The 118,758-nt window shown below is 40.5% G+C and overlaps 7 protein-coding genes across 7 annotated transcripts; 3 read left to right on the top strand and 4 right to left on the bottom strand.

Moving 5' to 3' along the window:
- Positions 1-172: 172 nt before the first annotated feature.
- Positions 173-1,220, bottom strand: LOC116254961 (dirigent protein 24-like). The gene has a single exon (XM_031630639.1). It carries the CDS (start codon positions 1,174-1,176, stop codon positions 187-189), a length of 990 nt encoding a protein of 329 aa, XP_031486499.1. The 5' UTR covers positions 1,177-1,220; the 3' UTR covers positions 173-186.
- A 3,243-nt stretch (positions 1,221-4,463) lies between these two features.
- LOC116254520 (uncharacterized) lies at positions 4,464-10,858 on the bottom strand. The gene is made up of 6 exons (XM_031629959.2): positions 10,336-10,858; positions 10,138-10,229; positions 8,558-8,640; positions 6,142-8,226; positions 5,353-5,545; positions 4,464-5,272 (listed from the first exon to the last, which is right to left on the bottom strand). Exons 2-6 carry the CDS (start codon positions 10,226-10,228, stop codon positions 4,578-4,580), a joined length of 3,147 nt encoding a protein of 1,048 aa, XP_031485819.1. The 5' UTR covers position 10,229; positions 10,336-10,858; the 3' UTR covers positions 4,464-4,577.
- A 16,072-nt stretch (positions 10,859-26,930) lies between these two features.
- LOC116253987 (protein SLOW GREEN 1, chloroplastic-like) lies at positions 26,931-31,220 on the bottom strand. The gene is made up of 2 exons (XM_031628999.2): positions 30,117-31,220; positions 26,931-27,211 (listed from the first exon to the last, which is right to left on the bottom strand). Exon 1 carries the CDS (start codon positions 31,190-31,192, stop codon positions 30,155-30,157), a length of 1,038 nt encoding a protein of 345 aa, XP_031484859.1. The 5' UTR covers positions 31,193-31,220; the 3' UTR covers positions 26,931-27,211; positions 30,117-30,154.
- Positions 31,221-37,088: 5,868 nt separating this feature from the next.
- On the top strand, positions 37,089-41,957 carry LOC116254866 (probable glutathione S-transferase DHAR1, cytosolic). Its single transcript, XM_031630483.2, has 6 exons — positions 37,089-37,296; positions 37,384-37,474; positions 37,569-37,712; positions 37,957-38,074; positions 39,958-40,098; positions 41,737-41,957. Exons 1-6 carry the CDS (start codon positions 37,221-37,223, stop codon positions 41,821-41,823), a joined length of 657 nt encoding a protein of 218 aa, XP_031486343.1. The 5' UTR covers positions 37,089-37,220; the 3' UTR covers positions 41,824-41,957.
- Positions 41,958-49,583: 7,626 nt separating this feature from the next.
- Positions 49,584-51,104, bottom strand: LOC116253934 (uncharacterized). Its single transcript, XM_031628935.2, has 3 exons — positions 50,542-51,104; positions 50,331-50,436; positions 49,584-50,224 (listed from the first exon to the last, which is right to left on the bottom strand). The coding sequence occupies exons 1-3, from the start codon at positions 50,572-50,574 to the stop codon at positions 50,088-50,090; spliced, it is 276 nt and encodes a 91-aa protein (XP_031484795.1). The 5' UTR covers positions 50,575-51,104; the 3' UTR covers positions 49,584-50,087.
- Positions 51,105-57,427: 6,323 nt separating this feature from the next.
- LOC116255326 (uncharacterized) lies at positions 57,428-94,654 on the top strand. Its single transcript, XM_031631130.2, has 4 exons — positions 57,428-60,384; positions 83,248-84,204; positions 87,988-88,289; positions 90,563-94,654. Exons 1-4 carry the CDS (start codon positions 58,011-58,013, stop codon positions 94,199-94,201), a joined length of 7,272 nt encoding a protein of 2,423 aa, XP_031486990.2. The 5' UTR covers positions 57,428-58,010; the 3' UTR covers positions 94,202-94,654.
- On the top strand, positions 73,028-78,870 carry LOC116254629 (putative disease resistance protein RGA3). The gene has a single exon (XM_031630139.2). It carries the CDS (start codon positions 74,663-74,665, stop codon positions 78,029-78,031), a length of 3,369 nt encoding a protein of 1,122 aa, XP_031485999.1. The 5' UTR covers positions 73,028-74,662; the 3' UTR covers positions 78,032-78,870.
- Positions 94,655-118,758: the final 24,104 nt, after the last annotated feature.

Here is a 118,758-nt window from a genome sequence, read left to right as displayed (position 1 = left end):
ATTGCTTGTGAGATTTGGCCAAAATCTTAAAACAATTTCATATATGTATAATTTGGTCGAGACAAAGGCCATAAAATAAGAAACTCAACTTGAACGTCAACCACTTGCAATCACACACCTAAAAACTCGACTCACACAAACACAATTTGACAGACAACTGAATCCATGGCGGACTTGAAATGGAAATCAAGAGAGGTAGACTTGGAACTGTAGCACCGTCTCCACGCCGTCGGTCTCATGGGTGTCGGCCGGATGGAGGGTCTGGATAGTGGCGTACCCCTTGGCGTTCTCATACCTGCCGGTTCCGCCGATGACGGCTATGTGCGACTCCGGCACGGCGGTCCGGTGTACGCCGAAGAAGCTGATGGTGTCGACGGCTCCCCCGTCGCTCCCCAGCATGGCCGTGAAAACCATGGTCTGGCTGCTGCCGTCCTCCGAGCTGGCCAGGTAGAAGCCCTGGGCCCTGCCGACGGCGGGCGAGCCCAGCTCGTGCCCCTGCGTCAGCTCGTCGTCGATGACCGTTATGGTGCCGAACTCCAGCCTCCCGAGCGTGGCGCCGATGGGCAGCTGGCCGGCGTTCACGAAGGGCAGGTTCCCGCCCACGGCGCCGCTCTCCTGCACGGCCGTGGTCCCGCCGAGGCCGGTGAGGAACGGCTGGACGTTGCCGTCGGTGACCGGAAAGCTGCCGATGCCGTTGGAGTCGGGGAGCGGGACCCCGCCGGTGGGGGGGAAGAAGTCGGTGGACTTGCCGAAGGCGAGGTGGCCGTTGGCGTCCACGCCGTTGACTATGCCGGTGACCGGCCGGGCAGTGGCGTGGGTCCCGCCTAAGATGTCGTGCATGAAGAAAGCGAGAGTGTGGTCCCCACTGGGCGGAACGACGGCCTGACCCACGGTGGGTGGGTTCGGGAATGTCGCGGTCCCGGTGGTGGTCGGAGGTTCGAGTGCTGGGGTTGACAAGGGTGCCAACGGGACCACGGCTGGACCCACGGTGGGTGAGTTCGGAAAGGTCGCCGTTGTGGTTGTGGTGGTCGATGGGTCGAGCAGTGGGCCTGATAAGGGTGCGAGCATGCCAGCATCGTCAAGGAGGGTTCGAGCCGAGATGGCCGGGGCGAGTCCAAGTGCTAGGAGGGTCACGAGTCCAAGCACCAAGACGTGGGTGGTTTCGAACCGTGCCATTTTTGGGGGCCTAGGAATGTTTTGAATGGCTGAGAAGTGCTGGGTTCGATTGATGGGTGTGCCCAGGGTTAGGGCTTGGTGCGGCTTAAATAGAGAGCAGTGGAGGAGTTGGTCGAGCTGGGTTAAGTTCATCTAATGGTGGTTTAGTTTTGATTGGTTGATTTGGTCGAGACACCGAACCAAAAAGGGTGGATGCGTAATTTTACTATGCTTAAGATTAAGTGGGTCAGTAGCGCTTTTGAGGCTGGCGCAACCAAATCCTTATTTGATATGATATGATGATGTACAATGGTCGTTGGATTGGATATCCAGCAAATCCATTTGGATCGGATATTTATCAGATCCGGAAACCAATGCCATTGTGGACCAACTTGAGATTTATTTGGATTTGGATCTTTGGAACCATGAAGCTTTTGACTAACCATTCACATGTAACATGTTCTTAGAGCCACTTAACTATTTTTGGACACATAATAAATGGCTGTTCAATTTTCAAAGGTTAATAAAAATGGATGCTGAACTTTTAAGGGAAATTTTCAAAGAACTGCTTCTAAATAACAAAAAAAGGTTAAAGTGTATGGGTAATTTAAAATTTATGTAATTTTATTGAAATGATCTCATTTTCTTTCTTTCTTAAATAATTTCGATTGAGAAGGGTAATTTTATGAATTGTTTCTCCACTTCAACAGTTTTCATTATGTTCTAAATCAAAAATTGAATGCTAATCTGTTTTGGCATAAAAGTTGAGCAGCAATTATCACTTGCACGTTAAGCAATTTTTGTAACATAAGAAAAAAGACAAATATTTGAGTTAAAATTTAAAACCACGGTCGTTCCCCTTAATTATAATAAACAAATCAAGCAGAGAACGAATCTTCACTATTTTATATAATTATTTTTCTCAAACTAGTTGATTAACTTCTCAATGATTGAAACAATGCATAAATATGAAATTCAAACTGGCATGAACTTGGGGGTATAAGAGATATGGGCCGGATGGAGCCTTCTATAGTTTTCCAGTAGGTTCATAGCCTTTACTTGCTGATCGGGTTACTTACTAATCGGGTTAGGCTGTTAGTGGCATGTGAAAAGGCAGGTCTCTAGTTTGTTTGATTTTTGTGCGGACGTTATGTCTTTGTGTCTTAAATGGTAGTCCATAATAACTAAGTTGAAGGGGACACTGTTGTTTTCACTAATGCCAATGTAGCATATAGGACCTCTGAGGCAGAGAAAATGAAAGGCCTTCAAGTCTCTTTTTCAAAACACTAGTTGTTAACACTTGTGTACTAGCCACGGAGTTTGATGTTTACCTAACTAACTACACCTAAATTTTATGTTTTTCACATGAATTTTTCTTTATAAAACTGAAAAAAGAAAAAGAACAAATAGATATTTACATCGAGGTTTTGCAAGGGGTGTTTGGTCAGAGGAACGTTGTGTTCTTTGAAACACAATATTTCATGCATCTATTCCAATCATCAAGACTCCTTCAACGAAGTGCAGTGCTTTTGTTTGCTGTCATATTGTATTCATTCATTCTTTATTCTTTTTATTCATAACATCTCCCATTAGATTTTCCTCCGAACCAATCGCCTTTGATAATCAAATGTCTAAGTGATCAATTTCTTGCATCCCTTGGGATAAAAGATGCATCCATTGCAAAGATGACTTTGTCATGTACTACACCAAGAAATGATCATGGGAAAACCCCATTTGCCATTACATATAAAAACAATGGAATATGAAGATCTTCGAATTAACTTCAAACAGAAGAGGTCTAGAGTTCAATACCTCTGCTGGGCCAATCTCTCGGCATAAACCGCTAGCGGTCTGCCCAACCCCAAGTTGCACTCAGAAGTATGGGACAGAGACCACAAGTCGCAAGGATTCAACAACAATGCCGCAGAGGAGGAGGGGGAGAAACAGCATTATAGATAGGCTGCCCGTTGTGACCGGGAGACGGGCCGGACGGCGGCACCGGAAAATGAGGAAGCATATGATAGTAGCTACCACCAACATAGTCTCTTCTTCCTCTCTCTCCCCTTATTTTTCTCTCCACCATTGCCACCGGTCTGCTCCTTTCATGCTTCACGACAGAGACTGAATCATCTAGAGAACCACAGACGCGGAAAATGAGCAGGACGAAGAGGGCAGTACCAAGAAGTGTCTTCAACCTTCCTCCCATTTCCTTCTTCTAGCTCTCTTCATCTGTCCATTGGCGCTTTTATGCCATCCCCTGCCCAGCTTTTCGTGAACATGATATGCACATTCCGTTGCTGGTTGCAGCCGTTAAAGGAGATGGACAAAGGAATCAAAACGTGATATCTCATGTTTAGACATGCCATCGTTAATAACGGCTGCCATGTTCATTACACCAAGTAATGAAGCTAATGAAGTCACAACCAAGAGCATTTAAACGAGGTGACTGACAAAAAAAAACTATTTGAATTATATATATATATATATATAGACACACTAACAGCATCGTGTTCATGAGACAGTTCCAGACCCAAAATGGCCCAAGTTTGGAAAACAATGAATGCAGTCTTGCTTTGCTTTTGCTCACCTATAAATGGGTTAAAGAGATATTCCTTCTTGGAGTCCACTTAGGTGGTAGAGCAAGAAATTAATTGACCACAGCAGCCCATGAACTGGTCAGGAAGGGCCTGGCAAGGCTCCAACTTTGGTAGAACAAAGAAATTAGATGCGACATTGGATCACCCACACTGACCCTGTTGGAGTTGGATATATTAATTCGGATATGTCAGATCTTAAATACAATTCCTTTTAAGTGTTTGTATAATTTAATATGGTGATAAGTTGGGCGTGTAGCATGTGACCATTCATGTAATTAGATAGGCAAGCCACTGAAAACAATTTCTTTCTAAGTTTGCATGTTTCATGAGTTTGGTATACATGGCATGGTGTTTAAGATGCGCATGCGTGCATAGTGCAAGGCATGTGACCACCTACATAGCATGGAGCAATTAAGATGGGTAGGATACTAGATCCATATACGAGACTATGACAACTCCAACCCGCCATCCATCATATTTTAGCCATTTTGGATCCAACCCGTTCACTAATTTAAATGAACTCCATGTGATGCAAGTAAATGTATGTTCGTAACGTTAGGAAGGAATTGTTCCGGGACAAATTCATGGTTTGGTTCCCTAAGATGCTATTATTCATAATAATACTGTGGAGGGAAAAAGGAAAATAGATTGGCTTAATAGAAAATCAAGCAGGCATTAGATCTGAACAACGTGATCTGCGGAGAATGGAAATGATGGGATCTGAGCAGCAGCATGTAAGATGATGCTGTCTTAGAACTTATTGACTTCATGTTACTATTTCATCGTGTTCTTACACTTTTTGAGAAAATTAGAAAATTTGTGGTCTTAACGTACATGAAGATCAGTAGCCATTTCCACCATGAGCTCCGATAACAGAGCTTGCTCAATCTCTGAACCGATCAGCTCAACATTCTCTGCCAACTTGAACCAGTCCCCGTGCCCAGCGAGGTCCTTCCTCACCATTGTCTCTATAAACTCGTCACCGTCCTCCGTCTCGCTGCTCTGCATGGTCATGCCGGTCTGTATTAGCTCCCAGAGCTCCTCTGTCAACTGCCGTCCTCCCCACCTCAGCAGCATCCTGCTCCTAACCTTCACATTCGAGCATGGATACATCTCCATGCAAGGCCTCAGTATTTCTGCGAGGCCCTCATTTATACGGTCAAATAGAAGCCTTCTTTCTGACCGTAGCGACCTTACATTCTTGGCAGTCGCAGTGTACAATTTCCCCTGCTCACCATATTTCTTATCCAATTGGTCGAACAAGCATGGGTCTAATGGCCGCTCCGGCGAATACCATGTGTTTGACAGGATATTCTGTTCTCTGTCAAAGCCTGAATTCAGCAGCGTATCACGTAAGAATGAGAATTCCATGTTCTCTTCCTCCTTGGATTCTGCTTCATCCGCATTGCTGCAGCAGCTATCCGTGAGATCCTCAGAAACCGATGACTCGCAGTCCGAGTCTTCTGCGTCATCTTTCTGCAACGTTTTCATCCTGAGAAGGTGCAGTTGTTTGCGAAGCCCTGCTAAGGAAAAGTAAAGCTTAAGAAAAAAACTACCGGTTTCGCAAGCGGAGCAAGCATGGCAGAAAAGCTAAGCATACCGTCCAAACCAGCACTAATCTTCTCGAAGCATTCTGAACTGGAAAACTCTTCTTCAAAAGGTGGTTCCAGGATAGAGACAGGGCTCGGCTGTTCCGCAGTATCCTTTTGCAGAGAGCCATGTCCAGCATCATCTGGCCCATTTTGGGTCACACACGAACGTGGTGATGTTATACAATGATCTGATGATGAAACCTGCAACCACAAAATATTCAAATCAACCTATGGATCAAAAGGGTCTAGATTCGATGCTGCTGTTGGGGATGACCAAAAAGCATAACCAAGCAAAACATTATTTTGTCAAAATGAAAAAATGGTATGGGAACACGAGCTTGGGTCATTGGACCAACATCACGTCCAGGTTGATTTGGAGCCCTCGACCTGAGGACGATGATGAATCTGCGCAGAAAATTTTCACCATGTTTGATTCAGAATGTACGGGCAGATGAAAGTTCACTCATTCCCTCATTGAACTTCACTCATGCCCTCATTGAACTTGTTTTTCAAGCTTATCAAAATCGCCTTACTATACAAGTTCCATCCTGGTCTCTAATGATTGGAAGATATAACAAAGTTCTCGTCCCAAGTCAGGTTGCCTTGACATCAAGGCAATCAACAGTCTGTGTGAACACTGAACAGCTCAACCAAAGATGAACAATTTAGAGAAATCAAAGAGGTAAAGACACCATCCAGACAGTGTGCACCAACCATGCAGACAAGCAGAACATGCAACAGCAGCAACACAGCCAAGCATCGATTTGAACAGGAAAAGAATAAATATTATGACAAACCTCGCCAATGCTATTGTCATGGTCAAGAGAATCAGCACGGCTGCAACCTTTCCTCAAAACTGTTGCATGATCTGATGGCTCCAAATCTTGATAAATAAGTGTATCATGACGATCAGCGGCTGCCTCGGAATAGCTTTCATGAACTGAAACAGACTCTTTCAGCTGCTTTCTATCCTGTGTCAGATCACTCAGCAACAAAGAGCAGCTGTCAGACAAAAGTCTTTTACCAACGCCACTCCCACCACCATCAATACTTGAAGAATGATGTGATGTTGAGCATTTCTTTGCTGACAACAAATGGTCATCATTTGGCTTTGTTGACTTTGATGAACCAGATCCATCGTCACCACCCAAATTCCAATTTTTGGTGAAAGGTTTCTCCTCCAAGTCAGGCTGCCATCTTGAGGAAGATGACCATTCAGGCATTGGTGAAATAACTTCCCTTGCAATCAGATCATTTGCAATATCATCAACAGAACTAAATCTGCCAGTTGCTTTAAGATGTCTACACCCTTCAGTCAAGAACGGAACTGCCCTTGGCCTCCGCATTCTTCGAGCATGACTATCTTGACCAAACTGCCAGTTGCTTTGGTCTGTACTGCAGCCACAGCCTGTCAATCCCTCTTTTCCAACTGAAACATAGTTACAGCCGTCCTGGCCTATCACCTCCCCTAAGGTAAGGAAAGGCTTTCCCTTCTCATTATTTGGTTCTGGCAGGCCCAGCATCTCACCGAGGGTGCTAGAACTTCCTCCATGATGTCCTCGTTCGCCATTGCTCTGTGCTGTCTTCCACCTATCAGAGAGGTGCTTCCTAGCTTCCATGTTGCCTGGTGACTCCGGAAAATAAGATGGGGTAAACCTGCTGCTCAGTTCATGTGGCCACTGGCAATGGGCAAATGATCCTGAATGATAAACGGAGTCTTCCTTTGACAAGTTGTAGGAGTGCTGGACGCTGGAGCTCCTGTGAACACTTTGTCTTAATTGCCTCGTGACTGCCCTAGCTATTTCCCTTGAACCCCGTGGCTTTGGTCTAACAGATCCCTCATTGATTCTTGAACTGTTTCTGGATAATCTCTGCCAGTTAATAGCTTCCTCAAACAAATCCTGCCTGCTAGATCTTCGAACTCTATGCATTCTGTGTTCGGTACAGGTACATTCTGATGAGAAAACCTTAGCCTCTGGATGTGACATCCGTTGACTAGGCTTCAGAACAACTATTCTTGTAGCCATTGAATGGTTATCACCTTTAAGGCTTTGTAGTTGACAAGGTCTATGTAGACAAACAGAACTTCCTCCACCAGAAAAATGTGCAACGTTGTGATTCAGTGGACAGCCACCACCACCTTTCTGCATGTTTATTCGCCCTTCAGTCTGTTGCTCAGACTTCCAGTATATGCCCCCATTACTGTAATTATCTGAAATTTCTAGTTCCATTCTAGTCCTTGATCTTAAAACCGTTATATGGTTTGGCACAGTGGGGGATGGCCTGGTCTGCAAATTGTGAAGATGCTTTGTGAATAATGAATCAGGTTCCTGAAGTACCCTCAGGAACAGATCTTTTTTAGAATCCAAATCATCTGGTACATCATGGAACCCTTTTGAACGCCAAAGTTTCTCATCTGTTGAGAGATGCTTTCCATCCACCAGTTTTTGCCTCACAAATTCCATCTCTGCTTCTGGTAGTTTTGAGCTTCTTTTGCTACTGCGATGTCCAAAGTAATGTTGTTTGTGAGCCTTTGACGTCTCCTGAACTTCAAAGACATCTTTAAACTCCTGATGTTCCATGGCATGCACATGTGAGGGATGAATCTTATGCAAAATGCTTTCACCAGGATACCGTTCATAGGCATGGAGCAATGCATCAGATCGGTTTTGTTGCTTATCAAATGTTGAAGTCTGATATGCAGTTTCCACAGCTCTTCGCTTCTGTTTCGATTCCACTTGCTGTGCAGGCAGTGTATCAAGACCCATCAACCTTGCAATTATACTTGGAGAACGACGACCGCACTCCGTTTCTTTTTCCATCTCTTCAGCAATTAGCATCTTCATAGGCCTTGAAGAAACCTTTTTCACATTATCGCCAAGCTGAACAACATGCAAACTAAATATCAGAAGTGTTTGACGATTTTTATAATTTGTAGTTCATGAAAAGTAAATTGGAATGAATGAGTATAATACTATCAACCATTAAAATGGTAATGCACCACAAATATCATAATTAAAATAGGCCTAAAAGATAAACAACTAAATCTCTAACTCCACCCAGTTACAAAGTGCATTCCATAAATATCAATTTGTTCATTGATTTGCATAAAGAGCAGTATAACTTCCCAAATCTTTCATGAGAATGTGTAATGAAAGCAAAAGTATAAATACCATTCTTCAAAGATTCAGAAGTATAATCAGAAATGCTTACGGGTTTCCTAGAATAGTGATCACCAAAGGCAGGATTCAACAACTTCACTGCTGCACTGACCTGCTTTGTTTTGGGTTCATTACCTGGAAATAAAAGGTATGATCCATCACATAAAGTATCTTTATAAGGGAAAACAGAAAACAAAAAAAGGCAAATTTTTTGTATTCAGCACTCAGAAAATAAATTTACAGGAAATATTCCCAAAAATATAACAAGAAAAAAAGAGGTAGTTTATCTAATGCTGAAGAAAAATAAAACCAGCTACCATTCTCCTGTTGCAGTTTCCCCTTAGCTTCAAGTTCAAGAATTATGGCCACTGATATGGGTCTAAAACATGAAAAAAAGTTTAACAGTTGTGTAGAAGATGCAAACTTAACTCGCTTAAAACAGAAGCCGTCATTTTGTCCCAAGTACTAGCAAAGCAAGCAAGCCTGAATTAAACCGAAAAAAGACAGATCCTTGAGATCCTTTGATTCGGACGAGATCAAAACAACCACCTAACCTTCTCAAGTGCATCAACAATAAGAATCGAGACAAAGAAAGGACGCCAAACCGCCGATCCTACCAACATTACTTTTGCCAGTGAGAACACAATTAGGTGAAAAAAAATAATTGTTTCGTCCTGTTTTCTGCAAAGCCTACCGGCTGCATACTGGCCGTCCGTCGTGGTCCCAACTGAAAGCCAAATGACCATTCTGAACGCCCATCTAACACTCACTTGACAGACTGTTCCACGTTAACTTGTAGCCATTCTCCTAACAAGGCAGCCACTTCTTTTACAATTTTCAGATTTATTGTTTTTGGACCCCCAGTTCCCGCTAGTCTACGCAACTTCCAATTTACCACGCTTGCTACAAATTACATTCAAAAGAACACGGTTATTTGAAGAAATACCGGAACAACATGAAATTTGTAAGTACAACGTAGAAGATCCTTGTGATAAAGAAAGAAAGTGCATCAACAAGAAAAGGGAATCCGATCGCAATTTTCAAACGAGAGAAAACAGAGTGATTGTAAAAGATCACGCATGATGAAATTATCTTATACATCGAAAACAAGAGAAAACTGAAAGAAGTAACATAATGAAAACCGGATATGCCCAAAAAGTGGTCACGGGAACCATCGGCCTACACGTCCAGAAAATCCAGCTATGGATGTCAACAATCACCAGAAAGAAAGAATCACAACATTTACCACGAAACACTGCTAAACCCGTTCTGAATCCGCCAGCCAAAAGGAAAGAAAATGAGAACAGAAAATCATAAATTATTTTATACAATTCTTTTAACGAAAGCACCATAAACAATTTTTTGATGAGCAATTCACGAAGACCATGATCAAAAAATACAAATTCAAAAGAGTAAACGCCCAAAAGCCAAAAGCATCTCAACAGCATAAAAACATTGGTCTTCTGCCTACTTGTGCACGTAGAAAAAAACGAAGAAAATGGAAATGGCGAGGTCTGGTGAAGCAGGAAACAACAATCAGGGCAAAGAATAAGATACATAAAGGAAGGCCCTAAAAAGGGGTTTAAGAACTGAAAACGGCGGAGTATAAAGAACGGGGACGCTCGAACTGACCTTGAGGGATCGAGAACATGCTTCTGGAACTCTCAACAACCTCCTCCTTCCCTCGCCGCTGCGTCCTCTTCTTCGGATGAACCTCCGCCATTCTGAAGCGTTACCGGAAGTAAATAAAATGGATAAACAAAAAAACTACGAGAGAGACAGAGACAGAGACAAGACGCTGAGAGAAAGAGAAAGAGAGTCGAAGCTCACCACGCCACTCGCCCAGCAACCACCTGCAACTCTCCTGGAAAAGCACACTGAAGCCACTTGCCGAGCAACTCCTGACAGCTCGTCGAAAGTCGAACGCAAGAGACAAGAAGCAGCAGCGGCAGCAAGGATCAAGAGAATCAACAGTACACGAAGCAAAAAACCGGAGAACGAGGACACGCCACGAGCGACGAGCGAGAACAGTCGCCCAAACCGACAGACAAATCGTCCGCCGACCGATCACCTCCTCCCGCCAAACTTCTCCACGGCAACTCCACTATCATCGCAGCTCCAGCTAAACGACGCAGCAGCATGAAAAAAAAGAGAAAATGGAGGGAAATCGCGGAAAGACGAATCAAAATCGCCGATTTGCGAGCCGGCGCCGCGCGTAACTCCGGGTCGCTCGCCGGACGAACCCAACGCAACCCGCCGGCCGCCGGACCTCCGTCCACGCCATGCTCACGAGGGAGGAAGAAGGAAGTGTGTGGAGGGGAGAGACTGGAAACGGTGAGTTTTAGTTTGAAATAAAAAGGCGAAAAAAAAAAAGAAAAGGAAAAAGCGGAGACAGAGAGGAAGGAACGGCGAACTGTGGAGGGAGTAAAAGGTAAAAATGGAATTTATTTTATTTTCCTTTTACGTGCTTTTTCTCTCTCTCCCGTCGGGTCGGTATTAATATCCCTCACAGACGAGCAAACTAGAGAGAGAGAGAGAGAGAGAGAGAGAGTGAGGAGAGAGATTTCAAAATTTAAACGTCTTTTCCCCCGACCGCTCGCGCATTTACCGGGGTGCCACGTCAGCATCGAGATACGGATACGGATTGGACCCGGACAAAGAGTATCACGTATCGTCGTACCCTCCAGCCGTTACCCGATCTTGAGTACTAGAACCAGGCGCCGTCCAGTCGTCGGACCCGACCCAGATCGACCCGATCCGATTGATCATTCTCGTTATACTAACTTTTTTAAAAAAAATTAATAAATTTATTTAGTTTAATTTTAATTTAAAAATTTTGATCAAAGTTAAAGAACAGACTTGACCCATTAGTTCAGCTTAAGTTTACGAGAAATTTGTATGAAAGTTAAAAAAACATGATTGGCTTGACTTGTTTTTGCATTTGGGTGGTGCCACCAGTCGAGTCATTTGCTTAAGTTGAGCTCGAGTTCTTGAGTTGACTTGTCCACATAATCGAGTTCAGTTCGAGTTCAACACTGTTGAGTCGAGTTCGATTTATTTAAACGAGTTTTACGAGTTTGTCGAGCCTTGATCGAGTTCGAGCTCAACACGTAATGATGAATATCAATTCTAATCAACGAACGAGTTTGTCGAACTCAAGTTCAATAGGTAACAATAAACATCAATTCTGCAAACAAGTTTGTCGAGCCTTAATCGAGTCAAGCTCGAGCTCAACAAGTAAATGTCAAGTCGAACTCGAGCTGCTTGAGCTATTCTCGAACTCGAGGTTTCATTAGTTGAGTCGAGCTCGAGCTAATTGAACTTGAATGCCAAGTTCGAACTAACGACTTCGAATCTAAACCCTAATCTAAACCAAATCCCGATTGTCAAGGACATGAACGTAGAATTGGCTAATTTCGATCGTTGCGATGCACGTCACATCGACGCTTTCTATAACGAGACAGAGGCGCTTCAGAGCCGTCTGAATATGATTTGATATAGATCAGTTCGGGTCATATCTGCTTCTATGACTTGGATTCAAATTCGCATCGGTCTGTCTTCTTTCACTTGAAAGCTACGTATCCATATGTATCGGCTGATGCTGCACATCGTTTTCGTTTTCCAATACAGGAACCGAATCTTCGTGACTGCATTCGGTTACGGACTTGGATTCGGGTCTTGTTTCACAAAAATACTATTTAAATCCCATTATTTAAGCTACTGAGCGTTTATTGGACCCAAATTGAGGTTTGAGATTTGATTGCAGATCTATCTGTAAATCTGAATTGGATCTATCTTTCCTTACCATATTCTACAAATAATGTGCAGTACCATCTACTGATATTTTTAATAAAAAAATAAAAACATATAATCCATTTTATTTTTCTCCATTTTAATAGGCTTATCAGGCTTACTTAAAATCCACCAGTTGTCAGATATTGCTGGATGGTAAAAAATTTAAAAAACCCTCATGAATGACTAGCCGTTGCAGGGGTATTGGCAATGGTTTTGACATTCAGCAAGATCGGTAAAGGTTTACTGGCATATTCTAATTTTTTAGTATATTCTTATTTATTTTTAAATATGTTTGAGAATTGATTTAAGGTCGAGCTCCATAAAATTGGATGTGGTGCTACTCTTTTGAACTACAAACAATGGATGTGGTGCACTCTAGAACAGATATCTTGTGTTCTACTTAGCTTCTGAAGCAGCTCTAATCCCTAAGAACAGGAGAAAGGGAATACTATTGACTTTTCATCGAATTACCAATCAAGCATGCATGACAACTTTCTGAATATTAAAGCGACCACAAATTTTAACATGTATTTGGTGAAAATAATTTCCCAAACTTAAGAATGGCTGTTGAAATCATGGGCTGCAATGTAATGTCAATAAATTTTTGTACTAGTGAGAATATATTCATATCGTCGGTACACACATCTTAGTGCAAGATTGACGCTAGTTTGATGTACTGTTTAATTGAAATAAATTGCATCTCAAAGATCTTGGCTTCCTTCTTGAACTAGCCAAATCAAAGGAACAAAAAGTCCGCCGATACTTTGTACCAAATCTTGTGTACGACCGGGTTCGAAGAGGTACGCAAGGCTATGGTCCATTGAGATAAATTTTCCTGAACCAACAATGTCGATGAATTCAATGTCCATGGTCATTCCTTTTATGGTTGCCTTTGATGAGATCCGTGGTGATATCTTATTACTGCGCATTTAAAATCCACAGTTTTAAAATCTGACCCTCTTACCCTAAATTTCGATACAACTTATCTCCCCCGGATGTCAAATCTTTGAAATTCTGGATTTCAGCTATCACAGATTTGAGATTCCCCCGGATCTAAGATCCATGAAAAATCAAACACACCCGACAGGTCTAGCACTCAACAGTCTAACCCCATGGCCCCCCACCCTCGTGTGCACACACACATATATATATATATATATATATATATATACTCATTCACACACACAATATATATATATACACACAGTTATTGGGTGGCTAAAAACAAAAATATTTTGCTAAAAAGCATCATAAATCATTGTTAAACATACCATGCACTTTGTCACATTATAAACGGTCACTAATAGTCATGTTGTGATAATAGTTTTTTAGCAACCAATTATTAGTTTTTACCTATCCAGTAACATCACTAAACATATAACATATAGCCCGCAATGTTTGACTGTTAACATTTACCGGCGTTAAAAAAATGTAGAAGAATGAGGACCACTCACTCTTCCTTTGGCCCACGCAACTGGTAGATTCATACAAGTACCTTTCACCTGGGTCTGGTGAGAAAGGTTAATCTTTTGCCCAAAAAGTAGAAAAAGATCAATCAAGGCAGAGGGAAGAAAAAGAAAGTGCAACAGTTTTTGAGTCAGGTCCTTGCAGTAGGACATATGGACCACATTTACCACGGTTAGGCCCACATCACGTCAAGGTAAAATTCATAATGCTCAACACCAAGCTATATATATATATATATATATATATATATATATATATATATATATATATATATATATATATATATATATATATATATATATATATATATATATATATATATATATATATATATATATATATATATATATATATATAAAAGAATTAAAATCAGTTGGCTACTTTTGTTGTTGGATGGTTAGTTAAACATAAACACATATACATATATATATATATATATATATATATATATATATATATATATGTTTTACATGTCCAAAAAAAATCATTTTTTTCTTTTATCATATATAATAGAAATCATCACTTGTTTGGTGTGGGTGCATTATACAAGCAACACGCCTTTAGTAAAGTATGAGTACCATTTTAATATATAAGTAAAATATAAAAAGGAGCCCGGACTTCATGGCATCAATCAATAGACTTAGGATAGGGTTTGGTGTATTAGGGTTTCGGAAAGCACGCTTTAGTTTGTCTTTTTTTGAGTAGGAAGGAACCCCAAGTCAACCATGGTCTAAGCCTAAGTCATTGCTCCCCAACAACTTATATTAAGTTGATATTATTATATTATGTTCATATCTACTAAGTATTGAGCAAAGAAATGCAAGTAGAGCCATCATTTGTGAAGCACTTGAGGTCCGTTTAAAGACCCATTTGTTTAGTGAAGTTACATTATATTCAAAGGCGCCATAGAGCTGTTCAATGCCTTCAGTATCGGATTCCGTTTAGCATCCAAACCAATACTACAAGGCCCGCAGGGGCATTGGCCTTACCTCAAATTTTAAAAAGCTTTAAAAGTTTATATGTAAATTTAAAAAAAAAGAGTTTAATATATATATAAAATTTAAAATTTTTTATTTAGATCTTTGTTAAAATTTTGAAACTATAGTTTGGCTCATGCAACAAAAAAAATCTGTCTTCCCTCATGCTTACCTTCATTGCATCAATTCAATAGGAATATAGATTTAGATCTAGTAGAAGTGACAGAAACTCAAATTTGGAAACACGCAGGTGAGAGGCTTCTGCGACAAAAAAATCCTATCTTCGCCCCTGCTTACCTTCATTGCATCAATTTGATCTGAATATAGATCCAGATCTAGTAGAAGTGACACAAACTCAGATTTGGAAATACCCAAAGGAGGGGCTCCTGCGACAAAAAATTCTTATCTTCGCCCCGGCTTACCTTCATTGCATCAATTCGATCGGAATATAGATCTAGATCTAGTAGAAGGGACACAAACTCAGATTTGGAAATACCCCGATGGGGGGCTTCTGCGACAAAAAAATACTATCTTTGCCCCTGCTTACCTTCATTGCATCAATTTGATTTGAACATGGATCCAGATCTAGTAGAAGTGACACAAACTCAGATTTGGAAATACCCAGGTGAGGGGCTTCTGCGACAAAAAAATCCTATCTTTGCCCCTGCTTACCTTCATTGCATCAATTTGATCTGAACATGGATCCAGATCTAGTAGAGGTGACACAAACTCAGATTTGGAAATACCCAGATGAGGGTCTCCCGCGATAAAAAAAATCCTATCTTTGCCCCTGCTTACCTTTATTGCATCAATTCGATCTGAATATAGATCCATATCTAGTAGAAGTGACACAAACTCAGATTTGGAAATACCCAGATAATGCTTGAATCTGATGTCTTCTGGGGCTCACGGCTTTCGTTGAATCCAGATATTTTTACCTTTTCCACATGAAAATTGCTGCATTGGATCCATTTTCCTTACATTTAGTAGCACAAAGATGGAAAATCATATCAAGATCCAACTGCACGAATATCTGGATAAGAAGTAGATCCAAAACAGAGCATTGCCTCTGAGTTTGTAGCCTGTATTGGGCCAAGACCCATATCCGATCCGTTCGCTTGCCCGTGAACCAGGAAATGGTACCGCCGAGACCACCGACCCCACCTCCTACCTGAACGCTTTAACCGAACCCACAAGGGCCTTCACATCTCCTGGATCTTGGTCCACAAACTCATTAATGGATCTGGGTCCACAAGCTCATTAATGGATCTGGGCTCCACTTAAAAACAGATTTGTTTCTTCTTGCTTTATTGTCTACGCCATGTTCTTGACGTCGGCTTGTGATTTGCCTTCACTCTAAGCCAGGTGGATCGAGATCCCATTTCCATATCTGGGACCTGCAATAATGTATGGATCTCTTTTTCTTTTTTTTTTTTAATATGCGCTTGGCTTTGGATCTGTGTGGAACTAACCCAGAACTTACTCGCTCACAACTTTCAGTTGATTCAGATTCAGTTATGAATTAAAAAATTGGATTTGAAACATATTGAAATTGTGAATTTAAAAACTGATTTGCATATGTTGTAATACTTTTCTCTTCATTTACATTTGAATCCAAATATGTGAACATCTGAAAAATCATATATGGTACATATGATACAATCTCATTTGAATCGGATCCATTGACATCGATAGCTTTTTATGTCCAAGGTAATCAAACATCATTGAATTTTCTACAGAAGCTTCAGCATTGGGCCCGTTGTATTCGTATCTTTTCGGAAAGGAAAGGAAAAGAAAAGCAAGTGGGTCCAAACCATAATGGCATTGATGAGCAGGGGGTCGAAGCGTGAGTTGCACTCTTGAGTGCGGCCAACTTAGCCAAACAGATTTGTGTTGCCATTCTAAGCTACACCACTTTCCTGTTTGTTTGTTGGTGCATGTTCTTTACTGCTACCAATCATTCTTTCTCTTCTTTCCTAATTTTCCAGAAAATGGCATCGAAACAAACCGAGATTGAGCCGGGTGTGTAGTAACCTCAAGAAATACCACCAGAGGTGTAGCGTAGCTGGTAAGACTGGTAGATGTCCAATTGTCAATTTGATGTCCGTGGGTATTATTTTTTTGGACTGTAAATAGTGGATGTGTCACACTCTAGTTGACGAATGTGCCGCTCTCAACCCAAGCCGCGAAGCAGCCCAGAACGCAATGAGCTTGGAGATAGAGAAAAAGGGGTTTCACGCTCTTTGGTGTATCTTCCCCCACCCATCTTTTAATTCAGTTTCAAGTTTCATATAGGCTCATCGAAAAGGATGTCTCTCCTATCTTTTAGACTTCAATTTGAAGATTAGACCCAACTTCCTGAATTGATTCAGAAGGTTTCTTGCGTCTTAATGCAGAAGCTGGTGCGGTTTTGCGCCGCTAGGGCGGCGGCGGTCACAAGTGTGGCAGGTAAGAAACCAGTATAGCCAAGTCTTTGATCACAAATTATGGCATTCTACCACTTTTAGTGAATGTGTGCGGGGTAGGCTCCTAATCTTTATTAACAAAAAATTTGGTGTACAGTGATCCCACATGTAAGATTTTACCACTTAAAAGTTTGGTGCTTTATAGGTTCTAAATTGGAAGAACCCAAACTGGCTTAGCAATTTTTAGCAATGTTGATATCTCTCAGCAATTTTTCTCATTTACATATTGGCGCTTTTTCAAAATTTGGATTTAAACTTGATGACCCTTAGCCACAATTTTCTAGCTAAACTTAGCTACGCCATGAGATGAATTGGGCGATGACAAGCTACGAAGCCCGGACTCGAGTTTAGTTCGAGGTGAGTTCAACAGAGAATGAGCGAGAGGAGAAATGTTTCCGGCCATGGGCTCAGTCTGGTTTACCTAATTCTTAAGCTTAACCTGTGCTCACAGCCCGAGCCAACACAATAGGAAACCAGACCGAACCCAAGCCGACCCAGCGTACGCTGGGCCCAACCCCTTGACCTAACTCGGGCCCAGACGAAACCATCCGTTTTGGAAACGGAATATGACCGTTCTGTCCTGTCCCACGCTCGACGCCTGAGTGCGCATTTTCTCCGCTACGGACGGACGGACGGACGTGAAGTTAACGACAAAAGCAGTCCCGTAAATCTCCAAAAAGTATAGGGACCTTTTTGTCTTACATGTTTTCTTCTTCCTCCGTCCTAGCAGCGGGTTATCCGGGGAGGAAATGGGACCCACACTCAGAACCAATGGACAGGCGAGGTCTTCCGTTGCAGATTTTGACACGTGAACCCTTTCATTGGCTCATCCGTATGACAATGTCCACGAGCAGTGGTACCATAGGGGCCCTTCTCACTTACCCCAAAAAGGAATCCAAGGCAATATAATTTTATTTTTTAATTATTCTTATATTGTTTTATTATTTTCAAGAAATAAATAATATATATATATATTTACAACTTATAACCAAGCTCAACTATTTTATCAGATTATTTACCAAATTGGTCTCACATGATTAACATGTATAGCAAGAAATTATTGTAACTTTGTTTTCAGAAAATGAAAAAAGCTTAAATTCAGTAGATGTTTCAATGTAGGCCATTTATGAGAAGGCAGAAGTAACAGAGTCTTCTTCCTCTGCAATGCAGGAATCTGAACCGGAGAAACGGCCATAATTCATTGAATGCGAGGGCGGAAGCAGGATTAATGGAGGGAATGTGGAGATTCCATGTAAACGCGATCGGCACAATGTAAGGGGAACGGGCTTCCTTGATTTAAGGCTTTCTTCTCCTCCGCTGCAGAGCAACGAGGAGACAGAAGGACAAGATAAATGATTTATATTAAAAAAATCTTTGAAACATGTCCACCACTGGCCTAAATTATTTCTCCTATTATGAAATATAAATACATAAATAAATAAATAAATATATATATATATATATATAGCTTTGTCCAATATGCAATCAATCTTTACCTTTGTCCAATTATGGCCATTCAATGCAATCATTTGGTATAATGCATCAAGAGGTGTATCGTAAAAGGCCGGAACATGTTTATGTTTTAAACCAGGATGGAGAAATCCACATATATATATATATATATATATATATGTGTGTGTGTGAGAAATCCAAAGCACTATTTGAGGTTGCATTTAGATTTTAAGAAAACGAGTTTTCCTATTTTTAAAAATGGAGTGAATAAATTGACACCACTCATGTTTTTTTACCAAAAAAAAAAGTGTTTGAAGCTTATTACCTAAAAATATAAACTGGATTTTTAAAAATGACAATTTTTTTTTTTTATAAAACCAGTTTTGATGAAACCAATTGTTTTAGGATATCATCCAAAACACTGACATGAGTAGAGTTTTGAAATTATAATTTGGTTCCTCATAAAAACTTTATGACTCCGCCCTTGCATGTAAAGTTTGTCGAACTTTCGTTAATTGGAGCAGATATTCGTGCATGGATGAGAATAATCATGCCAATATTGTTATGAGTTGTCAATATTGACAGATGCAATTATTTGATATTGATGTTTACCGATTTTAAAAACATTAGGTGCGACTAAGTGATGGTTTCAACGTCAAAATTATTTCAAAATGTGATTTGACATGTAACGAATACGTGAAACGCCTTTTCTGGTTTAATGAATAGGAATTGTGCAAAGATACATGCATAAATACTCACGCAATACATAATAGTTAAGAACAATTTATTCAAGACAAATGAATAAAAAAATTTATTCTGGTGGTGCGTTTATTTTCATCTACCATTTTATTTATAAGCAGGACAAAATGATATCTAAATTGAATTGAATCGTTTAGGCTATTGAATAGTTAAAATGTACTAGATTTGGCAAAATAAACAAAAGAGTATATCAAAATAAATAAAAAAATTAAATGATTTAAAAACTAATAAAATGATGAATAATGTGTCACATGTGACTCTAATCCGTTGAAACTATAGTTCAGTTAATCCTAGTGAAAAATTAATAGGTCTGCTTTTTTTTTTTTCATGTGAAAGATAGAAAAGATTTTACTTCATTGGCTACACTTCCGCCACTAATCTCGTAAAAAAGTGAGTCGCAAATTATTGAATGAGGCAACACTTACTAAAACAGAGAAAGAACCCAAAACCAAAAGCCCCCATCAACTAAAAAAGTTTTATTTTTATTTTTATTTTTTTTCAAGTTTTATTTTTATTTTTATTTTTATTTTTTTTCAAGTTTTATTTTTATTTTTATTTTTTTTTCACGTTATCAAGGTGAGAAAACAGATAAAAATGATTAAAAAAGAAATATTTGTCATTATTTAATTCAATGCAACCGGAATTTACTGGAACGGACGATGGTAAAGACAGAGCCAATTCGCTAAAAACCAAGGCCCCGTATTCAGAAACGTGCGCACAATTTTTAGCATTATGGACAAAATTGAGGCCGGTAAATGAAATTTTATCTTTCTTTTTACGTTATGTACGTGTGTTTTATTCGGGGGAGCGAGAGGGTCAATCCTACCACCCGAAGCGAATCCCAAAAGCCTCTCATTGTCCTTTCCTCTGAGGTCCTGAGCTGCGTCGATGTCAATTATAGAATACGTGTATTTTATTCGACACCAATTCAAGCAAAGAGAAGCTGATCTTGTGCAGACTTTTTCATAATCATCCTTACCTTTTAATCTATTCACATATTCAGTCCTGCTTTTTGCCTACTTGATAAATTCACCTTTAGAATATATTTCCAAGTGAGCTGCAGGATTAAGACTCATTTTCGAGGAAAAGAGCTAGAGTTTCCTTTCTTTTTCATGCATCTTGAGTCGTACTACCTTAAAAGTTTAGTGAATTTAAGATTGTGAGGAATATTTGAGGGACTTATAAAAAGAGTTGTCACATCGTTATAGTGGTATTAGAACCGGTTAAATACTTTGACTTGTAGTGTTACATGCATATAAGCGTGTGCTTTAAGGGCATAGATTATAATACTCCAAAAATTAAATGAGGCATTTAAAATTGTGAAAAATCATGATAAACTTATCAAAGAAGTTGTTAAGAGATTCATTGTTTTGGTTCTTAGTCCTTTTCAGGTTGGAACCAAATTTGGTATGGGGTAAGTTGGAATGCATCTGATCTGGGGCACAAGCCCCTTGTGAAAGTGGGTCGGGTTGCTACAAAAGGTGCTTAATCGCGATGTAACAAAAAGATGAATTTGCTTTAATTAAGCAGGATTCTGAAAGATGAAAACTGAACCAAGTCGGCTAGGGCGGACTCAGCAATTCAGCTGAACTAATTGTGAATTAAGAAAAAATGTTATTATGCTTATTTAAAGAATAAAAATATGAAATATAAACAATTAATTAAACATAAAAATTAAAAAACATAAGGATTGATTAAGAAAACTATACATTGGGCTATAAGGATGAAATCACCTAATCACAACAAAGCATAGATGTCAAGGGCGAAGCCTGGCAACATGTGAATGAGAAAAATTGTTCTGAGGTGTCAATATAAAAATAAGTAATTTTTGTAAGTTTATATGAGGAATTGACCACATGGTGCCCGCGCCCACACGGCCTCCGCCCATAAAAGTTGCATCTTCCAATTGCTTACACCTCAGGAGTGAATTTCTGGCAATGGATTTTGTCCATTGTATATAAGTAAAAAAATGGATTGGAAAAATTTTCTCGAGAATTTAACTATCTCGCAAAATGGGTAAGTTTTCCATGTGAAATTAAGAAGAAGAAGATGAAGAAGAAAAAAGAGAGAGGAAGCAAAACCCTAGATGTGAAAACTTGAAGGTAAAGTTGAGACAAAGATTTACAATACCCAGCAGAAGACAAACAAGAAAGATTTGGTTTAAGGGGAAGCGTCTCTTCTCTCAGACTTTTTGTCCAACACACCATTCATTCTTTAATGTCTTCAACAAACGGGACCCTCACACTCACCATAATGTAAAATGACTATTTCCCAGGTGGTCAACCCCTCCCTAAGAAAAGTAGGTGAAAGTTGCCTAGAGAGAGAATCTTCCATGTTATAATTCATGTCTTCTTGTGCCCTCTCCTTCTTTTTAGGCACCTTGCAACATAAAATAAAAGTATGGGCAAGTTCAAGGGTCATTACAGCATATGAATGAAAAAAATTGTTTTAGTTTGATTATGAATTATATACCAATACAGAACTACATCTTCTCAAATATGCTCATAACTCTTCTGCAAATCTAACCATAGAACTGTGATCTCTTAATTATCATGCACATAAAGAAAAGTTTCAGACTAATTTTGGGCCTAAGATTGCACTTAATGAAAAACAATGTATCTTTGGAAATCTAGGGTTTTTAGCAAAGAGTATGTGTTGATCCGAGATCTTAGCTGCGGCATATAGGGATGTTAATTGATCAGACTCGAATAAGATGTACACTTTACTATATCTCCTATTTTTCAGACATTTATATTCAAATTCAGATGAAGAAAACTATACACCATATCAGAATCTCAAATCCCAAGTCATAATCAGAATCTGATTTTTAAACCGAATCCAAACCATATTATAGACACCGAATAAAAGATATTTATTTAAAACTGTATTTGATTCGAATTCGAATCTGAATCCGACCAATATTTACTTAAATGATAACCCTAATCACCCCAATCAAATGTTATTTCTTGTATCTGAATCAGATCTGAACCCTTAATCGGAATCAAATTTTATTTATATCCAATTTATTCTATGTGGTTTGGTTGAATATCATATTTAAATCGGATTTATTGACATCCTGTTGTTCTGCTAATTTGAGATCCCCTCATTGAAATGAGTGCCTCGATTTTGTATAGAAAATTTCTGTTAGCATAATTTGGTTGAAATAAGAATGAAATTTATATGTAACTGATTATAAAATTCAGGAGTGAATACTAAATTATTGTTCTTAATACGACAGTGAGCCACTAGACTATGAAACAAATTCGAATATTTAATGTGACAATCCGTGCAAAATTATTGAATCCTGACATTTGACCAAATTGTTGCAACGATCAAAGCAGTACTACAAATAAAGGTAACAGGGAAATAATTCTACATAGATTTTGTCCAGAAAAAATGTGTACAGGAACAAATTTGTCCTGCATTGGTCCACGATATGTCATGGTACAAAGGCGTTCAACGACGCTCAGAAAGATTCCTCTCCCTTGAACGTACTGAGCTTCTCAGATCTGTTCCGGCTTTTAAATTTGAACCCCGAAATTGAAGCCCGAATTGGTGGCAAATCCATTTCATTCGATGGCGGATACAAAGGTAAAACACGTATCATTTTCTATTATTTTTTTAAATATTTTTTTTTAATTTTAAACTCTCTTATATATATTTTTCATATGTTAATTTCTTCGAAAAACAAATATAGTAATACTTTTTGCATATTCACAAGTAGTTCAGTTGAATCACAAAATTGGCCAGTTTTTTTTCTTTTTTTTTTTTTTTTTTTTGCTAAAGGCGCTAATGCTTAGTGACTCAGGTTTAAAACCTTTTAGAAAATCTTAAATCCTTCAAATACAACGTGAAAAATTGAAGGACAACAAGTCAAGTTATATGAGTCTATGCAGGGGCGGAGGGAAAGAGGCCAGCAAGGGCCTTGCCCCCCCTTATATTTTAAAAATATGTATGTAAATTTTTTTAAAAATAGTTTAATATATATATAAAATTTGAAAATTTATATTTTGGCCTCTGTTAAAATTTTGAAACTATAGTTTGGCCTTTGCGACGAAAAATTCCTAGCTCCGCCCCTGAGTTTATAAACAACTGTTCACACCAGCGCACATGTAGCTCCGCAATCCCATTCTGCTCTGCAATGGAAGATTCCCAAAGGCATTTGTCTTTGTAACAAGATCTTCTTCGGGTTTGATCTCAAAGAAGAAGGCCCATGAAGTGGTTTAGTCTAGAACATTCCCCACAATCCCCAAAAATGAAAAAGAAAGTTTTAATTAGCCCTATAAGGACATTCGTTTGAGTGCTCTTCATATGGTGTCAATCTCAAAGAAGCTGGGAAAACAAACACTCCTGGGAGAAATTTTCCCACTTTGGCTAGTGCATGCCCCTCATTTGCAGAGATGGGGTGTCCTAGAGGGAAATATTTTCTCACAAGGTTTCCTTTCATAAGAAGGGTTTTGTTTTAACTTCAAAATTGAAAGAAATGCTCCTTAAAAATGCACCAACAACTTTAGATCATTATCTAATCTGAAGTAAACCTTTATGTCAGGCTTCGTGTCTAACTTGAGACCCTTAGTTCGATAAACCTTGGATTTGAACGTGGAACTCTTAATCACATTAGCAAATTCGCAGCAAACACATGCTCGGAATTGAGATCCGGCCGTACTTTCGAGCAGCTCGCTAGGAAAATGACCAAACAACCAAGTAGATTTTCTCCAAGTATAGATTATCAGAATTCCAAGAGGGGACTCAATTTTTCATTCAAATCAGACTAAGGGGGACCAGGTGAAGACCCTTGAACAAGTCCCAACCCTGCCATTTTACAGATCTTGGATGTTTGATAGTTCTCTCACAAAGGATGGTAGATTGAATGGACAATATTAAGTGGAGACCACTTCTTGGAGGGTTCTTCATCCAAACCAACAAAAAAAGGCCCAGAAAGAAATGAAGTTTAGCTTATGGCCAAACCACAGGCCATGACCACAATCACATGGCTTCTCTTGAAGGTTTCATGCAGTGCCTTGGATTCCCCATACAGCTAGCTAAGTACCAAATGTACTTCAGTTCTAGACTTTGAATGAGGCAAATGGAAGAATTTCCTTATTCTATAGCTGCTGCAGGATTTGTTCACAGACAGTGAAAGTCTTCGTTTTGTTCTGCAGTACAAAAGGAACAGGAAGGCAAGAATTACTAGTTTCATGAGAGGGTAGGTGCAATAATTGTTATATGAGAGGACACTGGGAAATGGCTATAAAAGCCCCTCACATTCCCATCTAAGGTTAAAAAAAAGAAAAAAAATCTATCCAGTGGTGCTCAATTGTGGAGACAGAAATTTTTGGCTGAGGGGTGCTATTCAGGAATTTCAAGTATTTGAAGGCACCCATATGAAAATAAAGAAAAAAATGTGGGGCTGGTGTGGGTAGCAAATATGTAGCTCCGCTATTGGTAGTGTGTGGCAGGTCGGAGGCTCAGAAGCCATATATATATATACACACACACATACACACACACAAAAGATGTCAGAGGAATCCCTAAGTTCTGAGCCATAAATTATGAGTAAGATTTGCTTTCTCATTCCTAATTTGAGGTTCATTTGAATCTTACCATGAATTTTAAAATGTACCAGCAAAACCTCTTTCTAAAGCCACATTAGTAATCTTGGAATGCTTGATAAAGCTCACGTACAAAGTTAATTTGAACTGTCAAGACACTACGTATACTCAAAAGTGGAAAGCCAAAAAGGTTGCGCATATCACAAAGAAGTCAGTTTGATCTAAAACTCAGCTGCAAGTCAGCTCGGCTCAGTTAGTTTACTTATAAGCAATGTTGTTAAGTGCGTTGATGCGAAGAGACATGCTAAGCCTGTGAAGCAACGTATAGCATAGTGATGTGTAAACATCACAACAAAAAATATCAAATACATAATATCCACAAAAATAATTTGAAATGATGTAAATGGACCAAATAATGGGTATCATGTGAGATATAATCAAACTGAGATTAAATATAAAACCAAGTTCCAATTTCCAACCATCATGACAAATATGTCCAATATAGCTTTCCACTTTTGTAAAACAAGTTTGAGAGGTCTACTACAATGTTAGGTTCTTGTTTTTGGTTTTTTTGATATGTAAAGTACTTGTGTCAAAGCAGTAGTTGTTACTCTTCTAGTTTTGCTATTAGCTGATCTAAATGCTTTGATGCCATTTTGATGTGCATAAATTTTTTTGTTAATAAATGGTAGGAGATTTCTTCCAGCCTTTTTTACTAGAAGCGTCTTTAGCCAGGTTTTCAAAAATTGCTCTATTAATACAAGCAAAAAAACCTTTTAACTCAAAGACCTAAACTTTATTTGTTTTTTGGAAATGGAACGAAGAATATTAAAGGCATAAAACTCAGCCGATGCAACTAAAACGGATTAATTGAAAAAATCATTCTTTTTTTTTTCCCATGCTTCTTGGGTCCAAGGTTGCGTTGGTGCCTGGGATAGAATCAGTGCACCCTCAACTTCTTGTTGTGCCTACTTCCATAAGGCATAGAAGGCACCACCCAACCGCTCAATGAGAATAGAATTTTGGGTCAAGGCTGCGTCGTTGCCTGAGATAGAATCAGTGCACCCTCAACTTGTTGCTGTGCTCTACCTCCCTAAGGCAAAGAAGGCAGCACCCCATGAGAATAGAATTGAAGACGTGCTGTCAACATGCCACCAGCCTCCCCAAAAGCGCTGCACTCCTTGAGGCAAGGATTCATTCTCTTGAAGAAGAGGAAAAGGTCGATGCATTAGTTGCTCAAAATGAAGACCAAAATAATAACATGAGTGTTCAGGTTGTTCCGAAGGGAGGAGAGAGATACTTTTGAAGTCGAGAACAGAGGCTGTGGCTTCGGTTGGGAGGTCGGGAAGCAGGGGGAGAGAGCAGGAGTTTATGCCCAACGAGGATGGTGCAAAGAGTGAGAACGGTAGATTGAATGCTGCCAAAGAAGGCAAATGAATTTCCCCTAACTGAGAGTCTACGGAAGGAAGTGAAATGCAAGTTCCACACTAAATAATGTAAACAAAGATTTCCAAGTTATATACAGAACCATATAAAAGAAATTTTGCAAACGATGGAAGCTTAAGAAGTTGGACCAATAGCTGCAGCATGTTTTGATGGCGAGGGCTGAGGCTTCTGAGTTCTAGCAATGGCTGAGGCTTCTCACAGCGGCAATGAAGGCGGCGGATGACTCCCCAAAGGGCCGGCCAGCGTGGATAGTGAATGAAAGGGGAATATGTGAGTGAACGGGGAGGATGAGAGAAAGGAGGAAAACGGTGAGGCCACACAAGGAAAAAAAAGTTCGAGCCTGTTAAAACCTTCAAAAAGATTGTTCGTGCCTGATGCATGCCAAACACACATGCAAGCACCAAAATCAACGGATTTGTCGCAAATTTTCGTTCGAGTACCAAAAGTTTCAAACAAAACAAAATGGCTCATCAACTTACGATCCAAAACAGAGATGGTATCATCTCGAAATCTACGCACGTACTAATGGGCTATTTCATCATTAAAAAGGGCAAAACGCAGAAATTAACTTTAAATCTCCAAGCATTTTTGCCATAAAAACTCTGAATTGAGGGAAGAAGATGACTGCCCTGGAGAAGCCCTAACCGGATCAAGCTCCCCTTCAGTCTTTGACAGCCAACCAGTAGACAAGTCACAAAATTGAAACTGCTAACAGAAACCGCTTCACAGGAAATTAATACCGTAAAGCTGCAAGCTATATTGAGGGCCTATCACGGCGAGGCACGAACACATCCTGCAACAGAAGCAGATCTTTCATGAGGAAAAAGAACCGCTAAATTCAGCAGAATGAAATCAGAAAAGCCCTCTCATGACAACAAGTAATGGTAGACATAAGATAGAAGATATGAGCACGCAATAAATGCTTCTCGCAACAATGTAACTCAAAAATTGGCCTCATTAGATTTAAAATGGAAATCTGTGGAGACATTAAAAAAGATATCAACTAACCTATTTCTTTTCATAGCCATGTCCTGACACAATTATAGATGAGATAGAAAAGAGACTCAATTAGGGCATAAGCAAAAACAAAAAATACATGGTGTGTTCATGTGCATACCCACAGAGACATGTAATTGGAGAAAAATTTCAAAATTTCAGGGGCCTGATATTAGTCTTTGGGAAACTTAGTCAACACATTCAGATTCAAATGACACATGATCAATCCATTTGGGTATGAGAAGTGGCTGTAATATTTTTGTCTGAGCTAGTTCCTTAAGCCCAATACTATGCCAGACAGCTCAAGATCCTTGATCATTCAGTTTTATAAATAAATGAAGCTTTTGAGGGATTTAAAGCGTGGCTAGAGAGTATGACCCATAGCCATCAGTCACGTGTGTAAATTAACTGACATGTGAAGGAAGCATATAAAGTGGGAGCTAGTTGAGGCTCAGCTGATTTAGGCATGGGACAGGCTCCCGCAACCCCCCCAAAAAAAAAAGCCCAAGTTGAACTAGGATGCTGGTCAAATTCCAAGAATTAGTGAAGGAAAAGCCTCGTTAAATGAACTTGACTGAAGCCTAATTAATCTTGATAGACATATACAAATCCAATATTCTTTCTGCTCATGTCAACCATTAATGTCCTACCCATCAGAGAGGAAGTTCATCTCCTATGCATGAGGTGGCAGGATAAAATCTCACCCCAGTAACACCATGTGGTTATTTTCTCAGGCAACAGTTTCACAATCACCATAACTAGTAGGGTCTAGCTCGTGCTTTAACTTCAGCTGAGCTTCAATAGGAATCTTTATTCCTGCTCTAACTCCGTCCAGCTTCACACTTGTACCTTCTAAATGGACCCAATCTTGTCATGTGTTTCTTTAAGCTCAGTTCTCCTATGTGCACCTCTACTAGGATCTTCACAGAAGAGCCAATTTTTTTGCTTGGAATTTCCTAGGAACCAGATCAGTAGCCAACATATCACAATGGGCATGGAATACATCTTCTTAATATTGCATCATGTGCTGGCTAGGAGCAAAGATCTAATAAAAAAACATACATTCAGAAAGGCCATCAAATACCATAAAAATTCATTCTTAGTACACCTGTGAGGAACCCATAAATGCAAGTGGCTACTTACTAGTAGCCACTAGAAGCACCTTAAGAAAAATTTAATGGTAGTGATCCCCAAACCATACCACAATGTTCACCATCTTATTGTTGAGAAAGGCATGAGCTATAAAAGTATGATACAGAAATGTTCAAGATAAGATTTTACTAATATCTCTTCCCCTAGTGCGATTTTTCACAAGCAAACAAAATCATTTCATCAGTTCAAAAATCTTCCTTCACTGAATGACATTATTTATTGAATGCTTAGAGCCTTGGACCATAAAGTAACAAAAAGGTGCATAAAAAAACGACTACCAGTAAACCAGATGGACAATGTCCTCTGATATCAAAGATAAAGTGCACAAAGCTCATAAGCGACTTCATATGCATCAGTTGGTATATTGTATCTAGAAATCTACAATTTCGGATGCCATCCACCAGACTTGCCTAAGTTTTTCAATATACATGAAACAGGTACCTCATGATAACAGCTCAAACAATTACCATACTATGTTGTCAAAAGTGCTAACAGAGCCTAGGCAATGAGGAGTGCCTACAGCCTAAGCGGTTTAAGCGGTAGAAGAAACAAAAATATAGAATTAATAACACACAACACTGAGTGCTGTATAGTCGCATAAATAGACATACACACACAGACGTATAAAATTAATTATTCAATGTAAGATCACATGCAATAATGGAAAGTGAAAAACAAGAACAAGAAAAAGATGTATCGGAAGAAAAGTAAGGGAAAAAAGAACAAAATTTTAGATTAATGCAAAGAAAATGTTAGGCTATTGAGTACCTAGGTGCCATAGGCATTGCTCTACGGAAGTTGCATAGGAACAGCTGTCTTAGGACAAGCAAAGCTTGAGAAACTAGGTGAGCCAGGGCCCAAGAGCCTTTGACAACATAGCTACCACATAAACCATGCATTTTCCTACCCGAAGCTGTATATCAGTAAAAGGTAATCTGAAAATTGCGACGTGCATTTTATGGTGCCTTTAACTCTCAAAAAAGAAAACTTCTGTAGAATGTTAAGCGAGGTTAGTCTACACTGAGTTACATTCTAGTCCAACTGAAACCTGAGTTTTATTTGTATATTAGCAGGGCCTTCGGCCCTCATAAATATGATAGAGGCATAGAGCCTAACATGAATTCAAAGTCACTACACAAAAGAAACCCATTTCCTCAAAAAACCAAGAAAAACCTGAATTCGTAGTGAAGTTGACCTACAAAAGTATTCATCAAGCACAGTAAAAAACAAATGAATAGAGTAAACATCTTTTAAAGGTAGATCACACATAGAAAATGCAACAAAGAGCATGGTACTTCCCAATAGACAAGGGGGTGCAACCCTAGTTGCAGAAAACTACAAGCAAAGAACAAGGAAAGAAACAAGAAAAGAAGTTCAAGCATAGAACCAGAAGAAAAAGAAAAGAAGTTCGACCACAAGCAAATTAGTCCATTGGATTTCTGCTACTTTTCTTCCTTTAGCGAATCTGCTTGAGCAGTATAAATTCTAAGTTGCAAACCAGATTCTTCCACCACCACATTCAAATGATGAAAGCCAGTTGAACCACTTACTCGAAGAAAATGTAGGTACCACCCAAGCTCAACCATTGTCATCTCCTGGCACCCTGCTTCTCAGACAGTCGAGAGAAAACGTTGGTCGACAGTACATTGTCACCGAAGACTCTGGTATAAGGATGACCCCTGGGAACGAGTCGCCGGCACTTCTCAAATTGCTTCTCTGCGTCAACCTTCTTCCTCATAAGCGTGTAAAGGACGCCTTGACAAAGATAGGGCCTGAAATCCCTGGGCTCCTCCTTCACGAGCTCCTGGTAAACCTTTAATGCTTCATCATACTGGCCCCTGATTACCTTAATTTGCGCCATGAGCAACCGAAAATCGCGAATTTCTTCCTTCCTCTTCTCCTTCCGGCACCGTGCCATGGCCGATTCTATTCTCCTCGAGATAGTGTCCAATTCCTCAAACGACTGCGATTGCGAGGCGGCGATACTCACCAGTCCCTGGTAGGCCTCGACGGAGAGGGGCTCTTCGGCGAGGATCTCCTCGAACCCCTGCACCGCTGCCTCGACGTCGCCCACACGGTTCAGGAGCTGAGCTCGCGTCAATGGCCATCTCTTCTCAGCCGGCTCGACGGCGGCGAGGCGATCGACGGCCGATATCGCCTCCAGCAGATTTGCAGCCTCGACTTTCACCTCCAGAAGTGCCTTGAGGGCATCGACATCATCGGGGTTCGCCTCTAGGTACTCCTCCACAAACCTCTCCTTCTCCTCCGCCGTCTCGTTCTCCGCAGCTTCTGCGACAGCCGGGGTGGCAGAAGGGAGCGTGTTTGCGGCAGAAGGGGAGCAGAGGCAGCCAAGGAAGACGATGGTGGTCGTCAGGAAGACGCCACTGCTGCGGAAGACCGACACCAGGGCTTGAAGAGGGCCGGACATTTGGTTTTCCATGGCTGCCAAACCGCTTCTCCTAGTCGCCGCGATAATCCGAGCGCTTCTGTGGGACTTGGGGATGGTGGTGGGTTTTCTTGGGATTCTGAGGATAAACGAGCATGTACTGGAGAAAGGAGACGACAAAGAGGACTGTGACGAAGAGAGAGGGATAGAGGAGCCATGGATGCCAGCAACTGCTTCCATTTCCTCCCGCTTCTTCTCCCCCTCCTCCTCGTTCTTCTCTCGAGTCTGGAGATAGGAATATAATTGGATCCAATTGACCCGACTCAAATGTTGTACCCGATCCATTGAATTGAGGCATGACTCATAATACTTGCTTAAATCAGGCTCACGGGTCACGGGTATAGTTCTAGTACAAAATCCAGACCCGTGAGAAAAACAAGCAGATAGATTATAAACTAAACTCATTTAAAACCAAGTCCAAATTTTAAAAATTCACCTAAACGGGTATCTAATTTTCTCCATCAGACTTAGGCCACCCCTAAAAACCAGACCTTTTGAATCATTTATATCTTAAACAAAATATGAACAATCTAAAATGTTTATAAACATTAACTCAACGTACAACGAGTCTCAGTTTAGTTCTCAAAATATAGTGAAATTTTTGATGTTACAAGAGTCATTGATTTTTCTGAATATGTATTTCTCATCAAAACATTCTTAAGTTCATGATCCACCAATTATATATATATATATATATATATATATATAAGTACTGCAAATTCAGTCTCAACCCAAATGAGCAAGCTGGGATAAAAAAAATGTGAGGCTTCTATTTCAAAGTATAGCAAAGGAAAGCCATTAATGAAAATTTCTCTATTTAGAACGTGATTGTTTTGGTGAGAAATTGGTAGGTGTTAGACACTTATATTAAGTAGATATGAAACAATCTCAACCATTGGTCTTATTAACAATTAAGAGAAGAACAAGAAGAATAAAGTAGCAACTGAGATTGCTTCCTAACCAGATAGCCACAAGAAAGAAAGTATTAAAACTGTGACACTTTTTTACCATTAATGGTCCATACAAACCGTAAAAAACCATCAATAGGGGCGTCACTGTTGCTAGCACCACAGCATGGTATACTGACATTTTGAATCATCATCAGTAACGTCTCCCCTACAGTGACAGCAAGCCAAATGCGTTACTATATTATTATACTGACCGTTTTGCATGATCGTCTACTTCTGACCGTTTCCCTAACATTGATGACGTATGCGTGCAGCTGTGACGGTAGTTGAACAGTCACTGTATATCATCTTGACGGTTTCCATGATCGTCAATGAAGTCCCGCCAGTAAATGGAGCGATATTGCCGCTGTTTTCTAACCTGTGGAAGTGAAAATATCATTCTCAGAGGATACAGTTTCGCTATAGTGCTTAAACTCGAGTATACACATTTTACTGACGCATCTCAACAAGATTGTTCTGTAAAGCTTGGTGCAATCAAATAATATGGCCCGGTAGGAACGGGCTGTGTTACCAGTCTTCTCCTATCAAACCAGTCCCAATTCCCTTTAACTAGGTCTACCTTGAACTTAGGTAGGGTAGGGTTGGAGCCACACTTTTTTTTAGAAGAGGCATATAGTATTTTTAAAGTTTATCCAAAGCCAAATAATAGTTTTCATAAAAGACTTTTATGTATATCAAGTTAATAATTTTCATAGATGGTTATTATGGTTCTCAACTTTTTTTTTTTTAGTTAGAACCAAAACTGTTAAGAGGCAAGTTGAGATCCATCGAACTAGGAGCCGGAACTCATGAGTGGGTCTGGTTGTTAAAGTTAGGCCTAGATCAACTTCAACTTAAACCCTTTAAACCTTATTAGTATCAAGAAGTCAAAATTTGGGAAAGGGTAATTTTTCTGTTAGAATATATTTACATGATTACTGGTGTTTATATATATGTTCATGTGTACTAAATGTTCAAAGCCTTAAGAACTTTGATTTATAGAAATTTATAAATAAATAAATTAAATTGTCCCATTTGGTAAGAAAAATGGGAATTAGTGTTTAATGAATCTATTTTAAATATTCATCCGAAAGATTAAGCCATGTTCATGTTTGTTTGTTTGTCCCGTATTTGCCTCCTCCCACCTTCGTGTTCGAATGCCATGTCCATCATTTTCCCGTTAAAAATGCAAACCAACAGTATTATAACGTTATCTTCATCTTGCGTTAGCTTGTGAACTAAACGTTTTTTTCCTTCTCAATTGGCTTTCGGAGGCGATATTTTCTCTCGGTGCTTGGATCTGGACCTTTGGATCTAGTTCTAGATTGATCCAGTTCCAGCTCAGCTCCACTTCTTGTCCTCTTCCCTTGTTTTTGAAAGAGCACATTTTGGTCCTTGACCTAAAAGGTAAGGGTAGAATCTGGACAGCAATGTCCCAAAGCGAAAAACACGACCAGATTCATTGCCCCGACCGTCCAGGTTCATTGGAGAAGACAGTGACGCATATGCCCCTAAGCTTTTATTAATACGACCGTTTGAAGACAAGTGACATTTTGAATGAGATATAAAGGAGATATTTGTCCTTTACGATAAAAACTCTTAGACCTTTCCGTGGCCATGAATTTACCTTAAAGATTGAACAGATTCATAAAACACTAATCAATCAGATTGGACGTTTTTTTACAAACTCCACCTACCATATAAGGAGTTCTCGCATTCACCCACAGGTCATACAATTGAGTTAACACAACCGGTTTGGTCCAGCTACCAGTCAATTGATGTTTAACTCCGCCCTACTGAAGCAGGAGTTCATCATCATCCTTTCACTTGAATGATGCGAATCCGAAATTGCAATATGTACTCCGATTCAGTTGGTTCACTCGGTAGGTTCAAATCAGATATATTGACATCCCTATTTGTAAACTCTCATTCATGCACATAACATAGTATTTGTGTCTTTTTAATTAGCATTTATCTACGACAATAAATATTCTTTGGGCAGGACTTATTCATTTACCATTTGATATATTCGTGAAATCTATTGATGATAATAAAATGACAACTGAAATAATCTCATGTCAAACTCTATAAAAGGTCCCTTTTTCCTATCTTTCTGCTTTGAAACTAAACACAACATAGCCAGAGCTGGCATTAATTTTGCTTAAATGTTATCTTATTTGATCTTACGTATCCTTGCATATTTATATGGAGTTTCTGCTTATGTCCGTCGGCCCATATAATGTTGTATCATATTATTTTCTATTTTTTCTTATTAGAAAAAGTACTTTTAATAATTAATTTTCAATTGTCACTTTTATCATAAGTGACATGCGGTATAGAAGTTTTGCTACAATCTTCATTAGAAAGAGAATTCTGGGTGTGAAAGGAATAAAGGAGAATGAAGAAAAGGAATAAAAGATCAGAACCAAATTGTGTATATAATATAATGGTGGAGCCAAATATGAGCCAGGGTGACTATATATATATATATATATATATATATATATATATATATATATATATATGATTTCAAACAAAATTTCTAATATGTTTATAAATATTTGTCCAACATAAAACATGTCTTAATTGGAGTTGTCTCTAAGAAAAACACTCATCTTTTTCACCATTCAAAACTTGATGCCATAAGAGCCATTCATTTTTTGATTACTATAGGAACATGTCAAATTCAAAAAATGACTTAGTATATGGTTTTCATCAAAACACTATTAAGAGCATATCTATATGGTTGGATTAACAAAAAAGTACTTGAGCAATCAATTTTGGCTGGTCTGGTATTATGTAACCTTTAATTTGTGACCCCGCTCAGATTAAATTCTATATGTGTTCCCTGTTGACTTGAAATCCTGGCTCCGCCACATTATTATAAAGTGGCCATACATTTTCTTTGAAGGAAAATGCATGAAATTATCAGCCATTTTTTTATTTTCAGCTATGTACTTTACAATTAGGGCTGCTCAACGAGTCGAGCTAACTCAAGCTCGACTAGAATTCGCTCGATAAACTTGATTTGAACTCGACTCATTTATTAAACGAGTCGAATTCAAGTTAAGAAATGAACTCAATAACCTAAACGAGTCGAGCTCGAGTTAAGTGGAGGCTCAGGTCGGTTAAACTCGGTTAAGCTCCAGACATAAATATATAAAATACTTCTCATAAAATTATCAAAAAAGTAGATTGTTCAAATTGGTATACACATGATTATCAGGTGAGCGAGAGGTTAACAACCAACGACCGTGTTCCCTAAAAAAAAAACTCTACAGCTAGGGTCTTGGTTTGCATCGGCACTAGCGATGACTATGGTGCATCCTTTAACTTGGGTATTGAATGCTACCAGTTAAGACATAGAGATATTGAATGGTGAAAAAGATGAGTGTTTTTCAAGACCCTTAGTCCGACAAACTAATTTATGCCCGCTGAGGTCATCATATCGGTGATTTAAAAAGCATTTCCTTCTTAATAAGTTTTTTATAAAGCTTGTTTCTATATTTGCTTGTGTATAAGTTACACAATCCCAAACTTTTGCTTGATAAAGCTGAGTTCATGCATAGATATCTTTGCTTGGCTGTAAATCATAGGAACACGAGAGTATTTACCTAGTGAAAAAAATGGACGAGTAACTTAGGTTCTGTTTGACGCACAAGAAAAATATTATTCAATGTTGTTTTTTTTTTCTTGTATGGTTTTTCCTACGGCATCAAACATAGGCACTTTACCATGCATTTTTTATTGAAATTGAAAAAACTTCCTACGCAAAAAAGTCAGACATTTTTATGCCCGACTCTTTTCCACGAAAAATTATTGATTCCGTACATTAATAATTTTACCATGCAAAAAACTTCACGTGCATGAAACTGAGCCTTAAGAACTCACCTACGAGTCATAAAGTATTTCACATGGAAGAAAAAAACTTGGAAAGCAGCCAGAATAGTTGTTGGCAATTAATACTTGGAGAAGAGCATGTTGGTGCTCCATCTAACCACGTCCCTCTTAAGGCTTAAATGTCAGCATCATGAGAAGCACAAGCAACTCTACTTGCCATTCAAACACAAAAAGGTAAGGTAGAGACGATGGGAGGGTGGCGAGTCTTCAATTCGGCAGGTGTGGACGTTGTGTGGGCAATCGTGGACACATACCAACAAAAAATGTTTATTTTCATATTGATACTACATGGTAATTTTTCTGTGGCCCTTGAAAATTTAAAATTTTATAACTAGTATTTTCCAAAAACTCACGTATAAATTTATATACATTTACATATTAATGATCATGTTCAAATAAAAACTTACATATTATGTTCCTCGTGCCAAAATTTCCGAACGACCATTTCATGCATTATTCACTTTTGTTTTTATACGTATGTGGATTTATATGAACTCATCAACAAGAACCAATTGCAGATTTGAAGATTAAACCGTACTGATCATTATGTTTAGGCAGTTTTATGATGTTAAATCTAACTTAAAAGCTTAAGCTCAAGATCAGGCTCAAGCTCAAGCATGAAACAATTCGGTGTTGGCTTTCCAACTTTCAACGTGGGACGCTTATGGGAACCTAGATGAATTGGCTTATTTGTGAACTATAATATGCTGGGATCGATAAGCAGAAAAATGAGACGTGGACTTCACATATCCAATATGGTTTTGAAACACAACTAATATTGTTAACTTCAATTCAGATCATCGAGATTCGAAAATCGTAATGGTCTCAATTTCGAAACGATTTATTGAAAAATGAAGTGGGGTCTTAGATCCATTGATTTTCAAACAAACAAGTTATGCAACGATGCTTGAGTCAATCGATTTTTTTCTTTGTTTATTTTTGAAATTCCTAGTTTCACTTTCTTGTGCATTTGTCGTCCTCGTTCTGTGCTTTTCTTGGTTCTTTTAATTGTTCATGTTTTACAATTCTTTTAGTCCAAAACTAACTGCGTTCAATTCGGTCTGATTTTCTAAATTTTAGACAGATCAGTTGTATCAGAAGCTGATTTTAACTATACTGAAATGCCAAAAGATTGTTATTTTAGTGATTTCTGCAAAATCTCGGGCAAAAACATTGCCCAACTGCTGTAAAATTAGTCAAATTTCATGTCGGTAGTCCCAATTTTCCAGGCCACGGGGATCGACCGATGCGTTAGAGATGGCTGCCTTGCACAATCGAAGCATTTAGAATTGCCCATAAATATGCGAAGACGTAGTTGAAGACGCATCACCAGAGAGAGAGAGAGAGGGAGGGGCGTGGCAATGGCAAATGAGGCAGTAGCACCGTTGGAGATATGCGTGAAAGGAGCAACAGGCCAACCCGACGTCTTGGGAGACTGTGAGTGCTGTTCCTCCCTCCCTCTCTCTCTCCCTTCACCTCTTGCTCGCTCTATCTCTCTCACGGGGAGCTGGTGATCACCAACAGGTCCTTTCTGCCATAGGGTTACGCTTACGCTGGAAGAGAAGGGCGTCCCCTACAGCTTGAAACTGGTGGATCTCTCCAACAAGCCAGATTGGTATGTTGCTTTCTCTGATAGTTGGGTGTCGGGAAATCGGCCTCGACTTCTTTTTTTTTGGCCCTTAACTTTATTCTCAAGCTGGTGTTTTCAGGTTTTTGCAGATCAGCCCGGAAGGCAAGGTGCCGGTTCTGAAGGTGGATGATAAATGGGTGCCGGACTCTGACGTGATCACCCAGATTCTCGAGGAGAAGTTCCCGGATCCGCCGCTTGCGCCTCCACCGGAGGTCGCCTCTGTGTATGAACCCGTTGCCATGCTCGAAATATTTCCTACTGTAGAGTTGTTTTCTTCTTCATTTTTGCTTGTTGGTGGTTTTGTCAAGTATTTGCATTCTTTACATAAAAATGCGCGAGAAGTGCTGAACGAATGCATCGGTTTGGAATCCTTAAGTTGTGGGTATCGTATCTAATTGCTTATTTGCCGTTTAGGTTTTAAAGATTTTTTTTTTCTTTTCTCAATATGAAGATATTGTCCTTTGCAGAGGGTCTAAGTTATTCATCTCTTTTATCAAGTTTTTGAAGAGTAAAGACCCGAACGATGGCACAGAGCAGGCGCTTTTGGACGAACTTCGGGCACTGAATGAGCATCTCAAGGAGCATGTATGACTACCCCATGTTTTGCTTTTTAGTATAGCATCTTTTGTTTTACTAAGATTCACACTCTTGACATTACTTTCATGGGGATATTTCTCTGAGTGACTTACCATTTAGGTAACACGTTGAAATCTAGGATATTAACTAATTTAAGCTAGTTATCCAATTAAATAATTTAGCTGCCAGTAGCCGTAAATGCATACCCTAATACACTTTGTGGGAAGGCGTTCGGGGTTCACTTATCCTGTTTCTGATCATATGGGGCTCTTTCCCTTCGTTTTGTAATTTTGTAGGAAGAGAAAATACAGCATACTGTTTTGATGACTACAACTAAATCCTGAGAAGTCCTGTCCCTTTTTCACAATAGCTTTTGAAACTTCTTGCTCCTAGAAGTTGAAACCTCTATACTTGCCAGGCAGAAAATTTTATGTCTGAAGAAAAGGTCGACCGTTCAATACTGTTTTCCTATAGTCCAGGTTAAAGACGTGTCAAAAGCGTACTCATGGACATGCCTGTCGTATTGTGCTTGGCTAGGGTTGGCTAAACCAGGCTGGAAACCAAACCAAGCATTAGTATATTCTAGCAGACTATCACTGGTTCTTGTTATTTTTTCTTACAGTATAGCTTTCTTTGGGGTTTAAAATTTAGGTTCTGATTGAACTGAACACCATTTAATTGCAAACATAAACCATCTATGTCCTTGCCCGTTGTTTAGCACCATGACTTGATCTGTCTCTCAACTTTGGGCAGTGTCACTACGCAAGGCAAACTACAGAAGGCATTGCTTTAGGAGTCTGGTGTATTATGTGGTGCACGTGAAAGAATCAATCAACTGTTCTTTTTCTGCATACGTTTCATAAATTTTAGACTTGTGATGAAACAACTAAAGGTGTATCTAGTGATTCAGACCTTAAGGAAAGTAAATGCTTGTCCCTAGCCAGGAAAAGGTGGCTCCAATGGCATGATAGGCTGCATCTTGACAAGAACTACAGAAATTCGTGAGAGAAGTCTACATAGTTATTCATTATTTGAGTATATTTTTATTGGACAGCAGGCTGAAGTGCTTGAGTGAGAGACTATTCTGGATATTGACTTTTCATGGCATGTAGCATGCCTAGCTGTTAAAATATCGTTGATCCTTATATTCATGACCTACAACCCCAAAAGAAAATTTCCTATCATTTGGGGAAGTGCTCAGTTCCCTACTTTTCTCTTTGATGCAGACAAATTGGTGGATTTGTTGGTTAGCCACCTTGGCTTGATCGAATAGGCTTTATATTCTGTTTCTTATGGTTTCTCACTTTCTTGTTTGTTTTTATTATCTGATTGTACTATGTTAATGACCTTTCATTTTTCATTCTTTTGTTTAAAATTTGCTCTCAAAAAAGTTCCAAAGAAAACTACTGGCTTGCTATTGTTTGAGTGAGGCAAACGATTAATTGGATGAATAACAAACATTCAGTTTCAGGTCTGGTTTGCATAACATGGAAAATGCAACATTTGATCATTTTCAACAATGTAGCTGTAGCATATGAATCTAGGTTGATAATGACACAATAAATTAGGTTGTTCTATATTAAAAGTTGCAATTATTGATGCTGCTTTGAGAGCATTTCTCTTTCAGCTGCAAGTCCCCAGATGCTTGTTCTGATGGAGGCTTCCTCCTGTTCCTCCCTGTAAATGTTGAAGGCTGGATGTTTTACGCAACAGTTTCACTTTTTCTTGTGCCAACTTGTTTTCCAATGATGCTGGTTCCCTTTTTGATCTAATATCGGCTTCAGGTTCTCTTGGTTTTGTGTTCTGTTCTTTCTTGTCATTATGCATCTTATGTTTCTGATTATTCAGTATTTGCTAATTTATTCAAGCCATTTAACATGGTTTGTTTCCAGGGACCTTATGTGAATGGTGAAAAAGTTTGTGCTGTTGACTTGAGTCTTGGACCTAAGCTTTACCATTTGGAAATTGCTCTTGGGCACTACAAGAACTGGAGTATCCCTGAGGAATTTACCTATGTCCATAATTATCTCAAGGTGAGACATTCATGATAATTTATGAATGCAAACTTGTGATGTTCTGGCCACTCAAAATTTTCTTTGTATGTAAGGCTTCTGCTTGACAATTGAAACTGAATATGCCTCTTGTTAATGTTTCTGTCGGAAATTTTTAGGTTGATTTTTTTTTTTTGTGCTCGGGAATTTTAGGATAGCCAGTAGCCACAAAACTGACCAATAAAAAGTACCCGTACTGAAAGTCATAAACTCTTCCTTAAGTCGTGGCATATTTTTGTCAAATTTTTCATGTACTCTTATTGCATATTGCCAGAGCAGTAATGTAACTGTGCAATTATTTGTTGCATAAGTGGAAGAGAGAAGTGGAGTGGTCCTTTATTCCTTTTTGTGTGGTTGCCTTCTGTCAAGGCTGTCAAGTTTCAAGGCCATAAACCTTGCTATGCATGTGCATCTCAAGATCTTCTGTGGACATGCTTTTCCATCAACCTCTCCCAGCTAACCCTCTTGTTAGAGTACCAATTTTCTCAAGGACACCCTTGTTAAACATACAAGTTACCTGAGATTTGGAACCAACAAATCGAGCATCCTTTTTTACGTTAAGTGGCTGATCCCAAGGTCTTCTACGTCCCTTTAATTATAGATCGGGATTACGATGTCTCATTCAAAAGCATAGCATGCCTCATATTAATTTACCTATGCATCTGTGTAGAACTCTAGATCTCTGTGTTCTTAACTTCAATCTGTTGTATATATTATACAGTGGCAGTAGGTGTTTGTTTTGCATTGCTGCATGTGTATGACCGTGTAAGTTTTGAATTACATCCTATAAATTTTTGTCCGAAAAGAGAGAGAACTACCTTTGAGATTGATTTGTATCAAACAACCTTCTTTCTGGTAGAAAATGAACAGTTTGAACACCTAGGTTCATATTCTCTGAAGGTGTGTAAACAAGATGCTCTTATCTGTGGGCTTATCTCTGATAATTGTGTCTAAAATAGCAGAATGGATGATGGCTGTTAGTCTGCTATAATAATAGATGAGTTCTTCTTGCTTAAATATTTTGTGTGAAAAAATGGGTCCCTGTGGCTACAATAACGTAAGGATTATGGGGTATGTTAAGGGAAAGTCCTAGTATATAAGTATATAGATTTCATGTAATTGGTAGCAGTTGACCTGGCACTTGAGAAGAACCCCTTCCGACACTGGTGAATACACGAATGGATGAAACTGTAAAAGTTACAGGACCAGACAGCTGCTTCTGGTATGATATAAGTTGCTTAGTGTAAGAGAACGGTTTTATTGTTGATATGGTGGAGTATGCCTTCAATTTTCACTTCAGAAGTTGATGGATTAAAGTATCAAGATTAGGTGGTCTAGCAGCAGCATAGCCAGAAAATCTTATGAAATTTTTAAGGGGAGCATATTATGTTTTATGAAAGTTTTAATTGGGGATACGTGCTGTTTTTGAAACGAAATGTTTATTGGATTATCAATTTTCAATTTAGATGATGAATTTTCAACTCTATTTCCAATCCACGCCACTACTGTTGCCTGGTGCGTGAATGGTTTACAGAAAATGGCTTTCTCCACAAGTACTACAAAATGTGGTCTTGCTGTACTGCTACTGGTAATAATTTTTTCGTTCTCATCCCTTCACAGCTTTTCTTCTCCCGCGAGTCATTCGTGAAGACAAAGGCTGCAAAAGAGCATGTCGTGGCTGGATGGGCTTCAAAGGTTAATTCTTAAGGGGCAGCATGGATGTCTTCTACCTTATGTTCTTGAATTTGGAGCGTGTTTCTTAGGCTTACCTTGTAGCAGGTATCCTAGACAGTCACTGTGTTGTTTCCCTGCAAGAACTGCAATAATGCCTGTTTAGACTCTGTCTCTCTCTCTCTCTCGCTCTCACTCTCTCTCTCTCTCTCTCACACACACACACACACACACACATTGCCTGCATTCAGCTTCAATATGTGCAAACATGAAATTTCTTTCGTGGATGAATTGACATGACGGAAGTACCAACATGGTAATCCGGCATAACCAGAAAGATACTTTTCCCTTTATTCTTTCCCACACTTGGAGAAGATTCAAGGGCTACATTTAAATTTAGGAAATTCTAAGGTTATTATGTTGGAGTGCTATAAAGAAATCTTATCTTTTCATTCATTAAGCATTTAAGATCGATAAAAAGGAGCTAAAAAGTCATGTACAAATTTTGATGTACATGCTAAAAAACGTCCGTGATATCTGTTTCATAACATGCAATAGAAAACGTAAATTGAGATGGGATGAAAAAGGTGAAATTTACTAATTGTAGGTCAAGTTTGGTTTAGCAATAGGTATCTGATGCAAGTTTCATGTTTAGCTTATCGCTCATTCTCGTGGCAAGCGTCTACTGGCCTTTGACAAGCTTGGATAAGCTATTTTGGATTTCTTATCTTTTCAAATCACAATCACCTGCACTCAGGCAGTTAAGCAATTTCAGGACTGCCAACAGGAACAAAGCTTTTTCTTCAAGGCGGAAACAACCACATCCTCTGTTTGTGAGATTAGAGACGAGGCCTCATTTCCATCACACACACACACTCATCTCACACGTACACTCATCTCACACGTACACTCATCTCACACGTACACTCATCTCTCTCTCACACACACACAAGCGCTTGCGCACACACACACACACTTACGCTCACATGCACACACACACTGTCCGTATATATTTTCACACGCGCATGCACACACACACTGTCCGTATACAAAATATATATAGATTGGCTCTTAGTTGGCTTGACTGAAAACTGAACCATTAAAATGATAAAACCCTTCTCCTGACGCCATCTCATCAAGCAGCTACGACTGAGAAGCAAGTCGGACAAATTGGATAATGCATGTTCCAACTTTAGTTCATTTATTTATTTAGTAACTCGAACTCATCTTTGTTTTTGAGCTCTCGAGTCATTTAGCAAAGAGCGGCATAACTTATTCTGGCTTCTCAAATGTGTTTCATTTTCACTACGAGCTGAGATTAGCTCGATTTGCATAGACCTGAAGCTTGAGAGTGCAATTTAATAATGTCGAGATCATATAACCGCAACTTAATCTTGATGTCCTAAGTTGTTTTTTTATTCGTGAGTTTGACTGAACTAATATACATGTAAAAAGGTAAGTGAATAGGAAGCAAATTTACTTGGCAATAAAAGCTTATCTACTTAGAACGCATGATGTGGGCCTTCCGCTACACTTTGAACAAATGTGTATGCATTTGAGTCAGAGCAGATCGCTCATTACACATTTGACTTATAAACCCAAGTGAGCTATGTTTGAAGAATTGTTTGTGTTTGGTTCATTGGTCTTGGCAAGTTGCCCCTCGTTGAGCTCGTTAACATGGTTAGCTGAAATAGTTGACAAAGTGGTACTCCGAAGAGGCTGAAGCCACTCTTTATTTCCTCATATGTTCAAGGTTCGATACTCGCAATTAGAAGGTTGTGCATCTACCATTTACAATTCAAGAGTAGCATTCATGAGAATCAAATTGATGATTGAACTTTCACTGACCTGCCAATCTGACCAGTTATGCAACGCCTCAAACTGCACTTAGGTTAATAAACGTTGTCGCTTGCCTTGATATATAAAACCACCTTGGGGTTGGTCGCTCACTCATTTTGAAAGAGAGGAACTACTGTAGTCTCAACAACAGTGTTTATTTGGACTAAAAAAAGAATCTTTCGCTTTGTCTTTTAATAAGGAGAAAGTCTTCTTGTAATGGGCATGTCTTTTCCCTTTCTCTTTTAGTTAGGAGAAAATCTTTAAAGACCATAGCTTATAATGGGTTTCTCTTCAGTGGTAAATCCAAGGTGAATTTTGTTCACAATGCTTTAGTGAAGGCAGCATGCCAAAACCCAGGCCTGCGCTTTTTGGTCTCTCTTGAGAATGTTTTCGTTTCTTTTCATTCTTTTTTTTGGCCTCTCTCAACATTCTTCCTACAAAACCCACTTCTGAGGTCTTATTTTTTGTCACCAATTCTTGTTTTCTGCTCCAATAACGAATCATTGGTCTAACTCATAACATTAGTTGGTAATAAAAGCAGCAACCTACCTCCCAACACTCTTTTCATTGAAATCATTAGTTTATGTCATGGGATCATATAGAGGGCATTTGATAAGGTGGTTTTTTTTTTTTCCGATTTACATAAATTTACTTTCTTTGAGACAGGTTCATGAAACAGTATCAACTTATTTTTTGTTGCCAAAAGAGCCCTGATGCGCATAATTTCTTTGGAAAAGCGATGTGACAAAGGCCTAACGGCCCCCCCTTTCAGCACCGGCCCCCCCTTTCAGCACCGGCCAGTATGGGATTTGTCTACTACCCAAATTGTCCTATCTGTCGGATACAGCTCCGTATTGGCCGATATATGTAAAAACATTAGTGTAAGCTTTATTTTTTTTTGTTCAAGGAAAAACTAAAAGTCACTTGAAGAAGCTAAAACTTAAGATCCCATCTCAGTATTGGTTTTACAAGTGTAAGCTTTATTTTTTTTTTGTTCAAGGAAAAACTAGAAGTCACTTGAAGAAGCTAAAACTTAAGATCCCATCTCAGCTGATTCTTCGTAAGACTTAGAAAATAGTATGACCCCAAAACCTATGTTGACAATACAACTGAACTGACATTTTTTTTTTTTAATGTGGGATCCTAAATACAAATGGGGCTTTACTATTTTGTAAAAATGAGGATTTTGGGGTGAGCAGAAGCCATTCTAAGAAGAGCCTAATCTCTTCTCCCTAGCCCTAAGGGTCCAAGGCGGCTTCTAGATATAGGATCTGTCTATTACCCAAATTGTTGTATCAATCTAATATAACCCTGTATTGGCTAATGCATGTAAAAAATTAGTATATGCTTTAATTTATATTGTTTAAGGCAAAACGGAAAGTCACTTGAAAAAGCTAAAACTACAGGTCCCATCACAGCTGATTCTTCATATCATGATCTTTAGATAATGGTGCGACCCTAAAATCTATGTTGACAAGACAACTGAACTGACATTTTTTTATGTCAGATCCTGAACAAAAATGGGTTTTTACTATTTTGTAAAACTGAAGCCACTCGAATAAAAAGCGGAAGTTCTTCTACATTCCTCCTACCCAAAATTTTAGGGCTGCTGACATCTATTATCTATTACCCAAATTGTTGTATCTATACTGTATTGGCTAATACATGAAAAAAAAATAGTATAAGCTTTATTTTTAATTGTTTAAGACAAAACAAAGAACAAGCTGAAGCTTAAGGTCCCATTGAGCCGCTTCTTTTATGTAATTGAGAAAATGGTATGACTCCAAAACCTATGTTGACAGTACAAGACAAGTGAACTGACATTTTTTCGGACCCTAAATGATAATGGGGTTTTACTATTTTATAAAAATTAAGGGTGGGCATTGATTCGGACCAGCTCGGCTGGGTAAAGGCCGGCCGGATGCGGCCCGTCGGGCCACGCAGCCCGGCCCGGGCTCGGCCTGATAGCTTGGGTTCGACCCGGCCCGACTTGTTTTAAAAATAAAAAAATAATTTTTAATTATAAAATAAATTTTTTAAATATAAAATATATTTAATAATAATAAATATATATTATTAAATAAAAAATTTATATATATATATATATATATATATATATATATATATAACTTAAATGGGCCGAACCGGGCCAAAAAAATCCTGGCCCAACGGCGGCCCGGCGCGCACCCTTAATAAAAATAAAGTTTTTGGGTTGTGCAAAAGCAACACGAAGAAAAGCTGAAGCTCTCTCCCTTAAAAAGATCCCAAGGTCCAGCGCTACTTTGGGATCTGGGATCTGTCTATTATCCAAATTGTTGCATTGGTTGGATACAGTCCCATATTGGCTAATACATGAAAAAAATTAATATAAGCTTTATCTGTAATTGTTTAAGAGAAAACAAAAAGTCACTTGAAGAAACTAAAACTTAAGGTCCCATCTCAGCTTATTCTTGGTATCATTTAGAAGATGGTACAATCCCAAAACCTATGTTGACAACACAACTGAACTGACATTTCTTTTATGTGGGACCCTAAATCAAAATTGGATTTTACTAAAAATTAGGATTTAAAGGTGAACAAAGCCACTCAGAAGTGTCTAATTTCTTCCACCTTCCCCTGCCCCCATGGTTCAGGCCTGTTTTGAGATTTGGGTGGACCCGTAGTACACCCTTCAACTAGAGTGTCGTACTGCAATTGTTTGCAGTATAGAGGAGTATCACTTGTTTGAATATTTACAGGTAAGCATATGCCTCTTATATTATGCCAACATAAACATCTTTGAACAGTTGAGTTCTTGACTTTCTTAACTCAGACCATCTTAGCAGGTAGATGGAGCTTTTGTTGGGACCATAAGTGGGACTTGAAACAGTGGAGATACTTGTATATAGTGATATAGATAGGCCAGGAATTGAGTCCAACTAAAATCTAACAGTGGACTAAACAACTAAGGCCAGAGTGCTGGATCTACCATCATCTTTGTGAAGGATTAGATGACATTATATTTTTATCCCTACAAGAATCATATTTTAGGTCTTTTTTTCAATATTCCAGCCACACAAATGTGACTTACATGGCTTAAGACTTAAATTTCCCTTCTCAAGCGACTTTATTTAAACTGGTAAATAGGACTTAGAAATATTTCCTATTTTTACTGCTGTTATTTTTTGCATCAGTGCCTAAAGTTTATCACTCAAGCCCTGTGAAGAATATCATTCTTTTAGGTTGAACATTTGGTCAAAGAGCCCATTAGCAATGCTGCTTTCACTGACAGGTTTGGCGTTAGAACAATGGTGATGCTTCTTTCAGCCACACAAAGTTTTCCTGTGTGAATTTAACGAACCTTGGCATTTAGGTTTCAGGTGAGCGGGGGAGATCCACCACTCGACAAAAGGCCGAACACTCCCACCAACACCTTGTCCCCTTAAGGTACAAGGCCTCCTTTCGGTGCCTCAGGGTGTTGTCTTCACTGTGTTTCAACTTACTCATCGATGACCCTTCTTTTGCAACGCTGAAAGTTGACGCCCCTAACAATTGAAATGGAGACTAACCGCTTACCAGCCCCCACTCTAAGCCGTTGTGTCAACCACCATGGGGACAGATTTTGGCCTTTAGGTTAACCTAAGAACAGTATTCTCTCTGAGGATCAGCACCAAGTATGTACTTTGAATCACCATTTTGCAAAGTCTACAAAATAAAATGAATAAAATGCAGTTAGAATAATTCCAAATGCACGTTTTCCGGCAGAACCTACATCTTCAAGAATCCCCTGCTTTGAATACCTCAGGCTTGACAATCACCTCATATGTGAGAATTGCAAACATAATCTAACGCATCAATGAAGATTCAGTGAAGAAGCATTTGAATGGTTTACTGAGCCCTCTAGTGGACCCATACCCAATTTCATGGCAAACTTTAGGACCTTAAAACCACCACCCAATCCAAAGGAAGAAAAGGTTGCCAGTATGACCAGCTCAGCTTTGTCCTGATGCAGAAGCCATTAATGTTCATGAACTTGGTCAATTCTAACCTGCATCTGCACTTCATGGTCCCTAGTTTTGTCTCCTTCTACATATTTGTCATAGAAAGCAGGAAGACTGCATTGTGATGGAGGTTCAGACACATGATCATTATTTTGTGCTGAAGTCCATGGTTTCTTCCATTTCCACCTTGCTCAAGTTGGAGCACTTATGGGTAGTTGTCCTACATTTTTGGTGAGGCCCTTTTCCTAGAGGGGAGGAACTATTAAAGTTGTAGGGGACCAAAAACTCTCTCTCTCTCTCACACTTGTCTTTGTTTGCTAGGCTAGTGTTCTATGATTAACTTGCCAAGTAAGCCCAGGCTCAATAAGTTGAGATCCTCTGATCGAGGCTCCTATTGTTGTTAATAATGAAGAAACCTTTGGCAGCAGACCAACCGCTACTCTGATTGCTCAAGTCAATTTCAAGTACTTGGAATCAATTAAAGTAAGATGGACCAAGAGAGCACAATAATCACTCTGGAAGAATTTCTGTTTCTCCTCTGCAATAATAGGGACACAATAATGAAAATGCCCATGAAAAAAAACTCACTGTTCTTCCTCACGGGAGATGAAAACTTTGCATCCTCTAACCAACAAATGCCATGGAAACACAATCATAAGCAATCAAAACCTCTTCCATTCTTTCACCAGAACACCACTTTTTGTAGATTGCAATCGTTGCTTGAGACACTGTATCATGGAATTTTCAACCTGAGACTTCAACTTTGATGTTAAATCCAGTTGGCTAAATATGTAGACCCCAAACCCAGAATTATAATAAGAAGAAAGAAATTAACCTCTAGCTGCCTTCAGCAGAAATCATCCATTGATGGCAGTGGAAGCACAGAATTGCATTAACCAATCTCCGAAGTTGATCAGACCTCAACAGTTTTCTACCATGAGAGGATTATGTGTAGATCTGGGGAACTTAACGCGCATATGATGCATAAACAGACAGCCACCAGCAGCTTATCTTGTCTCAGGTCACCAACAGGAACTTACACAGTAAACAACACCAGTGAACTAAAATAAATCCTTAGTCCTTGTATTCCATGGCATGAGCAAATCAATGAACCGCCAACGGAGAGTAAATGGTTCAACTTATAACTTCGGTAACCATTTTCCTCCACGATTGAGACAAACTGAATTATGTACTCAGTACGTCAAATTGGCAGCCCTATGAGCCAAAGTTTCATGGGCCCAACAGGAGGAAGAATTCAGGGATGAGTAAATTATTGTTCCTCAAGGATTTGAACAATTTGGTAACAGATAGTCTGCGTACTTCGGAAATTGGGTTTGATTTAACCTCAGTAGGGCAAAAGAAATCAAGATTCCTTACTGTGTACCATGGTAAAGGTTGCCCACTGAAATAGGTCAAATGGGTCGTTCTCATGGTGAGAGTTACATCTATCATGGGAAACGGGAGATGAAAAAGTGCCATTATAATGTGTCAAACCCCAAATCATGCAGTAGACCCACTCAGTAGCCCCCACAAGCCGTTGATGTCTCGCCTAAAATTAAAGCAGAAGATATAAATGCCGTAGGTCCCTCCCTCTCTCTTCTCCCCCCCCCTCTCTCTCTCTCTCTGCAAACGAAAGGGAACCGACATGAGAATACCAGTCAAACAAGGAACAACTCTTTTTCTTTCTAATTTCTTTCTTTTATTTGGTTCTTATTTCCTTTGTTCTTGTGATTGATTGGTGATTACTTATCAAACGTTTTGATTAAGTTTCCCATTTTGTCCGCTCTTTCACTCTCTCAAACACAAAGACACAAGCATACCAAAATCAAAATACAATTGACATTCCAAACACACACACAAACTAGTAGTATCCCTCTCTCTCTGTCTCTCTCTTTTTCTTTCTTTGGTTCTCTTAACTGATTGGTGATCACTTGTCATCCGTTTCAATTACATTCTACATTTTGTCGGTTCTCAATCTATCTCAAACACAGATACAGAAGAAAACCAAAATACAGTTCAGGTTCCAAACACACATACTCCCTCTCTCTCAATAATAAGAGATGAATTATGCCAAAAGAAGATCATATCACATACCAACAAAATCAAATATACAGCTACTGAAAATCTCCAAGTGGGTGCAATTATTAACATCAAGGGAGCAGGGGGCGGTGGTCTTCACAGGGTGGTTCCACGTCAGAACAAGCGCTAGAGCTAGCCGGTGCAGGCCACGTGGAGAACAGCACTTGCACAAGGCAACCTAGGTATCAGCACGCTGCAAGGTTCCCTGTTTTGAGGGCGACCTCACTCAGTGTGCTACCAGCCAACAACCAATACGACAATGCCCCCATGGAGTCTCGCTCTCTCTTATTTCTATGTCTTTCTACTGCTGTGCAGCAGTAGATAGGGGTGACACGAGAGACACTGGCAGCCCTTTGCCACGTGATGTACTGCCATGGGAGGGGATGCCCACAGGGGGGCGACTCAGCTATCCGAGTCTTTGACCATCTGACGAATGATACGCTTAGCTTCTGCATCCTGAGCTCTGGACCGTCGATGCTCCCTCTCGACGGAGTAGGCCTCAAAGAACTCCCTGTTCTCCTTTTCCAGCTCTTTCCATACTAAACAAGGCAAGGAAAGCGCGTGATCAGAGAATGATCCGAGAAAGATGCGAGGGAAAGAAGAAGAAACAGAGCATAGATGGGGAGAGAACATAGAGGAACCAACCAGTAGTTGTGATGACGGGTTTGATGTTGGCATGTTTTGCAAGAGCTTCAACACACTCCTCTTGGTTCATGTGGAACAAGAGGCACTTCTCGATCAGGTGTTGCACCTGCAACAGTCGGAAGGAAGAGCAAGTAAGATGGTTGAAGCTGGTGATCATGATCATGCTAGCCAATCCGTAAGAAAACCAGCAAAAGTAGGATTGAGCACTTACCATTCTGATATAAGCAGCAGAGCCATCAGCCATGTGTATGCTTTGTTCTTTAACCGCAACAGACACAAGAGACACAGCGCGCGCGGGAGAGAGAGACGCACCGACAACACTTGCAGATTCTGATCAAGGGCAGAGCCGAGAGAGATGCACCAGCAGCACTTCCTGTGGACTTTGATCAAGAGCAGAGAGAGAGAGGTGCGAACATTCTTTTGTGGATTCTGATCAAGAACAGTGGGAGAGGGAGAGAGATGCACCAACAACACTTTTGTTGATTTTGATCGAGAGAGTGTTTGGAGACACAGACCAATAACTACACTTTTTCGAGGGTGGAGATACTCTTGACTCGTGATCAAGATACTCTGGACTCGTAATCAAAATCAGATGCACCAACTAACTTGACTGGAACTTGTGATCAAGAACAGAGCCAATCGGAGGATGATCACCAGACCATACAGAGGCAGGGAAAAGTCACCACCAGCGATCATGGAGGGGAGAAGATATCAATGAGAAAAAACTGGAATCAAAGAAATAAGAAGGAAGAAAAAGAGAACATGACGTGAGGTGGGACATAGAGCAACCCCACGTGACAGGCAGATGTTCATTGGCTGATAAGAGATGAGAGGATCATAGCTTGAACATCCTACTCTGGCTGCTTACCGGGGCCAGGAAACCTCCAGCCCTTTCACGTGAACAGCGGCCCCACCGCATACCATGACAGGCAACGGCCACGAGCCAAGCCCATCGCCGCCCCACGCTAGCCACAGAGCCACCACAAGCGCTCACCGACGGTCCACAGCCCTCTTCCAGTTGCCGTAGCGTCTTAATTTGGCCTTCTTGCCGACCCTCCTAAGTCAGGTTTGGTGGGGAGACGCATGGCTTCAACAACCAAAGAGAAAAGAGCTATTATCAGCAGTCCCTGTACCATCACCTGCTATGGATGATGGTACCTCCCTCATTGTCTTCTTGCACAGTGAATTTTTTCCACATTCTAATTCCTTGTAGCGTGACATGAAAAGCAATTGAAAGCATATGGAGCACTGCCCACAAGTAGAATATCCTAGAAATGAATGCTTTTAGAGCAGAACATGCGAAAGAGAGTGCAGACACTTTGTGGGGTGTGGGAGAAAGGACCGAGCCTACTTAGACAGAAGTGCTTCTCCAGGTTCAATTGAAATGCATGGATGAGATTGGAAGTGATTAGTCATTTCAGAGACAGCAGTAATCTTAGAGAGAGAGAGAGATGAACTCTTCATCTTTCTTCTCTGGCTTCTAAGTTTTTGTTTATCTGTTCAAGGGCTCAAGGGGCTATATGCCACGGTTGCATGGTCGTAGTGTTCCAAAGCTAGGAAAAGACTTCACTTGGTGAGCTGGAATTAGCTACACAGGGCCGAAGGCGTTAAAATTCAGAATGTTCGATAATCTGTCTGACCAACATATCCGGATTTTTTCCTTCATTAATCTCACTATCAGCTCTATATATGTAGAGAGAGAGGATAAAATGGAAAATTCATTGACAAATTTGGTGACAAGATATCATCACAATACAAAAACAAGCAAACCATGCACAGAGAGAGAGAGAGTGAGAGGGTAGTATGGGCTTTTTGTTGGTTGAGAGAGAGAGAGAGAGAGAGTAGTATGCGCTTTTTTGTTGGGGTAAAGTGCAGATACCACTCCACTGTCATGGAACCAGAGAGAGACAGAGAGTACTATGCGCTTTTTTGTTGGTAGGGTGCAGATACCACTCCAGTCTCAATGAAACCAGGGATGACTGGTCCAAAGGCCCAGTCATACAGCACACAGAAGCACTTTCAAGTCAACAGTAATTAACTGAAACACAGAATGACAGCCAAACAGTCCAAATGTTAAAAGAATTTTCTTTTTACCTGAGATTCTGAGATGAAAACTTGAAGTGATAGTGATTAGCCAAGTGCGACTCGAAAGCGACGAAAATTTGAAAGTTTGAATGCCACATAACAAACCGACAGTACATATGTTTAAACGTTTTAAATGAACTCCAACGCTTTTATCTCTAAGCGGGGAAGATAACTATGAAGATGTAAGACTGCAATGAGGACAACAGAAGGGAAACTCTGACGTAAGCTCTTACCTGTTGCATAGGCATACTTCGTGAAGCAGGACAAAGTATGACAGCCAAAGGTCCTTCAAGAAGGAGCACAAGGTACAAACTCTGTTCCTTTTACCATAGTATCCATTTTCATCTTCCCCACACCGCCCCCACACTCACATACCAACAAAAAAGGGGAAAATGAGAAGTTCATAGTGATAAGATGCTCTGTTTTAACCCAACTGCGAAAATTCCTATTCTTGCAGAAGAATTCCCTGTCGAAATCTCCATCTACATCTAGAAAATCTAGCTCATAAACAACAAGTTATAACTGAGATGTCTCTCTTTGGCATAAACCTACAGTAGTTTGCCTGTCAAGAAATATACAGAGAAGAGAAGAATTACTTCAATGTTCAAAGAATTACTTCAAAGTTCAACCAATCCTTCTCCAATTCAAGGAAGAATCAAGTGCTGAAAAAAACAGTGACGAGTATAAAGTTCAATTGAGAAAACAACAGCCTACAAGCAGCTCCATGCCGTTCAAGCACCGCTGAACCAAGTCATAGTCAGTGCTTCCATCCAGTAGCAAGGAAGGCACGCTTGTCCTTACTTTCAAATATGCTTTCCAATGCGACAGACGATGAGCCTAATCAATACAAATACAGTTGAAGGCAAAGATTTTCACAATCTTTACATTGTTTTACCTTCTTCACCCAACACATCCAACAGATTCCTCTTGCCCTCTGTTGCTCACTCCAAAGTAGGGATTAGCATGGTAAGACATGTTTTAAGATTCCTCATTTTGATTGCTCAAGCTAGAAGATAAGGGTCCATCCTTAAGACTCGGCCTCATAAGCTACTGTGAAGCTGAGAATTCGAATCTGGAGTTTCGGCATTTTCTGCACTTGTGGATTCGAAGCTGAACTGCTGTTAAGGCTACGCCTTCATATGGTGCTCTAAATGAAAGGACTGTACCAACATCCATCAATGATAAATCATACATTGAACTGCTAAATTTGGAAAAATACAACTTGATGCTGTAACATAGATCGAACTGCTCGATTGAGAAAATGAATTTGGTGTTATCATATGCCTTCGGCTAAGATCATCAACTGGACTGGAGATAAGTGGACTTGATCTGCTGACTGATTAACACCCTGCCATGCGTCTTTCAACCTTCATTGTTGTGTGCTCTCCAAAGACAACCATGAACCATTATTAGTTCAGTATCGCCTGTATATTAATACTTCAAGTAGAATGAGAGGAAAAGGTATTTGATATAAGCCCTAGTCCATCAAGATGAAAACCTGCCCATACAATTGAAATCTCCTGTATTGAACTACAGTTGCGATCTGAACTTTGCTCCAATCTGTTTCAAATGCCTCTCAAATAGACTAATGGTAGCTTTAAGATATTTCTTTGGGCGAATCTCACATTTTGTGCTTTAATCCAGTGATTCAATTCTCAGACTCTCCTGATAACTTCTTCCCCCTAATTGTTAAGTAATGGCGCGTTACTTTGTTTCTACTTTTTTGGTTAATTTTTTATAGTTCGTGGAAGGAAAATCTTTTTGCAAAACATATATAGAGTGGGAATCAAACCCATGTTTGAATTGAAATTAAGATACTGATGCAATTCCCTTCTGAATCAAATAGATTCATATATGAAAGAAGTTGGTAATAAGTTGAAAGTAAGAAGGTATAGTAGTAGGAGTTCTGTGCCCAAGGCAGTTTCCCCTAAGTAAACATTAAAAAAAAAGCTGCATGGCTAGCCATTAACGCAAAAATTTGCTGCATAAAAACCATGATTATGAATTCGTCTTTGTACAGGAACCTACAAGGACATGATAGAATTGGTCCAAATGCATGATAGAGTTCTAAGATACATATTATTTTGCATTTCTCGACAAATATTTCTTTTTACTTTTATTACTGTACATAAAGAAAGAAAGAGACAGAGAGAACAAAAAAAAAAGAATGGAAAATATTTTGAACTTTCATAAGAAAAGATGCGGTTGGAGCACGTGTCGGAGCTGCACCCGTATCGGCACCAGCACTGGCATCATGTGGACATGGGTGCGACCCCTTTTTTCAAGAGTCCATGTGACATAGTAGTCTAGTGTGCTAGTGACAAGTTCACATGGTCCTAAGGAGCAAGCCACACTCTCAAGAACATGCAAAATCTGTCCATCTAAGAGACTAGGACAGCCAAAACACTACCATTGTAGTACCATAGGAATAAGTAAGAACCCAATGACATAGAAATGACATAGAACTGCCTAAAGCCAACATTTCTTTTTGGTATTGTAACTACAATTCTACCTCATAGAAAAAAATGGATTAGCAAAAGGACATGAAAGACAATAAAAAACTCAGAATGGAACCCAATTCCAGCCCTTTCCATTTCATTGCATTTTAGATGGAAAGTATTAACACATCTGGTCAGCCTCTATTAAATTTTACAATATTATGTAAAGCCTCAGATGTTCTTGTCTCAGAAATCCTTACAAATCATATTCCTTTTGCAGGACATTAGCGATATAGCAGACCAAAATACGGTTCGTTACACAGCGAACCAGATGTGTTCAGAACTTGTCTAACAATTCGCATTGCGGCATGATCAAATTGACTCAGACTTTGTCTAGTGTTGCTTTCTCACCAACATAAATGATGATCTTATTGGACTATACTGTAGTCAATAAAAATTTGAATAGCAATCAAATGGAAAATAAAACTCAATATCTTACAATGTATAGATTATACTGTACCTAATTGCAGGTTGCAGCATGCCCACAATGGATGACCTTAGAGGTCTGTTCTTGCTGAAGCAACACATTTTCAAAATCTAAGGGAGCAAACAAAAAAATGCAAACCGACTCCCTTTGCTTCCTGCAACTAGGCTTATATTCTTCTACCTTATCAACGAAAAGTCGAGTTTTTTTGAGCGAATTTGAGTCGGACTCCTTCTCACAATGGCCAAGCTACTGCAAAGAAATCTCTTGATGCATTCATTGATTGCAGAAGATAGTTTAACTAAATAGTTGTAATTATATAAAATGGTTTAATAAAACTTGTGTTTAATTTTCAATTTACAAATTTTAAGTTATTTTCAAATACTTCCTATGATCAATTCTTTTTTTCTAAATATATCTCTAAAGCAACTACTTTATCAAGTAAATAAAATTTTTATGAGGTTGCATGTCCATGCAAAAATGATGTGCTTGATTAATTATTAAAATAATTTGTTGAATAAACAAATTATTCATATGACTTTCATACTTTTTCTTCCATATTGACTCTTTATATTGAACTATGATTTTGACATTTTTAAATAACAACAAATTTTAATTTAGTAGAATTTTTTTTATAATGATCACTTATTGATAATTATTAAATCAGATTACCCATATTAGTTCTCATTTACAAAATACATTGTTTAAGGAAATTTTCTCATTTCATTGAGTTAATTAAAATAAATTGCTTTACATATGTATAAAATGTTCACTGATGTCAAACTCTCATTCATTCCACATCATCACTAGCTCTTTGGGTTAGTCTTCTCAGTATATTAGTTTGCTTAATTACATAAATAAAATAACTTATAAATTGATCCATTTGCAGATTGTATTGTTTATCTTTCAAACAAATTGTTCCATTTGCACATTTCACACTCCGAATTATTAAATTGGTTTCACGATTCAAATATTCAGTCAATCTTTTTTTCCTATTAGTTAAAGGTTTTTGTTTTCAAATTGGTAAAGTATGTGTTATATATCAAATAAGTAAGATTTTTAAATAAGTTGTATGGTTGTACAAAATAATTTACTTGATTGATTAATTAAATTGATAAACAAAACCTTTTTTAAGAGTTCTGCAATTTTTTCATACTAAACATATTTATTTGATATTAATTTTCATATTTCTGCAAATGCCAGTTTTGTTGAATTTTTTAAATGAAGTTTTCTTTTTTATTTACAATTAAATAAATACATTATTATTTAAGATATCATGTTTAGTTGATATCTTAACTATAATAGTTTGTTTGATTACATAAAAACGTTCAATTAAACACAATATGAATTAATTAAAATTATTTTGTATAATGTTGTTGTATTAAGTCAAATGATGTATATGACAACTATATGACCATTCTTATTCATAACTCTATAGAAGACATTAGCAACTAGTTAGGTTTTTCTTCATATAAAATTTATATTATTATCATACTATGATGTTAAGTTAGTGTGTTTGGCTAAACCTTCTCCCCAAAACATCTTACCATTGTGGTAGGTCTAACAGTTCAGATTCAGATATGAGCTCATGATTTGGATTTGGATATCAAGTTATAGTTCATATTCAGATATACTTGTTAAGGTATTTATTATCTGATCGAATATTAATTTTAATCTGAATCCGATCGAATGTTATTTCTTATATCGGATTTTTTGATCCGATGTTAAATTTCTTTTAATATCTGATTTTTTTTAAAGCAATTTGGTTGGATATCTATCGGTTCACATCCCTAGATATTGGTTAAAGTGGCTGAGAGTGATGCCTTGAGAATTAATTTTCTAAAAATCTGGAAATCTGAGAATTAATTTAAAACTAAGAATTAATTTTCTGAAAATCTGAAAATATAATTCTTTTTTATCAAATATATAAATATATTTCTGAAAATATATTTCTCCGTCATAAATTGGAACCAAAAAGACTTTTCTCATTCATTTTTTTCAAAAGATATATTTTCAGAAATATATTTCCAATTTCACATTTACATGTCATCAAATATCAAATGACCCCTTAAGGACAAAGCATTGTGGTCGTGACATGCTCTCCCAACTTTCACCACCCTCTCTTGATAAGAGAAGCATGTCCAGAACAAAAAAAGGTCCAGGAACTGATCTTGCAGATGTGAAAAGAAAGGAGAAGGTTACTTGGCCAAGGAAATATAATTAAAGTGGAGAACGAACCAGACAGGCAACCTATTTATGACGTTCATATCCATGAACGGGACAGATGAAGACTGCATAATTCTAGTCGCCCTCTTCAATTGATTGTTAAAATGGCGCAAGGTTTCCACCATTGATTTTGAGGGACTCTTCCTCTGAATTTTTTCATAATCAAGGTCTCAATCAAAAGGGCTATACGGAAAGATTCAAAGCCACATTAAATGGAATAAAAATGTGAAGTGATCAACAAACCGATTACCCGCCTCATCCCACAAAGTCATCAACCTTCTCTTTTCTTTGAGCTCACCAGTAGCAGCTTCTCAATCCCTCGACTCTCCTTCCTTTTCCCACTTCATTGACCAATGGGTTTTCACGAGTGTTGAAGGGCAAACTCCAAGTTTCGTTCCCTCACAAAAGCCCTCCTTCCAATCAACTTCCTTCCTGTCAGGGGTCTCGATGGATGCCATTCTTTCCAAAGTCATTGACGGCCTCAGCACTCTCGCCCAAGAGGAGCTCAGATTGCTGCGGGGAGCCAAAGAGCATGTGAAGAAGCTGTCCGACACGCTGGCTCTGATCAAGTTGGTACTTGACGATGCTGAACAGAAGCAAGTCAAAGAGAAGAACGTAAGAGATTGGCTGCGCAAGCTCAAAGCTTTGGCACATGAAGCAGAGGACATAATCGATGAGTGTATCGCCTGGGGCATCATATCTGCCGAAGGCGAACACGATGATGGTCCCAAAAACCAGGCATGTTACTGCCTTCCAAGCCCATCCTCCTGCTTTCGAAGCCCCTTCCGTTTCCGAGATATCGGCTTCCGGCGCGATATATCGATGCGAGTACAGAATTCGATGGAAAGGCTGGAAGAGATTGACAGGGAGAAGAATCGGCTTAAATTCAGGGAAAGGAACGTGAGACCAGATGTTGTGGCGCAACCACCACCAACTACATCCTTGATTGATGAACTGGAAGTGGTCGGTAGGGAATCTGAAAAGCAATTTGTCATAGAATCGCTGCTCAGTAACGCCTGTCTTGGCCTAGCACGCGAGATGTCAAGCAGTTCTGGTCATGGGGGAATTGCCACTGTGGCCATCGTTGGCATTGGTGGCCTGGGGAAGACTACACTTGCTCAACTGGTCTACAACGACAATGCAGTGAAGGCCCACTTTGATTTAAAGATGTGGGTATGCGTGTCTAACGATTTTGATCTGAAGAAGATCACAAGAGCGATCACAGAAGAAGTGTCTGGTGTTGACTTCAACGTCCAGGAATTGAATCCTCTGCAAGTGAAACTTAGGGGTATCGTCAGTGGTAAGAGAATCTTGCTTGTGCTGGATGATGTGCGGAATGAGAACCAAGAAGAATGGGAGGCCTTGATGATTCCCTTCAGAAGCAGCGGCAAGGGGAGTAGGCTTTTGGTGACCACTCGCAACGTGGTCGTCTCGACAGCGTTGAATGCTAACTTGGTCCATGAACTGAAAGAGTTGTCTGACGATGATTGCTGGACCCTCTTCAGAAGGAAGGCGTTTGGAGGCAGAGAGGCGGATCCAGAGCTAGAACCAATAGGCAGGGAGATTGTCAAGAAATGCAACGGAGTCCCTCTCGCGGCAAAGAGCCTTGGAAGCCTTTTGCGCATGAAAAGAACCAAGAACGAGTGGTTGTACGTCAAAGAAAGCGAGCTCTGGAGTTTGCCTGAGAACGATGAGAATCGCATCTTGCCCGCCTTGCGGCTTAGTTACTACCATTTGCCGTCACACCTCAAGATATGCTTTGCATATTGTTGTGTATTCCCGAAGGACTACCCCATTCAGAGGAAGATATTGATCCAACTGTGGATGGCAGAAGGCTTCATTGTTGCTGACGGGAGAAGGGAAATGGAGGATATAGGCAATGAGTACTTCAATGATTTGTTGTGGCGCTCTTTCTTTCAGGACATATATCGTGGCGCGGATGGCGAGATCCTTGACTGTAAGATGCATGATCTTGTCCACGATCTCGCTCGCTCTGTTACTGAAGAAGATTTCTGCTTTGTTGGGGAGGCGTGTAAATCTAGAAACATTCTTGCAAGAGCTCGTCATTTGTCATTAGTTAAGCAAGAGCAACTGCAGACAATTACTGCTTCCGTTTCTTATGCCACGAACCTGAGAACCTTCCTTGTCTTTTGGGGAGCATATCCTAAACTGCACAATCCTTATGGTTTCAACCTTCATACTGGGGATGCAGCAAAGCACCTAATACAGAACTGCAAGCTCTTGAGAGTGTTAGATTTAGGAGGCACCGATATCAGTTATCTGCCTGACTCTGTAGGTGAGCTGAAGCTTCTGAGGTACCTCGATGTCTCTCTCACTTCTGTCAAAGAATTGCCTGAATCCACAAGCAAACTCTGTAATTTGCAGACTTTGAAAGTCATATTCTGCAAAAAGCTTCTTAAGCTACCAAAAGCCCTCGGGAACATGAGCCGACTTCGGCATCTTCTCTTTGACTACTGTGATTCAATCACCTACTTGCCAACTGGGATCAATCGTTTAACTTGCCTTCAAACTCTGCATTGCTTTATCGTAGGGAAAGGGAGTGGATGCAATAATATTAAAGAGTTAAACGGGCTGAACAATCTTAGGGGGCGGCTGAAAATAACAAACCTTGAGAACGTGGCCTGTAAGAAGGATGCTGAGGCAGCGAATCTGGTAGCTAAAAGCAATCTTCGAACTCTGAAGCTGGTATGGAAACGGCATCAGCCATATCAATCGACTGTCACAATAGATAAGGAGGGGATCCTGGAAGCCCTTCGACCTCCTATTTCCGTTAAAAGACTCGACATAACAAATTACATAGGTCCCAACTTCCCGACTTGGTTGGGGAACTCAGGGCTCTGTAACTTGGTTGAAATTGTTATTGATGGTGCTGCCCAATGTATCTATCTCCCCACACTTGGGAATTTACCACTCCTCAAAAGTTTGTCAGTAACAGGCACCAACTCTGTCAAAATTGTGGGGCATGAATTCTACGGTGACGGCACCACAAAGGGGTTTCCATCATTGGAGAGGCTGGAATTCTGCGCAATGGATGAATGGGAAGAATGGTCAGGCATCGAAGGGATATTCAAGCGACTGCAAACACTTTATATCCGTGAGTGTCCCAAGCTAAGGTCAATTTCAAATGTTCTGGAGCACCTATCAACTATGCAGACCTTATGGATTACCAGCTGCCATGGACTGACGACTTTATTTGAAGAACTGGCGCACCTTGATTCCCTTACCTCGTTGAGGTTTGTGGATTGCCCTAGGCTAAGTGCACTACCGAAAGGGCTGCAACATCTTCCTGCTCTCCAGTATTTGGAGGTAAGCCAGTGCCCAGGATTGACAACGTTGCCATGGGAATTGCAGTACCTTACTTCCCTCCGCGCTCTGGTGATTGCTTCTTGCCCCAAACTGACGGCGCTAGACAAGCTTATGAGGTTTGACAAGAACGCACAGTACATCACTCGCCTCGAATCCCTGATTATAAGCCATTGTCATGGACTGGTAGCATTACCTGAGGAAATAGGAGATTTAGTTGCTCTGAAGTGTTTGGGGATCAGTTACTGCAATGGACTAACAGCACTGCCGACCAGTATACAGCGCCTGAATCATCTTCGAACCCTACAAATCAATGGGTGTCCTGGCATCGAGAAGAAGCTGCTGGAGCTAAAAGAAGAGGAATGGAACCCCAACCTGGAGATTGAAATCAATTGGCAGAAGAAGATTTTGGCTAGAGACGGCGGACTGACTTCATTTTATCACAATCCCCGCGTAAGGTATGTATTTAAGTAGATTATAACCTCAATCCGTTCTTCAAGACTTTGTTTCCAACCTCAAGATTGAAATCAATTATTTGCTATAGACCGTGGACGCGGAGCAGCATAATAGAGGTGGGTGGAGGCCCTCTCAGGGTAGTCCTCTCAAATAAGAGGACGACCGGCCACCTTATAACGCCTTCATAAATCCTTGCGCCGTGGCTTCCTCTGCAGCACTCCCTCAAATATGCAGACGTCCAGCCATAAATTCCTCCGTCCGTTTCGACACAGGACCAAGAAAAGATGGACATTTTCCTGGACGTTCGCCGCTTCAATGCAGGATTATTTTGTTTTGCATATATATATATATATATATATATACAGGAACATCTGGAGAAAATATTTCATTTTTTACCATCATCTAGATGGAGCTCTTGTTGTTATCTCAAGTGGGACATGAAACAGTAGAGATACTTGTACATGGTGACCTATATAGGCCAGGAATTGGGTACAACTAAAATCTAATACTGGACTTTCCAACTCAGGCCAGGGAGCTGGATCTACCATCATCTTCGTGGAGGATTAGATGACATTATGTTTTGCTCTCTACAAGAATCAAATTTTTGGCCTTTTTCCAACAACCACTTAGATGTGATTTACATGTCTGAAGAACTTAAATTTCCATTCGTAAGCCACTTTATTTTTACTGGTAATATTTGCACTGCAGTTATTTTTTGCACCATTGCTTATAGTTTATCACTGAAGCCCTGTGAAAATATCATTTTTTGAGGTTGAACATTTGCTAAAGAACCCTTTAGCAATGCTTTTTTCACTGACGGATTTGGCATTAGCACAATCAGCTGGTGATTCTTCTTTCAGCCTCAGATATCCACTTTTTTCTTTTAGTGAATTTATTGGACTTCGGGATTTAGTCACCGGTTGAGCGGGGAGATCCATCACTTGGCTAAGAGTTGAAGCTCTCGCCAATATCTTGTCACCGCAGAGTACATGGCCTGTTTTGGTGCTGCATTCCAACATGCTTATTGGTGATTCCTTTTTGCAGTATAAGAAGTTGATCCCCCGACACTTGAAATGGAGACTGACCACCTACTAGCCCCCACTTTAAGCCTATCTATTGGGGACAAACTTTGGCATTTATGTTAGTGTAGAAGTCATACTCCCTACGAGAATCAGCACTAAATATGCTCTGGGTTTACCATCTTTGCAAAGTAATAAGTTTGGTGTATGCATAATAAAATGTAGGTAGTATAATTCCAAATGCAGGCTTTCCCTCATAATCTACATCCTTCAAGAATCCCCTCAGGAAGGGTTTGAACCTTGAATACCTCACCCTTGAAAATCACCTCAAATGTGAGGATTGCCATCATAAGATTTGGCCTCACACGCTACTTCGAAGCTGAAATTTCAAATCTAGAGATTTTAGCAAGTTTTGCACTTCTAAATTCGAAAGTGAACTGTTGTAAAAGCTATGCCTTCCTAGAATGAAAGGACTGTACCAACTTCCATCAATGATGAATCATAGGTTGAGCTGCCAACTTTGAAAAAATGCAATTTTGATGTTGTAATATAGATCGAACTGCTCAATTGAAAAAATGCAATTTGGTGTTATCATATGCCTTCGTTTAAAATCATGAACTGCTTGATTGAAAACATGCAATTTGGAGTTATCATACATCTTCAGTTCAGTGACAAAGACAGAAACTTTTAGCTAAGGGGCACTGATCCATCTTCTTATTGCAATGGATCGCACTAGCCAGATTCTGGTGTGGGCACCACATATGGCTAGGTCTGAGTCCTACATTCATCGTAATAAAACTTTTACAAAAGTTTACATAGGCTGGGATGGGCAGCCCACACCAGCCCCATGGTAGCTCTGCTAATGCTTCGGCTAAGATCATGAACTGGACTGGACATAAGCGGACCTGATCTGCTCACTGATTAACACCCAGCCATGCATCTTTCAACTTTCATTGTTGTTTGCTTTCCCAAGACAACAATGAACTATTATTAGTTCAATATCGCCTTATATTAATACTTCAAGTAGAATGAGAGGAAAAGGTATTTGATATAAGCCCTCGTCCATCAACATGAAAATCCACCCATGCAATTGAAATCTTCTGTTGTTTTGAGCTACAGTTGCAATCTGAATTTCCAGAACATATATAGAGTGGGAATCAAACCCGTGTTTGAATTGAAATTAAGATACTGATTCACATTTTTTGCCTACTAAATCAAATAGATCCATGTATGAAAGAAGTTGGTAAAGCTGATAGAGGCACAAGACTATGGTCTTGGGGGTTTTATGTTAAGGCGATTTTCACTAAGTAATGGCGCCGACTCGCTCAGTTGATCTGGTTCGGGCTACCAGGCCGGGTCCATTCATCACTTGAAATTCCTGAATTTGGTGTTACTAATGAATTTGAAAAATAAATATTTTGATTATGATAAAAAATTGTTCAGTTGAAAGAAAATGTGCATGAACTTTTAACTTTAGTATTAAGAGAAAAAATGTTTTTTGAAGGGAAACAAGCAACATGTTTTTTTTTTTTTTTTTTCTTCGGGTCCGTATATGCACTTTGGGGTTCCAGCTCAAGCCTAGTCTTTCTGCTAGATCGGTGTTTCGTCAAGCCTAAGGATGTCAATGGATCGGATTTTAATCAAGCATATGAATAACAAAGATTTGGTTTTGAAAAATGGCATATGATCTGATCCATTGTCAACTATCGCTTGCTTCTCAAGCAAGATACCTTCGTTGCCCTAACGTTGTAAAAAAGATAGAACAGGAAAGTAGCCTTAAAAAGAAAGGTGCACTTATTTATTAAAACATGAGAAAGACAATTTTTTAAGTAAGAAATTCATTTTTGTAACAACATTTAAAAGCAACATAAATTTTCTAATCAATATTCTATTATTTGAAGAATTTTATAAGGGCGTTTAGGTTATTAAACATGACATCAAATGGAATTTATAAAAAAATAATAATAAAAGAAGTTACTTTAATGTTGCTGATATTGAAAAATTTTGAGTTATCAGATTTAACATGATGAACAATTAAGAGAAAAATAAAAACAAAAAGGTGACAAATATTTTCATTGTGTATTATTAGTTTACATTTTTTTTTTTATCTTTGTTTTCTTTTAACCATCCATCTTGTTTAGATCAATGACGTTGTTTAAATGGCTGGGTGACTTTGAATAGCCATTGTACTCATGAATCAACCATGAAACTGCACGACATGTTTTTTTTTGCAATATTAATAACACATTATGTTTGTACCTTGAGTTATTTAATCTTTTAAATAACTTTATTTTGAAAATACCAATCCTTTTTCATAATAATGTTATTTTTGTACTACATATCATTTATTAGTTTCATGTTTATTGAAAAAGTTTTGCATTATTTTCTCCAAACTATTTTTCTTCTTCTTGAAGTTTATGTAAGGAAGCTTGCTTCACTGATCTCTTAATTAAGATTGCATGACACACAAAACTATTTATTTTATTAATTAGACAAGTGGGTGCAAATTTTTTATCAATAATTGACTAATTTGAAGCAGCTTATTTAATTTGTTTTTGTATTATGAATCTTACTTAGGCAAAACATCGTTATCAAGATTTTGAGTGTCAAATAATTTTGTGGCAATTAAGCATAGGGCCATTACCATTATTAAACTTGTTGCGCAATTGGTTCAAGGCTGTCAATTTTGATCAGTCAGCCGATTCATCTGATATGAATCGGTTGAAAACATTATTTTTTAAATCATTTTTATTTTGAAAAAATAAATTGAAAAATATAGACCTCATGCTTCACTTGTATAATTTGGGTGAGTACTTGTTCTTTTTTAGATAGATATTTGTTTGATGTAGTTGATAAAAAAAAGGAATCCTTTTAACTTTGGAAAGAGATTATCATACCATGCAATGAAAGGGCCTTTTGGAATCATGTCTCAGTTTTCATCTCCTGATTGTTTATTAATTTGCCACTGCAACTGTGAAATCTAATGCCCAAACTGCGGAGAGAAATTGATAAATTTATGAACCGCAGGTTGAAGTTTAAGCCTTTATTGGCCAAGGGCGGAGGCAAGGGGGCTGGTAGCCTGGTAGGGGCCATGGCCTCCCTCAGATTTTTTTAAAAAATTTAAAAAAATACATATGAAGTTTAAAAGTTTTAGTTTAATTAACATATATAAAAGTTTTAAAAAATTATATTTTGACTCCTACTGAAACTATAGTTCGGTTTCTGCGACAAAAAATTCCTAACTCCGCCCCTGTCATTGGAGTAAAGTAGTAAGATCAAACAGCTTTTTTCTTGGTTTCATCTTGTACTGCTTTGTTGGTTCACTCATTCGTTTCCTTTCAATCTTAAAAGTTGGCACTCTTAAACCCTGTATTATTTTGCCCGCTAACTGTATGTATAGTTATTCTTTTATTCTTTCAAACAAATGGAGGGAAATTCCCCAGTTACAAACGGTGAGTTCTCTTTCAGTATAGTTTCTTATGATTGAGATTCCCAGTTCGTGTTTGCTGCATCTTGTTTTGTTGTCGTGAACTGCGGGAAGTAGAAGGCCACCTTGGGCTTGAAAATTATATAGAAAGTTAAATTACTATGTGTTCTGTAATATATTTGCTCCTATCAGCCGATTTCACTTTGTATCTTACCCCATATATGTTGATGCTCCGGCGCCATCTGAGAAGCAAGCAACGTCAACACCCGGCAAGCCTGTGAACCCCTTCATAAATTCTTGTGTCATTGCTTCATCAGCGGTGCTCGCTCACTTTGTTTCCCGTACTCAATAGTTTAAAGATAGGCGACTGGCTCATATTTATAACCATTTCTTTCTTATAATATGCAGTCGGCAGCCGTCCTTTTCGAGAGAAAAGTTGTGTGCGCCCTGCATATGGTGCACAGGGAATGACATTTTGGTAACTTCTTAAAAACAAATGTCTTTTATAATCTTTTTACTTTTTATTTTATTTTTGTCTTCATTGCAAAAAGTTTTTTAAGTGTGAACTAAAGGTATTTTAGTCATTAATCAAATTGAGCATGAAAATTTGTGCACCAATATAGCTCACATGACTATGCTCGTCGTTCCTCATGTTTATAAATTGATTCATATAACTGGTTAGATTGGCACACCAGTGAAAAGCACTTTCATTAGTTCAATTTATTTAGTGCTATTTTTTACACTCAGACACTCTAATTTATGGGTATATTTCGACTTATGATTGTAATGATCTTGACTCAGTTTCCAACTAAAAATCAATGAAGATATGTTCACCTCCCCCGTTTACAACTAAAAATCAATGAAATTGTATCCTCCTGAATCAATTTTAGAGTCTCCGTAGATTCAAAGGCCAAATCATGTTGAGCTACAATAAAGAAACCCTGGTATGGCACACAAGCATAATAAAATATGTCGTGAACATATGATCTATTTTAGCACGCTAAATAATTCTATCCTCCTGAATTAATTTTGTAGTCAGTGTATATTCAAAGGCCAAATCATGTTGAGTTACAATAAAAAAAAAACCCTGGTATTGCACCCAACCATAATAAAATATGTTTTCAACATGTGATTTATTTGGCACGCTAGGCTTCTTAAGATATTTCATTTTGCCGGTGCAGCAAATTGTTAAACAATAGGCACCATATGAAATGGTACACCAACTCTCCACGGCATCTATTTTTAAGTCTCGATGAGACACCATGCACTCTTATCCAAAATTTTTTAGAGATCCCCAAACTTTATGCCACCCAATACCTTGTGAACATTTATTATACACAAAAAAAAAAGTGTGCCCATAAGAGTTGTTTGGTAACTGTAATATATATATTGTTACTGTAACAAGTATTTCATGAATTTGCTTAATATTTTGTGACAGATTCATGAAACAGTAACAATATTTTTACTCTCTATAACGATTATCAAAGCAATGCTAAGCATTAGACCACAAGCCAATAGTTCAAGCAAGGCCGGCCTTTTTTTTTTATGCAATTTTGCAAATTGTAAGTCAACTTTTACCTGTGGCACAATTATCCAGACATGTTAGAGAAACCAATTCACATAAATGAGCATGGTCGAAATTTATGGAGCTTATCCACCGTAACCCCCTTCATAAATTCTTGCAGCATTGCTTCATCAGGGCGCTGGGACCGGCTCTCACTGCTCACTTTGTTTTCGTACTCGTGGGTTTAAAGATAGGCGACCGAAGGCACATATTTATAAACCATTTTATAATCGGCGTTCGTTCATCACTTTTTTTTTTTTTTTTTTTTTTTTTTCAGGGGCACAACATAACTAATCAGTGAGTCAATGAAAATTAGGGATGTCAATATATCTGATTTGAATCGGATATTCGATCGATCCTATGTGAAAAAATCGGATATGGATAAAAATTTAATATCCGATTAAGAAATCGGATCGGATTCAGATTTAATAAATGACATCCGATCGGATTCGGATTCGGATATACATGAATATCGGATTAGATTCGGATACGGATTCGGATCGGATTCATTTTTAAACAAATATCCTCTATTTAATACTTGAAAAATGGCAAAATCCGGTCTAAAATTTGGATTCCGATATAAATATAAAAATCGAATTCGGATCGGATTCGGATATGACTTTGCTATATTCAAATTCGAATCTGAATCCGAATATATGAATATCCGAAAAAGCGGATATGGTTAAAGATGTATTCGATCCGAATCCGATCCGTTGACATCCCTAATGAAAATACATTCATCAGTTCAATTTTCATAATGTTACTTTATTATAATGCAAGAAGGTGTATGTGTGACACTTTAGGTGTAATCTCTCTACCCCGGTTCCAAAATAGTCCTAGATCCCAAGAACATGAAAATAAAAAGGAAGAAAAAGCTTTCAGCTTATTTATTTGATACAAGACTAAAACACCATGTAGGTACGTTCACCTCTCTCTCTCTCTTCCTATTCTCTGTATTTTGTCAATACAATTCTGGTTTCAGACCTGTCTCTCTCTCTCTCTCTCTCTCCATGAAGAGAAGCATGAAATGACGCTCTTTGTCTCAGTAGACCTACAGATTAATTCACAGCTTCATTTTTCAGAATCAGAGAGAACCTAGCAACTGATTTGCAGGTGCCCAAAGAAAGGAAAAGGTCACTTTGTGAACAAAATATAAGGAGTCCCAAGTCCGCTGCCCGCAGGAAAAGAAAAGAGCAAAGTTTGTGGATAGTTAGACTAAACAACACAAGCAACCTCCCTATAATATTAATCTCCAACAAGAAACGGCACAGATGAAGACTTCACATGCTCATAAGCTTATCCTCCTGAATTAATTGTTAAAAAAAGTTGTATGTTTTCTACCATTGATTTTGAGAAGGTCTTTTTTCAAAAAAAATTTATAGTCAGTGTAGATTCAAAGGCCAAATCATGTTGAGCTACAATAAAAAAAACCCAGATATAACACACAAGCATTATAAAATAAGTATTCAACATGTGATAAGCAATACTAAGCAATAGACCACCTGCCAATACTTTAAGCAAGGCCAGCTTTTTTTTTATGCATTTACCTTTAGAATTTGTTAATGTAAGTCAACTTTTACCAATAGCAAAACATGTGGGCACAACTATCAAGGCATGCCACGGATTGTAGAGCAGCCAATCAACATAAGCACATGCAAAATAAATGCAAAAACTTGTTATCCACCGTTTTCTCCTATACTATATGCAATAATTTACTTGGCATTTTCCGGTGTCAAATCCACATAAAATATTGACATATAACAGGTGGCTAAAAGTTGGAATCCAAAGTTTAATATCAGTACCATTTAAATATTATTGTCAGATTTCAGCTAGTTTGTTGGCTAGTTTAGGACTATATAATCTTGTAGACAATTTAAAACTCATGCATAGTGCTGCTGCACAGCATGCGGAGCCAGCTTCATATCTACTCAAACTTGCTTATCAAAACTCAACACGAACTCAACTTGTTTATAAATGAGTCGAGTTCGAGTTCAAATGTATGCTCAAAATGTTAGAACTCTACTTATTTAAACTTGACTTAGCAATACATGTTGAATGAATTGTAAAGAAAGAATAGTTAAACAACTGACAACTATGAGTTAATCAAGTAAAACAAGTTAAAGGACACTGGACATGTTTAATACAAAAGAGTTAAACGAGTCAAGTTTGCCTTCAGACGTTGTATTGTATTATTATCCAGTCGAGCTCAAGCCTGTTATAATGGAAGTGGTTTCTCAATGCATGTATTTATCTCGCTTTCATCCAAACCTGAGAATCGATGGGACATACACCATTTAAGCCATCGTTGCTTCCAGCTTTCTTTACAGTGCAGGTGGTGTGCAGACTGCAGTCATCGTTTAAGATCACCATCACTGCCTCGATTGAATTATGTCGAGAGGACGGACAGAGCTGGAGCTTCCTGTGGCACCATCATGTCTTGCCTGCTAGAGAGAGAGAGAGAGAGAGAGAGTTCAAACTTTGAGAAACAGTTCTCATTCATGTAGAAATTATGGAATCTTGATTAGCAGATTTTATCTTTATTTCCATTTTTCTTTAACTGATTGTTAAAGAATTGGCATTGAATATAAAGATGACGCCCAGCACCTGGCGGCATAAGGGGCAGAGCTGGGGCCGGTATGGGACTTGATCCCACCTCAAAAATGGTTTTTTTTTTTTTTTTTTAATTTACATGTAAATTTTGAAAAAATGCATTTATTTTATAGAAAAATTTTAATAGAAAATGCATTTATTTGAAAAAATGCATTTATTTTATTTTATAGAAAAATTCTACAAACCATTTTCCTTTTTCTAGATGTTTATGTAAGGAAGCTTGCTTCAATGATCTCTTAGTTAAGATTGCATGACACACAAAACCATTTATTTTATTAATTAGACAAATGGGTACAATTTTTTTATTAATAATTGAGTAAATGAAGCAACTTTGTTAATTTGTTTTTGTATTATGAATCTTACCTAGGCAAAACATCGTTATAAAGATTTTGAGTGTCAAATAATTTTGAGGCAATTAAGCATAGGGCCATTACCATTATTAAACTTGTTGCGTAATTGGTTCAAGGCTGTCAATTTGGTCAGTCAGCCGATTTAGCGATTCATCTGATATGAATCGGTTGAAAATAATTTTTTAAAAAATCAATTTTATTTAGAAAAAAATAAATTGAAAAATATAGACCTCATTCTTCACTTCTATAATTTGGGTGAGTACTTGCTCCTTTTTAGATAGTTATTTGTTTCATGTAGTTGATAAAAAAGGAATCCTTTGGAAAGGGATTCTCATACCATGAAATGAAAGGGCCTTCTGGAATCATGTCTCATTTTTTATCTTCTGAATGTTTATTAATTTGCCACTGCAACTGTGAAATCTAATGCCCAAACTGCGGAAAGCAATTGATAAATTTGTGAACACCTTTACAAATTCTTGTGTTATTGCTTCATGACAAGCTCTCACTGCTCACTTTGTTTTCCGTACTCAATAGTTTAAAGATAGGCGACTGGCTCATATTTATATCCATTTCTTTTTCTCATTCTTGAGAGAAAGTTATGTGTGTCGTGCATATGGAGCACAGTAAAGAAGAGAATGATATGTTGGTAATTTCTTAAAAAATGTCTTTTATAGTCTTTTTATTTTTATTTTTGTCTTTATAAAAAAGTTTTTTTAGTGTAAACTAAGGGTATTTTAGTCATTAACCATATTAAAGCACGAAAACTCATGCACCAATATAGCGCATAAAATTAGGTTCCGTCGTTGCTCATGTTTATCAATTGCTTTAAGGGGTATAGCATAGTTGGTTAGAACCACTGAAAGCACTTTCATTAGTTCAATTAGTTCAATTTATATGTAGTGCTACTTTTTACACTCAAACAATATATGTGTAACACTCTAATTGATGGGTATACTTTCGACTCATAGTTGTAATGATCTTCACTCATGTTCCAACTTATTCCTAAGGGAAAAAAAAAAAAAGAGGGAGAAAGGCTTCAACTTTTAGAGGGAGAAAAGCTTCAGCTTCTTTTTTTTAGTAGCCCTCCCCCAACATTTATAACTAAAAATCAATGGAGATATATTCACCTCTCTCTCTCTCCCTCAGTCTCTTTCTCTCTCTCTCTCTAGTTTTGGACCTCTCCCCATTTCCTCTGTATCTCTCTCTCGGTATCACTCTCTCCCTCTCTTCCCCCTTGAAGAGAAGCATGAATTGAAGAAAACACAATTACAGTCTTGTCTCAACAAGCCTGTAAAAGAAGCCTTCATTTTCCAGAATCTGAAAGGACCTAGCAACTGATTTGAAGATGCCAAGAGAAATGACAAGGTTACTTTGTGAACGAAATATAATAAGTCCCAATTATTTTAGCTAAGCAAGTGAAATAAGTCTAAGTCTATGGCCCACATGAAAAGAAAATGCCAAAGTTTATGGGCAGATGACTGAACAACACAGGTAACCTATTTATAATATTAATCTTCCACAAGAAACGGCACAGATGAAGACTTCACATGCACATAATTGTATCCTCCTCAATTAATTGTTAAGAAAAAGGGCACGTTTTCTACCATTAATTTTGAGAAGATCTTTTTTCAAAAAATTTTAAAGTTAGTGTAGATTCAAAGGCCAAATCATGTGGAGCTACAATAAAAAAAACGCTGGTACAGCACACAAGAATAATAAAATAAGTATTCAACATGTGATCTATTTTAGCACGTTAGGCTTCTTAAGATATTTCATTTTGTCCGTGCAGCAAATGGTCAAACGATAGACACCATCTGAAATCTCTTCATGGCACCTATGTTCTCTTCATGGCACCTATGTTGAGGGACCAGGAGACACCATACGCTCCTATCCAAGATTTTTTAGAGATTTCCAAACTTTGTGCCACCTAATACGTTGTGAACATTTATTATACACAAAGAAATGTTTGGCCATAAGGGCCGTTTCGTAACAGTAATACATTCTCACGAATTTGTCTCAGAAAAATGATATATATGCAAGTATTTCATGAATCTGATTAATATTTTGTAACAGATTCATAAAACAGTAACAATGTTTGTTGTATGAGCTTTGAGTTCATGCCACACAATCACTTACAAAAGCAATACTAAGCAGTAGACTACCTGCCAATACTTCAAGCAAGGCCAGCACATGGGCACAACTATCAAGGTATGTCACGGATTGTAGAGCAACCAATCAACATAAGCACATGGTCGAAATTGATGGAGCCAATGCAAAATAAATGCAAAAACGTGTCATCCACAAATAAATGCAAAAACGTGTCATCCATAGTTTTCTCCTATATTATATGCAATAATTTACTTGGCGTTTTTCGGTGTCAAATCCACATAAAATATTGACATATAACAGGTGGCTAAAAATTGGAATAGAAAGTTTAATATCAGTACTATTTAACTATTATTGTCAGATTTCATCAAGTTTGTTGTCTAGTTTTGGATTATACAACCCTGTAGACAACATAAAACTCATGCATAGGGCTGCACAGCATGCGGAGCCAGCTCCATCTCTACTCAAACTTGCTGATCAAAACTCAACGCGAACTCAACTTGTTTATAAATGAGTTAAGCTCGAATTCAAATGTATGTTTGAAATGTTAGAACTCGATTTGTTTAAACTCGACTACATATCAAATGTTATGTTGAATTATAATGAGAGAATAGTTAAACAAGTGACAATTAAACAAGCTAATCAAGTAAAAGGAAACTAGACATGTTTAATATAAAGGAATTAAACGAGTCAAGCTTGCCTTCTACGTTGTAAACTGAAAATCGATGGGAGGGACACCATTTAAGGCATCGTTGCATCCTGCTTTCTTTACAGTGCAGATGGTGTGCAGACTGCTGTCATCGTTTAAGAGGCTCAACACATCACCATCACTGCCTCAGTTGAATTATGCCGAGAGGATGGACAGAGCTGGAGCTTCCTGTGGCACCATCATGTCTTGCCTGCTGGAGAGGGAGAGAGAGAGAGAGAGAGAGAGCGAGTGTTCAAACTTACACAAACAGTTCTCATTGATGTAGAAATTTTGGAATCTTGTTAGAGAATTGGCATTGAATATAAGATGACGCCCAGCACCTGGCATAAGGGGCGGAGCATGGGTGGGCATGGGTCTTGACCCCACCTCAAAAATGGTTTTTTTTTTTAATTTACATGTAAATTTTAAAAAATTTCATTTATTTTATTTAAAAAAATTGTAAAATGGTACCTCCAGCTCTAATCAAAATCTAAAAATTTTAATTCAACTCATATGAAAAACCAGGCGGCATCTGAGTGATTGATCTTGCACATATCAATTTGAATATTTAGATGTGAACTGTACCAGTTGACAAGATGTGGGTTGAATGAATGGTTTCTCTTCCTTGGACATATTGTTTCATTTGGTCAAAAAGGTTTCTGGTTCCTTCTTCTAGGATGGAAAGGCCAAATCGAAAATTTTGTTGGGTGAAACTCAATGTTGCTTGTATCAAAATTTTGTGTGGGAGCGGGCTATGGAGACAATGAATTAAGGATAAAATGACTAAAATGCCCCTTCAATTAAATGGGAGAACCCTCCCCTGTAAAGGCAAAATCCCCTATAAAGAAAAAGTAGAATATGAAAAATTTTGAATCTATGAAATGTTCAATATAAAAAGATGTGAATATGTCCTCTCATGTCGACGGGGTTGAGCTTAAAATGGTATGCTTAAAATTATGCTTTATTGCGTTGTTTCAAAAATAAATAAACAAATGCAACAAAATTCAAAGACTGCCCACGAAAATGCTGAAAAAATTTGAAAAAGATACAAATAAATTTCTAATGCATTTTCAGAAAAATAAAAATTCAAAAAAAAAAATGTCGGCTGATAGAACAAAGGAGTCGACGTTTTTGAAGAGGAGCGAATTGCCTGCCCTTACAGGCAATTTTTTTTTTTTTTAATCTTTGTCACCTAAACATACAGATCAAATAAGGTTTCAAAAACTTGTTAAGCAACCAAGTCCAGATTTCTTTAAACTAATATTTTTTATTGGTGCTATCTGGGCTGCAAACTAGCTGGTACTTCAAATCGCCTGCGTTTCAGCAGTGTTTGCTGGCCCGCCCTCTGAGATTCTGCGGTTTTTGCGAGTAATACCATCATCGCCAAAACCCACCTTCGAGGTCACCGGTAGCAGCATCTCGATCTTTTGCTTCTCCCCTTCCCTTTCCCAACTCATAGAGCCCGGGTTTCACGAGTTAAGGGGCAAACACCAAGTTGCCTTCCCCTGCTCTTGTGAAGCTATCCTCCAAATCAATCTCCTTTCCCTTCGCGGTCATGGTGGACTTCATTCTTTCCAAGGTCATAGACGGCTTCACCACACTTGCCCAAGATGAGATCAAATTGGTGCTTGGAGCCAGAGGGCTAGTGGAGAGTCTGTCCACAACGCTGACTCTGATCAGGCCAGCACTTGATGATGCTGAACAGCAGCAAGTCATTGAGAAGGGTGTGAGAAACTGGCTGCGGATGCTCAAAGGTCTGGCATACGATGCAGAGGACATAATTGATGAATGCATCGCCAAGGGCCTCATATCGAGGGACCATGACGATACCAAAGGCAAGTTGTGTGGTTTCTTTCCAAATCCCTCCTACTGCTTCCGAAATCCCACCTCTTTCCAAGATGTCAAGTTCCGGCGTGATATATCTATACGAGTAGAGAATTTGATGAAGAAGATGGAAGAGATCAAAAAAGCGAAAGATCTGTTTGATTTCAGGGAAGGGTCTTTCAAAGGGGACGTGAGATCACTACCAACTTCATCCTTGGTTAATGAACTGGAAGTGGTCGGTAGGGACATTGACAGAAAAATTGTCATAGGATTGCTGTGCAGCAACGCTAGTCTTCAGATGGCAAGCAGTTCTGGTCATGAGGGAATTGCCACTGTGGCTATCGTTGGCATTGGCGGCCTCGGGAAGACTACTCTTGCTCAACTGGTCTTCAACGACAATGCAGTGAAGGCCCACTTTGATTTGAAGGTGTGGATATGCGTGTCTGCGGATTTTGATCTGCAGAAGACCACAAAAGCGATCGTAGAAGAACTGTCTGGCGTTAACTGCAACGTACAGGATTTGAACCATGTCAGCAAAATCGTCAGTGGTAAGAGAGTTTTGCTTGTGCTGGATGATGTGTGGATTAAGAACCAAGAAAAATGGGAGGCCTTGGTGGTTCCTTTCCAAAGCAGTGGTAAGGGGAGTAGGCTTTTGGTGACCACCCGCAGCGTGGTTGTCTCGACGAAACTAAATGCTAACTTTGTGCATGAGTTGAAAAATTTGTCCGAGGATGATTGCTGGTCCCTACTCAGAAGAAAGGCATTTGGGGGCGGCCAGGCCGATCCAGAGCTAGAATCAATAGGCAGAGATATTGTCAAGAAATGCAATGGAGTCCCTCTCGCGGCAAACAGCCTTGGAAGCCTTTTGCGCATGAAAACAACCAAAAAAGAGTGGTTGTACGTCAAAAATAGCCAGATCTGGAATTTGCCTGCAGATGGCGGGAATCGCATCTTGCCTGCCTTGCGGCTTAGCTACTACCATTTACCGTCACACCTCAAGATATGCTTCGCATATTGCTGCCTTTTCCCGAAGGGCTACCCTATTGAGAGGAAGATGTTGATCGAGCTATGGATGGCAGAAGGCTTCATTGTTGCTGACGGAAGACGGGAGATGGAGGACATAGGCAATGAGTATTTCAATGAGCTGTTGTGGCGCTCTTTCTTTCAGGACGAATATGTCGGCGTGGGAGGCGAGATCCTTGATTGTAAGATGCATGGTCTTGTCCACGATCTTGCTTGCTCTGTTGCTGAAGAAGATTTCTACTTTGTTGGGGAGGCAGGTAAGCCTCGAATTGATCTTCCAAGAGCTCGTCATCTGTCATTAGTTAAGCAAGAGCAACTGCAGACAATTATTGATGCGGTTTCCCATGCCGCGAGCTTGAGAACTTTTCTTGTATTCTGGGGAGCAAGTCCTAAACTACACAGTCCTTACGGTTTCAACCTTCGTATTGGGGATGCAGCACGAAACCTAATAGAGAACTGCAAGCTCTTGAGAGTGTTAGATTTAGGAGGTACCGATATCATATCTCTGCCTGACTCTGTAGGTGAGCTGAAGCTTCTGAGGTACCTCGATGTCTCTCTCACTCATATCAGAGAACTGCCTGAATCCACTAGCAAGCTCTGCAATTTGCAGACATTGAAAGTTATATTCTGCAAGAAGCTTCTTAAGCTGCCAAACGCACTCGGGAACATGATCCAACTTCGGCATCTTCTCTTTGACTATTGCGACTCAATCACGTACTTGCCAACTGGGATCAATCAGTTAACTTGCCTTCAAACTCTGCATTGCTTTATTGTCGGGGAAGGGACTGGATGCAACAATATTAATGAGTTGAACGCGTTGAACAACCTTAGTGAGAGACTGAAAATAACAAACCTTGAGAATGTAGCTTGTAAGGAGGATGCTGCGGCTGCGAATCTGGCAGCTAAAAGTGATCTTGTAACTCTGAAGCTGGTATGGAGTCGCCACCAATCATATCCTTCGACTGTGGCAACAAATGCAGAGGGAATCCTGGAAGCCCTTCAGCCTCCTGTTTCCATTGAGAGACTCGACATGACAAATTACATAGGCCCCAACTTCCCGAGTTGGCTAGGAAGCTCTGTGCTCTGTAAATTGGTAGAAATTGTGATTGATGGCGCTGCCCAATGCATTCATCTCCCTACACTTGGGAATTTACCACTCCTCAAAAATTTGTCAGTAACAGGCACGAACTCTGTAAGATTTGTGAGGCATGAGTTCTACGGTGACGGCACAACAAAGGGGTTTCCATCACTGGAGAGGCTGGAGTTCTGCGCAATGGAAGAATGGGAAGAATGGATAGGAATGGATGGGATATTCAAGCGACTGCAAACACTCTATATTCGTGAGTGTCCCAAACTAAGGTCAATCTCCAACGTGCTAGAGCACCTGTCAGCTTTGCAGGCCTTATGGATTACCAGTTGTCATGGACTAACAACGTTAGCTGAAGAACTGGAACAGCTTAATTCCCTTACCTCATTGAGGTTTGTGGATTGCCCTAAGCTAAGCGTGCTGCCGAAAGGGCTGCAACATCTTCCTGCTCTCCAATATTTGGAGATAGGCCAGTGCCCAGCATTGACAACCTTACCATGGGAGTTACAGTACCTTACTGCTCTTCGTGCTCTGGTGATCGCTTCTTGTCCCAAACTGACAAAGCTAGACAATCTTATGAAGTTTGACAAGAACGCAAAGTGTGTCAGTCGTCTTGAATCACTGATTATAAGCCATTGCGATGGACTGGTAGAATTGCCTGAGGAAATAAGAGAATTAGTTGCTTTGAAGTACTTGGGGATCGGTTACTGCATTAGATTAACAGCATTGCCGACGGGCATCCAGCGCCTTAATCATCTGCGAACCCTACAAATCAATGGGTGCCCTTTCATAAAGAAGACATTGCTGGAGCAGAAAAAAGAAGGATGGAACCACAACCTCAAGATTGAAGTCGATTACCAGACGATTAATCAATCATCGGATGGCTTTGCTCAAAAAGGCGGAGTGATTTCTATCGATTCTGAAGGCCAAACAAGCCATAGGTATAAGCAGATTACCTCAGTCTATTGTTCAAGAGGATATTTGGAGTAACTTCTAGTGTTCACGAAGTTCAACGCATGGTTGATGGATTCTTAATATTGATTACCTTGGTCTGTTTTTGAGGACTTCTGTTATTGAGGCCTTCGACTGGATTACCTTGATCAGTTCTGGAGAACTTTGATGGTTGAATAATTGGTGGGTGAGAACCCCTCCTCTCTCTCTCTCTTTGCTGTGTTAGGGTTTTGTTGGTGCGAGAAGGGCCTTGGAGATCGGGAAGAGTGACGGCGTGGAGGCCGTCATTGACGAACGTCGCGATGGATGTGAACGCAGCAGATATCTTCTCGGCAGGTAGAGGAGGTCGTCGTTCACCCGCTTGACCTCCTCAGCATCGTCGATCACTACGACAGAGTCGTTAGGAACACAAGGAAGCGGCGCATCAGCGTCCTCCTCGGGAGCTCCTTCAGTGGGTGTCGTCGATGTCACCAATAGCTACACTGGTTCGCCTCTCCTTTTGCTTGCATCCTGGTTTTCTTTCCTTTTTCTTTTCAATAACTCGCGTCGCCTTTTCTTCTACGTCGGAATTTCTGATACTTCTTGTTTTCTGCCGCTTGATTCTTCTTGGATACTCGATTGGACGTTGAATAAGGAGCTTCAAGCCTTATGCATCTTTTGTAGCTTGTTCTCTGGTTCTCTGCTATGTGCAATTTGTGAGAATGTGGAAAAAGTGGTGTTGAACTTTGTGATGTTAGATTTGATTAAAAAATAACTTGGGAACCTTGAGCAACAACTTTCCCCTATGCTTAGAATTTGAGGTTCATCTTATGCTGAATTTTTTGCTTTTACTTGTTACTTTCTCAAGAGCAAGAGCTAAAGACTTTTCCTTAGATCCATATGCTCTGGTACCACTCTAAAGATTTTTTTTCTCTTATCTTCTTCGTCCATGCTCTAAATAAGTTTCGCCAATGACATCGTGGCTGCTTCTTGCGCAAGTTTAGTTTTGCCCAACAAGGTGTAAGGAAAGATTTTTTTCTCTTTATCTTCTTCATCCATACTCTAAATAAGTTTCGCCAATGAGAGCTCATCTGAAAAGAAGGTTCTTGAATCTACTACGGCGACACTCCACCTTGGTTTTGTTTTAATTTTACTAATAACACTAGACTAAGATCATTTTATTTCATTCTTTCCATATCCTGTTCTAAATTTAGTCCGTTCAACTTCATTTTTCCAAAGAGCCTAGCATAGCTAGTTGAGCTGGGGTTGCCCTGACAATCCGTCTTCAGTTCAATTTCTGTGAGTACTAGCTGGAGTACAAACATTCTTTGTGGTACGCTCGAGTTGAAGGATGTACCATAAACCAGTATTGACGTCCTAAACCTTAGGGGTACCCCACTACCCCTGCCTATCATGAACCACCAATGGTCAATTTTATTTCAATTTTGGATTCATTCTAACCTGAATATGGAGGCAAGAATACTCTCATCCAGGGGGGCGGAGCCAAGGGGGTGGGGCGCAGGGGCCTGGCCACCCCCACCCAATTAAAAAAAAAATTAAATGTACACATAAACTTTAAAATATTTCACTTGTCTTATATAAAAATTTTGAAAAATTATATTTTGACTTCTGTTAAAATTTTAAAACTATAATTTGGCGTCCCTCTTGAAAAATTTTCGACTCTGCCTTACTCTCATTCTCCTTAAACACACAAGAAAAGACAACCTCAAAGTGCAATACACACCTAAACTATTTATAATAATCAACAACAAGGATTGGGACACATGAAGACTTCACATGCACATAATTCTATCCTCCTGAATTAATTGTTCAAAAAAAAGTGTGAGGCTTCAACCATTGATTATGAGAAAGTCTCTTGTTTTGAAATTTTTATCATCAGCGTCTCAATCACATGGTTCCATGGAAATATTCAGAGGGCAAATCAAATGGAATAAAAGTTTTTTGAGCGACGGACAATGTTATCCGTATCTGATTCTTTTATCCATCGGTTCGGATATGCCATGCGCATCGGTCGAATTGCTTGAGCTGAAAATAGTAGCTTTTTAAAATCATATTGAAGTCAACAAAATGCAACAATTCGAAAAAAATTCCTGTTATGAAATGGGAGTTGTGCTATGAAACAAAGAATTGTGATTTTGAAATTATAAACTCATTCTTGAATCAAATTGTGACTTTAGAGAGTAGAATTATGATTTCAAAATTTTGAAATTTTTTCATCTCTCACTCCTCGAGCATATGTCGTGATGGTTTTCATATATCAATTTCAGAATTTTAATTTCCATTTTATCAAACTTGTTAGCTTTGGAATCAAAATTTTATATTATCAAACACAAATGAAAACTAGACCTAGAATTTTCACTCCAATTATTTCAATGTGATGTGAAATTTTGGTTTTAGAATTTCAATTCTAGAATCAAACTTTATGACCATCAAACAACACTTAGGAATCTTGATGTTTGATGGTATATCCTTGAACTTGAACGTTGTAGTTTTGCAGTCTTAAAAGATCGAACTGAACTTAAAAGAATCCAACTGCAGCACAAGACTCATACCGACCAACTATATAACGCCTCTGAGCTGATTGAAAACCGATCTTATATCCGAATTCAGATTGTTTAAACAGTGAATCGCTTTTCAACTGATTCGTCGCCCCGCCTTTAAATCTTGTTTACTTCCCACGATCCTGCCTCATCCCATGAAGTCATCCTTCTCTTTTCCTTGAGCTCACCAGTAGCAGCATCTCAATCCCTCGATTCCCCTTCCTTTTCCCACTTTATTGACCAACTGGTTTTCGTAAGTTGACGGGCAAACACCAAGTTTGGTTCCCTTAACTTCTGTGAAGCCCTCCTCCCAATCAACCCCCTTCCTGTCAGCAATCTCCATGGACTCCATTCTTTCCAAAGCCATTGACGGCCTCAGCACTCTTGCCCAAGAGGAGCTCAGATTGCTGTGGGGAGCCAAAGAGCATGTGAAGAACCTGTCTGACACGCTGGGTCTGATCAAGCCGGTACTTGAAGATGCTGAACAGAAGCAAGTCAGAGAGAAGGACGTAAGGGATTGGCTGCGGAAGCTCAAAGATCTCGCATATGAAGCAGAGGACATAATCGATGAGTGTATCGCCTGGGGCTTCATATCTGCGGAAGGGGAACACGATGATGGTCCCAAAAACCAGGCATGTTACTGCCTTCCAAATCCATCCTCCTGCTTTCGAAGTCCCTCCCCTTTCCGAGATATCGGCTTCCGGCGCGATATATCGATGCGAGTACAGAATTTGATGAAAAGGCTGGAAGAGATTGAAAGGGAGAAGAATCGGTTTAAATTCAGTGAAAGGAACGTGAGACCAGAAGCTGTGGTGCAACCACCACCAACAACATCCTTGATTGATGAACTGGATGTGGTCGGTAGGGAACTTGACAAGCAAATTGTCATAGGGTTGCTGCTCAGTAACGCCAGTCTTAGCCTGGCACGCGAGATGGCAAGCAGTTCTGGTCATGAGGGAATTGCCACTGTGGCCATCGTTGGCATTGGCGGCGTGGGGAAGACAACACTTGCTCAACTGGTCTACAACGACAACGCAGTGAAGGCCCACTTTGAATTGAAGATGTGGGTATGCGTGTCTAACGATTTTGATTTGAAGAAGATCACAAGAGCGATCACAGAAGAAGCGTCTGGTGTTGATTGCAACGTCCAGGAATTGAATCCTCTCCAAGTGAAGCTCAGGGATATCGTCAGTGGTAAGAGAATCTTGCTTGTGCTGGATGATGTGTGGAATGAGAACCAAGAAGAATGGGAGGCCTTGATGGTTCCTTTCAGAAGCAGCGGTAAGGGGAGTAGGCTTTTGGTGACCACTCGCAACGTGGTCGTCTCGACAGCGCTAAATGCTAGCTTGGTCTATGAATTGAAAGAGTTGTCTGACAGTGATTGCTGGACCCTATTCAGAAGAAAGGCATTTGGGGGCAGAGAGGTGGATCCAGAGCTAGAATCAATAGGAAGGACGATTGTCAAGAAATGCAACGGAGTTCCTCTCGCGGCAAAGAGCCTTGGAAGCCTTTTGCGCATGAAAAGAACCAAGAACGAGTGGTTGTACGTCAAAGAAAGCGAGCTCTGGAGTTTGCCTGAGAGCGATGAGAATCGCATCTTGCCAGCCCTGCGGCTTAGTTACCACTATTTGCCGTCACACCTCAAGATATGCTTTGCATATTGTTGTGTATTCCCGAAGGACTACCCCATTCAGAGGAAGATGTTGATCCAACTGTGGATGGCAGAAAGCTTCATTGTTCCTGACGGGAGAAGGGAAATGGAGGATATAGGCAATGAGTATTTCAATGATTTGTTGTGGCGCTCTATGTTTCAGGACATACATCTTGGCATGGATGGCGAGATCTTTGACTGTAAGATGCATGATCTTGTCCATGATCTTGCTCGCTCTGTTGCTGAAGAAGATTTCTGCATTGTTGGGGAGGCAAGTAAACCTGGAAACGTTCTTCCAAGAGCTCGTCATTTGTCATTAGTTAAGCAAGAGCAACTGCAGACAATTACTGATGCCGTTTCTCATGCCACGAACCTGAGAACATTTCTTGTGTTTTGGGGAGCTTACACTAAATTGCACAATCCTTATGGTTTCAACCTTCATATTGGGGATGCAGCACGGCACCTAATACAGAACTGCAAGCTCTTGAGAGTGCTAGATTTAGGAGGCACCCAGATCAGTTCTCTGCCTGACTCTGTAGGCGAGCTGAAGCTTCTGAGGTACCTCGATGTCTCTCTCACTCCTATCAAAGAATTGCCTGAATCCACAAGCAAACTCTGTAATTTGCAGACTTTGAAAGTCATATTCTGCAAAAAACTTCTTAAGCTACCAAAAGCTCTCGGGAACATGAGACGACTTCGGCATCTTCTCTTTGACTATTGTGATTCAATCACCTACTTGCCAACTGGGATTAATTGTTTAACTTGCCTTCAAACTCTGCATTGCTTCATTGTCGGGAAAGGGAGAGGATGCAATAATATTAAAGAATTGAACGGGCTGAACAATCTTAGGGGGCGGCTGAAAATAACAAACCTTGAGAACGTGGCCTGTAAGAAGGATGCTGAGGCAGCGAATCTGGTAGCTAAAAGCAATCTTCTAACTCTGAAGCTGGTATGGAGACGGCATCAGTCATATCAATCGACTGTCACAATAGATGCAGAGGGGATACTGGAAGCCCTTCAGCCTCCTGTTTCCATTGAGAGACTCGACATAACAAATTACGTAGGGCCCAACTTCCCGACTTGGTTGGGGAACTCTGTGCTCTGTAACTTGGTCCAAATTGTGATTGATGGTGCTGCCCAATGTATCCATCTCCCCGCACTTGGGAATTTACCACTCCTCAAAAGTTTGTCAGTAACAGGCACCAACTCTGTCAAAATTGTGGGGCATGAATTCTACGGTGACGGTACCATAAAGGGGTTTCCATCATTGGAGAGGCTGGAATTCTGCGCAATGGATGAATGGGAAGAATGGTCAGGCATGGAGGGGATATTTAAACGACTGCAAGCACTTTATATCCGTGAGTGTCCCAAGCTAAGGTCAATTTCAAATGTTCTGGAGCACCTATCAACTATGCAGACCTTATGGATTATCAGTTGCCATGGACTAACGACGTTAGCTGAAGAACTGGAGCACCTTCATTCCCTTACCTCGTTGAGGTTTGTTGATTGCCCTAGGCTAAGTGCACTACCAAAAGGGCTGCAACATATTCCTGCTCTCCAATATTTGGAGGTAAGCCAGTGCCCAGGATTGACAACGTTGCCATGGGAATTACAGTACCTTACTTCTCTCCGCGCTCTGGTGATTGCTTCTTGCCCCAAACTGACAGCGCTAGACAAGCTTATGAAGTTTGACAAGAACGCACAGTACATCACTCGCCTTGAATCACTGATTATAAGCCATTGTCATGGGCTGGTAGCATTACCTGAGGAAATAGGAGATTTGGTTGCTTTGAAGTGTTTGGGGATCAGTTATTGCAGTGGACTTACAGCACTGCCGACCAGTATACAGCGCCTTAATCATCTTCGAACCCTACAAATCAATGGGTGTCCAGCCATTGAGAAGAAGTTGCTGGAGCTAAAAAAAGAGGAATGGAACCACGACCTGGAGATCGAAATCAATTGCCAAAAATTTTCTCCTCGATCTTCTTCGTACCCTACAAATCACTGGGAGTCCTGGCATTGAGATGAAGTTGCTGGAGATAATAAAAGAAGAATCCAACCACAGCCTGGTGATCGAAATCAATTGTCAGAAGATTTCTCTTTAATCATCTTCAACTACTAATCAACGGGTGTCCTGGCATTGAGAAGAAGTTGCTGGTGCTCAAAAAAAAGAATGTGTCCGCCACCTAGAGACTGAACTCAATTGTCAGAAGATTTCTCCTTGATCATCTTCGGACCCTACAAATCACTGGGTGTCCTGGCATTGAGAAGAAGTTGCAGGAGCTAAAAACAAAGGAATGGAACCACAACCTGGAGATCGAAATGAATTGCCAGACGATTTTTGCTAGAGACGGCGGAGTGATTTCTTTTGATCACGAACCTCCCCCTCAGGTTATGTATTTAACTAGATTACCGCAATCCATTCTTCAAGATTTCGTTTCCAACCTCAAGATTGAAATCAATGTTGCTATGGACTCTAGATACGGACTAACTCGATATTTGGTGGTGGGTGGTGGCCCGCTCAGCGGCTCAGGGTAGGCCGGTGAAATAAGCTGACCCCCAGCCACCTTATTACCCCTTCATAAATCCTTATGTCATGGCATCCTCAGCAGCACTCTGTTGAAATAAGCAGGCGTCCGGTCATAAATTCCTCAGTGCTCTTTGATGCTGGACTAAGAAAAGATAGCCATTTTGCTCGACGTTCTTGCTTCAATACAGGTCTTCTTCCAAAATCCCAACCACACAGATGTGATTTACTTTGCTTAACAACTTAAATTTCCATTCTTAAGCCACTTTATTTTAACTGATAATGAATTTAATGAAATTTGGCATTTAAGTTTTGGGTGAGCAAGGGTGATCACTACCCGGCTAAGAGATGAAGTCTTGCCAACGCATTGCCTCTCCAGAGTACAGGGCCTATTTTTGGTACCTCGAGATGCCACCTCCTACTGTATTTCAACTTGCTTATCAGTAATTTTTTTTGCAGTACAGAAGGTTGACCCACTGACACTCGAAATATAGTCTGATTGGCTACCAGTCCCCACTCTAAGCCAACCCATTGGGAACAGACTTTGGCATGTTGGTTAGCCTAAAAGCCATATTCTCTATGAAGATCAGCACTAAATATGTTCTGGATTCACCATCTTTGCAAAGTTTGGTTTATACTGAATAAAAAATTGTAGTTAGTATAATTCCAAATGCAAGTTTTCCCTCAGAATCTACATCCTTCAAGAATCCTCTGAGGAGGGGTTTGAACTTTTCATAACTCAGGTTTGAAAATCACCTGAGATCTGAGAATTGCCATTATAAGACTCGGCCTTACAAGTCACAAAGCTACTGTGAAGCTGAGAACTCCAGCTTGGAGATTTTAGCCATTTTTGCAGAAGTGTATTCGAAAGTGAACTGTTGTAAAAGTTATCCCTTCCTACGGTGCTCTAAATGAAAGGACTGTAACAACTTCCATCAATGATAAATCATAAACTGAACTGCCAAATTTGGAAAATGAAAGTTTTATGTTGTAGTATAGATCGACCTGCTCAATTGAGAAAATGCAATTTGGTGTTGTCATATTTCTTCCACTAAGATCATGAACTGCTTGATTGAAAGCATGAAATTTGGTGCTATCATACAACTTCAACTTTCATTGTTGTGTGCTTTCCGAAGACAACAATGAACGATTATTAGTTCAATATCTCCTGTATATTAATACCTCAAGTGGAATGGAAGCAAAAGGTATTTGATAGAAGCCTTGGTTCATCAACATGAAAAATCCGCCCAAGCAAAAGGTATTCGGTAAAAGCCTTGGATCTTAGTGACGAAATCAAGAAAAATTTAACTCTTCATGTTATGGATTCTTGCAATCTTTATGTCTACCTTCACAATTGATGGATTCTCCTAGTCTCTATTTGAATGTAGGTTTTAAAGGTGACAACTAGGGCCGGGAAAGCTCGACCATGAGATCGGCATTGTGACTGGTCCGTCGTGGCCCTGCCTTAGCTTCGCTCGATTATAAACAATGCCCTCACTGGTTGATCTTATTTGGGCTAAGCCGGCCGGCTCCATTCATCGGTCCTGACATTAACACATGATTCTGCTGCTCACTCGAAATTCCTGAACTTGGCATTAGTAATGAATTTTAAAAAAATGTAGATATATTTTGATACTCACTTCAAGTTTTTACTAACAGATATTATCCATGAGAAAAATTTGGATTACGATAAGAAATTTTTCACTTGAAAAAAATGTATATGAACTTTTTAACTTTAGTATTCCTACTTTGGGGCTTCAGCTCAGGCCTAGTCTTTCCGGTAAGACATAGTTTGTGAAGCCTAGAGATGTTAATAGATCATATCTGAATCAGGTATGTCACCGAATTGCGCTCAATGGATCGTATTCGAATGGGTATCTCACCGAATTGCTTTAAATAACATCTAAATAAGAAACAATGGTATCTGAACGAATTTGGGTATGGTATCAAATAGATACTCAATCAGATTGTAAATATGAAAAAGAAAATCCAAATCCAATATACGTATTTGATATACATAGCCAAAATCACAATTTTGATATACTCAAGCTCCATTTGTTTATAAACTAGTTGAGTTCAAGTCAAGGTAGCTCCCAATACAAGTTGAGAGTACAGTTAAGCTCAAGCTCCATTTGTTTATAAACTAGTCGAGTTTGAGTCGAGCTAGCTTGACTAGCTGTGCAGCCTTGGGTAAAGGCAAGCTCCACTTGTTTATAAACTAGTCGAGCTAGCTTGACTCGTTGTGCAGCCTTGGGTAAAGGTAAGCTCCGTTTATTTATAAACTAATCGAGTTCGAGCCGAGCTAGCTTGACTTGTTGTGCAGCAGTGGGTAGAAGCAAGCTCCATTTGTTTATAAACTAGTCGAGTTCGAGTCGAGCTAGCTTGACTAGTTGCCCAGCCTTGGGTGCGCTTTTAGTGAAAGCCATGTCTGGTTTAGGCCGTTTCTTTTCATGCGACAGGTTTTATGGTTTTGTAGTTAAAATTCTAGCTAATACTCAAGATCATGGTTCTCCGTGTGCAAGCCCGCCTCACCTGCCTCATAGGGGCAATCAAGAGGCTTTTGTGAAATCAAGAACAATTTATGATCAATTGTCCTAGCAAATGATATCATGGAGACTTTTATCTGCAGCAAAGGCAGGTATTAAGGCTTAAGTTGGATCTCCCAAACGCTTATGACCATGTTTCTTGGAATTTCCTGAAGAAATGTCTTCTGTGGCTAGGGTTCCACCCACATTGGGTCAAAGTGGTAATGGTATGTGTGTCTACGGCGTCTTTCTCAATCTTAATCAATGGCAAGCTGGGGGAGGTCTTGAGAAGTTCTCGTGGTTTAAGGCAAAAAGATCCTCCGTCTCCCTACCTTCTCATAATAGTGATGGAAGTCTTCTCAAGGCATCTAACGCACAAAGTGGAACAGAGGGCCATCAACCTCCCGAGTTGCCTTCAGTCTAATCCCTCCCTAGAGGCCTTGATGTTTGCTGAAAATTTAGCGAGGCAACTCACAAATCTATTCGACCCATTAATAAGCTGCTAGAGGACTTGAAGTGTGGGCAGTTTTGTGACTTAACAAGGAGAAATCTGTGTTGATCCCTTTCAACTTGAGAGATGAACATGCAGAAACTCTTTCCCATATTCTTGGGAAGAATCGGAATGCTCTCCCTTCATCCTACTTGTGTCCCTTTTTTCAGTGGCCCAATGTTGGAATCCCACTGTCGGGAGCTTGTGAGGAGATGGGATGTGAAACTCTCAAGTTGGTGTGCTGATATGCTGTTTTATGCAGGTAGATTGTGTCTCATCAGACATAGTCTCTCAACCTTTCCAGTATACAGGACGATTGCTTTTCATCTCCCCAAGGACATGAGTCTCTCAACCTTTCCAGTATACAGGATGATTGCTTTTCATCTCCCCAAGGACATGATTCTCAAGCTGGAAGCAAGTACGATATCCTTTCTTTGGACGTCAGGGCACAAGACTCATGGCCACCACCTCATCTCCAAGAAGCAGTTTCTTAAGCCAGTGGAGGAGGATGGGGTAGGGTTAAAGCCCCCGTTGGTGCTAAACCAAACTCTACTAGCTTGCAAGGTACATGTCATTTTCAACAATTTCGGCTTATTGGCAAGATGGTTCCACAACTCTCGGCTTGGAGCTTGTAAAAGCTTATGGACCTTGAGGAAGCCATCGGAAGGGGGCTGGAGCTAGAAGAGTTTGGGATGGGGCCAGTCCCTTTACCCTTATAGAGTCGCACATGATGTGGAAAATTGAGAAGGAGAATCGAATAAAGTTCTGGGTTGATAGGTGGACTGAAGGATTTTGTGTCAACATGTTAATGGGGAAGAATATCACAAAATGGTGAAAGACTTGAGTAAGACAGTCCATGAGGCTTTCACAACTGGCGGAGAGTGGCCTGATGAAGTAGTGCTTGTTGTTGTCTCTAATGGTAACTTTGATATGAGTAATGGCACAAAGGATTTGCTCGTGTGGAAGAATAGAGAAAATCTTAAAGTTAAAAGCTAGAAGTATTTGGAAACTGACAAGAGAGAGACGGAAGGCACTAGAAAGTGGAGGTTTGTATACATTGCTAGTGAAGGGACAGTTCCGACCATGGACAGGTCACAGAATGCAAAGAAGAGGAATTACCACAGTCAACAGGTGTGCTTTGTGTCGCACTGCAGAAGAGACAAATCTCCACATTCTCTTCAAGTGCAACTTTGTTATGGAAGTATGGAATTGTGTTGTGAGAAAGTTTGGCAGATCAAGGATCCTGTGTCTTGACGTGCAGCGGGAAATCATGGCATGGAATCAAGTGAAGCTCAAACGAAGCTGGTTGAATGAGTGCTGGAATGTATGTTTCCATGCAGTCATCCAGAAAACCTGGTGGTATAGAACCATGACCATGATAGACTTAACCATCTTTAGAAACAGGGAATTATTAGGTTGGTTTGGAATGCATGCAAAGATGTCCTGCAAGTCTCCCATGTGGAGTGAAGAGGAGCGCAATGCCCTGCACACTTGGCTAGGAGTAGGTCTGATAACCAAGGAGGAGATGTCGCTTGATTTTCATACTGGTTCGGAAGAGAAAGCAGAAAAATTGCGTGAAGGCAGTTTGGAGGAATGAAGAGGAAGGCACCTGGATGCTGAAAGGATCCAATGCCCAGTTCAGAGGAGACAATTCTGGAACGAAATATGAAAAGTCCCAATTATTTTACTCAAACAGGCGAAATAATTCTAAGTGCATGGGCCACTGGACAAGAAAAGGGCAAAGTTTCTGGGTAGATGACTGAATGGCACACCTAACCTGTTTATAATATTAATCTTCAACCAGGAACGGGACAGATGGAGGCTTCATATGCAGATTTCTATCCTCAACTAATTGTTAAAAGAAAGTGTAAGGTTTCTACCGTTGATTTTGAGAAAGTCTCTTTTCCTGAAATTTTTTTCATCAGCGTCTCAATCACATGGTTCCATAGAATGATTCATAGTCCAAATCAAATGGAATAAAAATGAACGCCACACCTAACTTATTTATAATATTAATCTTCAAGAAAGGGCGAAGACTTCACATGCACATAACTCTATCCGCCTGAATTAATTGTCAAAAAAAAAAAGTATAAGGTTTCTACCATTGATTTTGAGGAGGTCTCTTTTCCACCTCAGTTAAGAATTAAGACAGTGGATTGGCCATCCCTCAAGGCAAAGCCACCTCCCTTACTCATTTTTCTAGGGTTTAGGATTACTTCGATACACATTTGATAAGGTTGGAATTGTGGAATTTTATAATTAAAATTTTCGTTTTTTTATGAAAGGGGAATTGTTATCAAATAAATAATTTTGATTCCAAAATTAAAAACTCATGCTTGAACCAAAATTTTGATTTCACTTTAAGGTGTGAAATTATGATTTCAGAATTTTAGAATTTTTCATCTTTCTTTAGGGCAGATATCGTATTAGTTTTAATTTATCAATTTCAGAATTTTAATTCTTATTTTGTCAAACATATTATTTTTAGTTCTTGAATCAAAATTCCAAATTATCAAACACAAAAAAAAAAACTAAAACCAGAATTTTCATTCCAATTTCAATTCAAAGTGGATGAGGATTTTAATTCTAACATCAAAATTTATGACCATGAAACACCACTTCAAGATGTTGATGTTCTACTTAATACCTCTCAACTTCATTGTTGTGCATGTTATTGTCTGCAATCCAAGGCATAACATATAGGGAATCAAATTAAAGATTAGTTGTCAATGCTTCATTCAGCTATGTTACGGCTTTGGATATTTTAGTAACTTAAAAAAATGTCCTTTGAAATCATTTCACTTTTTTTTATTTACATTTTTGTCTTATCATAAACTTGTCTCAGAATTACATCAGAATTATTCAGAATTCAGATTGTTTCTAAACAGCGAATCGCTTTTCAACCGATTCGCAGCCCCACCTTCCAATCTCGTTTACTTCCCACAAAGTCATCCTTCTCCTTCCTTGGAGCTCACAGTAGCAGCATCTCAATCCCTCGATTCTTCCTCCCTTTTCCACCTCAATTACCAACGGGGTTTCACAGGTTGAGGAGCAGACACCTGGTTTTGTTCGCTCACCTTTGTGAAGCTCACCACCCGATCAACCTCCTTCCTGTCAGCCTGTCAGCCGTCTTGATGGATTCCATTCTTTCCAGAGTCATTGACGACCTCAGCACTGTCGCCAAAGAGGAGCTCGGATTGCTGTGGGGAGCCAAAAAGCATGTGAAGAAGCTGTCCAACACGCTGGCTCTGATCAAGCCTGTACTTGACGATGCTGAACAGAAGCAAGTCAGAGAGAAGAGCATAAGACATTGGTTGCGGAAGCTCAAAGATCTCGCACACGACGCAGAGGACATAATCGATGAGTGTACGGCCAGGGGTTTCATGTCCACGGAAGGCGAACACGATGATGTCCCCAGAGACCAGGTATGTTACTGCTTCCCAAATCCATCCTTCTGCTTTCGAAGTCCCTCCTCTTTCCGAGATATCGGCTTCCGGCGCGATATATCGATACGAGTACAGCATTTGATGGAAAGGCTGGAAGAGATTGACAGGGAGAAGAATCGGTTTAACTTCAGGGAAAGGCACGTGAGACCAGATGCTGTGTCGCAACCACCACCAACTACATCCTTGATTGATGAACTGGATGTAGTCGGTAGGGAACTTGACAAGGAAATTATCATAGGATTGTTGCTCAGTAACGCCAGGCTTGGCCTACCACGAGAGGCAAGCAGTTCTGGTCATGAGGGAATTGCCACTGTGGCCATCGTTGGCATTGGCGGCCTGGGGAAGACAACTCTTGCTCAACTGGTCTACAACGACAACGCAGTGAAGGCCCACTTTGATTTGAGGATGTGGGTATGCGTGTCTGACGATTTTGATTTGAAGAAGATCACAAGAGCGATGATAGAAGAAGCGTCCGGTGTTGACTGCAACGTCCAGGAATTGAATCTTCTGCAAGTGAGGCTCAGGGACATCGTCATTGGTAAGAGAATCTTGCTTGTGCTGGATGATGTGTGGAATGAAAACCAAGAAGGATGGGAGGCCTTGACGGTTCCTTTCAGAAGCAGCGGTAAGGGAAGTAGGCTTTTGGTGACCACTCGCAACGTGGTCGTTTCGACAGCATTGAATGCTAGCTTGGTCCATGAACTGAAAGAGTTGTCTGACGATGATTGCTGGACCCTCTTCAGAAGAAAGGCATTTGGAGGCAGAGAGGCGAATCCAGCGCTAGAACCAATGGGCAGGGAGATTGTCAAGAAATGCAACGGAGTCCCTCTCGCGGCAAAGAGCCTTGGAAGCCTTTTGCGCATGAAAAGAACCAAGAAGGAGTGGTTGTACATCAAAGAAAGCGAGCTCTGGAGTTTGCCTGAGAGCGATGAGAATCGCATCTTGCCGGCCTTGCGGCTTAGTTACTACCATTTGCCGTCACACCTCAAGATATGCTTCGCATATTGTTGTGTATTCCCGAAGGACTACCCCATTGAGAGGAAGATGTTGATCCAACTGTGGATGGCAGAAGGCTTCATTGTTCCTGACGGGAGGAGGGAAATGGAGGACATAGGCAACGAGTATTTCAATGATCTGTTGTGGCGCTCTTTCTTTCAAAACATATATTTTGGCCCGGATGGCGAGATCTTCGACTGTAAGATGCATGATCTCGTCCACGGTCTAGCTTGCTCTGTTGCTGAAGAAGATTTCTGCTTTGTTGGGGAGGCAGGTAAACCTAGAAACGTTCTTCCAAGAGCTCGACATCTGTCATTAGTAAAGCAAGAAGAACTGCAGACAATTACTGATGCCGTTTCTCATGCCACGAACCTGAGAACCTTTCTTGTATTTTGGGGAGCATATGCTAAACTGCACCATGCTCATGGTTTCAACCTTCATACTGGAGATGCAGCACGGCACCTAATACAGAACTGCAAGCTCTTGAAAGTGTTAGATTTAGGAGGCACCCAGACCAGTTCTCTGCCTGATTCTGTTGGTGAGCTGAAGCTTCTGAGGTACCTCGATGTCTCTTTCACTCCTATCAAAGAATTGCCTGAATCCACAAGCCAACTCCGTAATTTGCAGACTTTAAAAGTTATATTCTGCAAAAGGCTTGTCAAGCTGCCAAAAGCCCTCGGGAACATGAGCCAACTTCGGCATCTTCTCTTTGACTACTGTGATTCGATCGGCCACTTGCCAACTGGGATCAATCGTTTAACTTGCCTTCAAACTCTGGATTGCTTTATCGTAGGGAAAGGCAGTGGATGCAATAATATTAAAGAGTTGAACGGGCTGAACAATCTTAGGGGGCGGCTGAAAATAACAAACCTTGAGAACGCGGCCTGTAAGAAGGATGCTGAGGCAGCGAATCTGGTAGCTAAAAGCAATCTTCTAACTCTGAAGCTGGTGTGGAGACGGCATCAGTCATATCAATCGACTGTCACAATAGATGCAGAGGGGATCCTGGAAGCCCTTCATCCTCCTGTTTCCATTATGAGGCTCGACATAACAAATTACATAGGCCGCAACTTCCCGACCTGGTTGGGAAACTCTGTGCTCAGTAACTTGGTTGAAATTGTGATTGATGGTGCTTCCCAATGTATCCATCTCCCTACACTTGGGAACTTACCACGCCTCAAAAGCTTGTCGGTAACAGGCGCCAGTTCTGTAAAATCTGTCGGGCATGAATTCTACAGTGACGGCACAATTAAAGGATTTCCGTCATTGGAGAGGCTGGAATTCTGCGCGATGGATGAATGGGAAGAATGGTCCGGCATGGACGGGATATTCAAGCGACTGCAAGCACTTTATATCCGTGAGTGTCCCAAGCTAAGGTCAATTTCAAATGTTCTGGAGCACCTATCAACTATGCAGACCTTATGGATTACCAGCTGCCATGGACTAACGACTTTATTTGAAGAACTGGCGCACCTTGATTCCCTTACCTCGTTGAGGTTTGTGGATTGCCCTAGGCTAAGTGCACTACCAAAAGGGCTGCAACATCTTCCTGCTCTCCAATATTTGGAGGTAAACCAGTGCCCACGATTGACAACCTTACCATGGGAATTGCAGTACCTTACTTCTCTTCGTGCTTTGGTGATTGTTTCTTGCCCTAAACTGACGACGCTAGACGAGCTTATGAAGTTTGACAAGTACGCACGGTACATCACTCGCCTTGAGTCGCTGATTATTAGCCATTGTGATGGACTGGTAGCATTGCCTGAGGAAATAGGGGATTTAGTTGCTTTGAAGTACTTGAGGATCAGTTACTGCAATGGACTAACAGCGGTGCCGATCAGCATACAGTGCCTTGATCATCTTCAAACCCTACAAATCAATGGGTGTCCTGGCATTGAGAAGAAGCTGCTGGAGCTAAAAAAGGAGGACTGGAACCCCAACCTGGAGATCGAAATCAATTGCCAGAAGATTGCTGCTAGAGACGGCGGAATGATTTCTTTTGATCACGAAACCCCCTTAAGGTTATGTATTTAACTGGATTACCTCAATCCATTCCCCCAGACTTCGTTTCCAACCTCAAGATCGAAATCAATTTTTTGCTATAGACAGTAGAAGCCGTGTAACTCAATATTGGTGGTGGGTGGAGGCCAGCTCAGGGTAGTCCCATGAAATATGCCGTGGCTTCCTCAGCGGCACTCTGTAGAATAAGCAGACGTCCGGCCAACCCCTCCGTGCTCTTCAATACAGGACTACAAGAAAGATTGGATATTTTCAAGAAGGAGTATTTCATTCTACGATGACCAAAGCCCCTACCCTTTTCCTTAAAACACCAGCCCTGCTTTCGGTGCTCAGGACCTCTTTAGATATTGGGGATTAACATTAACAAGCTGACAAGTATCACCAAAAAAACATTGTATAGCATTTCCATCTAAGTTTAAGCGCAACCTTGCCAAAATACCAACAAAATCACATAATCAGTTCACTTTCCTTATTTTCCTTGATTAACACAAATGTTAGCTTAATATTAAAACCAAAGATTGAAAATTCGTATCCGCGTACACAGACACACACCCATGCTTATGCACATGCAGATTTGTTTGCCGATGATTGGGGCCAACAATTCGTGTGTGTTTCTTTTTCTTATATAAATGATCTAGCTTGGAAGCAACGCATATATACGCCTCACACCTTTTTCTTCTATTTTCATGCCAAGAATGATGGCTATAAGAAAACCGTATGCTTGGATTCTGATAGCGTTAATAAGTTGGACAGGACTCATTCTTCCAATTCGGTAGCACCAACATGACCCCGAATCCTACCCGTTTGTTTCTGCAGCATTTATGATGCGTGATTTCCTTTGTAGATCATCAATAAGAAATTGTGTTCTGATTTCATGTGGTAATAAGCCTATGCATATAGTTTATGTCGCTTAGTAATTCTCATCTACCTGAGGACCATATCTTTGAGAGTGCCTACTCCCCATTTGTCCAAAAAAGAAAAGAGAGGCAAAGCAGTGAGTCCATTTCACAGACAGATCAAAGCAATTGGGGGATTTTTTTAAGAAGTCCATCACAAAGGAACGAATTAATCCCTCACAACAGTATCCTGCTTCAATCTCAATAGCACCTTTCACAAAATTGATTTCATCTTTTTACAACTCTTCAGTCTAAAAAGTTCTTTTTCTTTTTTTTAAAGGAAGAGTATTTTGGTCATCGCAAAAGTGGATGGAAAGAACAAGCGGATACAAGAATACATAAGGTACACAAATAAAGAAAGAAAGTTCCAACTTCCCATTGTTTTCAAAATCTTAATGTTTTAAAGTAACGAGATAAGAAAGAAAAACGAAAACTGTTGAAAGAAAAAAACTCTCTCCAAGTTATTATTTTTCTGTAAATAAGTGAATATGAGAATCATGGTGGAGATTTCTCATGTATTGTAATTGGGGATGTCCATGGGAACCGAGCGATCAAATAGAACATGTTCCAAGACTATGTTGCTGGTAGGGTCTTGAAATTAGTTGGGGAGAGAGAGAAAGTCATAAACGTGGATCGGGTAAGATCCAATATAGATTCAACACTTGGGTTTGACAACAGACTTTTTGTGCAGATCCGACCCGATGATCGGTAAGTCGGTGTCGGTGACCCCTCCCTTAAAAATTCAAAATTGTTTCGGCAGGTGTCGAATGCGCCTGAAATTTTCCACTCCTTTTCTTCCTTTTTCCCATTAGAGCGCGGCGGCATGCAGCCATGCACACCATCGTCTCTCCCTGACCCTTTCTTTCTCTGCAGCAGACGCCGTTGAGCTCTTGGGAGGCATCTCTTTCTCAATGGCAGGAGTCCATTCGCAGGGCGGAGCCATCGGATGTCAATGGATGATAATGGTGCTCTTTGGGTGGCATCTCTTTCAATGGCAGGAGTCCGTTCGCAGGGCGGAGCCATCGGATGTCAATGGATGATAATGGTGCTCTTTGGGCGGCATCTCTTTCAATGGCAGGAGCTTTGGGCGGCATCTCTTTCAATGGCAGGAGTTCGTCCGCAGGGCAGAGCCATCGGATGTTAATGGATGATAACGGCGAAGCCATCGGATGATGGGGATGAGGATTTCTTGCAAGGAATGCCTTGTGATAGATGTAAGCGCTCTTACATTGTCTCGTTTCTTTCGTTTATTTTTCTTCGGTACACCGTGTGTTATTTTTGCTGATTGAGGGCATATCAATGTATTTATACATTGTTGTGGTGGCGTTATTGAGTGGGCAGCGGCGGTGAAGATGAAAAGTGCCATTGAGATTAAGATCGAGATAGAAAGAGGGAGATTAATGGCGGCAAAGTAAACATCTGTTGGAGGTTAATCATCCGAAGATGGTCCGGATGCACGACATTATCAAGGTGAGTTTGGATGGGCCAGCGATCCTGTCGTCCTTCTTCGCTTCTTTTGTTTTGTTGGAGCAAGTTTTTTGTGTGTTTTTTCTTTGTCGCGGTTAGTTAGACAAAATATGACGATGGAATTGGAAGGCGGCGATTGTCTTGGTGTCGGGCGATCCTTTTCGTCGTTTGATTTCATTTGGTGATCGAGTGGGTGTGTGTTTTTAGGTTGCTATCCTTGGATCTATTTTCTGGATTCTGGGTAATAAGGACGAGGTAATTGTATATACAACCGGTCTTGCATCGACCGTGAATCCCCTTCTCGTCTATATATATGCGTATATACATATACATATATATGCATATACATATATGTAGGAATAAAACCAACTTTGAGCCCTGGAAGTTACTATTTCTGTTTGGATCACCAATAAAGATCGTGTTTGTCATTAGAGATGTAAACGTTGGATTCTGATATATAGCGAAAATAAGTTGGACATAGGACTCATTCTTCCAATTCGGTAGCACCAACAAGGCCCAGAATCCAATCGTTTGTACATGCAGCTGTTGTGATGCGGGATTTCCTTTGTAGATCATGATCAATAAGATATTCTGTTCGGATCTTCATGTGCTAATGCTTTCATAAATAAGGAAACATGTAATAAGTGGATGCATATAGTTTATGTTGCATGGCAATTCTCATTTATCGGTTCATGAACTGAGGGACGTATCTTTAAGAGTGCCTACTCCCCATTTGTCTAAAAAGGAAGAGAGGCAAAGGAGGATGTCCATCTCACAGACAGACTAAAGCAGTTGGGGAATTTTTTAAAGAAGTCCATCAGAGAGGAATGAATTAATACTTCACAATAGTCCGCTGATTCAATCTCAATAGCATCTTTCACAAAACTGATTTCATCGCCGTGCCTTTGCGGGCATTCTTTTCTGGACTATCTGGGAGTGAATTGCGCCCTATCGGTCTGAGCACGAGCTACAGTAGCACCAAATGTTTGAGTTGAGAATGCATATGTTCTCACATGCAATGAGAAGGCATTTTCTTGTAATGCAAAAATTTGTGAGTTGCTAATGCAGCAGATGTGGCACTACTCTGATCAAAATCATTAAGATTTATATGAATATTGAATAAAAGAAACGCTATCAACTCTGTAAACACATGGTCTGTAGAACGTAATGCAGATATGAAATATTCAGTTATGAAATCCACTATTAGTGGTTTCACATAATGCAAATTTGAGATCAGAAATCTGAGGCTATCAAACATAGCTGATAGCCATATTCAATAAGTGCCATGGCCTTGGTTGTTCGTGGTCTTTTAAGTAGCTTTTAAGGTTCTTTTTTCCCATCCTTGGAACTAGTTTTGGGATTATGGGAAATAAGGATGAGGTAATTGTATGAAATAGTCAAGGACAGTACGTGTTTGGTACAATGGTTTGGGATGTATTCATTCGTAATTGTTCGGCTTTGTCATGGACGAACTGATATTGGTGTTTTGACATGACGCTCAGAGTTGAATAATGGTGTGATTTGGTGGCAGGCAGCAGCAGGGTTTTTGAATTCCTTTTGGTGCAAATGTCACGGTTAAGGATGATGACAAATAGTGCAATGTGGTTGGGGGGTTTATGAAATACCTGATGGCTAGTTTGAGGATGAATGTCATCGTCAGACATTTTATTGTGACATAAGAGTATAAGTATCTTTTGGGAATCAACAACTTGCAATGAGGGCCTTCGTTTGGTGTTCTATTGCCTAAAGATGAAGATGAATAAATAGAAGATCAAACAACTTGCTTAGGTTTGTCGTCGAACACTGCTCTGTTATCTTCTTTGCTGTTTTCGTTTTTCTGCATTATGTATTGCATATGGTAATGCATAATCTGTTTTTTGAACTTATTGTGTTTTTCTTTTCAATCGTTTATTTTTGCATTTGACAAGATATCATGATTGCATTTTCTTAAACCTTCTTTATTTTTATGATCTCTTTGATCTTCTTGTAAAGTTGTTTAGGGAAATTTTACTCAGATTTCTTTTTGTCTCTAAATTGAGTAACATCGGACACTTGTTCATTATATGAGCTTATTCTATAAAATTATGTTCTATTTAATGCTTTGATTTTAAGTGAAAAATAAATTTAATGTGCTCCTTTTCAAATGATTGTTGGGCACGACTTGTATTGATTCAAATCTTTTTATTTTAAATTATTTAGGTAATTTGTGTTCGTGTAGTATTTTTCAACCTAAAAAATCACTGGGGAGTGCAGCTTCTGACATATGTGAATCTCTTGTGAAGGTGGAATTTTGATAGGATTTCTTATATGTCCTATGAATAAATTGTCTATGTTATAATTTTTGTCACTTTTCCTATTTATTAGCACGATTACAGAATGTGGCTTTTGATGGACATTTTCAAACCTTTTCATTTTGCATGCTAAGTTGCAAATAAATTGCCTAAGAGAGGCAAAGGAGGATGTCCATGAATGAATTAATACTTCACAATAGTCCCCTACTTCAAATCTCAATACCATCTTTCACAAAACTGATTTCATCGCCGTGCCTTTGCGGGCATTCTTTTCTGGACTATCTGGGAGTGAATTACGCCCTATCAGTCTGAGCACGAGCTACAGTAGCACCAAATGTTTGAGTTGAGAATGCATATGTTCTCACATGCAATGAGAAGGCATTTTCTTGCAATGCAAAAATTTGTGAGTTGCTAATGCAGCAGATGTGGCACTACCATGATCAAAATCATTAAGAGTTATATGAATACTGAATAAAAGAAATGCTATCCACTCTGTAAACACATGATCTGTACAACGTAATGCAGATATGAAATATACAGTTATGAAATCCACTATTAGTGGTTTCACATAATGCAGATTTGAGATCAGAAATCTGAGGCTATCAAACATAGCCATATTCAATAAGTGCCATGGCCTTGGTTGTTCGTGGTCTTTTAAGTAGCTTTTAAGGTTCTTTTTTCCCATCCTTGGAACTAGTTTTGGGATTATGGGAAATAAGGATGAGGTAATTGTATGAAATAGTCAAGGACAGTACGTGTTTGGTGCAATAGTTTGGGATGTATTGATTCGTAATTGCTCGGCTTTGTCATGGACGAACTGATATTGGTGTTTTGACATGACGCTCAGAGTTGAATAATGGTGTGATTTGGTGGCAGGCAGCAGCAGGGTTTTTGAATTTCTTTTGCTGCAAATGTCACGGTTAAGGATGATGACAAATAGTGCAATGTGGTTGGGGGGTTTATGAAATACCTGATGGCTAGTTTGAGGATGAATGTCATCGTCGGACATTTTATTGTGACATAAGACTTATAAGTATCTTTTGGGAATCAACTTGCAATGAAGGCCTTCGTTTGGTGTTCTATTGCCCAATGATGAAGACGAATAAATAGATCAAACAACTTGCTTAGGTTTGTCGTCGAACACTGTTCTGTTCTCTTCTTCACTGTTTTCGTTTTTCTGCATTATGTATTGCATATGGTAGTGGCGTAATCTGTTTTTTGAACTTATTGTGTTTTTCTTTTCAATCGTTTATTTTTGCATTTGACAAGATATCAGGATTGCATTTTCTTAAACCTTCTTTATTTTTATGATCTCTTTAATCTTCTTGTAAAGTTGTTTAGGAATATTTTACTCAGATTTCTTTTTGTCTATAAATTGAGTTACATCGGATACTTGTTCATTATATGAGCTTATTCTATAAAATTATGTTCAATTTAATGCTTTGATTTTAAGAGAAAAATAAATTTAATGTGATATCATCCTTTTCAAATGATTGTTGGGCACGACTTGTATTGATTCAAATCCTTTTATTTTAAATTATTTAGGTAATTTGTGTTCGTGTAGTATTTTTCAACCTAAAAAATCACTGGGGAGTGCAGCTTCTGGCATATGTGAATCTCTTGTGAAGGTGGAATTTTGATAGGATTTTTTGTATGTCCTATGAATAAATTGTCTATGTTATAATTTTTGTCACTTTTCCTATTTACGATTACAGAATGTGGCTTTTGATGGTCATTTTCAAACCTTTTCATTTTGCATGCTAAGCTTCAAATAAATTGCCCAAGTCCTCTTTCAGGGTTTACTTCTATCAGGCCTTATTGAGCACTTCGATTGAACTTACTGTTTGTTCTTCCGATTTCTGATCACACTTTTTAAGGATATTGAGAGAATCGTTGTCAGGTTTCTCTGGAATCATTGGCCTGATAACATGAATTCTCACTACATAGCTTTTGCCATCGGTGCAAACTTTATGCTTAAGGGGGTAGAGACCATAAAAGTATGTTTTCCGAATAAAGCATCTCTCATCCATACTATGATGAACCTGCTGCAATCAGATGGTCTTCGAAAGATTAAAACTTGTGTCATTAGTCAGGTCATTTGGGATTTGGAAAAAACTTTTCTGTCCAACAATCTGTTTTGAATGTTGCAAGTGTGTTTTATATATATCTAACTCAAAGGCGTTTTTCTATGGCCATCATTAGTGTCAACTGCTCTTAAAGGAGATTGGAATGGTAAAGATTAAAAAATAAAATGATGCGGTTGGTATAACAATTTGTTGTTATTATCGTAACCTTTAAATTTATTAATGCTAATAATCTTCTGAGTCTTTTTAAGGAGTGTTGTTCCTTTTTTAGAATTTTCCAAACACCTAGGTTGTGTTTGATAGGCATCAGGACGTAAAGGGCAGTCTCAGGCACCCCGAGGTTGGACCTTACCATGGCCACCGCTCACACCCAGACCAAGTTGGCCAAGCCCCTCAAACTCCACGCAGCTATCCCCGACGAAGGAGTCCACAGAATGGGAAAGTAGCTGGACTTACCACGCCGAGGCATCCTGCTCCACCCGTTGTGGTACACCTAGCAACCCGGGACACTTAGCTTCAAGATCAGCGAGTTGGAGGTGCGCACGACGTTGCAGACCATGGTGGGCAGCAGTGGACCACCATGACGGAGGGCGGCGTTGGGCATTGGACCACCCTTCTTACCACGCGCCTCTCCTAGGTGATAAGCCCGACGTAGAAAACATCCCCACACACAGAAAGCATAGGGAGGAAATGAGGTCGCACGCCAAGGCGAACACCCCCTCCTCACCCTCAGAGCACTGATTTGATGAGTGGGCACGTGAGTGGAGGGCCAAAATGCGTCTCCTTAACGAGCAAGTACAGTCTCTGCTGGATCAGTCCAAGGAGTCCAACGCCCATGGACAGTTGAGTGTCTTACCCTTGAGAGCCCCACAACAGGGAGAAGACACGACTGAGGTGGCTGAAGCACACCATCAGCTAGCGCATGAGGAGCCTGAGCCCATTGTAGACATTGTAGAACTTGTGGGCGTAGAAACTCAAGCAAAAGGCCAAGCCTATGCTGGCTGTTAAAACTGATGATCCAGCCGTTGAAGCTAATTATGCCAAGACCTGCTGTCTAGTCGTTGCAAATCATCCAGCTGTTGAAGAGATCTACTATCTAGACGTTGAAAATAAAACTGCAGCACCAGATCGACAGCCTGCCCTCAATACGCAATCAACTAAATACAACGTCTGCAGTTACATGATATTCTTTCCAGACTGAATCGTTTCATATTTATATCCTTGAATGTATAGCAAGTATTAACTTGTTACCATAACCAACATCTGTAACATACGAGTGAATGTTAATATAAATAGATACTATCCTCACACGTTAAGAGGTTCATTTTCCTCATCTCTTGTGTCTCTAATATGGTATCAGAGCCATCTCTCCAAGGGAGCTTGTGATTTCATCTTGCTCATATTCAGATTAGTTCATTCTGTTATCGAGCAGGAGCTCCCCGTGTCTCCAGGTGTTTGGAGATTGTTGCTGCATATTTTCAGTTTCTGTAGCTATCGCCAGAAGATTACCAGCCCATATTCTTCTTCTGGTATAGGATTGAGATTTTCAGAAGTCTCAGAGTCTCTGGCGGTTCCCCTGACGTTAGGCAGGCTCGGCTCTGTTCTAAGAATCCCTATTTGCTTTACAGGACAGACATCACTTCAAAAATTCATATCTCCCTAGTGCCTGCTCCAAAAATTCTGAAATCTTGCAGGGAGATTCCTAAGGCGAAGACGATTTCAACGAGCTATTGCTCGACCTCCTCTGTCGCCGGAGCTAACAGCGCCAGCCAGATTTCATGATTTGTTTTTTCGGTGAAAGTATACTCTGTTTCTTTTTTGCTATTACTATAAACGGTGAATCCCCTGTTTTCTGAAAGTTAGATTGTTGGACTATTACTCTGATTGAAACGGTGAAGTTTCCGCCTGAGACGGGAAATAGCAATTTGCTACGTTGCTGCAAGTCCGGAAACGCTTCCTATTTTCATTTTTGCTGCAAGTCATTTTTTTTTTTCTGCAACTTGCTATTTATCCATGGCCTCTTCAGCAGCAGCCGCCTCCAGCTTAGTGTCTATCAAACTGAACAAAGATAACTATCTTCTCTGGCGAGGTCAGATCCAAACATTAATGCGCTCCCAAGGACTCATGAAATATGTCGATGGGTCACTATCTGCCCCATCACAATACATAGAAGCATCAAATCCTGTTCAAGAAAATCCGGCGTATGAATCTTGGCATCGCTCAGATCAGCTAGCATTAAGCTGGATAATGGCGACGGTTTCCGAACAAGTACTTGGACAGATTCTTCATGTTGAGACTGCTCATGAAGCGTGGGTTGAATTGGAAAGATCTTATGGTACGCACACTCCTCTCCGTATCATGATGCTAAAGAAGGAGCTGAATTTTATCAAAAAGGATGGCAGTGATATGGTTTCTTACTTGGACCATGTGAAATCTCTTGCCAATACTCTTGCCACTGCTGGTCATCCAATATCGACACCAGATTTAATCCAAATTACGTTGAATGGACTACCAGAGGAATATGAGAGTCTAGTCACGTTTGTAACCACTAGCGCCACCATTGAAAAGCTCACTTTCAATGGTTTATATGATTTACTGTTGAACCAAGAAAAGGGAATTCAGATTCTCCAGTCAAAAAGGTCTATATCCTCTACTTCTAACAATACACAAGTTGCCTTTATGACCTACAGGGGACGAGGGAGAAGCACTTATCGTGGAAGAAGAGTTGGTCGTTTCCAAAACCAAGGACGATCAATCCAAAATTATCCTTTGAATGCTGATCGTTTTCAAAATCAAGGACGACCGATCCCAAATTATCCTCCTAATGCTGATGGACAAAGCAAAACAAAGTCAAGTGTTGAATGTCAATACTGTGGAAAGAAAGGACACACTGCAAGAAATTACTGGGATATTCCTAAAGCGTTTTCCGCTATGACGCTTGAAGAAGTCAAAGATGAAGCATGGTATCCAGACACCGGAGCAACCAACCATGTGACCATGAATGATTCTCAGATGACTGAAAAACAAGTCTATCAAGGAGGCGAAGGTATAATTGTAGGCAATAGTTTTACTATTCCAGTTTCTCATGTTGGAAATATGGTAATTCAATCGAATGAGCGAGGTCTTAAACTCAGTCGAGTTCTTCATGCACCGCATATTACCAAAAACTTGCTATCAGTAAGCCAATTTACATTAGAAAATAACTGCACTTTTGAGTTCACTCCGTTTGTATTCTATGTGAAGGATCTTCGAACAGGCGAGGTGCTGGCTCAAGGGTCGAGGACACGGACAGGACTATATGAGATTAAGGCACCAAGAAAGGAAGTGTTCTTAGCAGACAAAAGCCAGCGACCCACATCATTTGACATATGGCACCAACGACTAGGACACGCAAACAAAAGATCAGTAGGAATTCTCCGCTCAAAAGGATTGATTCATTTTCCAAATAAAGAAGATGGAGTCTCTGAAGGATGCCTTATTGGAAAAGCTCACAAGTTGCCTTTCAAACCTGTCTTGCACAAGTCAACTCGTCCTCTAGAGCTACTTCATGCTGACGTCTGGGGTCCATCTCCATGTGAGTCAAGGGAAAACTTTAGTTATTATTTGCTTTTGGTAGACGATTACTCTCGCTTTGTTTGGCTATTTCCTCTCAAGTATAAATCAGATGTGTTCAAAATGTTTGTCGACTTCAAATCCATTGTTGAGAACCAGCTGCAAGAAAAAATAAAAATTCTCCAATCGGATAATGGAGGAGAATTCATTAGTACCCAATTTGAATCCTTTCTAACCAAAAATGGTATCTTCCATCGCTTTTCCTGCCCTTACACACCTGAACAAAATGGATTAGTTGAAAGGAAACATCGACATGTTGTGGAAATGGGACTTTGTATGCTTAACGGGTCTAAGATGCCATCTGAATTTTGGGTAGATGCTTTCCGAACAGCAGTTTTTATTATAAATCGGCTTCCTAGAAAACATGGCAGTCAACATACGCCATATGAAATCTTGTTCAAACACAGACCAGATTACTCTCTGTTTCGAATTTTTGGAGCGACATGCTACCCTGTGTTAACAGCTTATCCTCGAAACAAGTTGGAACCAAAAACCAAGGCGTGTGTTCTCATTGGATATGGTGTCAAACACAAAGGATATATGTGCTTTGATCCCAAAGAGAGGAAGATTTATATCAGTCGACATGTTTTCTTTGATGAGAGCAAACTTGGATTCCAAGGATTAGAAATGGACAGCAGTCGTAGCCCTACCAACATCAATTTATGGCAACCTCTTCTCATGAACCTAGACCACCAAAACCAAAATCAGCCTAGCATCACTCAACAACTCCTCACTTCCTCACCACCATCAATTGATCCCATCACAGCTACTGAGCGTCTCCATTCTGACCAACCGTTAGAACTAGCTTCACCTCACCTACGTCCCTCCCCTTCACTGCCACCGACCACTGCTCCATCTAACAGAGCTAACATCCCTTCAACCTCCACCAATGAACAACCATCCTCAAGCTCTCCCAACTTGCAACCCACTATACCATCTATTGTTCCCTTACCTTCTCACACACACCCTATGATCACCAGGTCGATGACAGGTAACCTCAAACCAAAAGCCTATGTCGCCATTCAGTCCCAGACCACTGAAAATCACTATGAACCTGCTACCTATACCGACGCCTCTCAGTCTAATGCTTGGCAACGTGCCATGGATGCTGAATTTTGTGCCTTGCAGCAAAATCACACATGGGAATTAGTACCCCGTCAAGATCACTTTCATGTTATTGGATCCAAGTGGGTTTACAAGCTGAAATATAATCCTGATGGCACCATTGCTAGACATAAAGCTAGACTCGTGGCGAAAGGTTATCTTCAAGAAGCCAGTGTTGATTTCAATGAGACATTTAGTCCCGTCATTAAACCAACCTCAGTACGCATGTTTCTTTCCTTGGCAACACAATTCAAATGGGACATTCGCCAGCTCGACTTTGATAATGCTTTCTTGAATGGGATTCTCACAGAGGAGGTTTATATGTCGCAGCGTCAAGGCTATGAAGACCCTAAGAGACCCAATCATGTGTGTCGTCTTATAAAGGCCCTATATGGCCTGAAACAAGCACCACGTGCCTGGTACATGCGTCTCAGTAACTTTCTCCAAGATATGGGATTTCATATTTCCAACTCAGATCCCTCTTTATTCATCTCTCAAGGCTGTCGAGCCTTCGTTCTTGTCTATGTTGATGACATACTGGTAACTGGACCATCTACCGAGGTCACGTCAAAGGTAATTCAAAAGCTCAAACAACATTTTTCCATCAAAGATATGGGTCGGCTTTCATATTTTTTAGGCATTGAGGTTCTCTATCAAGATGATTGTATTTATCTCAGTCAAAGGAATTATTTACTCAATGTCCTTAAACGAACTCACATGGAGAAAGCCAAAGCATCAACTACACCTATGAGCACTATCCACAAACTGCACAAGGATGGAATCCCATATGACAATGATACATTTTACCGAAGTGTTGTCGGTGCACTCCAATATGCTTGCTTCACCAGACCAGATCTTTCATTCTCAGTCAACAAAGTATGTCAATACATGCATCGGCCTACCATTGATCATTGGAAAGCCGTCAAAAGAATCCTGCGATATGTTCAAGGTACTCTCAACTATGGTTTGTGTTTCAAATCAACCACATTTCCACACACTCTTCAAGCCTTTGCTGATGCCGACTGGGGAGGATGTTTAGATGACCGGAAGTCGACCGGAGGATGCGTGATATTCCTTGGACTGTACGAACATAAATAGGCTGAATCTCCTTGTCTTCCACCTTTTGTCTAACAAAGTGTTGATCAATCTCAATGTGCTTTGTTCGACCATGTTGTACGGGATTAAAGGCAATGTTAATAGCGCTTTGATTATCGCACATTAACATTGATGTTTTAATCTTTTCTCCAATGTCTTCTAGCAAATGTCTAACCTATGTAACTTTAGCAGTACCTGCAGCCATGCATCTGTATTCAGCTTCAGTGCTGGATCTTGCTACTGCCTTTTGCTTTCGACAACTCCAAGACACAAGATTACGTCCAATGAAAATACAAAAACCAGAAATGGACTTTCTTTGATCGGGATCTTCAGCCCAATCTGCATCTGTGAATGTCATAAGTTGATGTCCAGTAGTTATATTTTCACTCTTACCATAAACTAAGCCATCTCTTGCTGTCCCTTTAAGATATCTTAATATTCTTTTGACAGCATCTATGTGAGTATCTCTAGGTGCATGCATAAATTGAGATACTTGATTCACAGCATATATAATATCTGGTCTAGTAAATGTAAGATATTGAAGTGCCCCAACAATACTTCGATATTGCGTAGGATCTTCATATAACTCTCCATCTTGAGCACTTAGTCTTTGATTTATAACACTAGGAGTTCCAACAGGCTTACAATCAGACATACCTGACTTTTTCAGCAGATCCAACGTGTATTTCTGTTGTGTCAATGTGAGGCGATTATTGTGCCTATCAATCTCCACTCCAAGAAAGAATCGTAAATCACTAAGCTCTTTCATTTTGAAGTTTTGCATCATCAAAACTTTAGCTTCTTCTATGTGTTTTTCTGAATTGCCTGTGATAACAATATCATCAACATATATAAGAAGTAAAGTAAATATGTTTTCCTTTCGATAAATGAAAAGAGAGTGATCTAGAGGACATCTCCGAAAACCACATTCTTGAATCTTGCAAGAGAAACTGTCAAACCACGAACGTGAGGCCTGTTTAAGTCCATAAATAGATTTTCTTAGTTTGCAAACCCATGCATGAGAGTCTCCTTTCGTGTATCCTGGAGGTTGTTCCATATATACTTCCTCCCTTAAATCACCATGAAGAAAAGCATTCTTCACGTCCATTTGATGTAGTCTCCATCCATATTCAACTGCCAATGATATAATCACGCGAATTGTTCTCATTTTGATCACAGGGCTGAATGTCTCATCATAATCTTCTCCATATTGTTGTGTAAACCCTTTTGCTACTAACCTTGCTTTGTGTCTTTCTATGCTGCCGTCACGTTTGTATTTAATTTTGTTTGGAGCCCACTACGTTCTTTTCGTGTGGCCTCGGAATGATCTCTCATGTTCCACATTCATGCAAGGCATCCATTTCTTCTTTCATAGCCTTTCTCCAATGATGTGATTTTGATGCTTGATCAAATGAAGTAGGTTCTTCCTCCTTGCCAACTTTTGCCATGAATAACTGAAAATCAAGTGATAAAGAATCATAGCTAACCCACTTGTGAATGGGATGACGAATGCGTTGGGATCTTCTAAGGTGGGGCATGTTGTCTTCTTCACTGTGAGCATCTCTGTCCCTTAGTCGTCGACTGTAGATAAGACCCGAATACCGATGTGCATCGTTGCTCTGTTCTTCATTATTGTTTTCGTGATGACTTGATGATTGTGTTGGATCTTCTTGATTTTCACTTTGAGCCATATCTGACGGTTGTATTGCTCTCATAACAAGATCTGCATTGAATAACTGTGTACTGGTCCAGGGATCATAAGATTCAATGGTCATAGGCATTTCATTTGTATTATCAAAACTATGTTCATCAAAAATGACATTTCTTGAAATTTTGATACGTTTAGTTGTTGGATCATAGCATCGAAAACCTTTATATTCATCAGCATATCCAACGAATCTACATTGAATAGCTTTGTCTTGAAACTTGTTCCTCAAGGCAGCATCAACGTGAACATAGCATACACAACCAAAAACCTTCAAGTTCTTGTAATCAGGTTGTTTGCCTAAGAGTGTAAAATATGGCGATTTAGACATCAAGAGTGTCATAGGCAAACAATTTATTATGTATACAGCAGTATGGAAGGCTTCAGTCCACAAGGAAATAGGCACATTAGTATCATGCATCATGCTCATGGCGCTTTCAACTATATGTCGATGTTTTCGCTTAACTGCACCATTTTGTTGTGGTGTGTAAGGGCAGGAAATTTGTCTAGTTATCCCTTTTTCACGTAGAAATTCAATAAAATCAAGCGAGGAATATTCTCCCCCTCCATCACATTGAAAATGCACCACATTGGATGAAAATTTAGTTTGAATCATGGCATAGAAGTTTCGAAATATGTGAGGTACTTCTGATTTGTGTTTCATGAAGTAAATCCAGGTGAAACGTGAGTAAGAGTCAATGAATAAGACATAATATCTTGACCCAGACATGGAATCAATAGGAGCTGGCCCCCATACATCAGAAAAAATAGTTTCAAAAGGTTTGGAAGCCCTTTGATTTATATTATGGAAAGGTAAAACATGACTCTTACAAAGTCCACAACTTGAACATTTTTTGACACTTGAAGTAAGAGGTAAACTTGATCTTGATGAGACTATCTGTGACAAGTTTTTCAATGAAATGTCGACCACAGTGTCCTAGCCGACTATGCCACAAATCAGACTCCAAAAATTGGTTAGGGCCCCTTACTTTTGATTGAAAATGGCAAGAACTTGGCACTGATGACGCATTATGAGAAAGAGAAAATGTCTCAATCCTATATCAAAAGTGGATGAATCCTTGGGTAGACATTCCTTGAGGACGTACATATTCCCTTGACGCTCCCCTCTAACGAACATTTTCTTCGTTTGGAGGTCTTTGACATAGACAGAAGAAGGTGTGAATTCAACAGAAGAGCTTGTATCATCAATGAGTTTAGAAATGGATATGATGTTCTTTTTTATATTGAGAGCAAGAACAACATTAGACAGTAATAGAGACGAGGATGACAATGGAATATGTGCATTTCCAATATGTGTAATAGGATGAGATTTTCCATCACCTGTTATAATGCAACTTCTACCGTAATGAGGGGATAAGTTAGTCAATTTACCTGCATTTCTTGTCACATGGGTAGCTGCACCTGAATCCAAGAACCATTCTTCCTGCTCATTTTGCTTTATAGTCATCTTTGAGAATGCGGTCATCAATAGCTGTTGCATATCTTCAGCGGTGGATTTAGAACTTTGTCCTCCTTGTTTATAATCATGTCTTACCCCTTTGTTTTTATTTTGAGGATTAAACCAACATTGTGCCTTCATGTGTCCTTTCTTGTTGCACTGAAAACAAATTGGTATTTTTCTTGAAGTATCCAAAGGAGACATACCTTGGTTATGTGGTGTTGGTAGAATGCCACGACCACCATGGTTGGAGTTCCCATGGCTCTTACCAAACTTTATATTCATAACCAACACATTTTGGGAGTTCCCTTGATCAGTCCTTTCAATGACTCTTTTCATATTCATTGCATGTTGGAGAAGTTTACCTTGTAGTTCGTTGAAGGAAGGCAGAACAGGAAGGACCTCAAGAGCTATAATAAAAGCATGATAATCATGCCCAAGTCCATTCAAGGTTTGCTGCACATTTTCCTTATCAGAAATGTTATTCCCTGACGCAGCAAGTTGGTCTGCGACGGCCTTAATACGCCCTAAATAATCCATGATAGACGTTGAACCTTTGCTCAAATTCTGAAATTCTTTCTTTAAGTACATAATTCGAGCTTCTGATATTTGGGAAAAGGTATCAGCAAGGGTTTCCCATAATTCTTCTGCAGTCCAATCATCAGAAACTGAAAGTAACACTTGTTGAGATAAAGTGGACAAAATATACGCAACCAGACTTTGATCACGTCTCATCCACATAGCATGTTCAGGATTGTTGTCTTCATGAACAGCAATAACTTCTCCTGCCTCATTTTTTATTTCCTGTAAAACGGATATTGGTGGAGCCTTTGTTGAACCATCGAGAGGCCTTGACTTCTTATGAAAGGCATGATTTGCCTTTTCCAGATCAGATAATTCTCATGGTTGAGTTTTTCGGTAATAAGGTGAGGAAGAAAACTTGAGGACATGCCAGAATGCGAAAGGTTTTCCATGACAGCAGAAAGGAATGGTATATAGGTAGAAGATGAGAGGGAAAGAAGACACGATATAACAAGATGTGTCCTTGGGTAAGCAAGAAGAAAAAAGGAACAAGAATTGCGCAAGAGAAAAGTAAATTCAGGATAGAGACAAGATGAGAAAAGAGTTCTAACCATATCAGACCTGTTTGGGCATTTCGTTTGGTAGAGATAACGTAACCTGGCGCTCTGATACCATGATAGAAATCTAGCACCAATATCTGTAACCAGAAAACAGCACTCACGCAGGAAGATAGAGAGAGAGAGAGAGAGAGGGAGAGAGAGAATGAAAACAAGAAGAAACTGAGGAGAAGAAGCCGTGGCCAGAATGGTTTGCACGGCCTCTATTTATAATCCCATTTTCAGAATTCTAAGAGTCTCCAATCGTAGAATCCTAGGAGATTTCACAAGCTCCAAGGACATTAATTACATCATAGAAACCTAAGAGACTTCACATATTACAAGGATATTAACTACAACATAGAATCCTAAGAGACTTCCCATATAACAAGGATATTAACTATAACATAGAATCTTAGGAGACTCTTCACATGTTACAAGGACATTAAATATCTTAACACATTCTACAAGGAGGTAAAATCCTAAGAGACTCCTCTTCAACGTGCTGGTGAAGGATTTATATTTTAACAGAAATGCCATCTCATGGTTTTCAAGAAAACAATGAACTGTAGCACTATCTAGCACCGAGGCTGAATATAAGTCTCTTGCAGGAGGTGTTGCAGAATTACTTTGGAATCAGTCGTTACTACAAAAGTTCAGTTTCAAACCAACCACAGCCCCCATACTTTGGTGCGATAATATCGGGGCACTTTATTTGGCAACCAATCCAATTTTTCATGCTCGTACCAAACATGTTGAAATCGATTTCCACTTCGTTCGAGATCATGTCAACAAAGGCCATATCAAGGTTCAATTTCTACAATCAAATGAACAAGTTGCTGATGGTTTAACAAAGCCACTGAATGTCAATCTACATCATCAATTTACAAGCAATTTGAACGTAGTTGATTGCACGCTCAAATTGAAGGGGCGTGTTAAAACTGATGATCCAGCCGTTGAAGCTAATTATGCCAAGACCTGCTGTCTAGTCGTTGCAAATCATCCAGCTGTTGAAGAGATCTACTATCTAGACGTTGAAAATAAAACTGCAGCACCAGATCGACAGCTTGCCCTCTCAATACGCAATCAACTAAATACAACGTCTGCAGTTACATGATATTCTTTCCCGACTGAATCGTTTCATATTTATATCCTTGAATGTATAGCAAGTATTAACTTGTTACCATAACCAACATCTGTAACATACGAGTGAATGTTAATATAAATAGATACTATCCTCACACGTTAAGAGGGGGGAAAGAGGTTCATTTTCCTCATCTCTTGTGTCTCTAATACTGGCCACACCGGCCAAGACCATCGACTTCCTTCAGACCAGTGAGTGAGGTCAGCAATCAGACCCCTCTATGGCCATCCCAGCCCCATCAACACGGCGTATGACACTTGCTGCCGACGAGACCTATGGAGGAAGGCAAGGGTGAGTCCATCACCACAACATCAACCATCCAGCCACGTTGGAAGCAGTCACCAAACAACCTGCGGTCTCCACTTCCGTCAACTATCCAGCTGTAAGGGAGGCCACCATCAAGGAGACCCCAGCCGCCATTTTCACTTCCATGGGAACCTCCACTACCACTGCGCTACGAGTGAGAGGTTACATTGGCACCATAGGCGTGGTGCTACTCTGCCCAAAGCTTCGTGAGCCATCATGTGGCATGTATGGTCGGGTATGAGGTCAAGGATCATCACCAATCCTTTGGTATGGAAATAAAGAACAACATCATAGGACCCTATTGCGCAGCATGCCAGGATTTGGAAAATAGGATACAGGGCCACCGATTCCGAGCAAATTTGTGTATCTATGTCATGGGCAGACCCCCACACCCCTACCACTAGGGGACGACTTCCGGCATGGGAGAGGAGAGGTGATGGGGACACAGCTCCATGTGGCCCGATTGGTACCAAACGGGCTACCGCGAGTAGGGCCAAATGACCTTTCCCATCAGCAGCCAAAGGGGAGGCGACACAGCCAGCCTGAGGCCGAGCGAAAAAGGACCACGGTGGCAGAGAGCATCACTCAAGGAATGCTCGCTGTCTTGACTGACAATCGAGTTCCACATAGAGCCTAAGGGCAGCCTCTGCCTAAGGGGGATGGATCTGATGCAGCTCTTCCCCCAGCCAGCCAGAATGGTCGAGAGACGCCAAGCAGCGCGGGCACGAAGAGGCAACGTTGGCGGGCTAGCCACCGCCCAGGCAAGAGAAAGATAGCCTCTCCCAAGACCTTGGCCTAGATCGGAGAAGGGGCTGGGCGTATGGGCATAGTCAAGAGCCAGTCGCTGAGGCCATCAACATCTAGAGCGCAAGCCCTGCTGCTTGCGCAGGGACAGCCGAGAGGGGCTACCACACGATCATAGTTGTGTCATGGCCGAATGTTACACCCCTTCTAGGACCCCGCCGCTAGCCTCCGCTCGAAATATACAAATGTTAATGAATAGAATAAGTACCCTGGCCGGACAGGAACACCAGCTCAAAAACCCCTGATTATGTCAAGTACAAGAGAGAATGGGGTGTGAGGCAGTTCAAAGAGCGTGCGCTACAAAGACTTTAAACACTCACAGCACACTCACATGCCGCTGCCTGGCTCATAACGGCCAAACCAACCCGGGGCTTTGTCCTTAGCGCTATGTGTTTGAGAGGAGCCCTCCGACAATTGAAGGCCAAAGGTCGGCTGGAAATCAAGAGCACCCACCCTATCAAATTGAGATTCAACAATGGAGAACCGCAACAGTTGAGAAGAGAAGTTTGGCCTCTAAAGGCCCGCCCGCTGGTCACTGTCGCAAGGATGTTGAATGCCGCCTTCCATGTTCAACAAAGCAAGGCGTGAGAGGAAAATAATGCAATTAAAAGCACAAGAGGAATAGTGTGAGAAGACTTCATCGAAAGAACGAGTGGCTCGATTTGTTTAGGATTGGGGGGGCTTGGCGCTAACGACAGGCGAAGCCCTCAACAGATGCTATGGTGAAGTCCCAACAATCGTCACCCAGGGAATAGAGCGCTAGAGAAGCGTCTGCGGCCGTTGCTGATGTTGGCCGAAGCTGGTCGGTAGCCTATTGCGTCGGTCGCTGGTATGGACGCCTGAGCAGCTAAGGGAACGTCTGCTACAACCGAGTGAAACCCCTCCCGCGTGAAGCTGAGCAGGACTCAGCCTTTCAAAGGGTGGGGCACGTTGGATTTCTGAACGGGACACGTCGAATCCAAGCGAGACTCGTCGATTGATCCTGACACGATAGAGCGGGATGCGGCCGACTCGTTGGCGGGATTCGACTTCAGACACTGCAAGACAGGATTCTTTGGACACGGGCGTGGGATTCACCGAGTTTGCAACGACACTGCTGCGGCGGATACGGTGGGACTCGGGAATCAGAGCGAGACACGGCTCGTGACGACACCGTGACCAAGGACTCGTCGGGGACTGAAGAACTCGGCGGAATATTTCGTTGGATTCGTCGAGATGGCTGGAATTTTCCTTCCGTTTCAATCTTCGATTTCTCCCTCGTTCCTGGTCAGATTTTGACGTGAGGGCTTGATTTGCTCGGAATTCCGTTAAGATTGTTCTCTGAATTAGCAATGTGATTTGAACCCAAAATCAATCAGCTTTGTCACCGGAAATGCTCGAACTCCGCCAAAAAGGATAAGGAGTGCGCCAGAATCAAATTCAGCAAATTTGAACTATCAATCTCAAAGATTAAGTTGTGGATCGACTCACCAGCCAAGGATCAACTGCTCTAGATTGTTCCGTTGTTGATTTGTAGCGATTAATTCTCGAATTAAGGGTTGGATTCGCCAGATGTTGCTGCGACTCGTTGGACTCTTTCGATGATGAATTGATCATATCTTTGCAAAATGGAAGCACAGATTCCTCTGAGCTTGGGCTCGTTGGAATCATCTAAGCATCAGGGATCAATCTACATTGTCTGATAATGGGTCATTCGGTCAGCCAGAAGCACACAGAAATGGAATATGCAGGGGCGATCCACTTTTAATCAATCGGAAAGGATTTGGAATCACTTATCATTCACTGGAAATCGCTTTGAGGTCGTCTTTCATCCAAACAACAGGTTTCCGATGGAGGAAGTGGGATTTGGATCCGTCGAGAGATTGAGGAAGGTTTGACGGTGGAAATGGAACGCATCGTCGGGTCAGTCCTGCCTCAGGGAGGCCAAAGGTCGAAAGAGAGCCACGGTTCTGTTCCGCTCTGTCGAAGGAGTTTTGTTCGTCGTGGTGTACAAGCATGTCACTGGAGGAGGCCAAAGGTCGAAAGAGAGCCACCCTGCGAACGTCGTTTATCGAAGAACCATGTCGGAAGGCGAGAATTCACAAAAATTCTCAATCGGTTTTGTATATTGTTCCAGCTGGAGGTGCACTCCGGCGAAAGCTGGGAAATCTCCTATTACAAGAACAGTTCTCCAGAATTCAAAAGCGTCAAAAACAAGAAACTAACACACGACTTTATACGCACGAGCTAAAAGGTTTCAACCCGCCGAAACCAGTCGGACTGACTGACCCGGTTTGGCGAGTCAAACCTTGCATCCTCTGCTGTTGTATGTTGGTGATGTTCGAGTCCCCCTCTCGCCGTGTACTCATCTCGCGCAAAGGGCAGCCGACTGCGCTCACCTCGAGCATTGTTTGTAGTCAGCCGATCTGGCCATGAACTGGTGATGTCACAGCGGCCGTTTCCGTCAGTCGTAGGGTAAGGCTCACCTGTGGTGTTGTCAGTCTTATGTGGTCATGCCTGACCGCCTCTACTGGCTTCACCGAGTATCCCTCGGCAGGGACCACGACTGCTGGCCAACTTGCCCTCGGTATGGCGCGTCTCACATAACCTCTTGACTATGTCAACCAGGGGCCCCATGCGCTCGGCATGATGTCGAACATGCATGCGCATGCGCCCGAATATCTCTCGGTTACAAGGGCTAACCGTGTAAGCCATTCACTCAGAATATCGCCGACTGTAGTCGAGCGCCTCTCGACTGCGGCTATCTGGCACCCCGCCCATGCCTAGCCATAGTGAAGGGATCAGAGCCTCGTGCGGTCCAGCCATGGCTGAATGGTTGGACCCACAAGCGTTCGCTCCCGTACCCTGCCCGCCCCACCACTGCGTCAAGGATGGTTGTATGCCTGGCGGTGAGTGCAGCTCCACATCGCCCCGATGGTCGTGTGTTCGTCTCCAAGGTTCAGCATAGGCTAAAAGCTGACTAGGCAGAGACCAATCCCTTTCGCCTGTAAACACTGTAACACTGGCTAGACTCTTGGGTCGAACCTTCCTGCTGCTCTCTTCTGGTCTACTGGGCAAGCTAGGAGGCAGGCTAACCTCCCTAGCCTCGCGCTGGCCGGCAACTGTCTCATACTCAACACGGCCTTGCTGCGCCATGTACTCGGTGTTCCCGGCAGTCCCAAGTGGGGTGCATCACCGCGTCCCCTATCAGCTAGGGTCTCTAGAGGATCAGGCACGCCATGCGACAGAAGAGGACTCACCCCAGCGCCAGCAAAGCACAGCAGCCGCAACAACAAGAGAGCGCCCAACAGTCTCGGCCAGGCGCAGCTGGCCAGGCATAGCCGAGATCTCCTGCATGCAAGGGACGCTCAGGGAATAATGGGCAAAGATACGGAGACTGTGGGTGGCCAAAGAGGTGGTGAGGCCAGGTCTGCCATGAGCAACCATAGGAAGACCTTTGCCCAAGCCAACATGGGGCGCATGGGCACAGTATCCACAGGAAGACCTTGGCCCAAGCCAACATGGGGGGCATAGGCACAGTATCCAGAGTTGAAACCCTGCTGGCTATGTCGGGGCATCCAAGAGGCACGCCCGGCAGTGTGGCCTGCCTCGCATCATGACCCGGTCGCAATCGTGTTGTGGCCAAATCCACCAAGAGGCCGCAGCCAGCCCCTATCAGCTAGGGCCTCTAAAGGGTCAAGCACGCCATGCGATGAAAGAGGACCCACCCCAACGCCAACAGAGCACAGCAGCTGCAATGGTAGGAGAGCATCGGCCGAGAGCGCCCAACAATCTCGGCCTGGTGCAGCTGAGACCGCCCAATAACATTGGCCAGGCGCCCGCCAAGACTGCCCAAGCAAGAGAAAGCCTCTCCCTCGCCGATGCTAGGCCTCCGACACAACAACCATAGGAAGACCATGGCCTAAGCCGAGATGGGGTGCATAGGCATAGTCAAGAGGACCCTGAGAGCCCTGAGCCCTGCTTACTATGTCAGGGCAACCAAGAGGGGCTCCTATCGTCTAGGATATGTAGGATCAGGCACGCCATGCGATAGAAGAGGCAGCCGTAGCGGCAGGAGGTCAAGAGCGCCTAGCAATCTTGGCCAAGTGCAGTCGAAAGAGCATGAGCAACGAGCGAGGAAGGAAGAAGAGAAGGAGGGAGGAGGAAGAAGGGAGGCACAGGAAGAAGGGATCGAGGGAAGAAGAAGGGGGCGGAGGAAGAAGGAGGGAGGAAGAAGGGACGCAGCGGAGGAGGAAGAAGAAGGGAGGAAAAAGAAAGGAGGAAGAATGAGGGAGGAAAAAGAAAGGAGGAATAAGGGAGGCACAGGAAGAAGGGACGTAGCGGACGAAGAAGGGAGGCAACAGAGGAAGGGAGGCGAAGGACGAAGCAGGGAGGAAGAAGGGGGGAGGCGCAGGAAGAAGGGAGCAAGGGAGGAAGAAGAATGGAGGTGCAGGAGCGAGGGAGCGAGGGAGCGAGGGAGAAGGGAGGAAGATGGAGCGAGGGAGAAGGGAGGCAGCGGAGGAAGAAGAAGGGAGCGAGGGAGGAAGAGGGGAGCGAAGGAGGAAGAAGAAGGGAGGCACAAGAAGAAGGGGGGCAGCTGCCCCGGAGGAAGAAGAAGGGAAGAAGGGAGGGGCAGGAAGAATGAAGCGAGGTAGGAAGAAGGGATGCGGAGGAAGAAAGGAGGCAGCAAGAAGAAGAAGGGAGGCATAGGAAGAAGGGAGCGAGGGAGGAAGGAAGGGAGCGAGGGAGGAAGGAAGAAGGGAGGCAATGGAGGAAGAAGAAGGGAGGCGCAGGAAGAAGGGAGGCAGCAGAGGAAGAAGAATTGAGGAAGACAGGAAGAAGGGAGGCAGCGGTGGAAGAATTAGGGAGAAAGAGGGGAGCGAGGGAGGAAGAAGAAGGGAGCGAAGGAGGAAGAATGGAGGCGCAGGAAGAAGGGAGCGAGGGAGGAAGAAGAAGGGAGGCGCAGGAAGAAGGGAGCAGTGGAGGAAGAAGAAGGGAGGAAGAAGGGAGGCGCAGGAAGATGGAGGGAGGAAGAAGGGAGGCGCAGGAAGAAGGAAGGCAGTGAGGAAGAAGGGGAGGCGCAGGAACAAGGGAGCGAGGGAGGAAGAAGGGAGGCAGCGGAGAAAGAAGCGAGGTAGGAAGAAGGGAGGAAGAAAGGAGGCAGCGGAGGAAGAAGAAGGGTCCTAAGAAGGGAGGCGTAGGAAGAAGGGAGCGAGGGAGGAAGGAGGAAGGAAGAAGGGAGGCGTCAGAGGAAGAAGGGAAGCAATGGAAGAAGGGAGGAGGAAGAAGGGAGGCAGCGGAGGAAGAAGAATGGAGGAAGGCAGGAAGAAGGGAGAGAGGGAGGAAGAAGGAGGGAGGAAGAAGGGAGGCGGAGGAAGAAGGAGGGAGGAAGAGGGGAGGCAGCGAAGGAAGAAGTAGGGAGGAAGAAGGGAAGCACAAGAACAAAGGAGGCAGCGGAGGAGGAAGAAGGGAGGCGCAGGAAGAAGGGAGCGAGGGAGGAAGAAGGGA

The sequence above is a fragment of the Nymphaea colorata genome, chromosome 5 (assembly GCF_008831285.2).
Source record: "Nymphaea colorata isolate Beijing-Zhang1983 chromosome 5, ASM883128v2, whole genome shotgun sequence".
Taxonomy (NCBI): Eukaryota; Viridiplantae; Streptophyta; class Magnoliopsida; order Nymphaeales; family Nymphaeaceae; genus Nymphaea; species Nymphaea colorata.
This window is presented reverse-complemented; position numbering and strand designations above follow the sequence as displayed.

Bases quoted from the DNA above. Each gene is read 5' to 3' on its own strand.
- LOC116254961 (XM_031630639.1), bottom strand. From the start codon at position 1,176: ATGGCACGGTTCGAAACCACCCACGTCTTGGTGCTTGGACTCGTGACC.
- LOC116253987 (XM_031628999.2), bottom strand. From the start codon at position 31,192: ATGGAAGCAGTTGCTGGCATCCATGGCTCCTCTATCCCTCTCTCTTCG.
- LOC116254629 (XM_031630139.2), top strand. From the start codon at position 74,663: ATGGTGGACTTCATTCTTTCCAAGGTCATAGACGGCTTCACCACACTT.
- LOC116254520 (XM_031629959.2), bottom strand. From the start codon at position 10,228: ATGGCGGAGGTTCATCCGAAGAAGAGGACGCAGCGGCGAGGGAAGGAG. The intron at 8,641-10,137 runs GTCAGTTCGAGC...TTTTATTTCCAG, and splicing joins CATGTTCTCGATCCCTCAAG to GTAATGAACCCAAAACAAAG. The intron at 8,227-8,557 runs GTAAGCATTTCT...CATGTTGTTCAG, and splicing joins ATCACTATTCTAGGAAACCC to CTTGGCGATAATGTGAAAAA.
- LOC116255326 (XM_031631130.2), top strand. From the start codon at position 58,011: ATGGATGCCATTCTTTCCAAAGTCATTGACGGCCTCAGCACTCTCGCC. The intron at 60,385-83,247 runs GTCCCAACTTCC...CAAATTACGTAG, and splicing joins CGACATAACAAATTACATAG to GGCCCAACTTCCCGACTTGG. The intron at 88,290-90,562 runs GTACATGTCATT...TTATCATAAACT, and splicing joins AAACTCTACTAGCTTGCAAG to TGTCTCAGAATTACATCAGA.
- LOC116254866 (XM_031630483.2), top strand. From the start codon at position 37,221: ATGGCAAATGAGGCAGTAGCACCGTTGGAGATATGCGTGAAAGGAGCA. The intron at 37,713-37,956 runs GTATGAACCCGT...TGTCCTTTGCAG, and splicing joins CCACCGGAGGTCGCCTCTGT to AGGGTCTAAGTTATTCATCT. The intron at 38,075-39,957 runs GTATGACTACCC...GTTTGTTTCCAG, and splicing joins ATGAGCATCTCAAGGAGCAT to GGACCTTATGTGAATGGTGA.
- LOC116253934 (XM_031628935.2), bottom strand. From the start codon at position 50,574: ATGGCTGATGGCTCTGCTGCTTATATCAGAATG. The intron at 50,437-50,541 runs GTAAGTGCTCAA...CGACTGTTGCAG, and splicing joins CTGCTGCTTATATCAGAATG to GTGCAACACCTGATCGAGAA. The intron at 50,225-50,330 runs GTTGGTTCCTCT...TGCCTTGTTTAG, and splicing joins ACCCGTCATCACAACTACTG to TATGGAAAGAGCTGGAAAAG.